Consider the following 144,179-nt stretch of genomic DNA (forward strand, 5'->3'; position numbering starts at 1 on the left):
TCAATTTCTTTCTTCAGAGTCTTGAAGTTCTTGTTGTACAAATCTTTTACTTGCTTGGTTAAAGTCACACCGAGGTACTTTATATTATTTGGGTCTATTATGAAGGGTGTCGTTTCCCTAATTTCTTTCTCGGCTTGCTTCTCTTTTGTGTAGAGGAAGGCTACTGATTTATTTGAGTTAATTTTATACCCAGCCACTTTGCTGAAGTTGTTTATCAGCTTTAGTAGTTCTCTGGTGGAACTTTTGGGATCACTTTAAATATACTATCATATCATCTGCAAATAGTGATATTTTGACTTTTCTTTTTCCGATCTGTATCCCTTGACCTCCTTTTTTTTGTTGTCTGATTGTCTGGCTAGAACTTCAAGAACTATATTGAATAAGTAGGGAGAGAGGGCAGCCTTGTCTAGTCCCTGATTTTAGTGGGATTGCTTCAAGTTTCTTCCATTTAGTTTAATGTTAGCCACTGGTTTGCTGTATATGGCTTTTACTATGTTTAGGTATGGGCCTTGGATTCCTATTCTTTCCAGGACTTTTATCATGAAGGGGTGTTGAATTTTGTCAAATGCTTTCTCAGCATCTAATGAAATGATCATGTGGTTTTGTTCTTTCAGTTTGTTTATATAATGGATCACGTTGATGGTTTTTCCAGATATTAAACCATCCCTGCATGCCTGGGATGAAGTTTACTTGATCATGGTGGATGATTGTTTTGATGTGCTCTTGGATTCGGGTTTGCCAGAATTTTGTTGAGTTTTTTGCCGATGTTCATAAGGGAAATTGGTCTGAAGTTCTCTTTCTTTGTTGGGTCTTTGTGTGGTTTAGGTATAAGAGTAATTGTGGCTTCATAGAAGGAGTTCGGTAGTGCTCCATCTGTTTCAATTTTGTGGAATAGTTTGGATAATATTGGTATGAGGTCTTCTATGAAGGTCTGATAGAATTCTGCACTAAACCCGTCTGGACCTGGGCTCTTTTTGGTTGGGAGTCCTTTAATGACTGCTTCTATTTCCTTAGGAGTTATGGGGTTGTTTAACTGGTTTATCTGTTCCTGATTTAACTTCGGTACCTGGTATCTGTCTAGGAAATTGTCCATTTCCTGCAGATTTTCAAGTTTTGTTGAGTATAGGCTTTTATAGTAAGATCTGATGATATTTTGAATTTCCTCTGAATCTGTAGTTATGTCTCCCTTTTCATTTCTGATTTTGTTAATTTGGACACACTCTCTGTGTCCTCTCGTTAGTCTGGCTAAGGGATTATCTATCTTGTTGATTTTCTCAAAGAACCAACTTTTGGTTCTGTTGATTCTTTCTATGGTCCTTTTTGTTTCTACTTGGTTGATTTCGCTCTGAGTTTGATTATTTCCTGCCTTCTACTCCTCCTGGGTGTATTTGCTTCTTTTTTGTTCTAGAGCTTTTTTAGGTGTGCTGTCAAGCTGCTGACATATGCTCTTTTCCTGTTTCTTTTCTGCAGGCACTCAGCGCTATGAGTTTTCCTCTTAGCACAGCTTTCATCGTGTGTCCCATAAGTTTGGGTATGTTGTACCTTCATTTTCATTAAATTCTAAAAAGTTTTTAATTTCTTTTCTTTTATTTCTTCCTTGACCAGGTTATCATTGAGTAGAGCATTGTTCAATTTCCACGATATGTGGGCTTTCTTCCCTTATTGTTATTGAAGACCAGCTTTAGGCCGTGGTGGTCCGATAGCACGATGGGATTATTTCTATCTTTCTGTACCTGTTGAGGCCTGTTTTTTTGACCAATTATATGGTCAATTTTGGAGAAAGTACCATGAGGAGCTGAGAAGAAGGTATATCCTTTTGTATTAGGGTAGAACGCTCTATAAATATCCGTTAAGTCCATTTGGCTCATGACTTCTCTTAGTCTGTTCACGCCTCTGTTTAATTTCTGTTTCCATGATCTGTCCATTGATGAGAGTGGGGTGTTGAAGTCTCCTACTATTATTGTGTGAGGTGCAATGTGTGTTTTGAGCTTTAGTAAGGTTTCTTTTACGTATGTAGGTGCCCTTGTATTTGGGGCATAGATATTTAGGATTGAGAGTTCATCTTGGTGGATTTTTCCTTTGATAAATATAAAGTGTCCTTCCTTATCTTTTTTGATGACTTTTAGTTGAAAATTGACTTTATTTGATATTAGAATGGCTACTCCAGCTTGCTTCTTCCGACCATTTGCCTGGAAAGTTGTTTTCCAGCCTTTCACTCTGAGGTAGTGTCTGTCTTTGTCTCTGAGGTGTGTTTCCTGTAGGCAGCAGAATGCAGGGTCCTCGTTGCGTATCCAGTTTGTTAATCTATGTCTTTTTATTGGGGAGTTGAGGCCATTGATGTTGAGAGATATTAAGGAATAGTGATTATTGCTTCCTGTTATATTCATACGTGGATGTGTTATGTTTGTGTGTTTTTCTTCTCTTTGTTTTGTTGCCAAACGATTAGTTTCTTGCCTCTTCTTGGGTATAGCTTGCCTCCTTATGTTGGGTTTTTTACCATTTATTATCCTTTGTAGTGCTGGATTTGTAGAAAGATATTGTGTAAATTTGGTTTTGTCATGGAATATCTTGGTTTCTCCATCTATGTTAATTGAGAGTTTTGCAGGATACAGTAGCCTGGGCTGGCATTTGTGTTCTCTTAGGGTCTGTATGACATCAGTCCAGGATCTTCTGGCTCTTCATAGTTTCTGCTTAAAAGTCTGGTGTGATTCTGATAGGTCTGCCTTTATATGTTACTTGACCTTTTTCCCTTACTGCTTTTTTAATATTCTTTTCCTTATTTTGTGCGTTTGGTGTTTTGACTATTATGTGACGGAGGTGTTTTTTCTGGTTAATCTATTTGGAGTTCTGTAGGCTTTTTGTATGCCTATGGGTATCTTTTTTTTTAGGTTAGGGAAGTTTTCTTCTATTATTTTGTTGAAGATATGTACTGGTCCTTTGAGCTGGGAGTCTTCACTCTCTTCTATACCTATTATCCTTAGGTTTGATCTTCTCATTGAGTCCTGGATTTCCTGTATGTTTTGGACCAGTAGCTTTTTCCGCTTTACATTATCTTTGACAGTTGAGTCAATGATTTCTATGGAATCTTCTGCTCCTGAGATTCTCTCTTCCATCTCTTGTATTCTGTTGGTAAAGCTTGTATCTACAGCTCCTTGTCTCTTCTTTTGGTTTTCTATATCCAGGGTTGTTTCCATGTGTTCTTTCTTGATTGCTTCTATTTCCATTTTTAATTCCTTCCACTGTTTGATTGTGTTTTCCTTTAATTCTTTCAGGGATTTTTGTGTCTCCTCTGTATGGGCTTCTACTTGTTTATTTATGTTTTCCTGGAATTCTTTCATGCATTTTTGCGATTCCTCTCTTTAGGCTTCTACTTGTTCTCTAAGGGAGTTCATCATGTCTTTCTTGAAGTTCTCCAGCATCATGATCAAATATGATTTTGAATCTAGATCTTGCTTTTCTGGTGTGTTTGGATATTCCATGTTTGTTTTGATGGGAGAATTGGGTCTCATGGTGCCATGTAGTCTTGGTTTCTGTTGCTTGGGTTCCTGCGCTTGCCTCTCGCCATCAAATTATCTCTAGTGTTACTTTTGTTCTGCTATTTCTGACAGTGGCTAAACTGTCCTATAGGCCTGTGTGTCAGGAGTGCTGTAGACCTGTTTTCTCTCTTTCAGTCAGTTATGGGGACAGAGTGTTCTGCTTTCGGGCGGTGGTTTTTCCTTTCTACAGGTCTTCAGCTGTTCCTGTGGACCTGTGCCTTGAGTTCACCAGGCAAGTCACTTGCAGCAGATAAGTTAGTCTTACCTGTGGCCCCGAGGCTCGAGTTCGCCGCTGGGTTCTGCCCACGGGCTCCTCCGGTGGCAGCGACGGGAAGATCTGCGCCGCCTTCTTCCGGGAGCCTCCTGCACCAGGGTTCCAGATGGCCTCCGTGTTTTCCTCCGGGTCTGTTTCCTTCAGGATCCGGGCGGTGTCTCAGGCAGGGCCCTGCTGCTCCTGGGCCCTCCCCACAGGAACCCAGAGGCCTTGTACAGTTTCCTCTTGGGTCAGGGATGGGCAGGGGTGGGCAGTGTTGGTGGTCTCTTCCGCCTGCAGCCTCAGGAGTGCCCACCCACCAGGCAGTAAGGTATCTCTCCCACGGGTTCTGGGAGCAGAGAGCTGCTGCGGGGCGGGGTCCGCGGTTGTGGGACTTCCGGTAAACACCCGACGTGCCCGGTTCTAGAGGAATTCTTCCTCTTGTGTCCCGATTCCACCCAGCAAGTCACTTGCAGCAGATAAGTTAGTCTTACCTGTGGCCCCGAGGCTCGAGTTCGCCAAGGGGTTCTGCCCCACGGGCTCTCCAAGGTGGCAGCGACGGGAAGATCTGCGCCGCCTTCCGGGAGCCTCCTGCACCAGGGTTCCAGATGGCCTCCGTGTTTTTCTCCGGTCTGTTTCCTTCAGGATCCGGCGGTGTCTCAGGCAGGGCCCTGCTGCTCCTGGGCCCTCCCCACAGGAACCCAGAGGCCTTGTACAGTTTCCTCTTGGGTCAGGGATGTGGGCAGGGGTGGGCAGTGTTGGTGGTCTCTTCCGCTTGCAGCCTTGCAGGCAGGAGTGCCCAAAAGAGACCAGGCAGTAAGGTATCCACTTGGGAAGTAAATGATTATCACTGTTGTTGGCATTGATCTAACTAGACACCACCTACTTACAGGTTAATCTGGTAACTGTCTCACACTTTTTTCTTCTTTATTTGGACTGCATTGTTACAAATTGTTCAGTTCCAAAAATCGATTCTTTGAATCCATTCTGACTCTATTCTAATCTCATATTTAAATTACATGGAGGAGCTTTTCCAGTTTTGAAAACTAACCTATTTAATTTGGAGGGAAATAACTTTAGACATTGAGAATACTTCCCTAGAGCTGCCTCACAAAAACATAGGCTTGCTTTGTAGGAGCCCTTCATAAGATCTTGTGGCTAGAAATGGGATCTCCATTGCTTTATTGACGTTGTATGCCCAAGGCAGGCTTCCAGGGAGCTTTTCCATGTTGTATTTCACTATTATAACTCCATCATGGTCAATTAGGAAGACAGACTCCTGGCTTTTATGCTTGAAAATGAGGCCTCCTGATTATTTATGTTGCAAAGATGTTATTGAGTAATTCAGCTTAGTAAAGATCTAAGATGTGTACCATCTCAGTGACTGTAAATCCAGGTGTTAATACTCTCTGATGACTCATCATCTCACTAGAGATGCCTAATAAAGCAGCCATTAGCTGAAGGGATATGGTGATGTAAACTAGACCGCTGGCTGAATTTCCCATTATTCAGAGTACTACTGTGGTGGTAGAGGACATTACCTAAGTAGAGACAAGCCACGATTCTAATGAAACCAGGCAACAAATATGTTACCTTCACCAGTGTAAGAATGCATGCAGAGGACAGCAGGCCTGAAACGTGGGAACAAAGAAAGATTTGATCAGATGCTTCACAGAAGAAAAAGGTAAAATAGTCTCACATTTCTGGAAAAAAACAGGAATGGGTTGCAATCACTTCTAAAATTATTGGTCTACCACCCTTGAATTATTTTCCTGATAGCAAATCTAGTATAACAGAGGGAGGGAAAATCTGACACTTGAAACAGGGCACTTCAATGAGTAAACATATTCAGAAAACCTTAACCTAATAAGGAGAGATGGCTCAGTGGTTAAGAGCACTGACTGCTCTTCCAGAGGTCCTGAGTTCAAATCACAATAAATATTTGCATCTGAAATTAACATTTGAATAGTGTCTTCTAGGGACCAAAGAGGTATTTCTTATTAATATGTTGGCCACACTCCAATTAATAATCTATCACTCAAGTTCTTATAAGAAATTCTAGTCTAACTCCCTGGGCTATTGTGGGGGAAAAAGAGGTTCTAGAAGACTTAGTTGGGAATTAGAATGGGACCGGTGGAGCTAGAGAGGACAATGGGGTGAATGTGGACAAAGCACTTTATACAAAAAGACTCAAACATCAAAATGAATTCAATTATGTATAATTAGTATAGTCTAATAAAATTAAAGCACAAATATTCTCATTTGGTTTTCTGTTATTTAAGTATAGAAAAAACCTCAAAATCATAGGAACTTGCTTATCCTAAATGCATTGGCATGTGGGATTTTGGAATGGAAGGAAACAAGGTGAGCCTGTACCTTGGGCTCTAGTCTTAACTTTTTTAATTATTTTTATTGGGAATATTATGTATTTACATTCCAAATGTTATCCCCTTTTTATCTTCTCTTATCCCACCTCACACTCTGGCTTCATACCTGAACATTCCCCCACTCCCACCCACCCACTCCCACCTCAACAACCTGGTATTCCCCTACACTGGGGAAACAAGCTTTCACAGGACCAAGGGTTTCTCCTTCTACTAATGCCAAACAATGTCATCCTCTGATACATAGCTAGAGTCATGGAGTCATGTACTCATTGGTTGGTAGTTTATACCCTGGGAGCTCTGGGGGAGGAGAGTGGTCTGGTTGGTTGGTATTGTTTTTCTTCCTATGAGGTTGCAAACGCCTTCAATCCTTTCTCTAACTTCTCCGTTGGGGTCCTTGTGCTCAGTCCAATAGATAGCTGCAAGCATCCTCATTTATATCAGTAAGGTTCTGGCAGAGCCTCTCAGGAGACATCAATATCAGACTTGTGCCAGCAAGCACTTCTTGGCATCAGCAATAGTGACTAGATATGGTGGCTGCATATGGGCTGGATCCCTAGGTAGGACAGTCTCTGAATGACCTTTGTTTCAGTCCCTGTATTTCCTCCCATCAGTATTTTGTTCTCCCTTCTAAGAAGGACTGAAGCATCCACATTTTGGTATTCCTTCTTCTTTAGCTTCATGTGGTCCATGAGTTGTTTCTTGGGTATCCCAAAATTTGGGGCTAATATCAATTTATCAGTGAGTGCATCCATATGTGTTCTTTTTTGACTGGGTTACCTCACTCAGGATGATACTTTCTGGTTCCATCCATTTGCCTAAGAATGTCATGTAGTCATTGTTTTTAATAGCTGAGTAGTACTCCATTGTATAAGTGTACTAGGAGTGGTCCTCAGGTAGTACTATGTCCAATTTTCTGAGGAATCTCCAAACTGATTTCCAGAATGGTTTACCAGCTTGTAATCTCACCAACTATGGAGGAGTATTCCTATTTCTCCACATCCTTGCCAGCATCTGCCATCCCCTGAGTTTTTTATCTTAGCCATTTTGACTGCTGTGAGGTAGAATCTCAGGGTTGTTTTGATTTGCATTTCTCTAATTACTAAGGATGGTGAACATTTCTTTAGGTACTTCTCAGTCATTCAGTTGTGAATTTATTGTTTAGCTCTGTACCCCATTTTTAATAGGACTATTGGATTCTCTAGAGTCTAACTTATTGAGTTATTTCTATATATTAGATATTAGCCCATTATCAGATATAGGATTGGTAAAGATCTTGTCCAAGTCTGTTGGTTTCCCTTTTGGCCTATTGACAGTGTCTTTTGCCTTACAGAAACTTTGCAATTTTACGAGGTCCCAGTTGTCGATTCTTGATTTTAGAGCATAAACCGTTGGTGTTCTGTTCAGGAAAATTTCCCTTATGCCTAGGTATTTGAGGCTCTTCCCCACTATCTAGTCTATTAGTTTCAGTGTATCTGGTCTTATGTGGAGGTTCTTGATCCACTTGGACTTGAGCTTTGTATAAGGAATAAGAATGGATCAATTTGCATTCTTCTACATGCTTACCTCCATTTGAAACAGCACCATTTGTTGAAAATGCTGTCTTTTATACATTGAATGATTTTCGTTTCTTTGTCAAAGATCAAGTGACAATAGGTGTGTGGGTTCACTTCTGGGTCTTCAATTCTATTCCACTGATCTATCTGCCTGTCTCTGTACCAATACCATACAGTTTTTATCAATATCACTCTGTAATAGAGCTTTAGGTCAGGAATGGTGAATCTCCCAGTTCTTTTATTGTTAAGAATAATTTTCGATATCCTAGTTTGTTGTTGTAAAAATATAAAAATAAAAATGTATTGTGGTCTTTTTACCCACTAGGTCCTCACCACAGTGCCCCAAGATATCTGCTAGATATCTTGGCAGAAACACAGCCCAGCCGCACACTTTCCTACACTCAAACCCTCACATAAAAGAACACACAACACAATAATCTTAGATCCAATTGGTAAGATATAATTGCCCACTTAAGCATACAAAGCCCGGTACTATCCATCCCTTGAGAACATTAATAACAACCTGTAAATACACAGAGCAGAATCTTAACATCACCTGCCATCTTGTCCTGCCACAGCCCCTCTCTTCCTCCTGTCTCTTCCTCTCTCCCTAGTCTCCTCCTCTTCCTTCAAACTTCTCTCCCGCCCATCCTTCCTTCTCCTCCAATGACAGGCCTCCTTCTATCCTGTACCTGCCCCTCACCAGTACTTTACAAATTCAATGGATAGGTGGTTCTGGTGAAGTCACCTGAGTTCTGAGTCCTTGACTAGGCAGCTGTCCTTGAGGCAGTGGAATTAGCATCAAAATACAGTAACTTCAGGGCAAACCACAACACTAGTTTTTTTGTTATTCCAAATGAATTTGTAAATTTCTCTAAGTCTATGAAGAATTGACTTGAAATTTTGAAGGGGATTGCACTGAATCTGTAGATTGCTTTTGACAAAATGGCCATTTTTACTATATTAATCCTGCCAATCCATGAGCATCGGAGATCTTTCCATCTTCTGAGATCTTTTTCGATTTCTTTTTTCAGAGAATTGAAGTTCTTGTCATATAGATCTTTCACTTGTTTGATTAGAGTCACATCAACATATTTTATGTTATTTGTGACTATTGTGAAGGGTGTCATTTCCCTAACTTCTTTCTCAGCCTCTTTATGCTTTGAATAGAGGAAGGCTGCTGATTTATTTGAGTTAATTTTTACCCAGCCACTTTGGTGAAGATGTTTATCAGGTTTAGGGTTTGTCTAGTGGAATTTTTGGGGTCACTTGAGTACACTATCAGATCATCTGCAAATAGTGATATTATGACTTCTTCCTTTAGAAATTGTCTTCCCTTGAAATCTGTTTGTTGTCTAATTGCTCTTTCTAGGACTTCAAGTACTATATTGAATACATAGGGAGAGAGTAGGCAGCCTTGTCTAGTCCCTGATTTTAGTGGGCTTACTTCAATTTTCTCTCCATTTAGTTAGAAGTTAGCTACTGGTTTGGTGTATATTGCTTTTACTATGTTACGTATGGGCCTTGAATTCCTGATTTTTCGAGACTTTTATCATGAAAGGGTTTTGAATTTTATGAAAGGCTTTCTCAGCATGTAATATGATCATGTATTCTTTTTCTTTGACTTTGTTTATATAGTACATTACATTGATGAATTTCTGTATATGGAACCATCCCTGCATCTATAGGATGAAGCCTACTTGATTGTGGTTTATGATCATCTTGAAGTGTTCTTGGATTCGGTTTGCGAGAATTTTATTGAGTATTTTTGCACCAATATTAATGAGGAAAATTGTTCTGAAGTTCTCTTTCTTTGTAGGATATTTTATGGTTTAGGTATAAGTGTAATTGTGGCTTCAAAGAACTTATTAGGTATTGCTTCTCCTGTTTCTATTTTGTGAAGTAGTTTGAAGAGTATTGGTATTAGATTTTCTTTCAAAGTCTGATAGAATTCTGCACTAAACCACTATGGTCTTGATATTTTTGCCCCAGCTCTGTGACTAGTCTTTTCACTCTGGTTCTCAGTCTTCTCTCAGTTAAGGGAAGATATTAAACCAACACGAGTTAGACAAAGATAGAATTTATACTACTACCACCACCACGGCCACCAATATTACTGCTACAACTTCTGCCTTTTCTGTGCCAGTAATTCATTTTCAATTAGCTTATTTTAAAAGTAGATTTCAGATGTATATCTCAGTCCTCTAACTCTACTTCAGGCAGTTATTTCTGGCCATGCGAGTAGAGTAAGAATAGAGCTGCATGATTTTGTGATATCTGTATACTGTTTACCTCCCAATATTTATTGCCAACAATATTATTTAATCTACCCACATGAGAACATAAGAAGTATTTTGCTATAGTACTGAATCTGTGAGCTAACAGTCCAACCTCCCACAGACAATACCATCATTTTACTCTTCCTTTTCCTCTTAAATTTCTTTTTCTTTGAAATAATTTCTTATGATACTGCAGGAAAGTTTCTAATAGTTTTTGACCCAGATAAAATATGTTCTTTCAATTTACCCTAGAGAAGAATTTGGTATGTAGTGTTGCAGAGTCTAAAATATTTGAATATGCCCTATCACTAGGTAGCGTTTCTAATCTTCTAAACATCAAATCACACACTAGAATTGGCTTAAATAGTGTGGGAAGTATAGTCAGCTGAAAGCATGGGCTATGCCTTATAGGATTTTATATGCAGGCAGAGGATCGAAAATTATACCCAAAACACCCCCAAGGCAAGATAAAGTACTGTAACAATGCATAGTCTTTCAAGTGGCATCCACCCTGCACATTGACAGGTTAATCTTCCACAAGCGTGGCTTTTATCATCTTTATGCCTCTAGACAACTTTCTCAGCCTTATTTCTTCTCACATTAAGTTCAAACTCCTCTGGTGCTTTTTCAGGAGGCCTCACATAGGGTATCACCTGATTTATCCAAATTTATGAACTTCTCTGTCAAGCGAGGATGTCTTGGAGCCTGTAGCCCTGATGCCTCTCCTAGCTCATTTGTTAGGAATTAGACTTTGAGCTCCAACCCTCCTCAGAACAGCTTACCACAGTCAGGGCAGGTGCTTGATTGTTCTTCCAGCTGCCTCAGGCTGGCCAGCTGGGGCAGATGCCTGAGTGCCTTTCTTTGGGCCTTCCCTGGCTTGTCAGTCCCAGGGCTGTCATTAATATATTAATTGTTTTCCATCATAAGATGACCATATGTTTCATACTGTCTTTTATGATATTCCTAATAATAAATGATAGATTCACAGAAAGGGTTGGAAAGCAGAAAACTATTGATTATTTAATGTGAAATGCTTTTAAAGCCAATGTCTATTTTAAGTATAGACTAGCATGCACTGGTTCAGAATAGAGAAAGTTTTCCTCTGAAAATCAAAAGTTGCTGCATAAAAACTTGAGAAATCAAAACCTGGATATAAACACGATAGCAAGTTCCCTGCTAACTGTGTGGGACATGTACCTGATTTTCCTGTTTTTGAGGGGAGATAGCATGCAGGGGACAGGAGAGCAGTCAATCTTGTTCCCCTTCTGTTGTTAAAGAAATCAGGCAGAATCTTGCATGATTCAGTTCCATGAGTCAGGCTGCTCCTCTATGAAAGTTGCCAGTAAGGGTAAGGATATGATTTTTCAGTTACAAGGTTCTCTAGGAAGCAGAAAACTGGTTCAATTGTCATCAATGTGCAGCCAGAATGATGCTACTCCAGTACTCAGGAAATGATGCAGAAGTATTAATTATCCAGTTTAATCCCCTATAGCAAAGTGAGTTTAAAGCAAGCCTGTATATACGTTTTATAACAAACAACAACAATAACCATTCCTTTCTATCACTATTCTACTATAAACAAGCACATTGTTCTGTTTTCTTCTCTATAATTATTATTTTTTAATAGCTCTGCTTGTTCATTCTTCCCTCTGTCAGATTGGGCCTGTTTCAAGATGCTATAGCCACCCATTCCTATGCCATACATTCACACTTTCTTGCTATCGCTTGAAAAACTTAGTAGAATGGAGAACCAGCCATCAAGAAATGCTCATATATGGGTTGGATAGCACAGACTGCTGCTATTATTTTTTTACTTTCATCTCCTGGACATTACTAATATCTAGAGTGTCAGGATCACAGATCTTCACATCAGAGGTATCTCTCCTGCATGAACAGTACATTAATTCTTAATGAGATTGGCTCATGTATAGACAGATATTTGAAGGTGTGTCTTATGTCAGAGCCCACAGTATACCTGAATACTGCAGACCCCATTGACCTTCACTATAGAAAGTATTTAACTTCAATGACTATTTCCTCAGAAGAAAGCCCCCAACTTTTATATAACATTTATTGATTACCTTCGTGTCATTAAGAGATAGAAACAACTTCACAGAAGAAAGATTTGTTTGGGATCATAGATTTAGAGAGTTGAGTCCATAGTTTTTCAAACCAAGGCATTTGAGCAGAATATCAGATTCTGTCATTCATGCCTCAAAGGACAGAAAACAAAGGAAAGAGAAACACTCTGTGTTGCTTGAACCCAGGTATTTGGACAAAATCAAAAGGGTAGCAATAGGGGTTGGGGATTTAGCTCAGTGGTAGAGCGCTTGCCTAGGAAGCGCAAGGCCCTGGGTTCGGTTCCAGAAAAAAAAGAACCAAAAAAAAAAAAAAAAGAGTAGCAATAGCAGAGGGCAGATGAGAGCCCTCATCTCATTCATAAGAAAACCTCAAAATGAGTTTTGTTATGTCCTAAATTTTTCTTAATAAAAAACAAAATAAATAAAAAAATAACCATCAGAAGCATAAGGAAAAGTTATATTCCATAAAGTGTGTAGAACATTAGAGGAATCGAAGAGAGCAGATTAAGCTTGCTGATAAAGGCTCATGCTTCTACCAACTTCCTTTTCCTGCATTTTTTCTCGAATTTTCCGTTTATTAAGAATTTGTTTTGGAATACTTCTTAGAATTAGGAAAAACTATTTTTAGTTTTCTATTAGTGTAGACATGATATGTATGGGCACACATGCCACAGTGTATATGTCAGAGTCGGGGCTGATTTTCTCTGCCCACCATTCCATGGCTTCTGAAAATTTATGAGGCTTATGTATGAAGCATCCTTACCTGATGAGTCACATCTCCAGCCGATTATTCATTTCCTATTTGGCAATCCCAGTTTATTTCCAACGTAAATTTCTAGGCCTCTGTGAATTAGAGTAGACGTTAAAAATGTATTGACTTCCTAAGCAAACAAGAACTATGGATAACTTATTTTAAATATAATTAAATGACAAGCACATATAGCACTTTGTTTTTGTGTAAAAAGCATTAGAATCAGCAGGACTGAAGTTTAGTCATATCTGGAGAAATATTCAAGTTCTTAGAAAGGTTGCTGTCTTCGGAAGACTACTAGAAAAGCAAGAGTTCTTAGTTTTAGTTTTTAATTTTCTTCCTTTTAGAAATAACTTAGAGGAATGACATGAAAACTCACCTGGCTCTCATTCTTCAGAGCTCATCAGCTCATAAACAAGCTATTCCAAACCAAGATGTACCAAGACATGCAGGATAGATTGAAGCATCCAGAAAATATTTGCAAGTTACTTCCATGTTTTTCATTAATTCATATGAATCCCCATAGACAAATTGAGAGAAAATATATTTTATATCACATTACAATGCATTATATTCCTGTTAAAATACAAAGGTGACATAACTATGCCTGTGGTCACACCTCACACAAGCAATATAATATGGCTTTTGGCACCAGGTGTCTAGCTGAGGTCTTCACAGAACACAGCAGAAATTCTAAATCCTTTCATGTTTCCATGGTGCAATGGTTTCCATACAATGGAGATAGTTCAAAAAACTATCACCGTGTTGCAGCCTATACAATCATAGTCAGAAACACCAGACATCATTAACAGGAGTGGTGGGAACAAGACACAGATCCTTTTAGTTTTCTTCAATTAGATTAGTGACCAGAAACACTGAGAGGTGCAGCTTTGAATGCACATTACTTTATTCAACCATGTTACAGAACAAATTATTTCTAGGGGACAAACATGTTATTGCATTCACTGTTTGCTCACTGGTACTAGAAGGATGCGTTATAAACACATCCTCATAAAGCCAAAAAAGAAAATATCAGAAAAATATCTAAAGGAAAATTTCTTTTACAATTGGCAGTTTGCATTAGCTGCCTTGTCTGTGATGCAACTTACCATAATCACAGACTTATCTTTGGCCCTTTTATGGGTAAATAAATTTAGGGTCTTGCAATTCTTCCCTTGAGGGTCAGATAAAAAGAATGGTGGCATTTCCATTCATACAAATAACATCTTATGCTGAAATATATATTAAAAGAAGCCCATTTTTTAGGATCAATTAGACTAATGCAGTTCTTTTTGTCATTTTTAAGAGCTCATCTACGGTGTGATGCAAATACATACACACATCGCCTAGTGGTTCAGTTGATAACGATAGATCTATAATATCTGACTTATCTTTGGCCAAACTTTTATGGGTAAATAAATTTGGGGTCTGTTAATGAATCTCCTATAAAAAAAAATAAAATTCATTTATAAGTATTGATTCACAGTCTATTATGTTAGGATTAAATACAGATAAGAAATGAAAATGGTATTAGAACAGCATTAAAATGTTAGATTCAGATCTTCGGCACAAATAATCTTCAGTGTCCAGTGTAGCAGGAACTGACCTGAAATACTTATATTAACTAAGAAAATAAGAGAGCCCATTTTCTATAGGATCTAATGATTCTTTAACTGTTGGAAGGAGGATAGGCTTTTACTGATTGTCTATTTTTGTTCTTTTTCTGACCTTTTCTTTTAGTGATTTCAACAGACATTTGCTTCTTTTGGGTGTGTTTTGTTTATTTTTGAAGGATTTATTATCTCCTTGGCCCAGATTTGTTTTTTATTATTCATTTTACATCTTGGCTGCTGCCTCACCTCATCCTAAAGGTCTCCCAATCCCCTTATTCTAAAACCCCAGATATCTCCAAGAGTCAACTTTATAACCCATGAGAAAGCCACCTATGTCTTTCTGAATGGATGGACCTTGTTAGTAGACATGCATAACATTTATAAAGTATAGACTTAGTCATGGGTGTCAATGGTTTTGAAATGCAATCACTGGGGGACTCACTGGTGAGCCTCCAGGGTCCAGTCCATGTATAGTCTTTAGTCTTTTCCCTAGTCTGTCAGTCTCAAGCCCCTTCAAGCTCTTGTTAGATTCCTTAAAGATGTTTCAGTTCATTCTATGTCTTTGTGTGGCTGTGAGAAATGCTCCCAGGTTGATTGGGTAGCTCTATATGTATATAGGCCACATGTTCTCTGTTTTAATCTTTGCCCTCTCTCTTCCCTGCCAAAAAATTCTTATTCCCCTTATAAAAAGGCCTTCACATTTTGATCATTTTGATCATCCGCAGTTTCATTTGAAATTTGGGTTTTGGAAGAGCTCACTCAGAATGATATTTCAGTTCCAACCAGGTGCCATTTAGAAGATCCATTTTAGTGTTTCCCTGAGGCATTTGGGACTGCGATTTTAGCCCATCATTGATCCTAGATGCATGCTAGTCTGCAACCTACCAGCAATGGAAGACAGCGTTTGATCACCTGAGTTTGATCTTAGCCAAAGGAGGAAAAGATTTTACATTTCCTGATGACTTGAACATTTCCAGGTGTTTCTCAAAACTTTCACAATTCAGATGTTATTTGTCTCCCTTTACTCTTTTGTTCATATGAGGCCTCTTCTGTTTATTGAAAGAGCACATGCCTTCAATGGTGGAATACAATGACAGAATTTCATATGTTCAAGCATATCTGGGATGAAGCCTACTTGATCGCGGTGGATGATATTTTTGATGTGTACTTGGATTCAGATTCAGTTTGTGAGTACTTTATTGAGTGATTTTTATCAGTGTTCATGAGAGAAATTTGGTCTGAAAGTTTCTATCCTGGGTTTTTTGTTGAGTCTTTTGTCTAACTCTTTAGGTATCATTGTATTTTGATGGGGACATTGAATCTGTAGATGGCTTCTGGCAGAATGGCCATTTTTTATAAACTGATTTTAGGTCAATTTCCTTCTGTTTACAAATTTTTTGTGGAATAATTTATAGGGGTATTGGTGTTGTTTTATTTCTTTTCTTCTCTGAAAGTGTAGTTAATTTTCCTGCCCTAAGTTTATCAGCAAGTTCTGATCATAAACCTATTCATTTGGATATTTTGGGAAACTTGTTGATTGCTCTGGCTAGTCTAAGTGTGAATGTGTGTGTGTGTGTGTGTGTGTGTGTGTGTGTGTGTGTGTGTTACAGGACTTTTATTTAAAATTTTGTCTTATCTAATCATGTGTTTTGTTCTTTAGTTTGTTTATATAATGGATCCGTTGATGGTTTTCCGTGTATTCACATTTGGTAAGTGGATGGATGTGCTCTTATTACTAAGAATATTAGTTCTCTTTCTTTACTTTGTGTGGTTTAGGTATAAGAGTAATTGTGGCTTCATGAAGGGTTTTATTTTTCAATTTTGTGGAATAGTTTGGGGTATAGGAATTGAAGTAAAACCTAATGATTCTTTGAATTCCTCGATGTCTGTTGTTCTGTCTACTTTTACATTTCTGATTTTGTTTATTTGGATGTTCTCTCTAGGCTTTTTACTTTATTTGGATAAGGGTTTGTCTATTTTGGTGATTTTCTAAAGACCCAACTCTTTGTTTCATTGATTCATTGTAATTTTCTCTTTCCTTTTTCTTTTAGTGATTTCAACCTTGAGTTTGACTATTTTCTGATATCACCTTCTTTTGGGTGTGTTTGTTTATTTTGTCCTAAAGTGTTCAGGTATACTCCTAAGTGGCTAAACTGAAATTTCACTAATTTGTTTTCATTTATTCATTTTACATCTTGGCTGCTGCCACCTCATCCTAGTAGGTCTCCCAATCCCCTTATTCTTCTGAGAGGGTAAAACCCCCAGATATCTCCCAGAATCAAGTCTCTGTAGGGCTAAACACATTCTCTCACACTGAGACCAGACAAGACAGCTCAGTTGAGGGAATGGATTCCCACATGTTTGTGCTTTTCTTCTCTTTGTTTTTGTTGACAACCTCTTCTTGGGCAACAGCTCTATGGATATCTTGGTTTCTCCCCTATATTAATTGAGAGTTTTGCAGGGATACAGTAGCCTGGGCTGGCATTTGTGTTCCAGTTGTTGGGAAATCCAGTCTGGTGTGATTCATGAAGACATATTCTTTCCATCTGCTACATGTGTGCTATTTAAGGGCCTATGGGTCCAGCCTGTACTGGTCCTTTATCTCTTCTTTGGTTGGTGGTTCAAGTCCTGGATTTTCTTGTCTGAGTAGCTTTTCCCCCCAAGTCAAACCAAATTAGTTGATTCTATATGGTCTTCCTGTGGAGTTCCTGTCCCCTTTGAAGCCATCAGGGTTTTTTTTTTTAATAATTTTATTTTTCTTGAATATTTTATGTATTTACATTTCAAATGTTATTCCTTTCCATGTTTTGTTTTGATTTCTCCCAGACCTTGCCCCCATCCCTTGCTATTTCTATAAGGATTCTCCCTATTCCCATCAACCCATGCCAACCTCAATGCCCTGTCATTATCCTACATTGGGGAAACAAATTGGTCCTGGGGAGGCCATCAGTTTTTCTTCCACCTTTTCCATAAGAATTCCAAGGTCTGTCCAAATTTTGGATGTGAGTTTCCATATCTTTTTCAGTCTGTTGCTGGGCATAACCTCTCAGAGGACAGTTATGCTAAGCTCCTGTTTGCATGCACAACAAAATATCAGTAATAGTGTGAGGAATTGGTACTTGCCTATGAGATTGGCCAGTTACTTACTGGTTGCCCATTCCCTCATTCTCTCTTCCATCTTCATTCCTGCATTTCTTGTAGACAGATGAATTTGGGGTTGAAAGTTCTGTAGGTGAGTTTGTGTGCTTATTCCTCCACTGAGGTTGCTGCCTGGCTACAGGATGTGACCTCTTCAGATTCCTTTTGCCCATAGCTATGAGTCTCAGTTAAAGTCACCCCCATTGACTCCTGAGAACCTTCATCATCCCAGGTCTCTGGTATAGGATGATGTCACTATGCAGCAAGGCAGGTCCAGGATAAGGCGAAGGCTATCATTGCTTGAGACGGAAGTGTAGGTGGGGGAAAGTCTAGAGGGGAGAGGAGGAGGAGCAGAAGGAGGAAGATGGAGATAGAGGAGGAGGATGCCAATCCAGGTGGTCAAAGTAATTTTTATCTTGTCCAGGTGGTCAGTTTCTATCTTTATTAATTGGCAGTGAATTTATTCTGTGGATGTATTGTAGATTGAGAAATTAACATATAAATCTAATTGTTAAACTACAAGTTCCTAGAGCTTTGATTTTATCAGGCTACAGGGGATATGAGCAAAGGTCCAGTGGGCAGAGAGACAACCGGTACATGTGGCTCCCACTGTCAACCACTTTCACACACTGTCCCCTTGGTGGGTTGTTACTACTCCTGACACACACATCACGTTCCATGGGCCATTCTAGCATGGCACCACACCACGCTAGCCCCAGGCATTCTATAGCCTAGCACGGCTTCCAGAACTGAGACAGGTTGTTTTACAGTTAGAAGGAAAGAGTAGAGAGTTTATCCAAATCACATTTCACTCATGATTCAGAACTTAGGGAAAATTAGTCACCAACTCCAAGCAGAGAGCGATGATATAAATCTGATGCTTCAGGTAGAGAGCTTAACAGATGCATTCTGGGCTAAAATCTTAGTTCAACAAGTAGCTTACTTATTGGCATTGGTATTAAAAAGAAGGCGAACAAATTGCTTTATGAACTACCCTACTAAGGCCATATGGCTCAACAATGCCAGCTAGTAAGTGTTTGTGGTCATTTTGATGTTTACCACAACAGGAAACTCATGTTCTCTTAATATGGGTTCCACGGGAATTTTAGGTTAATTTCCTGATATGACAGATTAGAAAAGCCTAAACAAGCTCATACACTATTGTTTAGTTTACTTCTTTTATTAAAATTGTTTTAATTTTCATAATGGATATGATTTTGAGTCTTTTACATTATTTCTCTGGGAGAGAATACAAGAGGCAAACTTTTCTGGTTACAGACTAAAGAACACGATATTTTGGGAGAAAGACATTTGTGTTTTTAAAAAAGTGATTAGGCTTTGGACACCTTCAAGAGTCATGTGGACTAGATTTGATAAAGAGAGACTGCCTGAAGAACTAAATTCAAAAGAATCAAACAAAACGATATCTAGATTCTAAACATTTGCTTTGAGAATTATATGTTGCAGAATTGACCTGCTTGAATTCCTGATCTCAAGGACTTTCAGCTGGGTCCAGTTAAGACAGACATCCTGATGTCTACAACATTCATTTTGTTTTCCCTACCCACTCCTAAGGATATCTCAACACCCATGTACAGCTTGAAGTCATTAAAGAGTCCACACCCCAATTCCTTGGAATTTGGGGGCTGAAGGTGGTTATTCTAAGGTTATTTTTATGGAGAATTTAGAATTTGTCATACCTTAACAAGAAGGAATTAACTAGAATTTATTGCTACAGCCATAATTTCATTTGGTAACTAAGCTAAAGTCATATCTTTACATTGGTATAGAACTTTTTTGTTATAAAGGTTTGAATCCAGTCTGTCTATTAGTGCCTTCCAAACTTCTGAGTTGATTAAACATAGGAATTAGCAGCCCAATATCAAATTCATGGGTCCTAGTTCATCTTTAGGGTGTTTTTATAATATTCGCATTAGAAATAGCAGAGAATAGTTAGCAGACTACAGTCCAGATTACCTTATATAGATAGATGATTTTCAAAAATGTCAGAAATCCACAAAATATGACATTTAAAGTTATTTATCTTCTGACGAGACATAGTTGCTCCTATTGGTTTCCCTTTGGTAGATTTAACTAAGGAATTGAACATGTCTACCTCCAGGTGAGTTAACACTTTGTGGCTAGGCAGCCACTGGGCAAAACTCCCTAGTTCACCTACAGACTAATAATGTCCAAAAAGGGACACATTATGCAAAATAGCCAGCTGAGAATCTTTGCTGAGTGAGAATTATCGACCCTTTTAGATTTCTGCATTTCAAAGTTCTATTAGTTGATCCCAGGCCAGAAGGCTGAAGACTTGCTCTCACGTATTGCTAACAGGGGACTGTGCTAGTGGAGATTTGTCTCTTCAACCTCTCAGTTCTGTAAGCCATGTTAGGCTTCCTGTGTTTATAGATATTTGGCCATTCTCAGATTTCTGATGGACTTAAAGACTAATTAGTCTCATAGCCTACCCAAGCTACTTACTTTTGAGAAAATAGTCACATAGATGATTTTCTAATGGTAATAGTCATGCACAACTTGTATTTGATTAAATAAAGGGTCTTTTTAATTAAAGAGAAAGAGTAATGTGTAGGATGATGTCATTATGCAGCAAGGCAGGTCCAGGATAAGGCGAAGCCTATCATTGGATGAGAAGGAGGGTAGGCAGGGAAAGAGTCTAGGAAAAACTGAGGAGGAGGACAAGCGGGGAATTCAGATGGAGACGACGGAGCAGGATGATACAGATATAGGTGGACTAGGTCAATTTTATCTTGTTTAGGTATCTATCTTTATTAATTGGTAGTGATTTTATTGTGTGGATGTATTATGGACTGAGAATTTAACATATAAATCTGATTGATAAATTACAAGTATCTAGAGCTTTGATTTTACTGGGCTGCGGGGGTTATGAGCAAAGTTCCTGGCAGGCAGAGAGAAAGCCTGGAGAGGGCAGATGTAGAATGCCTGGGGCTTAGTGTGTTGTGGTACCATGCTAGAACAGCCCACAGAATGGATGTGTGTGTCAAGCATGGTAATAACCTGCCAAGGGGACAGTGTGAGAAAGCGGCTGGCAGAGAGACAGCCAGAGCATGAGTCTCCTGCAGATCCGAGTGGACTGGAAACACTCATTACTGGTAGTGGCCACTCTGTCATGTCCTAAAGATGCCCCCTATCTCCTCACCCTGACAGCTTTACTGCTGTCTGGCCTTCTCTCTGGTCTTCTTCATACCTGATTCTCAACCCCTGCATTTCTGTCACCAGCCCCTCTCCTACCTAGTTCCATCCTTCCATTGGCCTCTTATGACTATTTTATTCCCTCTTCAATGTGAGAGTCAAGCATCCTCCTTTGGACCTCCTTCTTGTTTATCTTCTTTGGTTCTATGGAGTCTAGAATGGATATCCTGTACTTTGTGGCTGATATCTACTTATAAGTGAGTACATACCATGCATGTCCTTTTGAGTTTGGTTTCCCTCACTCAGGGTGATATTCTCAATTTCTATCCATTTGCCTGTCAAATTCATGATTTCTTTTGTTGGTGATGTTGGGTTTTTTTTCCTTTTTCCTTTTTTACAGGTGAATAGTATTCCATTGTGTAGATGTACCACATTTTCTTTATCCATTTTTCAGTTGAAGGACGTCTAGGTTGTTTCTAGTTTCTGGTTAGTATAGATAAAGATGTTCTGAACATAGGTGAGCAATACATAAGATATTCTCTCTCAACATATGGTGGTCTTATAAAGTTCAGGGAGTTATCTCAATTTTCCTGTGTCTGTTGAGACTTCATTTGTGACAGAGCATTGGTCAATGTTGGAGAAGTTACTATGAGATGCTAAGAAACAGGTGTATGCTTTTTTGTTTGTTAAAAATATTCCAAGCAGGTCTGTTAGGTCCCTTTGAGACATGTCATCTGTTAGTTCCTTTATCTATTTAGTTTATGTCTGGATATCACATCAATTGGTGAGATTTGGGAATAAAACTTTCCCACTACAAATAGGTAGGGTTCAATGCATGATTTAAGCTTTAGTATATATGGGTACTCTTGCATTTGTGTCAGAGATATAGATGCTGAAATGCCTTTGAAAAAAATCTAACACCCCTTTGTGTGTTAGTATTAGAGAAATCAGGAAAAGAAACTAGCTACCTAAACATAATGGAGACAATATACATCAAAATAATACCCTATATTAATTTAAATGGAGAGAAATTAAAAGCAACCCGAAAGCAGTCAGGGACAAGACAGGCTGACTACCCTCTTTATATCTATTCAGAATACTTAAAGTTCTACCTAAAGCAATTAGACACTAAAAGAGGTCAAGGGGATACAAATTGGAAAGAAAGACAGTGTCAAAATATGGCTATTGCAGAGGATATGGTAAGTATACATAAATGATGCCAGAAATGCTACTTGGAAACTCCTAAAGGTGACAAATGCCTGAAAAAAGTCATTAGCCCTCCTACATACAAATGATAAAATGGCCAAGAATGAATTTAGAGAGACAACACCCTTTACAACAGCTACAATTAACATAAAATGTCTTGGTGTAACTCTAACCAAGCAAGTGATAGACCTGTAAGACAAGAACTTCAAGTCTTAGAAGAAAGAAATCAAAGAAGATATCAGAAGATAAAAAGAACTCCCATGCTCATGACCTGTAAGATTAACTTAGTGACAATGCTCATCTTATAAAAAGCAATTTAAATATTCAAAGCAATTCCTATCAAAATTTCAATACACTTGTTTACCAGCCTTGAATAAATACATAACTTTTTGTAGTTAAAAAAAAAGCCTGTGTTTTTGTTAAAACCTAGTATAGCTAAACGAAACCTTAACAAAGAACTTCGAGAGGTATACCATCCCTGATTTCAAGCTGTATTAAAGAATAATAATAATAAAATCCTCATGATCTCATGATATTTTCATAAGAACAGAAAGATTGATCAATGAAATCTAATCAAAGACATAAAAGTAAATTCACTCACCTATGGACACTTGATTTTTTTACAAAGATGCCAAAATTACACAATGGAGAAAGAAAATATCTTCAATATACATTGCTGGCCTAATTGGATGATAGCATGGAGAAGATAAATAGATCCAAATCTATTGCCATGGAAAAACTCAAATCCAAGTGGATCAAAGACCTGAACATAAAACCAGATACACTGAACTTGATAAAAGACAACATGGAGAATTGCCTTAATTCCTTGGCACAAGAAACAGTTTCCTATATAGAACATCGACAGTGTGAGCACTAAAATCAACAATTAAGAAATGGGGCCTCATGAAAGTGAAAAACGTCTATCAGGTAAAGGACACAATTAAATGGACAGAATCGCAGCCAACTGTATGACAAAAAATTTACAAACCCTGTATCTGACAGAACGCTCAAATCTAAAATATATTAAAAATCCAAGAAACTATACATCAACAAACCAAATAATCCAATTTAAATACTGGGGTACAGATCTAAACAGAGAATTCTCAATAGAGAATCACCTGTGTTCATAGCAATCGTATTTGTAACAGACTCTGGAAACAACTATTCCTCAAATGAAGGCTGGATAAAGAAAATGTAGTATATTTACACAATGGAATGGAATGGTACTCAAATGTTCAAAACAATGATATCATGAATTTTACCATTGGATGTCTGGGGGTAGAAAAGATCTTCCTAAGTTCAGTAATCCTTACACATATGGAATATACTCATTTATAATTGGATATTAATTGTAAAGTAAATAATAACCATGCCATAATCCAGACACCCATAATCTAGGTCACAAGGAAGCTTCAAGGGGCAGGGGGACGGGTGGTGGCAGAGAGAGCAGAGTGGGATGCATAAATCTCACTATGACAGAAATAGATGGATAGTGAGGGGGGTTGGATGCAGAGATGGGGACAGGAACAGGAGTAATAAGGGGAGGGCACAAACTACAATTGGGAGACATCTCTGAAAATACCTAGAAACCTACAGTAATGGAAACTCCCATTAATCTATGATTGTGAACCTAGGTAAGACTCCAAGAAATGTGGGATACAGATCCTGAACTGCTCATCTCAGACAATCAGGCAAGACTTCCAATGTAGAGTCTAGGACCCCAATCTAGGCTCAAAAACATCTACTAGTACAATTTTTCCTGCTTATAAGTTGTGCTGAGTTAACTGTAGCACAGAAGTTGTGGGACCATCCAACAAAAGACTGATTCAACTTGAGACACATGCCATTAGAGGAAACCTATTCCTGACATTACCTGAAGGTCAAGGAACCAGAGACTGGATAGCCCAGAAACCTAGTATAAACCCCAACTGGAAAAAAATGTCAGTGAAATAATTTCTAATGATATTCCACTATACTCAAAGCCTAGTATTTACCCAATTATAATCAGAGAGACTTCACCAAGCCAAGCACTAGATTGAACTTGGGGAATTCTGCAGTAGAGGGGGCAAAGGATTGTAGGAGCCAGAGGGGTCAAAAACACCACAAGAAAACCAACAGACTCAACTAATTTGGGCCCACAGGAGCTTACAGAGACTGAACTGAATAACCAGTGGGCCTACATGCGTATGACCTAGGCCCTCCACACATATGTTACAGTTGTGTAGCTTGGTCTTCTTGTGTGACCAAGAAGATGTCTATGAGTTTGTTGCCTGCCTTTGGGACCCTTTTCTCTTACTGGGTTCCCTTGTCTAGCCATGATGGTAAAGGAGGTATCTAGTTTTACTGCAACTTGATATGCCAAGGCTGGTTGATATCCATGGGAAGCTTGCCATTTTCTGAAGAGAAAGCACAGAAAATGGATGGGGATATGTAAAGGGGGGGATGGCAGCAGAGGAAGAAGGGGAAACTGTGGTTACGATGCAAAAGTAAAGAAAGAAAAGAAAAAAGAATGGAGAGATGGGGGAGGGAAGAAAGGAAAGAAGGAAGGAAGGAAAGAAGGAAAAAAGAAGGAAGGAAAGAAGGAAGGAAGGTAAAAAGAAGGAAGAAAGAATGGAAAGAAGGAAAAAGAAAAGAAAGAAAGCACATTTAGAGGTTTCTTCTTTGAGAATCTCAAGAAATCATTTTCATTAAACTCTAAAAATTAAACAGTGAATATCATAAAGCCAACTTAATATTATCCTCGTGACAATTCATTATCAGATAGAGAGCACCTCATGATGCAAAGTCACTAGAGAATAGTCCTTATAAAATCTTTGTACATGCTTAGGCAAGACATTGTAAATGATATTCATTAGCTTACTCATGCATAATTTGTTTTGTGTGTGTGTGTGTGTGTGTGTGTGTTTGTGTGACAAGAAGAAAGGATAGTGACAATGTGGACAAAAATAGGGGAATTTGATTTAACTGAAAAGAAAACAAAGTTACAAAACTGGAAGGAAATAGGTTAACTGAAACAAATGTTATATTACTGAGGCAAACTAATATCACATGTCCTCCTTCATATCAAAACCAAACTTTTAGGTTTTTGTACGTTTTCATTTACATATGAATATGGTAGATGCAAGGAAAACAGAAAGTGGCTCATGAGACGGAAAGAAAAGAGTTTACGGAATAGAAAAACGTGGGCTGTAGTAGTGAAAAGATGGACACTGGGGTCAAATGATGTAAGAAGGCATGAAGTTGGAAGGCTGTAAGAAAATCAACCATGCTCTGAGTGTATGAAAATGTAACACTGAGACTTGTTACTTTGTAGTCCAATTACAACCTCTGTGATGAAATTTTCCAATGTTACAAAATAAAGAAGAGTGAGCAGACAAAAGAAAGAGTGTGCACATAGAAAAATAAGCTTTAGAAGATGGCACATGGGGGAAGCTCATCAAGTATTTGCCCCTGGGCTTCCCCATCAAGAGAGGAAACTGGTGTCTGACTCTTTAAGGCAGACTTGTGCAAGTGGACACTCAGTGAGTTCCAAGAGTTTAGTTTGAATGCTGCTCAAAATTCACAAGTTCAGAGCAAAGTAGCACCCTCTTCCCCTGCTATTCACTGTAGTGTGCCCTTGGCAAAATGCTACTTTTTACATTAGGTTAGAGGGAGAAAGATTTTTCAAAGTGTGCCTAAAAATGCCCAAGAGTTCTTGAATATCAAATAGTTCCATTGAACAACATGGCTGATTGAAGTGTAAATGACTAAAAACATGTTATTTTCATTTTTTTACATTAAACTTCATTTAAATAAAAGCTAAGAGCATCTTATATTTCTAAACAAATATTCTGAAATATTTGATGAACTAAGCCAAAATATGCTTACCAATGCACAAAAATGTGTATGTGCTTACATCAAAGCACACAGGCACATGCATAAAGACAGAACTGGGTTGTGTCTGTTTTATAGCCTGAGAGGGGTTTGTTTTGCTGTCCTGAATAAGCTGTAACAACACACAATTTTCATATCTGCTGTTGTAAATAGTGTCAGCTATTCTAACAGATATAGGTATCCTCGACATTATCAATATGATCCTCCACCTCTATTCAACATATATATCTTGCTAATTACCTGAGTGGGTCCAGTACAAATAGTGGGTTTAGGATTTTGTCTCACAGACTTACAGCTTTCTCTGTTTGTAAGGTAAATGGTATAGTATGTAAATGTGCATAATTTCACATCTCCACCCATATTAATATAAGGTACAGAAGCATAGTATTTAGATCGTTAATCCAGTGTCCTCCTGTCATACAGAGTTCTCCAAAGATTTTCTAAAATTTTAACATCTCATAGACTAGCAACAAGCAATTCTTTTTCCTTTCTGAGCATTTTTGGGTTATCATTTTCTTTAATCTGATACTTCCTTACAATTACATCATTTACATATGGTAGAGGATACAAAATTATGAATAGTCAAGCTTCTGGATTTTAAAATTTAGTTATAACTTAGCAGTTTTGAATACTTTCTTGATAACAGCCTCAAAGATTGACAAGTACTTCAGTCCTTGACCTCTTCCTTTCCTGTAAGTACTAAAGTAAAATTTAATATACTCATTTCCATCGGGGCCAGCACAGACAAGTTTCAACAGGATGTATTAAACTGGTCCTCACAATAATTGGAATGGGATGGTACTTGCATTCAGGGCCAGGTACATTGCCTGAAAGGAGAGATTTGGCTCCTAAAAAGAATGAATTTTGTTTGCATTTCATGTTATTTTCAAAAGTCTTAGTGGATACTTATGTCAAATTTTTAAAACATTTGCTTATACCTGAAGCAAGAAAACAACACTTTCACAATTAAATCTAATGTGAAATCCTGATCAGAGAAGGCAGTTAAGTGGGTAAAACACTGAGCATGAAATCATGATTGTCATGAGGATGTGAATTTGCATCCCTATCAATGGTAGACAGATTGCTTTCTATCCCTGAGTCTCCACACAGCTTGTTCTGTAGTGTTTGGTTGATGTCTATAGGAGGCCTGCTCTTTTCTGGATGTATCACTGAGTTTCAGGTTTTAGTGAGAGACATAGACTCAAAGAACCTAGAAAGCAGTTAAGGAATATATATGATGTAGGCCTCAGGTGTCCACACGAGATCACATGCAAGTTACCTACACACATGTTCATACACATATACAATACATAGGATAATGATAAAGTAAAATGTAATAGAAAATGCACCATGATGATATGAATAAAAATATTCCAGAAAGGAACTTTTTATTATTTTTTTTAATTTATGAGAGATATTGAAACTGACCTGGACATCTTCTCTAACCAGGCAAGGCCGCAAGTAGAGAAATTGGAACATTAACCCAGCCACACAAACCTTCAATCTACAGTTTGTCCTGCCTGCAGAGTGTTTTGGGACTGGACCCTGGCAGAGCTGTCTTCAAAGAGATCCAAGAGACTTTATCCAGCAACTGATGGGAGCAGATGCAGAGTCCCACTGCCAAATATTAAGCAGAGTGTGGAGGGAGTCCTGCCAATGGGGAGAAAAGATCAATGAAAGGGACAAGTGGAGTGAGGGACACCGTGAGAAGGACAAGACCCATAGAATCAACTGACTAGGACTCCTGGGGGATCACAGAGATTAGGGAGCCTGTAAGAGTCTGACCTAAGTTCTTTGCATGTATGTTATGACAGAGTAGCTTAGTGTTCTTGGAGGAATCATGAGAGTAGAGACTATCCCTGACTCTTTTGCCTACTTGTGGGACCCCTTTCTTCCTTCTGGGTTGAGTCCTTGATGTGGTGGTATGTGCTTGGTCTTACTGTAGTTTGTTCTGTGGTGATTGGTTGCGGTCTATGGGAGGCCTGCTCTTTTCTGAGCAGAGAAAGAGAGAGGAATGGATCTGAAGGAGATTGGAGGTAGGGATGGAGAAACAAGGGGAGAAAGAATGGGAGGCTGTGGTAATAATAATATAATAATATAATAATAATAATAATAATATATCAGAAGAATAAAATAATAACAAAAAGAAAAACTAAATTTAGTACAATACATGACTTAATTCTGTTAAGGATCCTAACAAAATGGTCATTATCTTGCAGACGAATTCGTTCTAGCTCTGTGGAGAGGAACTGCTTGAACTTGACTAAAAATTTAAGCTCCTCTCCAGTCACCTGAAGGTGCAGCCCGAATCACATGCTCTCCTTGTCAATTTTGAAATTACTATGTGTGAACATTCATATATGAAAATAATAAGATATTTAAATATTATTTTAAAGATTGTTTTTATTGCATATATTTATATATGAATATGCATGCTTTCATTGCCCACACATGCATGTACACACACATTACTTTTAATATTTTAGTCATTACAGGCTAACTTGCCATGGATTTTGTTAAGGTTTCAAATGTGAGTTATAAAAACAGGTCATTGAGTCTGATTAGAGATTGTCTTACCATTTCAAACAAGCACAGCTTTCCTCCAGAATGAGATTTTTCCAATCTTTCTATGTCATTCCTGGATTCTCTCTAACCCTCTTGTCTCTAGGCTTCATGGCCAAGACAAGTCCCTTCTTTTCTGTCTAATTTTTTATCCATTCCCTTCAGGCTCATGTTGTTGAATTAAATTGCTTTGTCTCTCATCAAATTTTTACAATTGACAAACCCATGGATCTTCTCTGGTACTTTCCTTGAATACATTGGATCCTGCTTCACTGAGGTTCTCTTTGATTCATTTGTTTCATTGTTATACTGATGGTGAGTGTTCACCCCTGACATCCTGTCAGCTAGATTTTGCAGTTCTTGTTATTTCATAGTCTTGCACCTCATTTAGTTTGAGTAAGATTGGCCACAGTTACACAACCATCCTCTCACCAGAATTTATCTAGCTGACCACCACTTGCATGGCCTCGCTTCTAGATACTTCTTCTGTTATTCCGTTATATATAGCTTTCTTTATTATAGATTCTGTGTTCTTTCAATTTGCTTAATTATATTTATATTTCCTTAGATGAAGTTTAAAGATCCTTTATGTGCAAATGTATGCCCACAAAAGCTAAAAGAGGATATTAAGATCCCCTGGAGCTGGTGTTTGGGGCAGATGGGATCAATCCAAGATAAATGTGGTCTGAGACAGCAGAAAGTCCTGTTAATAACTAAACTTTCTTTCCAGATATATCTTCTCATTGGACTCATTTGGTCTTAGTCTTCAAAGTAAATTAAATCATAGGTATGTGCATTATCCTTTATTTAACAGGCATGTTTATCTACCTTTGTTTTAATTTACTTGTAATGTTATTTACATCTGACATATCATCATATATTAGCCTTATTCTTGTATAGTAAGAAAAACTAACCAACCCTTGAAATAAATTTAAGGAGGGCAAATAACAGACATGATTCAATAAAAGAAAAACCACAACCAATCAAAATGAAGATTTGTGGGTTCCATTCCCAGTGTATATAACCATAAAACGTACTCAAGACTCAGAGAACATTGTGGAAAAGAGGACAGAAGGATCATAATAGCCAGATCATTTGGGAAACCCATAAAGTCTCACCAAAATATCTGCCCAAAAATTACCTGAAAATAGATGATACCAATAGGCATGCCAAACTGGATCAGGAAGAAGTCCTGGGGTCTCTATCCTACAGAAAGAACTGTACACTTCTAAGGAAACCTGGGAGCAGGAAAGGTAGTCTTTCCTAAGGAAGAACATATTAGTTGTCCAGTACCAAACAGTAAGCCCTGAAAACATATATACAAATAACTTTATATGGACTCAACAGAGTTTATGTGTGTGTGTGTGTGTGTGTGTGTGTGTGTGTGTGTGTGAGAGAGAGAGAGAGAGAGAGAGAGAGAGAGACAGCGACAGAGACAGAGAGACAGAGAGAGACAGAGAGACAGACACAGACACAGAGAGACACAGAGAGAAAGGAAACTTAACCAAACAGTTTCATTGACAAAATTAAAGGCTCCTTTCAATCCTTCCTGCCCTGCTTCAGCAGGATTCTCCAAACAAATACCACCTAATGTTTGGATGTGGGTCTCTGCATCTGTTTCAATCAGTTGCTGGACAAAGTCTCTCTGATAACAACTGGGTTAGGTGCCAATCTATGGGTATAACAGAATATCATGAGGCATAATTTCTTTGCTCACAGTTTTGGCCAGTCGTGTTTGGTTCTTTTCTGTCTCTGGCCCATATGGCCTCTGATTTCTGCTTCCCCAGGCAGTGTCAGGGGTAGGCTTCCTCTCATCACATGGGTCTGAAGTTGAACCAGTGTTGAACCACAATTTCTGTTCTGCCTTTATTCCAATATACCTTGTAGGCAGGACAAATTGTAGGTCAAAGGTTTTGTGGCTGTGTTGATATCCCAGTATCTATCTTGGAAGTCTTATCTGGGCATAGGGGATGGCCAGTTTAGGCTCTGCGTCCTCCATTACAGGGAGTTTTAGCTAGGGTCTCCCTAATAGAGTCCTAGGAGTTTCCATGACATTAGATTTCTACCTTGCCCCTGAATTCCAATTGTCTCTCCTAGTACTCTCATCTTCCATCCTCTACCCACCTGATCCCTCCTGTTCCTGTCCTTAGTCCACTACAAATCTATTTCATTTCCCTTTTACAGGGAGATCCATGCGTTTCACCCCTGAGCCCTCCTTATTATATAGCTTCTCTGGGTCTGTCAGCATGATTATCCTTTGGTTCGTAATTTATATTTACTTATGAGTACATAGCAGATTTGTCTTTATGGTTCTGGGTTACCTAACTCAGGGTGAATTTTTTTTTTTTTAGTTCCCTCCATTTGCCTACAAACTTCATTATGTCATTATTGTTTAAACAGCAGCTGAGTAATACTTCATTGTGTAAATGCACTGCGTTTTCTTTGTTCTTTCTTTGGTTGAAGGAGATCTACTTTTTGTTTGTTTGATTTGTTTTGTTTTCCCTTTTTGGTTATTACAAATAAAGCTGTTGTGAACATATTTGAGCAAGTCTCTTTGTGGTAGAATAGAACATCATTTGGGTATATGCCCAGGAGTGATATAGCTGGATTTTTAAATAGAAGTATCCCCAATTTTCTTAGAAAACTTCATACTGCTTTCCAAAGTGAGTATACAAGTTTTCACTTCCACCAACAATGGAGGAATGTTTCCCTTGTTCCACATCCTTGCCACCATGTCCTGTGTCTTGCATGTTGATCATAGGCTTCTGACAGGTATAAGATGGAATTTCAGAATTATTTTGATTTGTATTTTCCTGGTGGCTAAAATCTGAGAGTTTTGAGCAATTTGAGATTCCTCTGTTGAGAAACTCCTCAAAAAAAAGAATGAATGAATGAATGAATGAACTCCACAGAATCAATAAACTTCAACTCATTGTCTCAAAGGGGTTCACTGAAACTGAACTAACAATCAGGGAGTCTGTGCATGACTAATCTAGGACATCTCCATATATGTTAGAGTTGTATAGCTTGGTCTCTTTGTGAGACTCCTAAGAGGAGTAGCAGGGTCTGTTTCTGAAACTTTTGTCTGCTTTGGGTACCCTTGTCCTTCTACTGGCTTGTCCAGTCTTAATATGAGAGGCAGTGACAAATCTTATTGAAACTTGATATACTGGATTTAACTTGATTTTCCTGTGAAATCTGTCTTTTTCTTATGGTAAATGAAGAAGGAGTGGATATGGAGGATGGGGCTGGAGGAGGTTAGGGGCACAGGGAGGGAGGAAAATTTATATTCAGGATATAATATGTGAGAGAATAAATTAATAAAAATTTAAAATTAAAATCAAATTATTCCTGAAAATATTAAAAATCTACATGCCAAATTTTAATGCAATCTCCCCCAAGCCTATTCACTCCTTTATCTACGATAATCCTTAACCAAGAGCACACAACCAGACCCTTAGCAAAGAGGAAATGAAAGGTGAAGTGCTTTCTTCTTTTTTTTTTTACAAAGTCTGGTCTATGATCTATAATATAAAAAAATTAAATTTGTAAATCCCTTCTATTTCTATCTCTCAAAGCATTACTTTCTATTGCTGTATGGCACAATTTTGGATATAAAGTATTAAATCACTTAATCCTTTACCTACAACATAGTATATATACTTATATAACATAATCATAATTATATTGCTACATAGAAAAAAAATGAAGTATCTGTCTGCAAAGGCACATTGGAATGAATAGAAGTAATGGTTTGATTCAAACCAAAGGAGAAACACTTTTAGACGGAACCTATAAGAAGAAGACTCCAAGAAGACAGTGAGATCTGACCAAGCTATAGGGCAGGAAGCTCATACATTACCATAAATCAAGCCTGAAACATGTGCCTCAACAGAGGTGTTTTTCTTCAAGATTCAAATATCTGAAGACAATAAGCTTGGTCAGAAAGGGAAGGCATAATAAGCTGAGAGTCGAATGTTGCATAGAATTTCATTTAAGTTAAACTTTAGACTTTGGACATTAAAAGGTCTACACAGAGAAATTAAAACAGTATCTAGCTTTATGGGTTAGGAAGCCAGGAACACCAGGAATGGATTTGAACTATTAGTAGAAACATGGTCAACCTACATGAATGTTCCTTCCATGTTTTTTAAGAGAGAAAATACACTTCCCAATGGAATTCATCAATATTTCTGGTGATGATAATGCTGAGCTTCTAAGATTCCAATTTTCAAGTACAAAGAGATGACCAGGGCTAGTAATAACTAGAGACCAGGGAAATAATACAGACTTTGAAAGGAAATCTTGGATGGAAATAGAGAAGGTGCATCTTCTGAGGAAAAGAAGGTCCCGTGACAAGCCGAAAGTGGGTTTCAGCTCAAGGGAAGACCCCAAGACCAGAAATCATTACTGAAGCTATGGGGTGCTCACAAAAAGGGACCTATCATGACTGCTCTCCAAAAGACCTAAAAAGCAGCTGAAAGAGTCAGATGTAGATACGTGCACCCAACCAATGAACAGAGGCTGCTGAGTCCTCTGCTTGAATCAGGGCAAAGCTGGAGGAAGGTAAGGAGGAGGGCAATCCTGTAGGAGGACCATCAGTCTCAATTAGCCAGGACCCCTGAGATCACTTATACACTGGATCACCAACCAGGCAGCATACACCAGCTGAGATGAGGCCCCTAACACATATACAGCAGAGGATTCCTGGGTCTGGGTTCAATCAAAGAAGATGCACCTACCCCTCTAGAGACCCCCAGGAAATTTAGAGGTCTGGTGCAGTGGGTGGGGTGGGTGGGGGCATCCTTGTAAAGACAGGTGGGGTGCGGGGGTGGTGGGGAGAAGGTGTGGGATATAGAAGAACCCTCAGGGATGTACCAGGAGGGGAATAAAATCTGGAGTGTAAAAATAAATAAATAAATAAATAAATAAATAAATAAATAAATAAATAACATTTTAAAAAGAGATCTGAATTGAGTCAGAATCATTTAGAACCAATCTCAAGGAAAGACCTGAGATAATATGAAGTTGGAAAGATAAGGAGAATAAGAAAGGAATGGAACACTGAGTTAAAGGATTCAAGTCTCTCAGGTGGAGAAAAGGGTATGCAGACATTTATCTAAAACATGAGTTGAATCCAGAGCCAGCATGGTCATGATTTTAAAATAAGGAGAAGCCTGAACTGGTCAGGGAAGAAGTTTCCAGACTGTTTCACTATAGGCTTCGCCTGTCTGAGTGCGATACCCCTGGCTTAGGCAGGTGCATGAAATCTCCTGGAGTGAACTCTTGCAGTCATTAGGAAGATGAACTGGTTCCCTGGGGATGCTTTGTGATATACAGTGTCTGAGCTTCTCCGGTATCCTTATGTGATAAGGTAACTTATAAATGTTATTAGCTGCAGGTTTTATGGCAAATTTTATGCCATTTTGATTATGATGCTGCTGGATGACAGCTAGTTTACGTTGCTTAAATATCCTCTGTATCTAATGTCGAAAGGAAGCTAATTAGCTATAACCATGAAAATGGCTGTCATGTGCAAAGGAAGCAACGTGAAGTAAATGTCTTTGTGCTGAGAGTAAGAACATTGCACAATGATTCCCTCCAGTTCTAAAACATTTATGCACGCTAAAACTCATAGGAAGAAATTCAAAAGTGAAAATAACCGTTGTTAACAAAACTCTTGTTAACAAAAGTTCCCCTTTTTTTGTAGGAGCCATTCCTGAACCAAATCCTTGAATAGTTTACAGCCCACTGAATCACTTTTCCTTGGTCACCAGTTCTGTGTGTTTATATCTTTATTAATGTTTCCTGATGGATCATCATTCCATATTTCTTGGGAGCATCCTAGATAACATGCTCCCAACATTATTTAAGACTCATTATTCACTGAAATAAAGCATGCAAAAGCACAAGTTGGGTAGCGGGGATATTTTATTAGCGTGTGATGTATTCTAAGTCCCTCATCAGCATAAAACACTGTAAAGAGTCTATAAATCTCATTAAGGGCATTAGAATAAGAAAAAGTACTGCTTCTTCAGTTAGTATAGGCAAGCCTCCCAGAAACAAAATTCTAACTTGCAGTCATAAATGGCCCCTGGAAAACCGTTATTACTTTTTAACACTGAATTGACATGGAACTGCTTAGTGTACAGCAAGCAGGAAGAAAAGATCAATATATTCTTTGTTGAGGTACCTGGATTTTTTTTTCAAAAATAAAATAAAATAAATAAATAAATAAAAGAGGCAACATCCAGAGATCAGAGGCATTAATTAAGGGATTTTCAAGCATCAGTTAGGAAAATACTTTCCATTTCCCATAGGCATGGGCAAGAAAACAGGGCATGTGGGGCTGGGAGGATCAAAAGAGGGAAGCCATGGGAGCAGGAGGGGATCAACAGTGTCCTGAAGATCACAAGTAGACAGGGTCCCCCTCTTTATGCTAGACACTTTAATGTTCCGGAATACTGAAACCACAGCTGGTACACATTCTTTCCTGATGCTTTTAAGCCACAGACATAGTTTATCAACACACTGATACTTTTAGATTAATACGTAAAATGGGTGATTTCACTTAAAAACCCTATAAATGGTGTATTTTGGAGTTTTGGCAACACAGAATCGGTGTTGCTCTGTAGCAACTGCTCTCTGTAAGTAAGGATTCCAGCTGTCCACCAAGGTGCTGCCCTCTACTTAAACCCAGAATGTTTGAGGCTAGCTTCACGAATTCTCTGATCATGAAGTAACTCTTTCTTCTAGAAGGAGAGATTGAGTTTAGTTTTGGATATTTGTAAGAGGAGGTACTATTGACCCTCTGACTTCCCTCATATAGAAGCAGTATTTGGAAATGTTTTCCTAAAGAGAAATGTTATGAATAGAATGTCCATTCTGCCATCGATGTCATTCTGCCTTACTGAAGGACCAACAAGTGTAATCATCGAGTATCTCCCTGCTTCCTCAGACCCTGGACATAATGGCTTAGTTATGGTTGCCTGAGGTAGAGGCAGCTTGAATCCCACTGTTGTCATTTTAGAGATGTGTGCCCTTAACATGTCCTTACATATCTATCTGGAATATGTAATTCCACAGGTAACAATGAATTCCTTTAGATTAACGCCTCATCGTGGTTAAAAAGATTCATCTATCAAGATACCTTTTTTTTTTTTTTTTTTTCTGATGCTTAATGGTGTTTCCTCTCTTAAAGAGAGAAAGTTTGAGTTTGGGGAATTTTGCCTGGGAGAAAAAGTGGGAATAACTAGGAGAAGGATCTTTGGGAGGAGATCAGGTGCTATGAAGAACAATGAGCTGACCTGAAGCTTCCTTTCCCCTGCTTGCTAGCATCATGAATGATTAATAAGAACCAACTACCATCATGTCCCTCCCCTACTAGGATCTCAGTTACAAGGATGTAGATGCAACCAGAAGTCAGACCAATGAAGATATTTACACCACTTTAATGTCACAGGAAAACAATTGTGTTTGGGAACATTATACTATCGACACAAATAATTCGTTCAGTAAACACCTTTGCTGAAAAGTAACAATAAATTTATTTTTAATGTTAGGTTTCACTGATCCTATATACTTACTGGTACAGCTTGATTCGTCCATTGAGAAAAGGAAGAAAAAAATTAATAGTGAAGACATTCTCTAAATTAAAATGTTTTAAGGATTGGCTCTAATTCCACATATGTGTGTGGGGGTATTCAGTGAAGACTGCACATGCCAGAAGACGGTATTAAATTCCCTGGAACTGTCAAGGTACTGCCCAATGTGAAATAAAAATTGAACTTGGGTCCTCAGCAAGATAAAAAAGCACACTTTAGGGGTTGAGGATTTGGCTGGTGGTAGAGCGCTTGCCTAGCAAGCGCAAGGCCCTGGTTCGGGTCCTCAGCTCCGAAAAAAAAAAAAAAAAAAAAAAAAAAAAAAAAAAAAGCACACTTTAACTGTTGAGTGTTTCCCTAGTCCCCCCAGTTTATATTTTTGTCCAATATCTAGATAACCAGTAAGAAACAAAATTGGCTGCCAAGTGTGTTTAATTTTTCTGAACAAAGCAAATGTTTGCTATGCAATCATATATGGGTATATCTTTTTCGTCTTTATTTATTTATTTTTACACTCCAGATTTTATTCCTCTCCCGGGACACCCTCCAAATGTTCAACATCCCAATAAATCCCTCCTGACCCCCCAAAACTCCCTCCCTATCCCTACGAGAATGTCCCCACCCCCACGAACCCTCCACCATACCTCTAAACTCCCTGGAGCCTCCAGTGTTTTGAGGGTTAGGTGCATCTTCTCTGACTGAACCCAGACCCAGGAGTTCTCTGCTGTATTTGTGTTGGAGGTCTCGTCTCAGCTGGTGTATGCTGCGGGGTTGGTGATCCAGTCTCTGAGAGATCTCAGGGGTCCAGGAAAATCGAGACTGCTGGTCCTCCTACAGGGTTGGCCGCCTCAGCTTCTTCCAGTTTTTCCCTAATTCAGCCACAGGGGTCAGCAACTTCTGTTCATTGGTTGGATGCATCTGACTCTTTCAGCTGCTTTTTGGATCCTTTGGAGGGCAATCCTAAAAGGTCACTTTTTGTAAATGACCCATAGCCTCAGTAATGGTGTCCGGTCTTGGGGCCTCCCCTTGATCTAGAACCCACTTTGGGCCTGCCACTGTACCTTCTTTTCCTCAGGTTCTTCTCCACTTCCATTACTGCATTTCTTTCAGACAGGAAGAATTGTGGGTCAGAGCTTTGACTGTGGGATAGCAACCGCATCCCTCACTTGATGCCCTGTCTTTTTGCTGGAGGTGGATTCAATAAATGCCCTCTCCCCACTCTACGGCCTTTCATGTAGGGTTCCCGCTTTGAGTCCTGAAAGTCTCACACTTCCTAGGTCTCTGGTTCATTCTAGAGGGCCTTCCCAACCTCCTTCCTCCCTATGTTAATTGTTTCCATTCTTTCTGCTGGTCTTCAGGGCTTCAGTCCTTTTCCCTGTCCCAATACCAGATCATGTTCCCTTCTCTCCATACCCCATCACTTTTCCTTCCCCTGCCCGCCCCCACTGTTTCAAGTGGAACTGAGGCATCCCCAAGTGGGCCCTTAAGCTTATTGACCTTTTAGAGTTCTGTGGACTGTATCTTCTTTATAATGAACTCTTTTTTTTTTTGGCTAATACCCACTTATTAGTGAGTATATACCATGCATGTCTTTTGGGTCTGACTTACCTCACTGGGGATGATATCTTCTAGTTCCATTCATGTGACTGCAAAACTCAGGGTGTCCTCATTATATATACTATCACATCATCTGCAAATAATGATACCTTTAATTCTTCTTCGCCGATTTGTATCCCTTGATCTCTTTTTGTTTTCTTATTGTTCTGCTAGCACTTCAAGTACTATATTGAGTAGATATGAAGAGTGTGTACATCCTTATTTTGTCCCCAATTTTAGTGGGATTGTTTCAAGTGCCTCTCATTTAATTTTATATTAACTGTTGGTTTGAAGTAAATTGCTTTTATTATGTTTAAGTATGTGCCTTGAATTCCTAATCTCTCCAATACTTTTAAAATAAAGGGGTGTTGTATTTTGTCAAAGGCTTTTTCTGCAACTAAGGAAATGATAATTTGATTTTATTCTTTGAGTTTGTTTATATGGAGAATTTCATTAATGGATTTTTCATATGTTGAACCAACCTTGCATCTCTGGGATGAAGCCTACTAGACCATGGTGAATGATAGTTTTGATGTGTTCTTGGATTCGGTTTGTGAGAATTTTATTGAGTATTTTTCTATTGATAATCATAAATGATATTGGTCTGAAGTTCTCTTTTTTGGTAGTGTCCTTGTATGGTTTAGGTACCAGAGTAATTGTGGCTTCATAGGATGAATTAGGTAGTGTTCCTTCTGTTTCTAGGTTATGGAATAGTTTGAGGAATATTGGTATCAGGTATTCTTTGAAGGTCTGGTAGAATTCTGAAATAAATACATCTGGCCCTGGAGTTTTGTTGTTGTTGGGTTTTTTGTTGTTGTTGTTGCTGTTGTTTGTTTGTTTGTCTGTTTTTTTGGTTTTGTTTGTTTGTTTTGTTTTTGTTTTTGTTTTGGTTGGGAAGTTTTTAAATGTCTTCTTCTATTTCCTTATGGGATATGGACCTGTTTAGAATGTTTACCTGCCCTTGATTTAACTTTGGTATGTCTAGAAAGCCATACATTCCATCTAGATTTTCCAGTTTTGTTGAGTACAGGCTTTTGTGGTAGGATCTGATGACTTTTTGAATTTCCTCCATTTCTGTTATTATATCTCCTTCTTCATTTCTGATTTTGTTAATCTGGATTCTGCCTCTGGACACTTTAGTTAGTTTTGGTAGGGGTTTACCTATCTTGTTGATTCTCTCAAAGAACTAGCTTTTGGTTTTCCTGATTCTTTGTACTGTTCTCTTTGGTTCTATTTGGTTGATTTTTGCCCTGATTTTGACTATTTCCTGCCTTCTACTCATCTGGGGTGAGTTTGCTCTTTTATTGTAAAGCTCTCAGGTGTGCTGTTAAATTTCTAGTGTAAGATTTCTTCAGTTTCTTTACCAGTGCACTTAGTGCTATGAATTTTTCTCTTAGCACTGCTTTCATTGTGTGCCATAAATTTGGATATGATGTGTCAACATTTTCATTAAATTCCATCCAGGAAGTCTTTAATTTCTTTCTTTATTTCATCCCTGACCAAATTATCATGGAGTAGAGACTTGTTCAGTTTCTATATGTATGTGGGTTTCTTGTTGTTGTTGTTGTTGCTTCTGCTGTTACGGATTACCAGCTTTAGGCTATGGTCGTCTAATAGGATGCATGGGTTTATTTCTTGAGGGTTGTTTTATGACCAATTATATGGTTGAGTTTGAAGAAGGTACTGTGAGGTGCTGAAAAGGTGTATTATTTCGTTTGAAGGCAAAATGTTCTATAAATATCTGTTAAATTCATTTGGTTCATAATTTTCATTACTTTCACTGAGTCTATGTTTAGTTTCTGTTTCAGTGACCTGCCCATAGGTGAGAGTGGGGTGTTGAAGTCTGCCACTCTTACTATGTGGGGTTCAATGTGTGTTTTGAGCTTTAGTAAAGTTTCTTTTGTGAATGTGGTTGCTCTTGCATGTGCGGCATAGATGTTCAGAATTGAGACTTTCTCTTGGTGGATTTTCTTTTCGATGAATATGAAGTGTCCTTCATCATGCTTGATAACTTTTGGTTGAAAGTCATTTTATTGGATATTAGGGTGGCGACTCCAGCTTGTTTCTTGGGACCGTTTGCTTGGAAGATCTGTTTCCACCCTTTTACTCTGAAAGAGTCTGTCTTTGTTATTGCAGTATGTTTCTTATATGCAGCAAAATGGTGAATCCTGTTTATATATCCAATCTGTTACCTTATGGCATTTTATAGGTGAGTCGAGTCCATTAATATTAAAAGATATTAAAGACAGAAGATTGTTGGTTCCTGTTATAATTGGTTTTGTAGGTAGTTTTATGTGCTTGTGGTTCTCTCCTTTTGGCTTTGTCGTGAGATGGTTAATATCTTGTCTTTTCTTTGGTGTAGGTATCTTCCTTGTACTGGAGTTTTCCTTCTAGGATCCTCTGTACAGTTGGACTGGTAGAGAGATGATACTGTTTGAATTTAGTTTTGCCCTGGAATATTTTGGTTTCTCCATCTATGTTAATTGAGCGTTTTGCTGGGTATAGTAGTCTGGGCTTGTATTTGTGTTCTCTTAGGGTCTGCATGACCTCTGACCAGGATCTTCTGACTTTTACTGTCTCTGTTGAGAACTCTGGTGTAATTTTAATAGGTTTGCTTTTGTATGTTACTTGGCCCTTTTCTTTTGCAGCTTTTAATATTCTTTCTTTTTCTGTTGGTTTAATATTTTGATTATTATGTGATGAAAGGTTTTTCCTTCTGTCCCATTTCTTTGCTGTTCTGTAGGCTTCTTATACCTTTATGGCCATCTCTTTCTTTAGGTTGGGGAAGTTTTCTTTTATGATTTTGTTGAAGATGTTTTCAGGTCCTTTGAGCTGGGAATCTTTGCTCTCCTCTATTTCAATTATTCTCAGCTTTGGTTTTTTCATTGTGTCCTGAATTTCCTGGATGTTTTCTGATAGGAGATTTTATGTTTTGAATTTTCTTTGACTATTTTGTCTTCTACTGTATCTTCTACACCTTAGGTTGTCTCTTCTATCTCTTGTATGCTGTAGGTGATACTTATATTTGTAATTCTTGACCTCTTTCCTAGGATTTCTATTTCAAGGTTTGTCTTCATTTGTGTTTTATTTACTGCTTCCACTTCCACTTTTAAGTATTGGACGACTTTATGTAATTCCTTCACTTGTTTGATTGTGTTTTCCTGTATTTCTTTAAGAGATTTATTTGTTTCCTCTTTAAGTGCTTCTACCTGTTTACGTGTGTTTTACTGTATTTCTTTCAGTGAGTTATTTATATCCTCCTTAAAGGACTCTATTATCTTCATGAGATAGGATTTAGATCAGCTTCCTGATTTTCATGTGTGACGGTGTATTCAGGATTTCCTTGTGGCGTCTCTTGCTTATGGCCCTGTGCTTGCCTCTTGCTATCTGGTTATCCCTAGTGCTTTCTGGTCTGGTGACTCTCTCTAGAGTCTGCCTCTTTTTTCACTGGGTTGCAAAAGGTTTCCTGGTAGGCCTGTGGCCCTGGCTATAGCAGACCTTTTGTGTGGTCTTGCAACTGGAAGATATTCAGAGAGGCACAGAAACTGCTGATTTGTTGCCCTGGCTTCAGTAGATCTCCTGGGAGGCCTTGAGACTGTTGGGTTTTCAGAGGAGCGATCAATCTATTGTCCTGTGTGAAGCTGTTCTTCGGGAGGAATGGCAGGTCAATGGACTGTGGTTTCTGTTTCTTTGTGTGCAGGCACACTCCAGGGAGGCTTTCAGTCTTGGGTCAGTTGCCCTGCATGCCACAGAGCCCCCTGGGAGGTCTTCAGACTGTGGTGTCAATTGCCCAGTTGCCCTGTGTAGAGAGGAACCCCTGGGATTCCTTCAAGCTGTGGTATGCTGGGTGCAGGCGACCTCCTGGGATGTCTCTGGTTGTGGTGTCAAATGTCCTGTGTTCAGCAGATCTCCTGGGATGCCTTAGGGTCAAATGTTTTGAGTTCAGTGGTTCTTCTGGTATGCTTCAGGATACGATGTCAAATATTCTGAATGCAAGAAATACTCTGGTGTGCCTCAGGATATAACATATTCTGGAAAGCAGACATGCCAGCAGTCTGTCCCAGCAGAAAGGACTAGAAAGAAGGGGATTGGTATTCAGCAGATGGGGGATTTCGGGGAATGATGGATCCCTGAGTCCACTGGGCTCCCAGCATCAGCTTCAGGACTTTGGGGAGGAGGAAGGCAGTTTCTTACCAAATGAAGAGTGCAGTGGATCCTCTGGTAAGCCTCAGAATATAGCTTCTCCTAGGGAGCAGACTGTCTTGTTTCTTCTTTCATTCACTTTTTCTGTCAAACACATAATGATAAGCACAGAGGGGCATTCTGAAATGACTGAAATATGGTGCCAGCAATCAAGAAACTGTAAGTGTAAATTTTATTCTCCTTTGGTAATTTTTTGCTGAGGCTTACTGCCTCTGTCTGCTAGCCAAGCTTAGTCCTAGAAGCATTTAGCCTCCTTACAATCTTATCTAGGCCTAAAATAATTTTATCCTCTGTTACTTACTTAATTTCATTCCTTCCTAGTGCTTTCTGATCTCTGTCTGGCTGTTCAACTCAGCTATTCAGGCTTGAACTCATCTCCAAACTGACTGATTCAATCTTGCTTCTCTAGGTCCTCCTGAATTGCTTTGTTTGTCTTCAAACTAGCTCTAGCAATCTGTTTCAATCTTGGAGCTCTTTCTCATTCTCTGGCTCATTCCATCTTCGCCTGTGTTCTCTTTCTGTAAAACTCTTCAGGTAAAATTACCTCTTTCTTTCTCTGCACTGACCCTTGTTCTTCTTCTGAGACTTGGGTATATGCTATTCTGTCAAATCTTTCTCTGATTCATCACTTTGTCTGCCACTGAATCAGACATTACTTTCAAACCTGGGTACTTCCTTCAACAAATTAATTTTACTTTCTTTGTTTCAGATTAAAGGTGTGTACTAAGGAGCTTGTCTATAGTCCAGCCAGTGAGATTTAAAATGTGTGCTAGAAACAGATTTATTTTCAGTAAATAACACAATCCTGGGATACACATTATGATCAAATATCTGTAACAAGAAACATACTGTATCTTGTGGAAAATAAACCCTTGTGCTGCAGAAGCAAGGAAACATATGCAGAGTTCTCAATCTTTTGTTCAAACACTTACATAGTATATAACATAACAAGAAAGAGAGAAAGTACCACAATATCTAATTCAGAAAATTTAGAGCAAATATGTTTTGGGTAAAAATATGCAATGAATGAAACCAAATTATTCAGAAATTGGTTAATCATCTATACAACATGGGGTGGATAAATGCATTGATGAATGGAAACAGAGTAAATGAGGAGACAACCGGCAGATGAGAAAAGTGTGAAAAATGCTCATTGTTTTAGAAATATTTGTCTAGGATGAATTGTATAGTTTTTAGAACAAGAAAATTTGGGGAAATATTAGATTCATTAGGTCTATGGGGGAGGAGATAAGTTGAAACATTTAGATAAGATAGTTCCATTAATTCAAAGAGAAACATTGAAAATTTTCAGTATTATATCAAATATATACTAAACAATTTGACAGCCTCATGCAAAGGCAGACATCTAAAGATATTTTTCTTGGACTAGATACATACCTTGCTAGGCAAATGGGAGAACCAGAGTTTGGATGTGCAACACCACATAATATTACTGGATGAAAGGTCAACTTGGCTCTTACCTGAATCCTCTGGGTAAGAGATACAAGAATTCTCTGTCTGTCATTATATCTGCCGATTTAAGGAAAGACTGCCTCAAGGAATAAGGCAGAGATTGACAGGGCAGAAACCTGCATTTCATTCTCTGCAACTGCACATATGCAGGAATGAATACATGCACACAAACATGTACAAAGTGAATGCATAAGTCACATCCATACTGAAAATCACTCACATATTTGTACACATAAAGCAAAACTACCAATATAGCTCTTTCATTAAACACCACCGTCTTGAGACTCACACATGACAGAAGTGTGGGTGCTATGTCAGCTTGAAGAGGCCTGTAAATAGACTATTCATGCTGTTGTATGTAGTACATTACCTCATTTAATTTTTTTAAAGTGCTAGTTTATTTTTTCAATCTCCTATGTCACATCCCCAACTTAGCTCAAGTGAAAAACAAAATGATTTTGGATAAAAGATTCTGGGTATACATGATAAATTGATTATGTGAAGTCTTTTGAACTAATTAAAATATTGTCAGGTAGAAAGTCACACATAATGACCATTGATTGTTTACTTTACAATAATTTTCTAAATTATATCCTTAAATGTTTTTCTTAAAGGCTGATTGTATTATCCAATTTAAAAGTAATTAAAAAACGATCATTCAAAAGGTTATCTAGTTAAATACTACTTTTCAGGAGAGAAAATATACTCTGAAAATAATAAAAGTGAAGGTAGGCAACTAGAACAAGCAACATTTTATACGTCATTTATGAACTCTCTGAAGGTCTCAAATTTAATGAAAAATTTGAAGACTACACCCACACGAACATCCATCTCTAAATCTATTGAAAAAAAAGCCTCTTTAATAATGGTAAGATTTGTAATATACTGAGGAAAGTGTTGTCAACATCTCTGTGCAAGATCTTCAGCAGAGAGTTTGATATTTTCCTCTTCTATGGCCCTAATGGAAAATGAGTTCCCTGAGCTACTGCTGCAAATGATCAGCCATTTCTAAGGTTCTGGCAATTTGCTCTCTCATCCAGCACAGTAAACACCATGCTCATATGCACTATAACCTTGTGAATGAAGTAGTCACAAGTTTCTTTTTGGCCACTGGGCAGAGGTGTTAACTTTATTAAGACATGCTTTACTAAATACCTTTTACAGAATATCACTTTCTGTGTTATATTACTAGTTTTCCTGCATATGGCTCTAACCACCTTGCATTTATTAAATTATTTCTGTTATTTTTAAAAATAATTTCTCAAATAAAGTAGGTAGTCTTTTAAACAAAGAATTAAATGTCTATGATTTATAAATAATACATATATATCTTTCCATTGCTCTATTTCTCCTTAGAATTAAGCATTTGAGGCAGAAGTTCTGCTTTAAATTAATACTAGAACTGACCCATTGAGAGACATCATTCTACAAAAGGTGAACAAGAATCGTGATTGTAATATGTCCATTAAAATGTCCCCACAAACCGCTCCAGTCTAAATTATCTCAAGCTGCTGTGCCTTTCCAGCCTTATTGATTTGAAAAATAACAAACAAGTATAAATGACATTTACAGCTCTTAATTGGTGTCATTAGCAGTTCTTATTATTCCGCAGGACAAGCACTAACCCTTTATTGAAAATTCAGTGATGCAGGTCTGCTCAGGACTCATCAGCCTTAAAGACAAGTAATAAAACAGTCCAATGACTGACTTAAAGCCCTGTTCATCAACAAAGGCCACAGGCAGCCAGGCCCTCTTTTCCCTTGATTTGTTTTATGCCATCTTCTAGACCTTAGGACTCAAAACCAAGCAAAAGGAAAAAATCCTCAGGCTCTAAATGTATCGGAGCTGATTTCTCCTATTATGCTGGGAGGTGGAATTCAGGGTATTTATCTCATTGTGTCTTTGTTTTCTTATCAAAGTCTTCCACAGTACAAAGAGAAGCCAGGGGTAATGTTCTGTGTTTTCTTCTCTTCCTCATTTCTAGTATCTCGTACATCTATTATGTCTATTAAATTTTTTGCAGATATTTTGCCATTAGCTATGAGGTTTTGAGATGTTGTCTTTTACAGAACTAAGAATCTAACCTTGACTTTCTCTATCCTGCCCTTATTTAAAAGTACTTGGGAGATGAGTGGCTTTTCTGGATGCTTAGTTGTATAACTAGCTTTCAGCTGGCCCAGCAATATTTTCTGTTAGGAGACCAACTGTGTTTTGTCTTCTTTAAAAATGAAATTATTAATTTTATTTTTAAAGACTGTACTACAATTATGTCATTTTTTTCTTCTTTCATCCTTCCAAAGCCTCTGTGATCTTTTTTCAAATCCATGTCTTTTTTATGTAAACATATTAGATATAGTCATAGATGTTGCTACACACATAAATATAACTTATTCAGTATGTATAATGTTATCTACAGAGAATTAAGAGTCGTTTGTAAGAATGTATCTACAAATAATATAAAAAGTAACAACCATAAAGCCTCACCTACATGAGCTAAACAAGAACAACAATAGCCATGCTAATATGGACAAAAGAATAGCCCAGGATATCCCTGTGAATACCCTGTGGATAACTAGGGAACTAAAGAATGCTGAAAGTGGGAGATGTATCTTTTCCTAGTGAGGTGAACATTAATTATCTGTCTAATATGAATAGTCAGTCTTGTTCTGTCTTCTTAGGCATCTGGGCATGGTAAAGAGAGACAGGTTACCTCCCTTTTTGCAGAGATCACTGACCTGTGCAATCATCTATTGTGATCATATTGTGATCATACATTTTCATCTTGTGATTGTCTTTGGGTCTAATTTGGTCTCACCATTTGCTTAGGTAATCAGTTATGTTCTACTTAGATATCAATCACAGAGATCCTTTTTAATGTTTCATATTAGCTACAATGTGCAACTATGTATCGGTATAGTTGCTGGGTATATTTTTATGTTAAATAAAAACAGTTAAAACAAGCATTTACCCTTCAATGTTAGAATCCCATGTCTATGACATTGACTAAATCCTTGAAAACAAGTAGCTTCACATGCAAATTTAATCATCTATAACTTTGTTTCCTTATAAATGAAATTCAAAATCCACATGTGGGAGGTTATCACTTTTTAATTTAGTAATTTATTTGCTGATCTGAAACTTACTGGAAAGGTACTATCTGGTTCTCGGCCACAAGCTGCTTTGCGCCTCATTGCATAAGCTGGGATGTAGCAGAGACTAGGCTCTGTGCACACTGGGCGGTGGCTGTATTAAAGGCTGTCCGCTGCTTCTACACATTTGTCCTCAGCATCCTTACTACAAGGAGACCCCAGACCAGATAAAAGCTCATTCATTTTATGCTTTTCATGGTGGCAATTTGCAGTGAACTCACAGAGTCACATTCAAATTAAAACCTGGAGAATTGTGGAAAACATACAACATCATGAATTTAGTTTGTGTCATAGAAGCTGAGACAAAAACAAACAAAAAACATTTTTTAAAAAAGGCAGAGTAAATTAAATTAGCTGATTCTCCATGCCATTCAAAAGTTGAGTAAAAAGTATCTGTTTTTGATGATAGTTTATTACACTGATTTTCCTACAAATATCAGCAATCTGCCATTCAGTTCTGCCTGTCAATGAGGTGTTCATAGCTCATCTTGAAAATTGGATAACTTTGTCTCTTTTTTCTTTTTTTCTGGGAAAACTAACCTTATAGATGTGTGTTCTTCCCTGGAGTCAAAGTTGTGACCTGTCACTTCAGCAGGTGATACAAATGAATTGATGAACATTTCTTAGTGGAAATCAGTGAGCATCTTATGTCCTGTGCTCCTGCAAATGGGCTCAGAATAAGCTTATCAGAAGGCTTTTGTGCCCAAGGTCTTGTCACTTCTACACTTACTTGCAATTTACGGGCAATATTGGTTGATAAAAATAATCCAAGTTGGAGTTCTACATGTGCCATAAAATGGGAGAATATAGGAGAGAGAGAGAGAGAGAGAGAGAGAGAGAGAGAGAGAGAGAGAGAGAGAGAGACTATATCAAGTTGTGGATTTTTGATTTTGATATGTTGATGGTCCGATAACTATCTATGCCTGACTCAATTTCCAAAAAAATAAATAAAATAATTTCAATGACATCTTGTTATATTTTTATCATTTTGCAGTAAAACTGTGTTATTGATCAGCTGAGAAGCTTCACACTTAAACACTAGACTTGCATCCAGAAAATCTCATAAACTTGTCCAAAAGTCAATGATAACACATAAGTTCAGTCCTCCATGGTATTTCCTGTACCTACCCACCCATCTCTATAGAGAAAGGTTCTCAGGAGGTTGTCTTAGTCCTCCAGAAAGCTAGGTTTTTCAAAGCCTGAGATAGTTATAAACCTATTTATCTATAATGATAACTGGCCTGGAAGTTCTCAGGAATCATAGAAAAACTTCATTCTCTTTTCAGGTGTAGTTTGCACAATGAAGGTTGGCAGTTTAGTTAGTGTTCATCTATGAAGAGCATGAGATAGTTTGCAAAAGCACATCTTACACACAGACTTCCTCTGAAGTTCCAAGACTCAGAGAGAGATGCCCATGCTGTTCTACAAAGGAACTAGACCATAGTTTTCTATCAATTCATCCAGCAAAGTCTTTGAGAGCAAAAAATCCATCTGTGAAATTATTTAAATGATTTTTAGACAAGATCTATGAGTGTTGCAAGAAAAGGACAACCAGAAGAAATCATATTTAAAATTTCTCTCTTGTTTTGGGTCAAGCAAATCCTGACCTCAGAATAAAATACCATTTTTCCAATGACATTTTAGTCCAATGATTTAGTAGAAAGATCATTCAATTGGGATTCATAAAAACCTGGATTTTAAACTCATATTTCTCCTGACTCACTGTGTGACCTTAAACTATTTACTTAATATTACAAGACTCCAGTTTTCTCATCATAAATGAAAGGATCAAACTAAATGATTTGCAATATTCCTTCCAGCACTAACATTCTGAAAATTTATTCTTTGGCAATAGGATTCTTCAAATGGGCATTTGCTTAAGGGTACAATTGGTTTTATAAGCAAATGTAATGTCTGTGAACTATGAAGAATCCAAAATAAGACCTAGGAAAAGGGTAACTGTATTTCAGACACCACAGAACAAAGAACATCAGTACTGAGATGCTGCATCAGTGTCTAGTGTACTCTGACCTTTGTTGCTTCAAAAGATGTGGGGAATTGTATCTTAGTGAGAGGGGGATGGCTAGCTAGGATGCTTATTCTAAAGGATATAAAGGATATTCTAAAGGAGATAAAACTCCTTAGAGCAATGCAATAGTCTAACTGAAAAACATTTTACCATGCAAGAGTATTAATTTCTATTTCAGATGTGTCTGAAGACTTCATTCTTAACTTCACATGCTTTTCTAAGAAAGAAATGAAGTGAAAGGAAAGCTAGATGTGTCACAAAGGGTACATTCAATAGTTTTACTCAGCTAAAGTTACATAGATGAAAAACTTGCTAAACTGGGGTATTCATATTGTGCCATGATGTTGGTAAGTTCTCAATAGTTAATTGTGCACTTGCACTGTGTTGGTTATTCAGCCCTAGATATACTCTGTGAGATACAACTATTTCTGTTCCTCTGGGCCATTGGCTCCTCTGATGAATGAAGGGAGTAATACTGAGGGCTGAGGCTAAAGATCAGCTCTGGCAATGGATAACCACAGCGCAATTCACATCATGTCCTCTCAAAATTGGTTTCCGAACCAATTAGTCCACGAAACCTGGAATAGGAAGTATTTGCATTTCTAACTTCCAGAGGATAACTATTTAGAGAGATAGTAGGTAGAAAGCAGATGGGTACGTGATAGATAGACACTTGCTTAATAGCTTTTTTGTTTTCCCTAGAATTTTTGGTAGGGTACAAATAGAAAGGCAAACTGAGATTTTTAGTTTAAGAGATTTCTTTTTCTCTTTTCTTCTCTTGTCTGCTGTAGAAACAGATTAAACAAGAAAACTTCAAGTTATAAATATTTAAACTTCTTTTTTTTTTTTGAACTCAGAGCTTGGATGCAGAGGCATTAAGCACTTTAAGAAATAGATTGAAAAGAAATGTCATTATCTTGATTTTCTGAATTGATTTGCTTAATAACAACACTTAGCATTTATATAGTGTTCTGTATTTCCAAATTGCTTTATAATCATTAATCAGTTAATTCATACAACCTCTCTGCGAGGTCAAGATTATTATCCCAATTTTACACACAAAGAAATTGAGATGTGTAGAAATTAAATGACTTACCCAAGGTCATGGAGGAAATGAATGACAGGCTGTGGATTAAAACCTGGAGACGAAGTCCACACTGCTGAAATGATTGTTGAACTGACACAGTCAATGGAATAATTAAAGGAGAAACCACTACTTTCTCAAAATAGAAAATTTAGAGAATATCAGTTCCGAACTAAGCTTGAGTTCTTCCAAACCATTGTCTCTTAGCTAGTTCTTAATAGTTGACTATGGCCTTAATAGCGTATGGGTGTTTCAAAAGAGTTTTCATTAATATTTGTTTGAAAGGTTTTCAGAACAGCTCTGTTATATGTTGAATTTGAGTTTGTTTTTTTTTTCCTGTTCCCCTTCCTTGTGCCTGTGGAGAAAACATGTATGCAGCTAGAATAAAATAGAGAATATTTGACTTAAATCCAGGGTCATTTGTATCAGTCACTAAATGAAATAGGGTGATGATGTGGACAGCATTTCCTAAGATCCCCTTTACCTGGTAAGTTCAAAAGCTGAAACTGAAATAGGACAAAGCAGAATTTAAAAACAAGTCTAGGCTAAAAAGAGGACAAGAAGCTAGAAAGAGATGGAGAGATTAAAAAATGGGGGATATATCAGAATATGAAGAAATGACTCTCTCTCTCTCTCTCTCTCTCTCTCTCTCTATATATATATATATATATATATATATATATATATATATATATATAATTTTTTTCCTAGCAGAGGGAAAAGCATAAATAACTGAAGGTGAAGGTGACAAAGGAAGAAAGTCTTCAGGGAGCAGCCTGGGTTCCATCTTTCTACAAAAGGAAAAGGGGCTATAATGGAAGCTTCCAGAGTTCTCTATGCTTACTCTGCATACCTGTAGCTTTGGAACCCTGGCAAATTTCTCCTATCTGGAAACTTAGTTTATACTTTACACTTGGAGAACTAGGCTCATAAATCAGATGAATTAGCATCTGCTGATCACCATAAGTGGGCTTTGTAGTGTACCTTAGGACACTGGGACCCAGGTCTACTTATTTTGGCTAAGAAAACAGTTTTTTGTTTTTTTTTGTTTTTTTTAAGATAGCAGGGTGTTAAGAGAACTAAGATTGAAATTCACAGTTTTAAAGCCTATGGTGGTTTGAATATGCTTGGCCCAGGAATTGGTGCTATTAGAAGCAGAATTCTCCACCTGCTAAACTTGCCTTTATTACCTATATTTTAAATTTCTTGTTAGTAGATAAGAATAATTGTTCAGCAGCAGATAGACATTGGAAAGGAAAAAGACATAAGGAAGGTCTGGTCCGTTGGAAATATTTGACCTCAGGATTATGGAAGGGACCTGACCCTGTCTTAGTTAGGGTTACGGGTTCTGCTTGTGTTTTTCCTAGAGATGCTGGAGCACCCATTTGAGTTCCTGAACGTTGCGTTGGAATCTTGTACCAATGGAGATCGTGATCCAGATACCAGTGGGAACAACGAGCACACCAGCAGAGATCTCCACCAATAGGACCCCAGAAAAAGCAGCTGTCCTGCCTAATGACACCAAGATTCAGCTCTCGTGGTTCAGGTCCCTGGAGTCATTCCTGTGCCCTTCATCACAAAAATTCTGGCGTTGCTGTAGTCATTGTTACTGCCACTTCGTGTCCCGTCCCATGGCGACCTGAGCTCCAACCTTCTGTGCACCCTGCTTGCCAGAGAAGACTGGACTCCAGCTGTTAACCCTGCCCCCCTCATCCCCCTGGCAGCCGCCGCAGTGACTGGTGTTGTCATTTTACATGGTTCCATTGCCTGCCGGTTGTTCCAGAGAAGAATGGCTGATCCTGAACTGTCCTGGGAAAGACTTTGGCATCTTCGCTGCTATTGTAGCAGCCATTACTGCTGCAGCCATTGTGTCTGCAGTGTATGGAGTTACCCTTCCCCAATCTATTGTTAGGCAAGCACAGTGGGTGAAATTTCTGGAGTAGTTGCTGACAATTGGGAATTCTAAATTTTATTACAGGAGCGGCTTGACAACAGCCCTTGGTGTTATGGCCCTCCAGGTTGGGCCCTAGGACCCTTGTGCCTCTTACCCCATGTGCATACAGCACTTCCAGTCTTGGGCAGCAACTAAGCAGGTATTGTTCTCCTTGATAGGAGACAAACCTTCTGCCCAAAGTGGGCTCAGCCTTCACGAGAAGCAGTTAGCTGACGACGGGCAACTCTTTGGGATCAGGCTTTGCCTAAGGCAGGAAATTCTGAGGCTGGCAGAATATTCCAATGACGGGAAAGAAGCTTATTATCTCAAAGTGACCTAAGACAGGCTGCTGCTTGAAATTGTTATAGGGGGACTTGCTTAAAAAATAAAATAGGGGGACTTGTCAGAGCCTCCTAGGTTTGACCCCTGCTGAGCCGGGCTGATGCATGTGGAACCAACACACCTACCTGGGCCACACCTGGGCCACACCTGGGCCACACCTGGGCCACACCTGGGCCACACCTGGGCCACACCTGGGCGGTGGTCAATTCGCTCCTGCCTTTTGCTTTCTCAGCCTTTGTCCTTGAGATTTAGTCTGGTCTTCTCGGATTTCTCCCTAATTAATTCAGGTCACATAGTTGGTCTTTTGTTACCGAAGTCACAAGCCAGGAAGTGACGAGCCAGAGTTTCCCACTGTGCTTCCCAGATACTTTCTACCTGTGGAACTTGGGTATATAAGTGGTGAATAAAGCTACTGGAGTCTCTCTCTTCCTCTTCTGGCTTGACACGAATAACCTGTGTTTCTTTAATCCCACAGGCTTTTGCCGTGTCAGTGCGGGCATGGGGCACCGACAAGAAGCTGTGGCCTTGTTGGAGGAAGTGTGTCATTGTGGGGGTTGGTGTTGAGCCCACCCTCCTCCTAGCCACATGGAAGTAGTTTTCTTCTGTTTGCCTTTGGAACAAGATGCAGAACTCCCAGCTCCTCCTGTGCCATGTCTGCCTGGAAGCTGCCATGTTCTCACCTTGATGATAATGGACTGAACTCTGAAACTGTAAGCTAGCCTCAATTAAATATTGTCTTTTATAAAAGTTGCCTTTTACATGGTGTCTCCTCCCAGCAATGGAAACTCTACCTAAGACAGAAGTTGTTACCAGGAGTAGGGTCTTGTTGTGATATGTCTGGCCATGCTTTTGTTTGGAGGAATTTGGATTTTGGGACATTGGAAACCAATACAATGCTGTAAGCAGGGCTTAATGGGCCATCCTAATAGAAATATGGAAGACATTGATGCTGATGGTGATTTAAACTGTGGAGGTCTCAGTCAAGAAGTTTCAGAGGAGAAGAATATAGCTTAGAGACTGTATTGTGATAGCTTGTTGAAGAATGTAACTACATTTTGGTTTTGTCTGAAGAGTCTACTTAGAGCTAAAGTAAAAAGATTTCAATTGACAAAGGAAGTCTAGGAAAATACCAGCATAGATATGGTTCTCTGGTTCACTCTCATGAAGAGTATTTTGATAAATATAGCAAGCTTAAAAAAAATAAATACAAAATGTTTGGTTCAAGTAATAAAAGGTTGCCTGGAAGTGAAATGGAGCTTAATCCTGTGTTCAAGGAGATAAACAGATTAAGGAAGTAATGGTCTACAGATAAGATCCCACCCAGCTAAGTTTATTGTTTGTGGTTCAATTGAATAAGGAATATTAATGTGTTGTTATATGTTATTACCTGGTTACTGTTTTCATTTGGACTTCTAATCTAAAATAAACTACAATCCAGAAATGGAGAGCATAGCTATGATCCAGATTTTGAGGCTGGAAGATACTGGCTTTTAACATCGATCTTCAAGAGTAGTGGCCATGAAAAGCTTAGGTCCAGGCATAGCGATTTACACCTTTAATCAAAGGAGACAGGGGGAAGCAGATCTCAGTGTTCAAGGCTAGCATGGTAGAGAGCGCATTCCAAGTAGACAAAAGCTTAAATCCAGGTGTGGTGGTACAAGCCTTTAATCCCAGCATTTGTGAGACAGAGTCGTACAGATCTCTGAATTTAAGGTCAATCTATGGAACAAGTTCCAGGACAGCTAAGCTTAGGCAGTGAAGGATGTAGTAGAAAAAGAGAGCCATGTTCCAATCCCAGCAAGCAGCAGAACTCAATGGCTTTGGTTATATGGCTCTGGATTTCAAGTGTAGCAGCAGCTGCTTTGAGAATTGATGCTGGCTAGCTAAAAATTAGCTGATTAAGAAGAGACCAGTATCATTGAAGTGAAATTTTCTGGGGGGGGTGTTTTCTGAGAAAACACAAAGAAAAATGTGTACCAAGGTGGTAGTCAGGTTGTACCATGTACTTCAGCTGAAATTGGTGATATAGTCCTGGTTTAGAAGGCCAGTTGAGGCTTGACACTGTGTGATACCATGGAAGGTCATTGGTGAAGGTACAGCTTCAGTTGCAGTTGATGGCCCAGTTCTGAAGGGGTCATGCAAAGAAGCTGAGGCTTGGCATCATGAAGAGAGCCTATAAGAAACTATTGGTGAAACCTAGTTGCAGTAAAAGTCTCCAGCGAACTGGAGATACCAATACCATTGCATGACCACAAAGAGGAGCACAAACAGTGGAATGGAGTCAACAGACCCTGGAGAGCTACAGAGGACCTGAACTGAATGCTTGATCCAGGGCGGGGCACTAGAAATCCCAACTATTACAACATCAACGCATGCACATGTATCTGATAGACAGGTCAAAATTTTAAAAAATCAATTTAGGATAAAGAAAGTTCTAAGTTTCAACTAAATAACCAGTTCCCAGTTATTGGAAACTGGGAAGGTGACAAATTCCAAGGCAAATAGTGTTCCACCTTCCTGGTTTTGCTGGTAAGGAATGCTACCCAGATACTATAAGATATTGGGAAAATATGTCCTATTATTTGGACCTGGCGAGCAAATCAAATGATATTATATCACCAAAATGGCAGAGCAGCTAGCCAAACTCTTCAAGAAAAGTAACAAGGACTGCCTCTATTTGAGAAAATGGTTTCTAAATTTTATATGATCAAATTAAACTTCCCAATTAATGGTGAGATCACCTGATCCGTTCTGAAGATTGTAAAATAAGGAATTGCCCTCATTTTGTACTAGTGTCCTCTTTGAATGAAGCTGGATTGTTTGTCTCATTTCCATATCATCTGTTCTGCAACATATCTCATTTCTCCTAACACAGAGGTCTGACTGGAATCACCCCAAACCTTGATTATACTGGAGATAATTACTTGTGTGTGTCTCATTTTAACAATCTGTGCTAGTTGTATCCTTGCTTATGACAGTGTAGATGCAAGGACATTGAGTTTGAAAACATATAGGCTTTCACTTTAGTCCCACCAATCATATATGAAAAGAAGTTAAACCTCGTCAATCATCTATCTATACATTTAAAAAAATCAAAATAGAAATACTTAGATCATAGCACAACTGAAGAGAATTGTAATGATGAGAACCACAGTGTGGTGGTTTGAATAGGAAAGGCCCCCATGCACTGATGCCTGTGAATGCTGAGCCCATATGGAGTGGCTTTATTAGGAGGAATTGCCTTGCTGGAGTATATGTGCTACTCTGGGGTGGGATTTGGGGTCTTAAAAGGTCAACCCAGTTCTCTTCTGGATGCCTTTAGATCCATACTTAGAACTCTTAGTTACCTCTCCATCACCATGTGTGCCTGCATGCAACCATGCTTTTTGTCATGATGATAATGGACTAAGCATCTGAACTGTAAGCTAGTGTCAATTAAATGTTTTTTTCTTTATAAGAGTAGCTTTAAAAGAGTGATCATGCTGTTTCTTCACAACAATAGAAATCCTAACTAGAACACAAGGATTCCCTGTCCCCTTACCTGTTTCGTCCTTGAGTACCACTCATCTCATCAAGGCTGTACTTCCTTTTGCCTAGCATTTCTAAACACAGTGGTACTTAGTATTTCATCTCACATATTTTCCTTTTTCAAATTCATGTTATTGTTTTTTACTATACCTACATTAATACCTTTTATGTATGTTACATCCTGCAATTTTTCTTAGAAATTGTTTTATAATCGTTTTCAGGATAAGAGAAATATCCTTTTAATTTTTTTCAAATCTTCTATGCCATCTATTTCCAACATGCTTTATGCTCTGTCTAAATATTACATAAAAGTTCCTGGGTGTGGCAATGTTCAGTTTGCTGCCAGCTCTGAAGAGACTAATGTAGTAGAATAACAAACTTGATACCATTTTGCTTATATTATAGACATCCAGTCTCAAACAATAAAAGAGAAAACAAAACCTATAAATATATTAATTACCAGGTCAGCACCTACAGTTGGGAAAATGAGAGAAAAAATAATTGATAATCATGTTTTCTTAAAAGACTTTGTGACCTTGTTACTTATATTCACTAATCCCTTTATTCTCAATGAAAAGGAATGAAGATACCTTAGAACTTATGGATCTCTGACCTTGAAGTGTGATGGTCTAGGGTTATGTTGAGTAGATCAGTGTTGAAGGCAATTTTGATGACATGAATATAAATCCTAAGCCTGAACTTACAACAAAAATGGTATACTTGAAACTAAGAGGTTTGAGGCCTTCATTTTACTACAAGCTTCGAATTTTATTAATTTTTGATATTTTAAACCCAGCTACTCTGCTATGTGTAAAGAGCCTGGGAATTTTAGCAGTAGATTTACACTACTGTCTAAGTAATTTTACCAATTTTGTCTTAAATTTTACAGCTAATTTCTTTAAGACTTCATTTGATAATTCTCTTTATTTGAGTTTCCAGATAATTTCTTCAATATTCTTTTTAAGTAATATTTGTTTTATTCAATGTTATGGGTATATGTGTCTTTAAGTATATGTATATGCAAGACCCCGTGTAGGTTAAAATATCCTCTGGAGCTGGAGTTGCAGATAGCTATAAACCATCATGTGGGGGCTGCAAACCATACCAAGACATTCTGCAAAGTGAGTACTTCTTGTTAAGCATCGAGTCATCAATCTAGCCATTTCTTAATACTCTTTATTTGAAATTTCTGGGTTAAATGAACATATATCGCTCAATTTCTGTCACAATACCCTGATTATCTGATTAAGATTATGTATTTCCACACTACTTTCTTTCTAGGCATTGGGATATAGACTGTCTGTAGTCTTTCTCCTATTTAAGTTCTGCTTGTCTTTAAACAATACTCCTCTTATCTCCAAAAAGCTTCCTTGCACCCACCCTCAGGTCAGCTCCCATAGCCATTCATTTCTCTATCATTAATGGTTAAGTTTCTTTGTATTAGAAGCACTGGAGGAGCAACCATTAACATGTTAGAGGTATCAGATCTTCTAAGTGTAAGATTTCATTTCAAATCTTAGCCTTGGCCAGGAGCTTCCGAGTGGCAAGAGATAGTTTTCAACTTGTTCCCTCTGAAAGACAACCTTTTTAATAGTTGCTTGCAATAGTCATATTTATTCATTTAGGGAAAGAAGAGAAAGAAAGAGAATTTCCAGACAGAGAAAATAGGTTACCTACAAAACAAAAGGTAGAATTCAGGAAATAACCTATGTGCACGCACCCTTATCTTGTGAATTCTCCATGGTATTTGAAGAGGACCCCTGGTTTCAGGTTTCCTCACTCCATTGTTTCTTTTTAAATGTCCCCTCCTCTTTTTTCCTACTGCTTTTTTCTTTATCTTGATTCTCTCTACATTTTCCTCTGTTGTTGGTTGGCATATGCTTTGGGAATGTAAATTATTACTCTAGCATTAGACCAAAGCAAAACATAATTAGAAAGTGAGATCAAAGATGCACCCTCTAATACATCTCAAGGCCAAGTATGAATGATCCTGAATGATTTGCTGTTTTATTAAATCGCTCCACATGGATAATCAAGAACTATGCCACCATATCTAATCTTGCATTAACCCCAGCAATTTCAGATGGCTAGTCTGAGCTCTCCAAGTTAGTTTGATTGTTAACTCATTGCAAATAGATTCTTAGTGTGAAGTCTGAATAAAATAGAGAGTCTTTAAAGACCCAGAGGGAGAAAATGAAAAAAAAAAAAAAATGAAAGCAGTGAATACTGTCCCAAGCTCTTGACTCTAGAATCTCTTCAGGCTTGGGGTAGATGTGAGTTTTTATAACAAGAGCTAAAAGAAGGGGTTTACTCTACTGATGCTCTATTTGCTGTGGCATTGTTCCTTTGATGACCTGATGCCTATTGAAGGTAAACTTAGCATTCCATGGTCACTTGTCTGCATCTTGGCCAGGGTCTCTGTGATACTTGTTATTTCCTAAAAAAAGAACCTTCCCTGAAAACACTTGAAAAATGTACTAACACTCCTCTCAAACCTTCCAGATGACTGTAGTACAGGGGTTAGAAAGACTGTAAGAGCCACAGGGAGTAGAAAATTTCAAGGAAAGAGTGATTTATGCAGACAGCAGGGCATTTGTTCAAATGAACAGAGTGATTGTGACAGTATCCATGAGACCTGTGCAATCTCAAACCAAACAAAATCACACATGGACAGAATGAGATTGGAACAAAGTCTAACCCCTAGCTAAGCCATTGCTAATTGACAGTTTCTGAGTGAAGGAAAGGCAGTTTCTTTAAGGGTGTGAATACTGGTAGGTCTAACCAGTTACTGGATAGCCAAACACTTGAGAGTATGTAGCCAACTCTGATAAAACTTAATGGGTACAAAAAAAGATGAATGGGGACCAAAGGTAAGCGGTTCTTGAGGAAGATGGGGGAGGGGAATAAATGTGCTCAAAGTATAATATTTAAAATTATCAAATACTTTAAAAGTATATGTGTATGTGCTTGCATTTGTAAGAATTTTGTCCCAATGGAAAACAGAACAAGGTCAAAAATCTATTAAAAATTATATATATATTTTTTTCATATATATATATATATATATATGAAATTTCATGTAAGAGTAGGAAAACACTTTGAAGACCTTTAATATGAAATAAACATGAGCAAACAAACAAATGGAATAACCAATGGAATAATACACAGAACTCAGTGAACTCAATCTTGTATTTCTAATATGAAGCATTGATGCCCCAGATGACTAAAGGGACTCATTTGGAATAATGACCTGCATTGAGCTGCCAGAAGTACTGTGAAAACCAAGCATGGTGAAATTTGATGCATCTCAGCTTTCATCACCTTTCCACAGTAAAACAGAACACAGACAGAAATGCTGGGGAATATGTGACATGTTTTAAGAAATATAGACATATTTCTTTTCAGAAAAGTTTTCTGAATGCTAGGTACAGTCTAAGTAGGTTGGTTCAATTTTCAGGATTGCTCAAGGAAGTTCATTTAATACATTCTTGTCTGTCCCTTTGCTCCAATGAGTTCCATTGACTTTGCATTTGAAAGTGGTTCACCTCAAAGCCTTCAAAGATCATCACACAGGCTAATTTGAAGAATATGGTAATTCCTAGTTCCTCAGAGATGTTTCACTGGGACATCTACCTACCCAGGTTGTAAAGCCAGCCTGATGTACACAATACACCTGAACACCTGAACTGGCATCAGAACATTGATTTTTCTTTAATTCTAAGGGTGCTGGTGCTGGGATGTACAATTTATAGAAAATTTGTACCACCTTGGATGATAGGGGTGTATCTTACCTTGTCATCTTTTCAGTTACTTGAGTTTGTTAGAGGAAGTTCAATTCCAAAGGTGCTCAATAAAAAGGAGTGGTAGTAGGGTTTTTTACTGGGCAAGATCTTAGTCATAATTTGTACAACTTGTAAAGCAAAAGAGTTGTTGGAATTATCAGGAATATATTAAAAACCTCTTTGTTAACAATTAGTAAAACCACGAGAGTTCTTTAGTCTGATTCTAACTGAGAATGGCTATGGTTGTGCTTCTTGGTCTGCCAATAGTCCAGGTGGAGATCAGCAAAGCTTGACTTACTGTTTGTCTCTTTAAAAAAATCTAGTTTAGTTCACATTATTATCAAAAATTTACACTGGGTATACTTTCCAACTACATGGTCAGACCACTTCTTTGGCCCAAATTACCTGTTGTTTTTATGGACTGAAAGACCCTCAGAGAGAATCTTGCGCGCCCCGCAAGACCGGGGGCGTGTTTTTATAGGGTTCTGGGGAGCAGGCATACAGAAGCAGATGCATGGTTACAGGGACTTGATTGGTGGATTCAAATGATCCCTCCGAAAACGGAGGGAGATGCCACGGATCCGGATCTCCCTCTCCTCTAACCACCCATGGAACATCTTCCAGGGCTGCGGGGGAGAAGTCCGAGCTCGTCAGCTCCTTCTCTGGCCCGCCCAGATAGTCCCCAGATCTGAGCCTATTGATCGATCGTTCACAGGACAAGACACGACAGACAAGATAAACGCCAGCCGGCTTACCTCCCGGTGGGTGGTCGGTGATCTCTGGGCGGAGGATCTCCGAATCCTGGACGAGCCCCCAAATGAAAGACCTCAGAGAGTCTTCCTTCGGGAAGGAGATCCCTAAGCCCAATGACCAGGCCGAGACCACCGGATGCAATCAGCAAGAGGGTTTATTGTCCGGATACACAGGTACCTGCGGGCGTCTCAGTCAGCTCAGAAGGACTGGTGTGCCCAGCAAGACCGGGGATGGGTTTTTATAGGGTTCTGGGGAGCAGAAGCAGACATACAGAAGCAGATGCATGGTTACAGGCACTTGATTGGTGGATTCAAATGAGGCGTGGATGCATGGTTACGCAGCAAAAGTGTACGTGCAGGCTGGGGTGTCCGGAATGTCAGGGGCTAGGGGCTTATCCCTTCCTGCCAGATGGCCTATGAGTCAGCACTGATAACTCGGGCTGGTTCCTGCATTCCTTTTTCCTTATCTTTATGGTCTGTTAGTCCTAGCGGCAGGGCGGGACTGCCTGGACTTGCTTTTCACAGTGTTTAGCCCTGAGTTTGTGAATTTTCATATTTTTAAACCTTAAATCTGTATAATTTTCCTTTCTGGATGTAACTATTCTAGGGTTGAGTCTCCCAAGGTTTTCTTGAATTTAGGTGAAACTCATGGCTTCTTTAGATTTTTTTTTTTTTTCAGTTAAGTTCTTCCATATGTAAGATATATCAGTCAAGCTGACCATGGCTTTGTTTTGAAGTCTGGAGATCATTTTCTTATGTTCTAATTACTTTTGCAAAAGCTATTCTAGTTAGTCTCCAGCCTCAAGCTCTGAATCTCTAGTGCCTCCCTAGTTAAGAGGGAAGATGACTTACATTAGCTGTAGGACTGCTTAAGATGTCTTGTTTACCTCTGAAACCTAGCTCACTCAGCAGTTGGGAATAAAATTTGATGACCTTGACACCTTATTCACATTTGCATAGGCCCTATGAATATAGATGCTGTATATCTAGAAGGCTAGCCTCATGAATCTGAAAGAAAAGGTACATAGATATGTGACACATTTGATACTTGTTTGCCTTTCACAAAACAATATCTGAAGATAGCACTGAAGCGTCTCTAAACTGAAACATTGTATAAGGTTAATTTTTTCTCTCTAAAAGTTAAAACTATTAATTTTTATTGTGAATATGAAGGTGGATTAGAAATAATAAAAAAGATAAAGGGTCTGGGGAAATCTACATTTTCTTAATCAATAGAAACTAGACTCCTCTTGTTGGTCACAGGTCAGGATCTATACTCCACCATGGAATTACCAATAGCAAGCACTTTTGTATTCCAGGGTAACTTTAGTTGGTAAGAAACAAGGCCTAAAACTATCTGGGATTGAAGTAACTTTCTCTCCCTACTCTGGGGATCCTTCACTCAGCGATCAATCAGACTTCTAACTAGGAGAGGCCAGAACCCACAAGTCTCCTTTCAAGGATCAAGCTTGTTTCTGGTGAATGCAAATGTAAGAACATGCCACCAGCTTCCTTTCTGTGAACACTAGAAATGATGATCAGGAAATCCAACATGAACAATCCACTTTTACTGTTACAGTGTGTTAAAGGGATGTGACCTAGAGGAAATCTAAAGTTTCCTTCAGAATGAAACTGATATATTAGGTAGACAATTTCTCAAATCAGGATGGGCCCACTAAAAGGTTGGGTATTAGTGATTCACCAAAAACATTAACTTTATCACATAGCAACAGAAACAACCAGCAAGATTTAAGCAACTCATCATTTTCAAAAGACAGCTAAGTTATATTGATAAGGAGATTAGTAGGAGACAGAGTTTTGCTCAGAGGAAGAACTAGGGATCTGTGGCATGTTGTCTGAAAGTAAGTCTGGTAATCAGGCAGAGAAACATGTGCTCAGAAAAGCATCATGAGCAGAGGAGAAAAGCATGTCAAGGTCTCTATCCAAGATAATGGATCCATGCCTTTGTCATGGAGAAGAGAGGAAAATCTAATGTAAAAGGACAGAAACATCAGGAGATATCACCAGGAACTTCCCTTAATCTCCCTTTGGTTCCTAAGGAGCCTAAAAAGAAGCAAAAAGAATGCAGAATAGTGCCTGATATACTTCAGTACTGCTGCCTTGTGGACACATTAGGAAACTGAGAAGGAAAAAGCCTTACACAGTATAACATTTTCTTGTGGCACTTTTTGAACAGAACATGAGCAGATGCTTCCAAGAGATTCTGTGTTCCTCTCTGTGTTGGCTCCAAAATCAACAAAGCCCCTCACAAATAAAGTTGTTAAAAACGGGTAATTCTGCCTAGGTATATTTAGATCCCATATCTGCCTCTATATAAGATAGGGAACATAGAAGCCATGCACTGCCAAGGCTTTGCTTATACACAAATTTTTGTTACATCACTAGGTTTCCTTACTAGAGAGTTCTTCACTTGTTATCCAGAGTAACCCTGCATAGTAACAATGAGTGACTTCGAAAAATCACTTACTTCAAAACTCAGGAAGAAAGATATGAACATGTATGACAAAGAGCTTGACTGAGCCTGAATTTTCAAGTTTGGCAGTGAAACTTGCTAGCTCCTGAAAGATTCTTAGTATTTATATTCATGGATGTGAGTGAAGACATCAACCAAGGACTGATAGTGATGGAGATCCTAATGGTGACAAAATGATAGAACATGCCCTTTCTGAAAACTTCATTAAACTATATATTTTATTCATTTAACATTTATAAAGCACCCGTGTGCACCACTAGCATACCAAGAAAGGCAATGTGGAAAGAATATGAATCTCAAGGTCAGAATTCAATCTTTGCTAATTTTTCCCCTGGTTTTATGCCCTTACATGTACAGATTAATTTCTCTCAATCCCTTTCAGGTATTTGTCTATAAAATAGGGATTATAAGCACTACTCCACAAAATTACTATAAGGCTTAAATAAATTAATGCCTATTTCTCTTGCATCTCAGTGCTTGGCATGTTCAATATATCTTCATGGTTTTCCTTAAACCTGAGTTGTGAAGGTGTAAAGGACTTGTGAGTCCTGAGATAGTTGTGAAAATGTAGCTTGTGAAGGTGTCATCATCATGTCAATTTCAGAAAAGATGTTGACTGGTGAACTGAGAAAATTTTCATCTTGTCTATGGCAATCACTGCTAGGATCCCACATCTCAGAATCCAACTCTATTACCCAATGGACATGTTTACTGTATATAGAGTGGTTCACGCTGACTGTTCACAAAATTATAAATGATGACTCTGGTATGGTCATTACAAGCCAGAATATATGGTTGACAGAAAAATTAACATCTCTAAGTTTCTATGAGTCTTAACAAGAAGGAAAGGGAAGTTCATGTAGGTCTCCATATTTAAATGTGATCGATAGCAAATTGATCAATGGAGAGAAGAAGGGGAAAGGGAAGGAGGAGAGAACTGAGGATAATAAAGAGGATGGGGACAAGGAGGAAGGTGAGAAAATCGGGGACTGCCAGAGACAAAAAGGCAGAGAACCATTGAGCTCTTGAAGTGCACTACACAGTAAATCCATAGAAATATGCATATTCTAAATGTGAGAAATGAGTAGATAATCCTAAGTGGCAGTGGTGGGGTAGGGTAAGAAGGAGAAAGCACCAAAGCAGAAAGGAAGTGAAGGAGGCATAAGGCTCAAAATGAGTCTTAACTACCAGGAGAACCTTCAAGTGAGACACTAGAACAGAGTTTGATGCAAACGCAAGAGGTTTATTTTCTGGCATGTCAGGATCAACCTTCATACAGCCCCTCATGGCGAGTGACTGGAAGGCGACCATGAATGGCTATAATAATCAGTTTTTATACTTTTTAGGGGTACAGGTTACATCTGCAAGGTTACAGTTTAAACTTATTGGCTAAGCATATTGACCTTTGAATCTACTGGCTAGCAAGCATAGGACATGCATTCAAACTCTATCTGGGACCAGAGGGTCAGATGACTATCAGTCAGTACATTCTCTGGATTTTTCAAGAATGTCCTTGATCCTCCCAAGAACTGTGGGTGGAGACTGGAACTTGGCCTATTCTGGACTCAAAGCGGGAAGTTAGTACTTGGTCTAATCTTGACCTGAGGCAGTGGGTGTAAAGCAGGTGAAAGCCCTTAGAGTCCTCATAACCTACCTACTTTCTGGCAGGCCAAGCCTCTTAATAGCACTTATGCTTCAGGACTAGGGGAACAAGGATCCTTCAGAGGGAGGAACAGAGAAGAGGAAGAGGAAAAGGAGGAATAGGACCAAGGGAGACACAAACTAGGTGAATATAATGAGGGTAAGAGTTTAGATAACTTTACAAATAGTGTTGGGGAGTTTGAAATTAATAATGTTTTATAGTTGAAGGACAACAATATCAGCCAACCATACCCCCCCAGAGCTCCCAGAGACTAAACCACCATCCCAAGAAAACACAGGGATGGACCTATGGCTCCAATCGCATGAGTAGCAGAGGATGACCTTGTTGAGCATCAATAGGAGGAAAGACCCTTGGTCCTGTCAGGCTGGATGCCCCAGTGTAGGGGACTGTTAGGGTTGGGAGGTGGAAGGGAGTGAGGGGGTGGGTGGGTGGGGGGATGGGATAGTGGGTTTCTAGAGGGGAAAATGGGAAAGGGATAACATTTAAAATGTAAATCAAAAGAAATATCCAATAAAAGAAAAAAAAGTAAAGGAGCTTTGGTTTGGTATCTCTCACCTCCAGCTGGTATACTCCAGTATCGAGTTCCAAGTCTCAGCAGTGAAAGCAGAGAACCCAGTACTATTTACAAAGGTGCCTGCCACAGTATGCCCAGAAACAACACTGTGTATGTGTATATTAATACAGAGCCATGTGCAGCCCTACTGGAGACAGAGGAACATGCTTCCTACCCCTAGGACAGGGCTCCAGTGTAAATCTCCATGAGGGTCAATGGTTGCTGTGGGTGTAAGGGCAGCAGGAATCCAGGGCCTGTCTGTGTTTTAGCACAAAGGTACAGACTTCAGTACAGCACTTAAGGCTATGAAAAGAGTTCTAAATGCATGAGTTTGAAAATATATTATTTCTAAAATAGACAAAAAATAAGGATGCAATAAGAATTATACAAGGGGCTACAAGAATCTAAAAAAAACTTGTTAGGAAATGTCTAAGGAAGGTGACGAAGAGATTTAGGGAGTGGTGATAACAGGAGATCCACCCAGCTAAGTTTCTTTGTTTATGCTTTCAAAGGCAGAGAGATACCTGAGTTCTGGGTCAGTCTAGTATAGGGCAAAGTTAGGCTCAGGCAAATTGGAAATGGTAATTTCAGGACAGGGTCCCACCCAACTAGCTTATCATTAGTGTTCAGCAAAGACAGACACATCTCTAAATTCTTTTGCAATGTTAAGAAAAAAAATGTATGCTTGCTCTCTCTTAAGAATCAAAGGTCTGAGGTCAGAGGGTGTTGATTCATAATATACTCAAAAGGAAACCTGGAAAAAAATGACTGGATTGATATGTAAATGACTGGACTTCTGTTTTGTAGGTAATGAGCTATCCACAGAGTCTTTTAGGATAAAAAGAGAGAACTGCTTGGATAACTGAGACAAGTAAGCAGGACAGGGACAAAGTCTTAGAATAGCAAGCAGAAAATGACAGAGAGATCTCTTAGAATAACAAGCAAGCAGAATATAGACAAAGAGATCTCCAGAGAGAAAGCAGAATGTAGAGGCAGACTGGAAAATCTGTATAAAGCAGAATGCAGGTAGTCAACTTGGATGCACAAACTGACTTCCCATTGCTTGTTTTTACTGCTCCCAGACAACGCTTCTCTCAGAACCCCTCTCCAATCTGAGACTGGTCTTTGGTATATTAAAAACATAATTTTTTTCAGGAACTTTATTTAGATATGACCTACATGATTGGTAACTTTGTTAAAATAGGTATGTATAAATATTTGTATATGTTTGTGTGTATCGTTGTGAAAAGTTCTCAGGGAGAACTTCCCCTCGGGATGGAGGTCCTCCAACTCAATGACCAGACCGAGACCACCGGATGTAATCAGCAAGAGGAGGATTTGGTTTATTGTCGGGATACACAGGCACAGGCACCTGTGGGCGCTTCAGTCACTCGGGGGACTGGCGTGCCCCACGGAACCAAGGATGGGCTTTTTATAGGATTTTGGGGAGCAGAAGCAAGCATACAGAAGCAGATGCATGGTTACAGGGATATAATTGGTGGATTCTAATGTGGCAAGGGTTTAGCCCGGGGGCAAGTTCCCTAGCTACCTTCCTGAAACATAACGGCTGACTCGGCCCCCCACCAGGGTGTGGGACCTCTCCCGGGGCTTTTCTCATTGTCAGGCGCTCAACCGCAGTCGTCCTGTTGCCATGCCTTCAACCATACACATCTTGTTTGGCAGCCGCTGTGTACTCAGTGTTCTAACCTTTCCCTGAACCAGTCATCTTAAGTACAGCCTTGCAAAATGGCGTTACTGCTGCTAAGCTGGGGTCTTTCAGTTGTATATGTGAGTGTGTTCTCCAGAATACCAACAGGCTATTCAGTAGGGATACAAACACTCATCAAACTGGGGCAAGTCTCTTTAATGCCATTATCCTCATGATTGTAAAAACATGATAGATTAAAACAGTGTAATAGACTCCTAGGCTTTAACAAATTCCAAGGGATGTTTCTGGGTTAAAAAATCAGCAACTTTGAATTGTGGACAATAACAAATACTACTTGGGCAGACTTTTTAATATTTCTGGTCCTCAGAAACCTAATCTTTTCCCATTTGGGGTGACAGTGACCTTAAATCAGCTATTCATAAATGGTTGGCAAGTGAAATCAAAATATATGCTTAGACAATTTTTTTTGCACATCTACACAGAGAGAAAAATAATCGAAGGAGTTCTCAGCTGGGAATATAAACTATGCTGTCCATTACACCTGTCCTACCTAGATATTCCTTGCTAAGCTCTGTGAGGGGAGGAGTACAATACTGAGTTTACATTGCACATGGAGAAAAATCAATTTCATAAAAGATATATCTTCATGTGTCATGATCTCGTGTATGATGGTGGCCTTTGATGTCTATTTAGCTGGTAGAAATTTACAGCCATAAGTTTTAATTCCTAGAAATAAGGGCAGCAAAAATAACTTAAAAGTTAAATAGGAACCTTGTACTCATTGAGTGGCTATAATCTACTGCCAAAATGACCTTGAAGTTGGACATTCCTCTCTACTCAAGCAACATTAGCAGTATTTTTCAGAAAGGAAGCCATTTAGCCGGTTGACTAGGGGAAAAGCCGATAAAAATCTACTGTTGGCTACTCTCAAAATTACACTACAGTGTTCCTTTGCCAGCTGGAGGAGGGTAAATACCATTTATAATAAAAGTCTTTCATTGTGTAGTAATATGAATATGAACAGTGGTAATTATAAAATCAATAAATCATAATAAATATGTCCTCCTTATATAATTACTAAATGATTGCAAAACCAATATTATGCACTGGTTAAAATGGAAAAGATTCCAGTTAAAGACTTTGTATAGCATAGATGATGGTATGATTTTTAGGCACTCTTGGTCAAATGAAGAGAAGCTTTGTCCTCATCAGAATTAAAACCAAATACCTTATCTTTCAACCCACTAATAAGTATTTGATGCATGTGAAAGTGATTTTTATATTAAAATAACTGTCAACAAAATGGGTGTGTATGTAGTAGTCCTTCCGTATACAGTGTTTTTTTGGCTGATATTATTGTAACTTTTACTCCAAGAAAATATAAACATCCTTATTACTCTTCCTCCTAAATTAATCTAATTGACATTTTCATGACATAAAAATAAATTCCCACCACTTGGGAAATCGTCATCATCTTTTTTTTTTTTTTTTTTTTTTTTTTTTGGGACCCAACCAGGGCCTTGGCTTTTTTTTTGAGCCAAATCCCTCAACCCCGTCATCATCTTTCAATGGGACACATGAGAATGACTGTCTTGCTGAGAAGCAATGGCTCCATGTCTGTCCTGGGAAGGGAGGAGGAGTGCTTCACCTGCAGGCCATTTGCTGTCTAATTGAGGAACTAAGGCAATAACTAAGGAACTAAGAATTTGGCAATACTTAGCAGGAATTGTGTTCATGTCATACAATCTGAGGATGCTTTCCAAACATTTAAACTGCCATGAAAGGACAAGATGAGGAAAAAGATATCTGAATACCAAGGACAATGAAAAAAAAAAAAGGGGGGGGGCCAACTTGCTAACCTCTGACCTTGAATACTCAGCTCTTAGAAAGTGAGGTGGAATTCAGAAACCCACTCTGCCACAAACCCTTGCTACAAATCTTATTGTACTTAGATTGAAACTCTTCACTTCTTGGTTTTGTTTAAATATATAAATATCAAAAAACTTGATTTTTTGTTATTTTGAGGTATTCAATTTTATTCTATTCATTTCTTTACTTTAAAAATGTCTGGCAATGCCAAACATATGCAAAATATATTATGATCATATTTATCCTGAACCACCGTCTCCTACAACCTCATGCTTGTTGAATCCCCATATTACTAGCCAGCTTTTCTCTTACTTTCATGAGCCTTTTGAAATTCTTATATTTTAATAGAAATAATTATAACTTTAAATATATTTTCATGGAAAATAATTCAATCATTCCAAAAACATGAAGAATGCAGAAACTTCTTCTGCCCACGTCTGAAAACCAGAAATATGTCTCCCAGAATGTCTTGGATTCTCTCCCTGTTCATATTCTCAGAATCTATGTAGATTTTTGTGGGTAATGTGTCTGTGTATGTTTACTAAAGTAGAAAAATGCTATTTATGTTCTTCTCTTTTTTATTTGAATTTTTACCATATGTCAAAGATAGCTGAATGATCCAAACAGGATGTTATAAAATTAAAATAAAGAAAAAGGAGAAAAATATATTAAGAAAGAGAGTAAACATGAACTTCATAACTATTCCTCAGCCAGGACAGTGTACACATGCTAACCATTTCCTTTTTCGGTGATAGACCCTGACACTCCAGCCTATAAGTTTAATGATTTACCCACCTAGGGCAAACACTCCAACTCTCTTCAACTGCTTCTTACTAGACTCTTTCCATTCTTTCAGCCTGGATATAACTTCATAAAGACCAGAACTGATAAGCTAAATAAACTAAATGTTTAAAGAGTTCCAACAGGCAAAGTTTAATTATTCTTACATAGATGTTGTTTGGATCCACCAATCATTTTATTAGAATTTTTATTAGAACGTTTTTTGTTACAGTAGTCACAATGTTAAGTGATGTCATAATTTTCAATATTTTTATAACTTTCCTTACAACCATTCTATGTTCAAGAGTTTTCTACAAAGCCTTAAGTACTATATAGTTCGTTTCTTCCTTCTTTCTTTTCTTCTTCCTCCATATTCTATACCTATTTCATCCTAATTAAAGTCCTCCCACCTGGAGTCTCTGGACACCCATAAGACTTGGAGACTTAGAAAGTTATAGCCCAGCATTCACCTCTTTGAGGATATGTGTGTGAGCCATGGACAATTGCTGTCAGAGTAGAGATGTCTTAGTTTGTACGTTACTTGAGGTCCTCCAGAGATGCAGCTTCATATGTTACCACCTACGCTGAAGTGAGATGTGGCCTAGTTTTGCTGTATTTGAGACCTCAGTGCTTCTACTTGTTGGTTTTGTCTTGTCAACTTGATACAAGCTAGAGTCATCAAAGAGAAAGGAGTCTCAGTTGAGGAAATGCCTCCATGAGATCCAGGCTGAGGCATTTTTCAATTAGTTACCAATGGGAAAAGACCTAACCCATAGTGGGTGGTACCATTCTCTGCCTGGAGGTCCTGGGCTTTATAAGAAGGCAGGCTGAGCAAGTTAGGGAAAGCAGAGTAGGCAAACCATTAAAGTAATACTGTTCCATGGCTTCTGCATTGGTTCCTGCCTCCAGATTCCAGCCCTGCTTGAGTTCCTGTCCTGACTTCCTCAAATGATAGACTATGATCTGGAAGTATAAGCTGAATAAACCCTTTCTTCTCCAACTCGTTTTTTGACCTGGGTGTCTGTTCACACCAATAGAAACACTAAGAGAGTGCTCCTGTAATTTGTCTCCCAAAAATTCATATTCATTAAGCTAGGCTTCTGTGGGGTTGTATCTTTTTTCTATCATTAGTGCCCTCGCTGAAAGAATAGATATTTAATTATATCTCAAAAGGAAAGTCAAACAGTATTCCTTCTCTTCCTCTCTTCATTCTTTCTTTTCATTCTTTTTGTAAATATAACCATATGAATACAGTCAACTATATCTAACTTTTATCCATCAGTGTGATTTTCCATGTACTTATTATTTTGATTCTAGAACTCTATCAATTTATAGCCTATGTGTCTACTTATAAACAATATTAGCTATCCAATTATCATTTATTTATCATTGGCATCATATAAGTATCTATCAATTCACCTAGCATCTGCCATCTATCACATTTACCTATCATCTATCTATCTATTATCTATCTCTCTATCTCTATCTATCCATCTATCTATCTATCTATCTATCTATCTATCTATCTATCATCTATCAATTCCCTTATCTTTCTTTTATATATATCACTATATTTTTAACCATCCTCTCCATTCCTGTCTTTTAGTCACCTATTGATGTGTGTATGTATGTATGTATGTATGTATGTATGTATGTATGTATGTATCTACCTATACACACACCTACCTAGTTATCCTCTCTAACTTGGAAATAGCCATTGCTCTATGCACTCTACTTGTAATATAGAGGAACCATCTGCCTTTACAGTACTGACTTGGTTACTTTTTTGGAAACTTCTATTTGTTGCTTATTCTTTTTAGAGTGCCTTCTTCATCTCTTCTTACAGGTTTCTTCATACTTCATTGTCCTCCCACCATTAAGCAGAATTCTAAGGGGTGTATAAGACATATATATGTTGAATCTTTACATATCTTAAAAAGAATCCTTACTACTGACAATGTAAAATTATTTAAAATAATTTGGCGGCTACATAGTTGTTTTTGAAACATCTAACTTCGTCCAGTGTTGTTTCTTTATGTACAATTCTATTACTCTTGTTTAACTGAATTTCCTCATATCAGTTGCATAAGAGTTAATCTGACTTTACTCATATCTGTCTTATAATAGTTAATGAGCCTTGTTTTTCATTGAGCTTACATCCAATGCTTATTGTGAGGTGTTGGTATATTCTACAACCTGAATTGTATTAGATTGGAACATTTCTAAGAGTATTTCCTCTTTAAGAAGACAACACAGCCTGGAGTAAATGTTTCAAGAATTTTGATCTATGCAACTATTGAATAAATAATAAAGAGATGTAGATATGAAAACTACTTATAGATGAGCCAGACTTTAGTGGGTGTTTAGCATGCCATTTGCACGATGTACAGTTGGAGCTGTCTGTGAGATTTGCAGGGAGAGATTCAGAATAGTTATTTAGTGTGAGAGGAGTATGCACTAGAAAGATAAACTTTTGAATTAGCACATATATGGTTTTAAAACTGAGCCAGGATGTTATCGCCAAAGGAATCAATGTAGCTTAAGAATAAAAGAGGATTAAGGTCTGGGCCCTGGGGCATTACAATAATAAGGGATCAGGGAGAACTAAAAACCAGACTTGGAAGAGGCAGCTAGTCAAATAAGAGGAAATGAAGCATGTGGTGCACTGAAATCAAACCAAACAACATACACAACAGAAAAGAGATTGTTCAATGGGTAGAGTGTTACTAAGAGTCAAAGGAAGGGCAGGGTAACATCTCGACCATTAAGTTCATCCATCTTGAGATGAGCAAAGGGTTTGGGAGTAGAAATCCCACCCCCCAAACATGACAAGAATGAATGGGAAAAAGGAATTTGAGAAAGGTGCATCACAGTGAAACCAGGATTGAGAAAGAGTTTGTTCCTGAATTTCTTTTAAGTTAAGAAAGAATTGGGACTAATTTGTTTATTGAAGAAAATGATTCAATGAAAGCCAATGTGTAGTAAATAGAGAAATGGGGATTTTAGAACACCCCAGTAGGTACAGAGGAAAATGTTCACATATTAGGTTTAAAACTTCATTCCTTAGGGTTGGGGATTTAGCTCAGTGGTAGAGCGCTTGCCCAAGCGCAGGGCCCTCAGGTTCGGTCCCCAACTCCGAAAAAAAAAAAAGAGAAAAAAAACCAAAAAAAAAAAAAAAAAAAAACCAAAAAAACCTTCATTCCTTGAAAAGACCTAATTATCCCCTTAGACTTGGTGTCTGGGAATTTGGTTTTCAGAGTTCTTATAAACCAATAACTAAAAGAATGTATATCAACCTGCCTCAAGATGATTAAGGTCCAGATCCATAATAATAATGAATCAAGAAGTAAAAAGACTTGGAAGGGCCAGTTATTGAAATAAATGAAAATGAAGCATCTTGAGCCCCAGATACCAACTAAGCAACATACACATTTTTGAATAAACAAAGTGACTTAAGTTGAATACATTGTAAACTTCTGAGAGTAGGAGATTTTGATGTATCCTAGACATAATAAAAGGTGACCATCTTTATGTAGAAAACCTAGGATACTGAGTATATCCTGACCTTCTCTAGTAGTCAACATGCCACTATTTCTGAAGATATTAACTGTATCCTTTGTAATCTGCAGGCAACTGACATGAGGTCTTGGATTGTCGGGATTTATATTACCTCATGCATCATTTTCCTGTGTTAATTTTGCTTTGTACTTCATTTCATTGGGTAAACTGTTGCACTTAGGTTAACAGGAGATACACAAGCACATGGAATGGTGTTCCTTGAGATCTCTACGTACTATGTAGGTTTTCATCAGCATGGCTGGCTTCCATATATTGATGATGACTACACAAATAGACTGCAGTATTCTCTTTAATTGTTTTCATGCATCTCAAATCTATCACTTCATTTTATCATACAATAATGTTGTCTTGTTGAAGAATAACCTTTCTTGTTTTCTTAGTACACTGAGAATGCCTTTGTTAGTTGAGACTTGCCTGATCTGTATTTCCTTCATTTATTTCTCTCTTTGTATCACTTAACAGAAATTAGAAAAATTTCAGTAGGTTGGTTTACTATTTTCTTTTACATATATTAACATAGCAGTTACTTCTGGATCTCTCTCTCTCTCAGTTTAGTCTTAATTATTCATGACATGGCAAGTCAGATCTCAAAAAAGTGAAACTATTACACCACAAAGGATCATTGGTATTACACCATTATTCTGTCTCAAAGATATTTCTTTTTTGTTCTTCTCTCTTGCACTCATGAGATAGTTTTTCTCTTACTTGTACTGCATTTCTGAATTTTTTTTGCATTAGATATATTCACAGTACAAGATCCCTCTACATTACAAAACAGTGAGCATCCTTGTAAGAAATCTAAGTTTCCTTTGTTCAAAACATCTAACATGAAGACCAGGATCTTGGAAGGTTCATTTGTCCCACAAATGTAACACTTTTGTCTTTAGATTAATTTTTTTATTTAACCTCAGAAAACTAGCTAATTCTACCTAAATCTTTCTCTTTAAATACTATATTTCAGGAGATATGATAAGACAGACACACTCAGTCTTCTACTGATCTGTCAAGCTATTACCTCAAGAGGGAGAACTGCACTGAACAGAATTTTTGTATAAATTTTCTAAAAGGTGAACATTGTAACATATTACTGCCAATCTATTTTGTTTGTATTCTAATTTCTAGATAATACTAAAATAAAAAGAAAACTTACATGTATTTCCCTACAAATATCCACTAGCTTTTGCTATCAATGTATATATTTGTTTAACAACACTAACTGTTATTACTAATAAGACCCCCATTTTTCAGTGGCCTTCTTCTGCTCATGCTAAACCAAAACAATGCTATTGTTCACTCATGATATTCCATGTAATTTAAAGACCTAGGGCTCATTAAAGATGACAGACTCATACAATCATATAAACTGGATCTTTACAAAATTATCAGATTTTGACATTAAATTATTTCCCTGTTCTAGAAGGTGAGCCTGGCCTAACTTAGCCTTTAAAGGCAAAGAAAATTATGCCTGGATGTGGGCAGTGAAGACATGACTACACCAGCATTGTTTTCCTACCCCGCTAACTTCGTATGGCCTCAATTGTGTCACTAAAAGTTTGAACAAGGGTCCTATCTATGTGTTTTAAGAAATGTGTGTGTGTGTGTGTGTGTGTGTGTGTGTGTGTGTGTGTGTGTGTGTGTGTGTGTCTGTGAAAGAGACAAAATGTAACAGGTAAAATGAACTTTGCCCTATATAGGTAGGGATAAATGATTTAGAAAGGTTCATTACAGGTTACCTTGTTGTCTTAGTTGAGGTTTTATTGCTGTGAAGAGACAATATGACCAAGGCAACTCTTATTTAGTCAAATATTTAATTGGGGCAGGCTTATAGTTTCAGACATTTAGTCCATTATCATCACAAGGAAAGCATGGCAACATCCAGGCAGACACAGTACTAGAGGAGTTAAGAGTTATACATCTTTTGGGGGAGGATATTTTATTTATCTACATTTCAAATGTTATCCTCTTTCCCAGTTTCCCCTCTGCACACACCCTATCTCATCCCCCCTGCTTCTATGAGGGTGCTCCCCCACCCACGATCCAATCCCACCTCACCACCCTTTCATTCCCCTACACTGAGGCATCAAGCCTTCACGGGATCAAGGACCCCTTCTCCCATTGAGGTCAGATAAAGCCATCCTCTGCTTCATATGCAACTGGAGCCATGGGTTTCTTCATGTGTACTCTTTGGTTTGTAGTTTAGTCCCTGGGAACTCTGAGAGGTCCGGTTGGTTGATATTGTTGTTCTTTCTAAGGGGTTTCAAATCCCTTCAGCTCTTTTTCCTAACTCCTCCACTGGGGTTGCTGTGTCCAGTTCAATGGTTGGTTGCGATCATCAATATCTATATTGGTCAGGCTCTGGCCGAGCTTCTCAGGAGAAAACTATATCAAGCACCTGTCAGGAAGCACTTCTTGTCATCCACAATAGTGTCTGAGTTTGATGTCTGTATATTTGATGGATCCCCAGGTGAATGGCATTTTCTTCAGTCTCTACACTTTGTCCCCATATTTCCTTTTGACAGAGAAATTCTGGGTTAAAAATGTGTGGAGTTGAGTGGCCCTATAATTGGGGGGCCTTGCCTCGCCTCTGGATATGGTCTCTACAGGGTGTCCCTCCAGATTTTTTGGCATTTCCGTTAATCTATCCCTGTTCAGTCCTGGAAGCGTCTTGCTCTCCTAGCAGTTGGGACTTTCTGGTGGCTATCCCCAGTCCTCTATCTCCCATTGATACACACCTATATTCAATTTCCTCACCTATATTCAGTTTCCTCTGTATAACAACCCTGTCTCCTCCCTTACCTGATCCTTCCCCCGCCCATTTTCCCCCTCCCCCTTCTCTTTTCCTCCCAAGTCCCTCGCACTTTCTACACCTGTTAGTATTTTGGTCCCCCTTCTGTGGACTTAAGATTCCACATTTTGATCTTCCTTAGTCTTGAGCTTCATATAGTCTGTTAGTATTTTGAATTGATTTGCCTAAGGCAGCTAGGAGGAGACTAAACTCTCTGGGCAGTCAGGAAGAGACTAGATTCCATACTGAACTGAATCGAAGCATAGAAAACTTGAAAGCCTGCCCTGACAGGGATGCACTTCTTCCAACCAGGCTTAACTCCTCCAAAAGCCCACACCTCCTAAGAGTAAGTGCCACACCTACTTCAAGAAAAGGCATAAGATTATGCTACTGGCCTGCGGATTAGAGAAGTTCATGAAGATTTTAGTTGTTCAAAGTAGAGTGAAAGACACATTTAGTGATATGATGCATACCCTGTTCCTTCATTCCATGCATTTATGATATTGACTTTACATACTTGGGGGATCTGAAGTCTATTAGGCTTATCATGGATGCAGAAAGCCATATTAAGAAGCTTTCTTGATAAATGTTCACTGGAGTACAGAGTGTCTGGATGTTTTTCAAGGACCTTGCCTAGACTTACTGATAACCTTCCTAATATCAAGTAAATCTGTTGATTTAACAAGATCTAAGTACCATTTTTATATAAATTAATCAATTTTTTCATAACACTAAGTTTTGGTTCGCCTACTCTGACAAGTTCCCCCTTCCTTCTCTATCTTCCTAAGATCCTTTGGATTCTATTGCCCATGCCTTCTTCGTAATTCCTAATTATTACAAGAACATGTCTTGAAACTCAAAAGGGGATTTTACATATGCTTAGTGGTTTATACCACTCACAAGAAACCAGATAGAATAACTATGTAGGGCAGACTATGAATACATGGAAACCCATGTCCTCTCTCGTGTACTACCCTCCTCCTTCTTGTTGAGTTTACTTTCTAGACATCCCAGAACTTCCTTCCCTTTAGGGAGTTTTAACAAAATTTCATCTGATAAACTTCGTCAATAATCAACTCAATCTTCATTCCTTTTCTGTTCCACAAATATTGGCAGTGGAGCTCAGAATTCACCAATTTTGTCTTTCTCTCCATTTTACAGGTGTTTTGGAGCCTTACCTCCTGTGTGCCTATCGCTCAGAAAATTCTAAGGGTTGGAGATGCTTCCTCTCAGGTCTCAGAGGCAAAGACAAAAATACATATTCTTATCATGTTGCAGCAACTACTTCCCTTCATAAACATAAGGCAAGCTAGGTTTTGGATATGGGGAAATCTATGTGCCAGTGATAGAGAGGGGCGAAACTGATTCTATGCTGGCAATAAGCAAGGCAATATCTTCCTAATGGACAAAGAGTTCATGAAAATTAAAAGTCTGCAACTATATGTCTATAATTCTTATTCAGTCTTCAAAGTGAATAAAACATAATACAGTAAATAAACAAGTAAATAAAACCCACAATAAAATCTTTATTACTTTGTTCTGCCTAGAAATACTACACATGGTGTTTTTCATTCTTCCTTTGTTCTAGTCAGTAATATCATTTTCTCTTTTGGGAAATAATCTATGAATGAATTTAAAATATTTTGTTTTGATGATATCTTCTATTCTTGAGAATATAATTAATAAGTAAATGATTAACATCTATTTAGGTTAGATTTCTATAGACCAGATCAAAAAAACCTTAGACCACACACTTGGGAAAGGAATATAGTCCACTTTCCCTTCTTTGGGGATTATTTTTCACTGCAGTTGGGCAAATTGAACTTCTCTTTGACTAATTAAAAAATCAAATTGGTGATGATAAGGTGAAATCTGGTTGGCTATTTCATTACAAGGACCATCAGGTCATCGCTTTTCAGCAGCATGGATAAAATGAATGGGTTCATTTTTAAAAACTCCTCTAAACAGTTAAGTATGCCTTTGCTGGAATATAAAAATCTGCATTAAAAACTCTCTTTCAGGCTTAGAAAAGTATCACTCTTAGTCCACACTGAAATAATTTCTATAAATACAAGCTTTCATTACGTTTTCCATTTTTACCTATTTAATAGAGTGTATTTACAAGGTTTGGCTGGGCTGCACCACTATCTACGAAAATTAATCATTTTTATATTAAATTTGCAGATTGTCACTTATTTACTGGCCTGGGGCAAGGTGTGCTTTACTTTTCTTATCCAAATATTAAAGAACTCCCCTACAGAAAATGACTTTCTAATATTAGATATTCTAGAGAAGGGAAGGGAGAGCCAATCTTTGAACTGGAACATAAATGGTTTATGTATGTGAGGCTATGCTGAATTACACTCTGATGGAAATCAGAAAACTTAGCTGGTAAGAAGATTCTCTCTAGCAAAATGACAGGATTTACACAAAATGAACTGTGTGAGTTTCTTGGATGGAGAGATACATGAAAAAAGAAACATTCTGTGCATGTTCTCTCGGCTTTATAACAATGTCTTTTCTTATTGCCCAGACTGATTTTGGGGAGAGTAGATTTAGTGCTTTGTATGTGGTATTTACATGTTGTATGTGTGATACATACATAGAGTATATGCACATGAGTTTGCACTGTGCTTATGTCTTGTGCTTCAAGACCATGTATGTAGGTGGAGCATATATAGTATTGTACAGGTGTGTGTGCAGTATATATAAATAGTTTGCATTTGTATGAGGTACAGATATGTATTTGTTGTGCTTGTGATATATCTGTGTGGTGTATTTTTGTGTATGTGTGTGTGGTGAAGTATGCTGTACATTTACATAGTACGTATGATGTATATGTCATATCTGTGTGGTATAAGTGTTGGTGTGCACTTGTTTAATATAAATATGTGTGTGTGCATGTGTATGTGCGTATGTGTGCATGTGTGGTGTATATTTGTGTGTATGTGTGTTGTTTGAATAATTAATATACATGATATTTAGAAAACATAAGTAGACGTTCCTGCAACATGTTTGCTCTACAAATAGTGAGACAAATGTGTGTAGTATTGCTACCTTAGTAGATTTAGGTTTTCATGTGAGTTCATATTTCTAGTAAAAATTTTTAATAAAGGTAGAATAATAAAGTTCAATTTGACTCTCAACCAGTTTTCTCTAGCATTAACATCTTACATTATCATGATATATTTGTCCAATTAGTGAATTAATATTGATATATTATTTTAAGTAAAATCCATATTATTCCCATTTTCACCTAATATCCTACTATTTTATGTTGCCAGATGCACATTAATTACTCCTTACTCCCACGGAGTTTGCTACTGCCTTTGAAAACATCTCTCTTTGTCATTGATGTCCTTTAAAGACTATATAAGTATTATGAAGATGTTTTATAAAATGTTATAAATCTATTTAGGGTTGATTAGATGATAAAGCTGAGGAGCTTTTCCATAGTTATTCTGCTACATGCTTGAAGAGAAAAAATGTGCATGTTTTAACATGTCATGTCAAGATGAAGCAACAGCCCCATGCCTAACCACCACTGAAACTAGCTTTATTCCCCTTGTGGGATCAGTCCTCCTCAGCTTTCTCATTCGTCATATTGTCATTTTTCTGACACTTTGTCATCGCTTTCTCTTTGGAAGGAATTCACTGGGCCCTGTATACACTTTAAGAGTGAGGAGTTGTACTCCAGTTTGTTAGTGCAGTGAAATATACATGAAGACTGTTTGCCTGGGGATTCATTGCTCTTCTCAGTCATTATTAGTTATTTATACAACATTATGTATATCTATTTAATAATTTCTATTCCAACTCTATTTGTTCTGTGAATTTTCTTGTTTCCTAAATCTTATTAATGTATGTTAATAATTTCATTTTAAATATAAACTTTTATTATCTATCTATCTAGTGCATGTGCATGTGCTTTTTGCGTGCATGTGTGTATACAAGTGAGTACTTGTGTAAGTGTGTATATACATTTGTGTATGTCCATACATTTATTTAGTATCACTATGTGTGTGCGTTTGTGAGTGTATGTGTGTAAGTGCATGTGCATGCCCTCATGCATGCGTGTGATATTGTATGACTATGAAAGTCAGAGAACAACTTGCAGCAGAATTTCCTCTGCTTGCTCCATGTGGCATGCATGGAACAAACTAAAATATTCAGCCATGGAAGCAAGTAAGTTTATAAACAAGACCCCAGGTAGCCTTTTACATTTCTCTTCACTCTTTTCTGACAGTATAAAATTGTTGGAAGGACAAAATCATAGCTCAGGGTTAAAGCACTCACTGTGGTTGCAGAAGGTCTGGGTTCAGTTTCCAGAATCCATGCGACAAACACAGTCATCTGTAACTTCAGCTCCTCAGCATCCTAGGCCTTCTTCATCCTCTGCAAGACTAGGCATACATCCATTCCACATAAGCACATGCAGCCAAACATTCATTCATGCAAAATAAAAATAAATATATCTTTAAAAATCTTATCTTGAACATTTTCTAATCATCAGTCATGTTTTCTAATGAGCTCTTACTATGTTTTTTGGAAAATAATATTAGAAACCAAGATTGTGGCATTGTGGGTACTCATTCTTCATAGGATGTCACTGTGACTTCTGTAGGGCAAAGGCAGTAGCTAAAAAAGTGGCTTATTTAAATGCACAGATTCACAAGTGTTAATGTATGCAAAAAATCATATTAAAGTTAAATTTCTCACTGCATGCCCAATGCTATTTTGTCATTAAACTTAAATTTCTGGCACATACCATACATGTATCGATAAGCCTTCTCTTGAGTACTTGACTAAAGGCATTCTCCATTATTTCTCTGTTTAGGTCAATTTCTTAAACATGTCCTATTATACAAAAATATAGCAAACAATAGAAGAATACTTTTGCTGATCAAACCCAGGATCATGCACAAAATAGACCAATACCTCCTATCCAATTATAGCCTAAATTTCAGAATTAAAACTTTTTGCCCCCTCACCAACTATTAAAGCATAGACAAAACAGAATGAACACAAAACAAGCATAATTATCTTTTCCAACTAGCACCACGGACCTGCTATCTTTTGCTTTCAACAATTTCCATAGCTACTTAGGTCAGAACATTCCTACCATGGGCCTTTCCAAAGGTCTTCCCTGTGTTTGTAATAATTACATTCTGTGTCACCTTGGACCTTCTGGCATCTGGTTCTTCTGTATACAGATACATTTTTTGTAATATGTAGCTCTGAAGAAATACTTTCCCAATAAAAATTGAGGCTTTCAGTTTGGAGCAGTTCATGAAGACAGGGAAGACACAGAGTCAGGGGAAGGTAGCAGGAGCAGGAATTTGTTTGGCTATATTGCATCTACAGACAGGAAGCAGATACCTAACAGAATTCTGGGCTGAGATACAGAGCTCAAGATCCACGCCCAGTGACTTCCACAGAAATGGTTCATGACCTAAAGAGTCTACTACTTTCCAACATATTAGCCAATGTGTGACATCTCACTTCTTTTTCTCAACTCTTGTTATAAAACTTACTGGGTTTTGTCAGATTTGTGTGGTGCAGCCACAGTGTGGCCATATACAAAATACCTCCATGTCCTGTCATGTAATCAGTGATTCAATTCTCTCTTCTCTCCTACTTTCATACAGTCTGTGATTGTTTTGATTTTAGACTCAATTCAATCATAAATCAAGAAGAGACATTACTCTTGATGGATTTATGAGAGAGTACTCAGGAAGAATTAACCAAGGAGAAGACCCTCCCCCAGAGTGGGCAGCTCTAGATATAATATCAGAAGAAAACGCAATGTTACATGCTTTGCTTCATTCAGTTGAATGCATCTATCTCTGCTGCTGCTATATTACAGTATTCGCAGGTTCCAGATTCAACTAAAGAACTATGAAGCTGTGACACTGGCCAAACTCTGTCATTAGTACCTATTTGGGACTACGGAGGATTCAACTTTGTGGACCAAGAAGTTACTAACTCCTCAGCCTTTCGGGCATGCAGACTTCCAGACGGCCATAGTTGCAATGCCCAGTCTCAATGTGTTGTAACTACATTTTATGCACATATTCTGTCAAAATACTGACCCACAGTCTTACATTTAGGCAGAACTGCAGAACGTTGTATTCTTTACTAATATAGTATATGACATTTTCAGCTTTGCTTTTTGAATTCAATGAGTGCACCTGAAATCTCTTTTTCTTTTATATGAAATTCCTAGTATAAAACTTTCTGTCGTGGTACCAGCGAATATGTGTGTGTGCATGTATGTACATGTATGTGTCTATGTATTTATCTCTATCCACTTACTGACTGATTAAATTCCAGGTTGCTTTTATTTTATTTTACTTTATTTTATTTTACTTTAGTTAATTTCTATACCAGTTTCTGCCTGGGTTTAAGTTCTCAGATCAGTGGCATCACAGAGTAAGGAATGTGGAAATAGGATTGTGAGGTAAGACACAGTAAAGCGTAAAGAGCAGGAATACACGGTAAGACTACATTTACCTTTGCAAGAAACTGTCCAAGATCCTTCAGAATGGACTCTACCATCAACACTTACGCCAGTAATAACCACAGGCATTACCTGCCTTCTTTGCCAGCATTGTATTGTCACTTTTTCTTTCTAGTAAGTGTGTGTCAAGATCCCCCTGATGGTTTAGTTCACAATTCTGTAATGGCAACTCATTTGCAAAGCTCACTCTTGCTTGTTGCAGTCTACAACTCTTGATATCTATTTTCCACATTTGAAAATTGGGTTGTTTTACTATAATTGATTTTTAAGTATTATTTTTATATTATAGGTAACATTAAACAATTGGATACACATTTCTCAAAATCCCAAATCATCTTTGAATAATCATTTCATTGTTTCAACAGTGTATCACATCGCAGAGATCCTTAAACTTAGTCATGTGTCTCACCAAGCTGCTCTTTCCTGTGTCTAATGTTTATATTTAGAGAGTTAGAACCCATTATTTCACTTGCAATTGGTTTTGCTTGTAGCAATTTAATAGTTTTGCATTATTTTGTTTAATTTTTTTATACGTTTAAGTTTTTCTGGGTTCACTTAAAAAGCTATTGACTCAGCCTATGAAATCTGCCTTCCAGAATTCATGTGCTGGATCTTAGCCCCGTGTAGCAATGTTTGGAAGTGGTCTTTGAATAGGATTAGCTCTTGTATCTCTGCCTTCATGAATGAGATATCACAGGTACGAGTGTGTGTGTGTGTGTGTGTGTGTGTGTGTGTGTGTGTGTGTGTGTGTGTTCGTGGACAATTAAAGAAAATGGTATCCTGAATTTGAGAGAGATAAAAGGGGAGGTGGAGATTGAAAGGAAAGGCATTTTTCATTTCTCTGAATGTACAACAGCTATGCTGTGATTCAAACATAAAGGAGTGGGGGATGTGAAGAGCCTTATTGTACAGTTTATTAATAGGTCATTTGAACAATTACCAGAAATTAAAACACTGCTAATGACTGATGTCATGTCAAAGTCACCGCAGAATTATTGTATGAAATAAGTAAGAAAGTCAAGACAAAAATCAAGAAACAGCTACAACATAGATCTCTGGGAACTAATCTATAAAATTAAACCATTAATGTTGGCTATATTTTTAAGAAACTAACATGGTCAGATATTATAAATCTCCTGGTACCATCTCTAAAATATTATTATCTGAATCCACGGAAACCAAATGTCAACCAGTCACTTCCCTCATGCCTTTTTAGAGAAAACCCATCTACAGAGAGACTCATGTTGAAGTCACCATGGGACTGTAGACCACAAATCTCTACCAGACTATGGGATCTATCAACAAAAGCCTGAAGGAAAATCACTGGAATATCTGTTATTCTCCAGAAGTCACTGTTTACTTGCTGCTTGAACTGGGTATTGGAATGTAAGATTTTAAGTTTATGGTCTTTTAAGAATCTCAGATAAAATGACAAATATATGGCATTTGGAGAAGTAATCCCGGTGCTTGCCTATGTTGGGATTAGCTTGGTGACCCATTTGGCTATGACTTAATCACAGTGACTGAGTTAACTACATGAATCTATATATTATAAAATAATATCAAATGGCCAAATAAAGCCACCACCAACTACAAGAACAAAAATGCTTCCACTGATTGAGATAATGAGAAGAGTTATATTCATACAACTAGTAGTACACTGAGCTTGCGAGGTAAATACATTAACTTAACAAAAGGCAGTATAGAGTGTCTTTCCTGTACCCTAAACCTAAGCTTCTCTGAAGAAATTAGCAGAATTTTTCATTATATCCTTCTGACATGGCCTGGCCTTTAATAGGTGACAGCCTGTATAGTACCTTTGTCAGTATAGTCCCCTTTCTTTTCCTCGTTTGAGAAAGGTGCCACTGTAATGGCTAATCTCTGACACAATCCACTGTACTTTAAGATATGTATCGCTATTTCTAAGCACAATTAATTGATTCCCCTTAAAATATAAAGCATGATGGAAGTATTATTTTATATATATATGTTGGTGGTGGTTTTTGTTTTCCTTTTTCAGGTTGCTTCAGACTGAGTATACTCAATATAACACACTCCTGGATGTGTCCTTTAGTTCTTTGATTCAAACAGTTCCAAAGTATAACGAGACCTCTAAGCAGCCATCTACATTTCTGAAATATTTAGTACTTGTTTGAAGTGACATTTTAAAAATCGATAAGAGTTAATTGCAAAAAATAAATAAATAAATAAAAATTGACAGAAGTTCAGTGAAGCACTTGCTTAAAAGTCAGAGCTTCAACCCTCCAAACAGAGCTCCAACCCACATGGTCAATGCTTTCGTTCTTTAGGCATGAGATAAATTTTCTTTAATTTGAGAACAGTAAAAATCATTCATTTCATTTGTTTCCAATTAATTGTGAGAGGGAGAGAACACACATAGACGATTAAAATGAAGATAGACTCTGTTCGCCCTTTCTATCCATCTTTCTACTCTGCTGCTAATCCTTCTAACTCTTCTGTCCGCCTTTTGGTGCTAAGTTAGACGTAGCTAAGGAAAACAACTCTTTGGTAATGGCATCTTATAAAGAAATCAGGTTTAGATAATGGCAACACAGTTTCCTATTTAATTTTTATGATATTAAGTTAACCTTAACTCATTCTACATGGCAATTTTGAGTCCATAGGGTCACATGATTCCATTGAGAGAGATCACATGAAAAATATTCTCTGGTAAAATGCACATGGTAAAGTCCAAGGCCCCATGTATCAGGTCATTAAATGCCTCTACCCCACTAAATCTTAAGTGTAACTTACTGATGCGTTGCCATCTCTAAGACCTGTTAGGACATTCTTTTTACACTGAGAACATCCATTATTTCCCCTTCTTATTGTGTGAGTCTGACTCATGTGTTCATTTCATTTCTCTCCTCATACTGAAGAAATTGTTTATTCTGCCAAAATTTTTGTTACTGGGACTGAGTTTAGTGTCTTCATATAAATCAGTTCTGCTTAGTGGATTTTGTTTTGTTCTGTTTTGTTTGTGTTATCTTGTGTTACACTTACTAAACCATTTAAGTGTTCCTAACATTTCCATCTCTAAAAAGCAGCTTAGATCTGGGTTTGTCACACCCACACATACCTGATTCATAGCAAGATTCAGTGTGTATTCAATTTGCAATTGATGGGTTTACTTCTCTAAACATGGAGGACATCAGCTCACAATGTCTGAATGACCAAGTCAGTGTAGGGACTAAGAGCACAGGAATAAAAAAACCAATTTGTAAGACATAAAGCAACAAAATTTAGTGGGGGAAGTGAGGTTATATTTGGAGATGGGGAAGATCCGGTGTGAAGTATTTAGGGGAATCAAGTGTTTCCTCAGCTGCCAATAGCAGCCTAGTAATTATCTAAACAACCGAAGTAAAACAAAGGAAGAAAAACCTTTCTCAAATGAGAATCCTATGCAATAAAAAAGAGTATATGTATATACATCTATAATGTGTGAAAGGAGAGAACACTTGAACAACAATCTTGTACTTGTGAGGTTTCCTGTCACCAATCTCAAGCTTTTCCTCAATAGTAAAGTTTTTAAAAGATCACTTCCATATCTAGCACAAAGTATTACTTTCTTCCCATTTCTGTAGATTGTATAAGTCATTTATTTATTCAGCTCTCCACATCTATACCCCCAATTTATAGCGGTAATTCTCAGGTACACAGAATTATGTGGAGGGCAGTACTTTCTGCAGGTATCTCTTGATCACATTATGCTCCTTTGTTTGTCTTTCCTACACTCTAGCCAGGTTTCTTTGACTCTCAATACCACCAAAGTTTCATTTCCTATGTTTATGCTGGTCTTGGGATTTCTGTTGCATTGAATGATCTCTACCATAACTGTGTGGAATAGAGTTCAGAGGTTCAGTCCATTGTCATCATGGCAGGAAGCATGGTGGTCTGCATGCAGAAATGATTTTGGAGAGGTAGCTGAGAGTTCCATAAGTAGATCAGCAGGCAGCAGGAAGAAACAGTAAATCTGGCTTGGGTTTCTAGAACCTCAGACCTCATTTACAGTGACAAGGCTCCTTAAATAAGGGCACACATATTCCAACAAGTTCACACCTCCTAATAGTACCACTCCCTACAAGCCTATTATGACCATTTCCATTCAAACTATTACAGTATTCCTTCCAGGAGACAAATTATAGAAGAAATAATTATTGAAGTGTTAGATAGAACTTTTTACTATCATGCTTTAATTGGTTCATTTATTTTATTTTTTAGCTAATACTTTATGTCTCTTGTGATTTTTGTCTTTTTTAATGATAAAGGGTCTACAAGAGTCTTGAAGGGAGATGCTGAGTTATTTTCCTTTGTTGCATCAGCTGGCATTACCTGGAACACATCTTAGACTCAAAAAACACTGTTGAAGACATTGCTGGCTTGATTTCCTCAGTTCAAGCTTGAGAGCATACATCTCTGGAGAGTGTTATGTTTGATTGACTGCCAGAAAATATACTGGACAGATTTTAATGATGTCAAGCCATTGATAAAGGTTTACAAGGGTCTGTGTTAACCTTTTTCATTCTTTTAAAAGGGCAGATTACCTCACAGGCCATGGTGCAAATGTCAATGGCTCACTGCAAGGAACTGGGTCTAGTCAGCACATGGCTTATTCATTAACTCTAGAGAGTGCTAATGAAATATTGATCCCAATATAAGACTCTTTGGGAAAGTCTGTAGGTTAATATCTGCCCCCTAATTCATGTGGGTATATTAAGATCACTGGGCTGTGAAATGCAGACCTGGAAGTTCATGGCTATCCTTACTCTTGTGAAAACTGTCCAGAGTGGTTGAGAGGGAGTCACTCTTAAACCTCAGATTGTGTGAATGATGTATTTAATCACACTGAAGCAAAGGACAAACTTCATGTGAAATCTGTACATAAGACTGAGTCAGACCTGCATGTGACTCAGGTAATATGGTTCACAAAGACATTCATGCTTTCTGAAAGAAGAGGGTCAATATGTTCACCCAGCTAACTGGCATGAATATCTGACTAACAGATGACTTGGAGGAAACTTTCAGAATATTCGGACTACAAAATAGATGTTGGCAAGTTCTCAAGTGAATCTTAGGCAAGTTTTATCACTTTACATTTTAAAGCCTTTAAAACAGTCCCAGTGTCAAACTTAAACATTTAATTGGACATGCCTGTACTGTTGAACCTACACTAAGTAGGTATACATGCAGGTATACATTACGTATGACTGGAAACCATGAACTGAAGATACTAAGTCAACAACATCCTTTACCTGATTCGTTTTACCTATCGTTCTCTCAGACTAAAACTATTCTTCAATTGAAAACAACAACAACAACAACAACAAAAGGATCTAAGAAGAAATCATTGAAAATCTAGGCAAAAATCTGGTCCATACAGTAAATAACACAACCCAGGAAAGCGTTTAACAATTCTAGGTTCTTCCATTTACCTTTGGATGAGTTTTCTATTTATCTCCATGCACAGGAATGACATTCTCTTAAGTGCATGTTGTCTAGTGCTTGTGGTCGTGCATCAGACTTGGTTTTCTTTCTGCTGTAATCATAACAGTAGAAGAGGCATGCTGTAGGTACAAATCCCCTTAAATCTAAGAACATGTGTGTAAAGTCATCATTGCTCAATAACACCCATTATAGTCCAGTAATATGGTTAAATGCAAAGGGTGGTAAACCACTGGTGTGCATAAAAGATTTTTCAGGGAGAAACTATGAATGAATTTTAAGAGTGAGGAGGACTATATCACACTATCACAGAAGGAGAGGATCAGCAGAGAGTATTAGGCACGAATCACTAAGATATCTGATTTGAAACATCCTACCATAGTCAGGAAAATCCTGAAGTTATATGCTTTAGCTAAAACACGTCTATTTTTTTCAGGTAATTCCACTACTTACCACCAAATTAAACCAATATAAAGATAATCAGTGATCGTCTTTGGCAGTCTGTAACTTGGTATACTATTGTGTGGCATAGTTTAATTAGCTTGAATTGTAGTTAAATGACTAGCTTTTTGATAAACCGCTTAATTGCAAAGTTTCCACTACCAAAATGAGTGATGTTGATCAAGTTTCTTTTCCATTTAACTTTTGGGTTTACAACTTTTAAATTGGAGATAAAGCTAACCCAAAATGTTAAAAGGATAGTCTTATATGATATGGTCAAATACATGGTACAGAATGTAAGAGATAACTGGTGTTTGACAATTGGTAGATAAAATGGAGAACTTTCATTCCCCCTTGGATCCCTTAGGGCATGGCCTCCACTCTGTACATCTATTTCCATCAAGCACTGCTTTCATATGACACACCTTTGAACACAAATAACCAGTATATTGCTCTAGGCAGCTTCCAAAACGTTTGATCAAGTACTACATTCATTGTATCCTAACTCCTTTGTGTCTTTTGTATGGATATGGGTTCTATTGTTTTATCTCTTTAAATATCTTAAATCCTGAAGCAACATGGAGAGATTTCTCTGTCATATAGTAGAGAGTAAACTCACCCATGTAGGTAAATAAGACAGGAAGAAGACAAGATCTCAAATCAGGAATGAAGATTCCAAAAATAAAATTGGTAAGTAAAAGGCAGAACTTAATGTATTTTATTGCTATATTATTGGAAGGGTTAAAACTGTATAAATTTTTTTCAGTGATAAAATGCACTGAATCTGGCATGAAAACTGGCTATGAACACTCATGGCTTTCCAGAGATTCCTCAGAGTTAATTTACATATTATTTCTGGATCTGATTACCTAATGAACTTCATGGTTAATTTTCTAGTAATAGCTAGATATGAAAATTGTATAGGGCTTATGATTGGATAGCGTCCTCCCTCCATGGAATTAATACCAAAGATAATCTTGAAGCATCCCTTGAAAGAAAATTTTAACATGGAAAAATGCTTCTCTGAAGGCTGTAATCCATTAATGACACACATTGTCAATGATATTAGCAGAATCAAACTATTTTTTTCAAAGCTATCACCTTTGAACTCCCAACCTTCAACTTTCTTGAGGGATACTGGGAAACTGACACTTCCTTGTTGCAATCTGTGCTCGCATGGCCCACACAACTCAGTGCGCAACAGTAAAACCCTCCTAACTCAGAAGTTCTTAAGATATGATTCTAGTGACTCAGTCTTAAAGTGGAAAAAATGTAATTAGCACTTTTCAGCTTCAAAGGAGATTATAAACACTGGCTAATTAAACTTCCCAACACCTCCATGGTACACATGTATCTTTCTCCCCCTTTCTGGACAGGTTAGGATATCTATTTAAAACAAGAACATACAGCTGCTCTTCTCCTGCAGGGCAGCAATGAAATCTCTCTCCACTCAGCAGGAGTTTAGACAGAGTCAAGTTTAATCACACATTTAATCACCATCATTTTATTTACTTAAAAAAAATGTGCCTTGCTTTGTGTTCTGTGGCCGCAGGAGAGAAGAGTGTCTGACTCTCAGGAGCTTCTGTCTTTAGAGAGTTTAACATGAATAGACAGGACATGAAAAGCTTGGATTAAAACATTGCAAATAAGGATGAAATCAGGAGTGAAACCTCCCTGTCTCAGGTTAGTTCTTTGTCCTCCATAGAAGCATTGTCATAAGATCTTTCTGGAATGTAAATCCAATCACTTTAGCCTTCTAGTTATGTTTTGTGATTTGTCAGAACTAAAGAATTAATTCCATATAATAACCTTCTTTAGTGCTAGGTAACATATACCTGTCTGGTTAGTGTCTCCTCATACATAACTTCTTCACTGAGCTGCTGCCATAGTCAGTGGGTACCAAATCCACTCTATGGAGGAATTTTGTCCTTCTAGCACTCCTGGCCATCCTCTAACACCATATGCACGCAGAGTGTTTTTATACCTCATGCTCATGATTTCCTTTGCTTTCCTTAAGAATCTATAACATATCCCCTGAGACATTTTCTAAGCCCTCCTGTCAATCCTTATTCCTCTGAATCCACAAATCACTTTCAGAAGATAAAATATAAAATGATTATAACCAAATACTGGCTCTAAACAGAAATCAAAATAATTGATTCCAGATTCTAATCACCTATTAGATATAATATATCATATATGATAATCATATATGATAAAGTCATAAAAGACAGAGCATAAGGCTGCTGTTTTTCTCATTACCTCAGATTTTGACCTGATCGAAGAAGAATGACAGCCACTCCTAGGTCCTGATTGCTTCCCACCTGTTTCTTCCCAATCCCTTCCCTTCCTGCTGGATTCCACTCTTGCTGATGAGCTGGGCCATCCCCGGGCCATTATGCTTAATGTTTATCCCAGTCTGGGACTTATATGCTCCCAGATTAGTACTAACACAGCTTCTGAGACAAAGTGACCTGTCAGGTCACATCGTGTTCCTAGATGCTGACAATGTGCTGTAATTGGAATATTGCATATCTAGAGTGTAGCATTCTTTGTCTTGTCTTTAGGAATATCTGAGCCACTGAATGGTGAACTTGTTCACATAAGTTATTGATCTTACTAATGTTTTGGTGTTCTAAATATCTTCTGGTAATTTCTATTTCTTCTTAAAATAATCAATGATATACTGATGTTGGCTTTGATAGTCTAAGGCTATTTGATAGGAGAAGTGTGATGAATTTCTATTTGAGTAGTGGGAATCGGGTAGGATGTAGAAGGGGAGATCTAGTTTCATCTGGAAGAACAAACAACAGAGACAGATACAGTAATTAGTGTAGTTCCTAGAAGGTTTCTTGCAGACCCTGCCTTATCTTTACAAGGGCATTCAGGATGTGAATTAGTCCAGAAAATGTAAATAAGAGTATACTGAGGAAAGTTAAGAGAGCTAAGAGAGATACATTTTGTTAGTTAATTGAGGCAAATTCTTTAATCTGCTTTCCTAAATTAAGGAATAGATTGATCTTCATACACTCAAGAGGATGATTGCTTTTTATTTGTAATGCTTTTAGAATAAAGTTTAAAAATAAGTCGCAAACAATTAAAATGCATTCTAAATTAATCAACATTCAAGGAAAGCATCTTGGCTTTAAGTTCTTTCATGCTCTGGCTTCACCATGTGCTGAAGGGACAGAATATTCGGTAAAGTCATCACCAACTCTTATGTGTTTGGGTTCAGACTTGCTCAGTGGCTCTAAATGTATAGGAAAGCAACAGACTTAGAGCCAGGCTGGCAACCGCATTTGCATTCCCTGCTCAGACTTCAGTCACGTGGACATTTCCCAAGTAGAATTGGAAAACATTTACCCCATAATGTTTGGAGAAAAAATACTTGAGAAATGAGGAACTTATAGAAATATCCCTACTATGCCCCAAATAAACATCATTTCATGTAATCCAGAACAGGAAATAATCATGATACTCTGGTGTATTAGTAGAAGTATCCAAAGAATGCTTGAGGAAGACTGAAACGCTGTCAATGCCCTGGAGAGAAAAATGACAGTGAAGAGAAATACAGAGGAGAAATGCATATTTTCTTCAAGCTTATTAAAAATATCACAATACTAACACTTTCATGGATAAGTTTTTAGGAAACAGAAGGTGTCATTTCACTTCGCAGTTTGATGAATCCCTACTGTCCTGTTGCATTGTCTTTCAAGGAAAGATTAATGAATTTAATTAAAATACAAGTCATACCTGGAACCTCAGGAACTCAGAGCTACACCAAAGCAATGTCTGACATTTGGGTAAGTTTAGTAGTTTGTTAATGTGCGTGAGCACACAAATCAAGGTATCACCTGGAAACTGGATGATAACTTTTGAGAGTAACTTCTCTTCTTCTATGTGAGTCTGTGGGATCATACTCAAGATACCAGGCATGGTGATGTCTGTTAACTACTGACCCATATTGCCTAGAGTTTGGCATTTTACAGGCTTTTCATTTATAGCATGTGCCAACATGTACAGATTACACATGTATACATACATGTAAGCAAGCTTGTTATGTGTACTGCTGGCATGTATAAATGTTTGCTTTATACCATATACAGCTCACATGTAAGATAGCACCATGTAGTAAGACAGTAGCAGGTAAAGAATTCATCACTGATTAGAAAGTTAGAGACTTTCTCTTCTTGGATGTCTAAAATTATAGTTAGTAAACGGTTCGTTTAGGAATTAAAAATTGATTTGTTTCTTTGCATGGAACACAGTTGTGTAGTACTTCACATGTACTTGTGGTTTACTGTTCTGCTCCAGATCCTTTTTTTTCTTACTGAATATTTTTTATGTATTTAAATTTCAAATGATATCCCCTTTCCAGGTCCCCCCTTCCCCCTTCCCTTCCCACAATCCCCCTCCTCTTGCTTCTGTGAGGATGCTCCCCTCCACAGCTCAGCTCTCAATGAACAGAGCTGCAGGCCCTGATAAATAACCAACTTGGAGCATGGGCCCCGCACCTTAAGTACTCCTATGCCCCTTATGTCTTTTGTCCTCTTCCAAACATTTAAGTATTGTTGTTGTTGTACTTTCTTTGTGTTTTCCTTAGTCATTGATGAAAATTTCACTCCCAGTCTCATCAAAAACCCCTGAGCTTTGCAATTCATTTCTAGTGTTCATTTAGAGTACCAATGAGGTTTGCTGATGAATAGAAAAAGTGGTGCCACCCTGAGTAATCCTTAATATCCTGTCTAAAATAAGACAAAAGGGCTTTAATGTAATTCTGTAGTGCAACACTGGACTAACACTGAAGACACCCAGGGTTCAATTCTCAATGTTGCAAAGATAAATAATAATGACAAAATAAATATTAAACTCCACTTTCCTGCCAGCCATTTCTATAGCCATTTGGGAAGCTAGCTTTCTTAAGAGCACCTCACTGATGGAGGATTCATTCCCCACCCCCTGGAACACAAATAATCCTATGCATGAAGCATATATCTTCTATTAACATGATTCAGAGCCTCCTCCTTGAGGAATATTAAAGCCGGCATCCTTGTGTGAAGGAGCATTTTGACTTATTATTGAGGCAGATTACATTTCAAAGGTCATCAAATTAGTGGGATGAACTTGGACCTATTTGAACCACCTGGAATAACATCAACTAATCCCAACTATATTATCGTTGATCCCCAAATCTCTCCTGTGATAGAAAAGGGAGTAAGAGGTGGGTCTTAGAATTAGCTTCCTGAGACCCACTCAGGGACAGAGCTTTGGGATATTAATGGCAAATTAGGTACTCATTATGACATGAGCCATTAATTCCCTGGAGGATTTTAATACCTAGGAGAAGATTCAAAGGAAATCCCTGTCAGCTGTGGTCTTTTGTACCAAACATCCTAGCACATTTGTGTGGACCACATCAAGCCTCACAACTATTGTCTAACAGTAGTATAGCTATCATATCTTGCTAAAACATAATAACATATTATATTGTTAAATGGTATATAATATATATTATGTTATATAATAATATGCTATTATAATATAATGTGTCTTGTTATAAGCTGCCTTCCTTACATTTTATTGTAAATCAGATCCACTGAAGGAAGATGAAAGAGGCAACGTCATGCAGTGTACATTTTTCCAGGATATCCAGCATGGAAAAGACAACTCCGAAGATGTGGGGTTGGTTTCACAAATAGGCAATTTACTGGGTCTAGAGTTCCTCTTGCTGGCTAGTTCATTAGACTAGAGTCAACTGGGTTTTAGCACTCCAGTGGGACAAGGGGAAAAACAATGGAGAGTTTACACTAATCAAGGTAGTGACAAAAAGGGGTATACTGGAATACTGAGCAAGGTCTCAAACCAGCCTTCTGCCAGGAATACCTCATAGCTCACTACTCTTCCTTGAGGTCTCAATCTTCTTCTACCACTGGTAGCTATCAGCAAGCCCTAGAGAAAGAAGATCTTGAAGAAAGAATGCAAGTTGAGAGACTTGAAACTGAACATCAAGGCTTCGCCAACCCCCTGTGATTGACATTTGTTATCAATACCAGAGACAGTGGCAACTACTGAAGTTCTTTTGGTAACAAGAGGCTCATGATAAATAACTAGTTGTAACAGGAGACCTTCTTTTCTAGACTTTTATTAATTTTATAGAAAAAAATAACAATTGGGTAATCCACTATCTGTGTTTTAATATCTATCTAATGAGATTGCTCAACCTAGTTGATAACACCCTTATTTGTAAGATTGAACTGCTCCTTTGGTGGAGTGCTAGTGAGTTACACATAAAATTATCATATATAAAATATTCTATCAAATTCTTGGGGTTTCAAAGATTACCCTTCAAGGAGGTGTTAAACCTTCCCTAACAATAATCATGCATGTAAACTAAGGTAGTCTTTATCTAAATAACTTACACAAGGAGGTACACATCTCTGTAATTGAGTCTTTATTATATACTTTGCCTGGATTCTATCAATTATTTCTCTATTACACAGGATCTTAAACAGTTCTATATGGAGGAAAATGAAAAACTTTCCTCTTCTTTTCTCAGCTTTTGCTGTCTACCAAGCTGTCTTCCTGCCTTTTTTTTTCCTCCAAATGTGTGCAGATGCCATATGTATATATAAATATAAAAGAAGTCCATTTCTTTTCAATGGATCCCTAGTGGGCACTGTGTTTTTACCCTTAGGTCAATTTAGCCTTGAGCTCAATTTTCCTCAGCTGAGTGATCATCTTGATAAACTTCTTAGGGCTCGATCCCTAGAGAATTTCCTTAAATCTAATTTTATTGAAAATTAGGATTTGAAAATCTTGTTTGCATAATTATCTATGTTAAGTATTTCTACCTGTTTCTTTAGAGATTTTTCAAGTAAATGCTACAGTTTGTGGACATTCCATGTTAGTCAGAATTTTAGACCTGTTTTTAAAGCCAGGAAGAAGTAAGAAAACAGTACACACACACACACACACACACACACATACACACACACACACACACACACACACACACACACACATATATATGTTAGCCAAGGATCTGCATTAAAACATACTCTAAAAAGATACTCTGATGGACAGAAGCAGAGTGTCAGTTTGTGCCATATTAGGTTAGGAATTTCTCTTCTTAGAGTAGTGACACCTGAGTTATTTGATGATACACAATGTTAGAAAATCAAGAATGATTTCTATCTAAAAGTCTTCTTAATTTTCAACATTGCTTACATATGAAATAGTATCGTGCTGTCATTCTATATGCAGCAGAAATCTTGAGGCTGCTTTTATACACCTAGAAATCTAGAAGCTTCTTCTCACCTGTTATGCGAGAAACACTGAGGTCAGAGGTGTGAAAGCCTCAACTTTGCTCAGAGATTGAGCTAGCCTGTGACTCCGTTCCTATACTTGCTAATTTAAGAAATAATCAATGATCTGAAACGTTTCCATCAAGAAAGCTAGAAAAAGCAGAAGCCACCTTTTTATCAAACCTTCTCGTGATCCTCCACCCCTCCACACTGTACAAAATCTTTGTCACAGTACAGTAGAATGAGTATGTAACCGTCAATCAAGGTGGCTGGATTTAGTCTCCTAGGAGACAGGTATGGTCCATCTCTGTGTGTGCCTGTAACTAATTCTAGAAAGGATTAACTGAGGCAGGGGAAGACACACCTTGAGTGTTGACACCAGTGGTTAAGGGTGGATGCCCAGAAAGAAGTGTAGCCTTAGAAGAAAGAAAGATCTCATAGCAAGGACATGTCTTGCTCTGCTTTTCACACTGTGAATCATTCCACAGTACTGTTCCAGAGATCTGTGATATGAGAGGCTGCCAGGACTCTGTGACGATGACCGTAGTCAAAATGCCCAAAAATGGGGCAACGGAACCTGAGGAGACTACCTTTAGTACATAGTCCAGGCCCCTTGTATAGGAATCCAATCACCAACCCACAATCAAAATTTTGAACCAGAACTTTTTCTGTCAAAGAAATGTAGGAACAAAAATGGAACAGAAACTGAGGGTAAGGTCATCCAGTAACGAGCCCAACTTGGGCTCCATCTCATGGGCAGGCACCAAACCCTGACAGTATTCCTGATGCTAAGTCGTGCTGGCAAACAGGAGCCTAGCATGGCTGCCCTCTGAGAGGCTCTACCAGCAGCTGACTGAAGCAAATGTAGATATGTACAGCCAACTACTTGTCTGAGGTCAGGGACCCCTGTGGAAGAGTTAGAGGAAGGATTGATAGAGATGACGGGATGTCAGCCCCATAGAAAGACCAACATTTTCAACTAAATTGGACCCCTCAGAACTCCAAGAGACTAAGCCACCAACTGAAGAGCATACATGGTCTGTGACTCCCAGCACATTTGTAGCATAGGACTGCCTTGTCTGGCTTCAGTCAGAGGGGATCCCTCAGTAGGAGAGGATGAACCTAATCCTGTAGAGATTTGATGCCTCAGGGAAGGGGGATGCCTATGCCAGCATAGAGAGGGGGTAGGTGGTAGGTGGAGGAGCAACCTCTCAGAAGCAAAGCAGAGGGTGAATGGGGTGAAGAACACTGGGAGGGAGACCTGGAGGGGGGCAATATTTGGAATGCAAATAAATAAAATAATCATTTTTTTTAAAAAATGAACCTAATTATACATCTGTTTTTTGGAAAAAAAAAATGAACCAAACAAAAAAAATCAATATCTAGTGAGCTAAGTGCCCTGGATAGTTGCCATCTTTTCAATGCCTTATCCCCTACAGCTCCCTGCAGTCTTCCTAGTCCTGTTACCACATCCTTGGTACCACTTCTGTAATCTCACTGCAATATTTGCATATATTCATTAACAATGCTTAACTGTCATTTTGTTAGCATTTCTGTTTAAGGCCATGGCACCCATGTTGAGTATTCTTCCATCCCTTTAGAGAGCAACATATTCTCCAGCACCAGATTGTTGCTGTCACCACTGTGTGCTACCCCAACCCTCCCCAGTTCTCTATCTTGAGATATGTGTTTCCACTAGGTCAGTGGTTCTCAACCTGTGGGTTACTAACCCTTTGAGGGTCAAATAGATATTTACGACTCATAAGAGTAGCAACATTACAGTTAAGAAGTGGCAACAAAATCATTTTATAGTTGGGGAGTCACCATAACGTGAAGACCTGAATGAAAGAGGCACAGTAGTAGGAAGGCTGAGAACCACTGCCCTGGGCAGTAAAAATTTCTTTGGTCAATGGTGATTTCCTGGGCACAAGTATCTTTACTGGTCATCTTGGTCCTATCAGCTACTGTGATTTCCCATTTCCCAGTGTTTTCCAGGAACAAATTTTACCATGTTTTTACATCACAATTTACAGTGCAGGATTGTATTTGAGATACCTTGCAGTGAAACATACATGTGCCAAATCCAGTAGCCTTGGTAGGGACAGAATGACATGGTTCTTGACCCTGGGATAGGGCCAGGAGACATGGGACTCCATGAGTGTTTAATGGCTGCCAAGGAAATAAGGCTTCTTTGTATTAGTAATGTACATATTTTAAAGTTCTTCCTTTATTGAATGTCCTCCCTGTTGCCTTTAATGAGTCCATGATAATCAGAGACAGCAGGAATCCAGGAAATGAAGGTGAGGCTACTGTCTCAGCAAAAAAGCTGAGACCTTCAGTACAGCCCTTAAGGGTATAGAGAAGAATTCAAAATCATGGATTGGAAAAATTTCCAGCTGTGCAAAGAATAAATATATAATATGAATTTTATAAAAATTCACAGATCTCAAGGGACAGAGGCAGCTACACCATGAGGCAGCTTGTCAGAAAGATACTAAGAAAAGAGATACAGACATTTAGGGAGTGGTGATTGCAAGTAATCCCACCCAGCTAATTTGTTTGGTTGTTGTTGTTGTTGTTTGGTTGGTTGGTTGGTTGGTTGGTTTGGGGTTATCCTGGGACTTAGCAAGGTTAGACCCAGGTAAGGTAGAAATGGTGATTTCAGGACAGGGTCCCACCCAACTCGCTTATTGTCTGTGTTTAGCAGAGGCAGGCAGATATCTGAATTGTTTTGCAATGTTAAAAGAAAATGTGTGCTTGCTGTCTCCTAAGAATTAAGGGGCTCAGGACACAGGATACTGATTCAGAGAATATTCAAAAGGGTACCTGGAATAAATAGCTGAATCGATACATAAATAAATAAATAAATGGGCATTTGGTCTCCATGAAAAGAGCTAGAAGAAGATGGTAGCAGTTCTTTAAATTTTTTTCTCTAGCAAGAGCAGAACCATCTAGAGATCTCTGGAGAGTGAAAACAGCTCTTCAAATTCTTTTATTCTAACAGGATTTTTGACTTTGGCCAGAAAAATCCATGAAGGCTCTCTGAAGAAGCAACACAACTCTCTCTCTCTCTCTCTCTCTCTCTCTCTCTCTATATATATATATATATATATATATATATATATATATATATATATTATGGGAGTTCTTTTCCACAGCCACAAGGCCTGTCATGAAGATCCCAGCTTTTACCATTTTGCTGAGACTTTGCTACACCTTAGCCTCTCCTCAGACTCCTGCTCTTCCTGATTGTCATAGAGTCATTAATGGTAACAGGGAGGATGTTCTTTCAAGGAGGAAGATAAAATATGTACATTGTTATACAAAAAAGCTTTACACCCATGGCAGCCATCTTCTGTAGGCCCCTGCCTGTTGCCCCACCTCAGGGGCAGGAATGATGTCACCCTGTCCCTACCAAGTCCGTTCTGGTCTCGGCATGCATGTTTATTTTTCCAGAGTGCACTGCTAGTATCACTTCTCAGATTGTTCAGCATCTAAAGATTCAAACGACATCAGATTTTGGTGATGAGTCTTTTTCAAAATTGTATACATGTCAATTCATGCACTTCTTAGAGCATGAAATACGATGCTTTCTTGAGGAAACAGGGGAGAATTTGGAGTGAGCCTGTTCTAGCATTCAAATCTTCAATTGCTCTAAGACCTCTAGAACACTGAATTAGACCCTTGCTATCCATGAGGTTCCTAATTTTTTTAAACCACTAAGTTTGGGATTATATAAACCTTAAAAGGTCATTTTGAGTATTTCGTAAAAAATATTGATCAAGGACAATGCTGGCTAATGACTAAATAAGTAGCATTATTATTATTGTTATTTATTGTGGTTATTATTAGCTTAATTTCCCTGAGGCAGTTTCTGAGCCTGTTTCTGACTAAAAAGATAGCAGTTAGGATAGGCATATTCACTGCAATACTCTCACTTACTAGCATGGAGCTCCAGATACAACAAACTAGATAGCATGGGTAAAAAAAAATTTCACTTTTGAGAAATAAACATCAGAGGGGGAAATCTGTGGCTCTGGCCCCTTTGGTCAGTTGGGTTTTAATAACATTGCCAATGTGATCCCTAGACGCTTTACCTGAGTAAGCTTAACCTCAGAATCCAATTAGCCCTCCCCCACGCCATCAGACCAGCCAGCATAGAAATGGGCCATTTTATTATAAACTAATTACTATTCACTTTTTATCAGCCAACAAATCGATTTGTGTAGGACCTTTTAAAATTCAGAAACTGCAGGATGAATTTGTTGAAACAAAGAGGGTCATTAGGAAGTCCTATCACCCATCCTCAGCTCTCTCTTGGGTTTTAATTATTCCAGCCACAAGGAGATAGTGAAAGAAGGCAGGTCACTGGGGTCTAGGCAGTTTGAGTCCTCTGTGCTTGATCTTCCTAAACCTCTGTCAGCCACACGGCCTTCCTTCTTCTTCTAAGACATAGCAGTGACGGCAGGAGACCAGGAAACACCATTCTCCTCTAGTCATCCTCCATTAACCATAGGTACACTGTCCTCTCTGCAGCTTGCAGAGTTGGTGAATCCTTGGGAGTAGACGTATTGCTCTAGACCCAGCTGACAGGACTTCACAATAAACTCTGAAGACTGGAACTTGGGCATATAACTGTTTGATACCTCAGAAACTGGAACCAGTTCCACCAGCACACAATGAATAGAATACTCTAACCATAAAGAAACCCATAAGTTTTAAAATGTCACCCTCCAGTTATACTGTGTAACTTATCATGATTCCTGTTCATTTTCCTCCATTTGCACTAGACTGTAAAGACAAAAGGATAGATACATTTCTTGTCTTTCTTGTATTGGGATTTTCTAAATACCTATAGGAGTGTCAAGAATTCTAGTTTTGTTAAAGACTCAAACACTCTTTTTATGAATGCATATTTTGAACTGACCCAAACATTCAAGCCATTTAGTAGCCTCATCTACTTTCCAGATCTGCTGTGTATTATCTCTGCACTCTTTATTGGAATGTCAATGTAATCATGACACATTACAATAATATTTGTATACCTGTCCACAAGACTATTTTCTTAAATCAGGAGTTCAATTTCCTCTCTATCTCTCTCCATCTCTATGGAGAGTTAAGGGCCGCGAACTTGTCATCCTAACCTGATACCCTCTCTCTAAACTCTGCTCACTCTGCTCACATTCATTTCTCATACTCGTACCCACACACTTTTGAATAGATTGTTCTTATCTTTGTGCATGAATGTCTTGAGTTTCCTGTTGGATTTAATGCCTTGCCACCTTTCTCACTTTTATTCCATTCCAAGTTCTCAGAAAACTATGAGGAACCCATCTTAAGTATGTGATCAAATTTTCTTACTTAAGACTATGTTCTAAAACTGTGCCCACCAAGAAGGGGTAGGGAATGGAGGATTTTGAATGGACTTACCTCACAAAATTCAGCCTCTTAGAGAGAAATGCACCTGCCCCCACATCTACAGAAACATGTTTACTCTGAAAAGAAGGTGCTTTCTATTTTCCTCAGTTGTGGTTTTAAGTTATGAAGGACAGAAAACCACGGAAGTCTTTCTTTGATGAAACCTTTTGTCCTCTAACAACATATTAATTTCATAAATTTTATTCTCATTTACTTCCAGACGAGGTCAAATCTTTCAATTTTTTTTCAAAATCATAATATTTATTTTAATTTAATCCAAAAATACTCTTACTGATGATCTCTAGTAACCTTTAAACAAAGATTCACTTCATCCCATGATTTTGAGGCTATATATGTAGAGTCTAAGTCCTCAAATATATATCACATATGTACAAATAGCAAAAACAGACCACAGTAAGAAAATTTTCTACTTTTTTATTATACCTTACAATTTTTATTGTTTGTCTCTCGTTTAATTTCTGTAATTTAGGTTTGTAATTATAGTACCAACACATTTTGTTTCATTTACATTTTTCATTATTTTCCTTTTAAAGTATATAAAGATAACTGTCTCTCTTACTTTATGAACAATACTAGACACTTTGTAGTTTTTAAAAATTTAACAATGCATTGGGTTTGAGACTTTATATCTCTCCCAATGTATAATGAACAGAAGTGAATTTCTCAATAATAAATTTATTATTTTCTGCAATTGCTTAAATTATTTTTAAATTGCAGCTGTTGTGACCAAGTTAGCCCGTTTATGAACACCTTAAACAATCAAAACACCTGGGATTTGCATGGCGTCCTTGTACATCTTGACCTGCCATGCATATTTTAGGCTAAAGTAAGTGCAATCAGGCACCTTCATCTGTGCAATGATTGGGTCTCTTCACAAAATTCTGTGGGAATTTTTTGAGTGGATTGCTACCATAAAATGGTCTTAGCATATATGAGAGTTGTGGTATAGATTGATTGTGACAACCCTAACAATCTTGAGTGACTCAGACACCATTTACTTAATTTTACATCTCATCCAATTTGGGAATGAAATGTAATTGGTACTTTTGAAGTTTGGAATTAATGGAAGAGGAATCCGAGCCAGCCTAGAAGTCAGGATGCTCATGCAAAGCCTGGCTCTATTAAGCTCTCTGGGATGGTGTGGGTTTCCTATGCATCAGAGAGAAGTTAAAGGTTCTACACAGTTTCTACCTTTCTGTCCAGTGCCTCATGCCTTATACCATCAATAGCCATTTGTGTTAGCATTGTGTTACTCTGATAAAATATCAAATAACTCAATTAAAAAAGAAGAAAGGTGCATTTTAGCTCACTGTGTCATATTTAATTTCTGCTTTCCTGGCTCTATTGTTGATGGAGTCATAGAAGCCACAAATGAGCAAGAGAATGGGTATGTTGTAACACTCCGTTCAAAGGAATCCCCGTGCTGACCTTAACCCTACACTGAAGTCTGAAGACTTCACTATCACCCAACAGTGCCCAGGCTGAAACTAAGCCTGTTACTCATGGGACATGGCTCCAAACCAAAGGACAGAACATTTTTCTTTAGCAGCAAAATAACCCCTGGCACAACTGAATTAACTGTCTTTTCAAAAATCCATCGTTTGTGTGTGTGTGTGTGTGTGTGTGTGTGTGTGTGTGTGAGTGTGTGTGAGTGTGTGAGTGTGTGTTTCCATTTTTCTTGTTTCTAAATATTCATTGAAAAAAGAAACAGGTAGAGAATAGAGCAAAGCATAAGACTGCCTAACAGTGGGAGAGGACACCTCACACTTGTGACAGGTGAAGTGGAATATGAGAACTGCAAGGCAGCATCCACGAAGAGGTTCTCCATAAACTACAAGGTTAGATTTGAAAACAAAAACAAGTGTTTGTCCTTATATGGCAGTCACTGTGTGTTCTCTTTCTCTTCGGTTCTCTGGGTCATTGGTCTTAGGGAAGAAACTTTAGACTTAAGCAAGGGTTTCAAGTATCATCCATTCTTTCCAGCACTTTGGGCATACTTCTCTGCTCATACATAAAATAAACATTTAGAACATTATATTAGGAATAGATTTATTACTTTTAAACTCAATATCTGTATTGTGCTAGACTCTTTACTATATGCATTACATTGACCATTTAAAATTTTAGGGAAAAAATTTACAATGGGAATATTTTCAAGTCCATTATTTCTTGTACTAAAAATTTATAATGTTATATGTTCTATTTACATTTTTATCAACTTTTAATACCAAAGTTATTTGTTAAAAGAAACTTCAGGTGAGAAAATGCCTGCATTGAATGGACTGTGGACAAATGTATGCAGGGTTTTTCTTGAATGACGTCAGGGTTGAGACAGATCACTGGGCCACCACCATGACTGGGCAAGTGATATTAAGTTATATAAGAAAGCAGGCTGAGCAAGTCATTAATCAACATCTTCTCATAGCTTCTTTTTCTTCAATTCTTGCCTACAAGGTCTTGCCTTGAATTCTTGTTCTTACTACCCTCAGTGATTAACCAGTACCTGGCAGTATCTAATGAAAAGAACCCTGTTCTCTCTAAGTTATTTTTGATCATAGTGTTTATCTCAGCAATAGAAAACTAACTAGGAAACCAAGGAATGCATATTTAAGTTTGAGAAGTTATATTGGTCTCTAGGTTGGTTTGTTTTGCACACTTTTTGTCATCACAGCACTTCACAGTACTAGTTACCTATATCACATCTACTCCTCTTGGGTGTATTTGCTACTTTTTGTTCTAGAGCTTTCAGGTGTGCCGTCAAGAGAGTATGCTCTCTCCAGTTTCTTTTTGGAGGCACTCAGAGCTATGAATTTTCCTCTTAGCACTGTTTCCATTGTTTCCCATAAGTTTTGTTATGTTGTGTCTTCAGTTTAATTAAATTCTAAAAAAGCTTTAATTTCTTTATTTCTACCTTGACCAAGTTATCATTGAGTTGAGTGTTGTTCAGCTTCCTTGTGTTTGTGGGCTTTCTGTTGTTTTTGTTGTTATTGAAGAACATTAGTTCACAGTGATCTCATAGGACGCATGGGATTAATTCCATCTTCCTGTATTTCCTGTAGCCTGTTTTGTGACCTAATATATGGTCCATTTTGGAGAAGGTACCATGAGGTAGTGAGAAGAAGGTATAATCTTTTGTTTTAGGATGAAATATTCTATATATACTTGTTAAATTCATTTGATTCATAACTTCTGTTAGCTTCACTGTGTCTCTGTTTCCATGATCTCTTCATTGATGAGATTGGGGTCTTGAAGTCTCCCACTATTATTGTATGTGGTGCAATTCATGCTTTGAGCTTTAGTAAAGTTTCTTTTACAAATGCGGGTGCCCTTGCATTTGGAACATAGATGTTCAGAATTGAGAATTCATCTCAGTAGATTTTTCCTTTGATGAGGATAAAGTGTCCTTCCTTATCTTTTTGATAATTTTTGGGTGAAAGCTGATTTTATTCAATATTATAATGGCTACTCCAGCTTGTTTCTTGGGAACGTTTGCTTGGAGAAATGTTTTCCAGACTTTTACTCTAAGGTAGTATCTGTCTTTTTCACTGAGGTATGTTTCTTATACGCAGCAAAATGCTGGGTCCTGTTCATGCATCCAGTCTGTTAGTCTATGTCTTTTTATTAGGGAAATGAAAGTTTTGCTGGGTATAGTATCCTGGGTTGGCAGCATTTGTGTTCTCTTAGGGTCTGTATGATATCTGTCTAGGATCTTCTAGCTTTCATAATCTCTGATGAGAAGTCTGTTGTAATTTTGATAGGTCTGCTTTTAAATGTTACTCAACATTTTTCCCTTACTGCTTTTAATATTCTTTCTTTGTTTTGTGCATTTGGTGTTTTAACTATTATGTTTCAGGAGGAATTCTTTTTCCTGGTACAATGTATTTAAAGTTATGTAGGCTTCTTGTATGTTCATGGGTATCTCTTTTTTAAGTTAGGGAAATTTTCTCCTATAATTTTGTTGAAGATATTTATGGGCCCTTTAAGTTGGGAAACTTTACTCTCTTCTATACCAATTATCTTTAGGTTTGGTCTTCTTATCGTGTCCTGGATTTCATGGATGTTTGGATTAGGAGCTTTTTGCATTTTTTCCTTTTGTTTGACTATTGTTTCAATGTTTTCTATGATATCTTTTGCCCCGAGATTCTCCATTCAATCTCTTGTATTCTGTCAGTGATTCTTGCATCTATGATTCCTGATTTCTTTCCTAGGTTTTCTATCGCCAGGGTTGTCTCTCTTTGTGATTTCTTTATTGTTTCTATTTCCATTTCTAGATCCTGGAATGTTTTGTTCATTTCCTTCACTTGTTTGGTTGTGTTTTCCTGTAACTCTTTGATGGATTTTTGTGTTTCCTCTTTAAGGGCTTCTACTTATTTACCTGTGTTCTCCTGTATACTTCTAATGGAGTTATTTATGTCCTTCTTAAAGTCCTCTATCATCATCATGAGATGTATTTTAAATCTCTGGCTTTTTGTGTGTTTGTATATGTAGGACTTGCTGTGGTGGGAGAACTGAGTTCTGATGATGTCAAGCAGTCTATGTTTCTCTTGCTTATGTTCGTGTGCTTGCCTCTTGCCATCTGATTATCTCTGATGTTAGTTTGTCTTGCTGTTTCTGATTTGAGCTTGTCCCTCTTGTGGTCCTATGAGCCTGTGATCTTGGTGAGACACTCATGGAAGACCAGCTCTCTCAGAGCAGGTTTTTGGTTTGGAGGGCTGTGGGACAGCCTTATCTCTGGGTGCAGATGCAGACTGGAATTGTCCTATCCCAGGATGCTCATTGCTTCCTATTCCCTCTATGATCCTGGTGGGTCCCTCTTTGGACAGTTAGTGGACTGTGGGCTTAGGAGTGAGAGCACTCCTAGGAGACCAGCTCTCTCCCAGCAGGTTTTAGGTCCAGAGGGCTATGTGACAGCCTTAACTCTGGGTGCAGATGGAGACAGAAAGCCACTTCTTTTTGAACACATCACTAAATTCTGAGAAGTTAGTTGGTCCACGATGACATTTGTAAGTTTTCCAAAAATTTTTTTTTCTTGAAACATCAAATTTAATCAATGTCCAAATATATACTGTCAATTGTTTCCTTTAAAATAACAAGGTCACAACTAGAAAGTTGGCTCCAAAATAAAGAGAAATTGCTGCCCTTTTACTGGACCTAACTTTGGCTCATAGAATTTATTTAGGGTAGACAACAGCTATGCCTGTAAGTCCAGTTTTATGGGATCCAGAGACAGCACAGGAATGAATACACATGAGTCACACACATGCATTTCTGGGAAAATATCCACCGAATCCCTATGTCTGAATAGTCTCTGTTGCTTGAAGCTGGACTTACAGGCAGTTAGCACAGTGGTTGCCGAACAGATGAGAAATGTTGGGTTCCCCTTTTCACTTGGAATGGTGCAAACATGTATGCTCAAGCTGGAATTCAATATAATTAATAATTTTTTAATTTCTTTTCTTTTGTACATTCTCTTCTGTTTTGTTGTTCAGTTTTTTGTTTTGTTTTCTTGATACAGGGTTCCTTGGCTGTCCTAGAATTTACTCTATGAAGCATACTGGTCTCGAATTGAGAGATTCACCACCCCACCCTTTGCAGCTAGAGTGCTGTAATTAAAGGCATAGTCCTCTGCCTGCCATTCCATTGTAGATTCTTAAGCCAATGATCTCTCCCAGCATCTGTGTTGGAAAATGGCAGTACTGGCTTTGTGCTACTATCATCATTCATACACCATTGATATAAATGTAAACATAGAAAACCTGAAAAACAAAACTAGCCAAAGAAATATAATTTAAAAGGAATTAGTGTGAACAGCTTTATCCTGCAGTTTCATTGGAAAAGGTCTTAGAAACTTTTTGCCCGGAGGAATCATGGACTTAGGTCCATACCACAGTTTCAGCCAGCTTCCGGAACATGCAACTGTTCAAGACATATTGTAGCCTTTTGGTTTGGGTATTTTTTATGTAATCATCTGTTAAACTTTTCATTTATGATCTACTATGTAATTTTATAAGTCAAGTTCTCATTGTGTGCAGGTATTAAAGCTTCCCTGGATGAGGGTTGCCAGAAGCTTGAAACCTTAGAACTTTCTTATGGCTAAAAAGCACATTCCACATTTCTATTAGATGACACTAACTTTTCCCATGAGTATTTCCTCCTTAAATTAGTTTTTTAAATATAATAAATACTTAGCACTTCAAGCTTTGAATCGTATGGGTTAATGTTCAGAAAACTGGCTTATTAAACGTTTGGATAAATTCTTTAAAGCACAACCCTGCCACATTATTATTTTTAGTTTTTTAAAAAAACATCTTCAATAGACAGAGATGAAAAGAGAACAACGGAGACATGCATACTCTCTCCCCTGACCACACTGGCCAAAAGCAAGACCGTTTTCTCAGAAGTCTTATCGGAGTAGGAAGAGTAGAAGGAATGATTAGGTGGGGTTTATTTCACGTTTTAAGGTTTCATTCGTTCGTTTTTTGTGTGGAGTTTGGCCTTATTGGTGTCTTACATAAAGAACCATACTTCTTTGGTTACCTGAAATGTATGACATTTCTTGCTCTCTACTAATTTCAGTAATTGAAGATTACTAATGATTTGGATTTATTCATGCTGAACCCCTGGACATGCCTTCTTCACGTCCATTAGCTTCAGTGTTTATTTAAGCAAAAAGAGGTCTTCCAAGGGGTTTATTCCCTACCAAATGCCCATCCTGAATAGTTCCTGGCTTCCTGGTTTTAGATTACCTTCTATTAGCCTCATTTAATGCCTTCCTACCTTCTTTCCCTCTCTCTGCTCATCTCCACCACCCCAGGAACTCTGTGTTAAAAGTTGTTAATATTTTAATATTTGTTCCAATTTAGGATAAAAAGTATATATTTGGCCTAATTTAAGGCTAGAGTCCATCAACTTGAGGATGTAGAGGCAAGAGTTTAAGTGGCTAATCGCGTCACAGCAATAGTCAAGAGTGAAGAGAATAAATGCAATTTGCTTCCTTGTTATTGTTAGGTTGGATTCTCTACTCTTGTACAATCTAGGAGTGATTGACGAGGGAATGTTATTGCCCTCATTGGGCCCTTGCTGCTTACACAAAGGAAACCAAAGTTATACAAACAAGCATTGAGACTCTGTTCCCAGGAGAGTCTAGGTTGTGCCAAATACAATAAAGGGTAGCAATCATGGTTTCATTATCCAACACCCATTCAAATTGAAGCTAGTCTCTTTGTCATAAATGTATGGTGCTATGAAAATGTATCTTAGTATAGTCAACTAACATAAGAGAGCTACTTTTCCCACCTTCCTTTACAAAGTTGGGAACACTAGGATTAGTAGCAAATTTGGCTACTGTCCTTGGTATGGGCAAGCCTGAGCTTTGGAATTTATGTCAAGAAATCACTGTTCACTTCTGGAAATTTCAGAATCTGTTCCAGTTTCTTACATATAAGAAAGTCATATTATCTGGGGGCAAATGACACACTGGCAGAGAGATTCATGATAAGTTAGCATTATTTGAATAGATTCAGTTTGGGAGAAGGCTGGAGACCCATTAATTATTAGCTTCCTCCTCCCACTAAACACAGTTTCAAAAAACGAGGCATCAGCCCAGGTGCATATTTCACATTCAGGAGCTATTTATTTCTAAGCTGTTAGAATACAGCTCAATTCCACAGTGGAGAAGCAAATTGCTTTCTTTCCTGTCTATGTGGTTGTTTACATTTTTAGCTTTCAGAAGAAAAAAAAAAGTGTCAGAATAAAACAAAAGGGGAACACATTTGTCTGGAAAACACACACATTTGTTACTTTGTCTTACTTATTCAGAACAGGTTAGCTGCCAATGTTCAGTAACCTGCTTCGTCTTCATACAGGCCTTCAGCATTTCCTTTTTTCCTTGACATCCAGACTGAACTCAGAAGAATCCCTTATTTATTTTAATGTGATTTTAAACACTGCTGTGCTCAGCATCTAATTCTGTATCAATCAAAGCATCAGAGTGAAAGGCTTATCTCAGAAGCAAGTACAAACACATGCATAATATTATCTATCTATCTATCTATCTATCATCTATCTATCTATCTATCTATCTATCCATCTATCATCTCTCTATCCACTTAACTATGCACCCACTTATCCATCTCTGGGTTTATAATCTCCAGATGCATATATACATGAGTGCATATGTATATATATATATATACACATATGCATACACATATATGCATGCATGTAATGCTTATATATACATAAACATACATCCTCATACACAAATAGACAAATATACATACATATATGCATATATCCACATACACATGAATACATATATATTTCCATATGCATACATAGGCAAGTATGCATAAATACATATCCATCCATCCATATGCATACCCACATGAGCAAAAATGTATGCATACACATATATGCACACATGCACACATGAAATACACATATTTTTATTTTTCTACATATATTTCTCCACGTAGACAAAGACATGCATATTTAGACAAGTATATATGTATATCTACATATATATTCACATATACATACACACATATACATATGTAGATGTATATACACATTCAAATATATAGGAATACAAATGTGTGAAGTTTTACTGGTAAAATTTTACTAACCCATACCACTTATGTTAAACAACTATTTGCTACTGTGAGAAAGTGCAAGAGAAATATCAACTTAAAAGTAGAATTGTTTATTTTGGCTCGCAGAGAGTCTTTGAACCCCAGGACACATTTCTGAATTGTTTTTAATCATCTGGTAGCAAAAAAGCATCATGGTAGAAGAAAATGTGGATAGATGCTGAGTACTTCACAGCAATCAGGGATGGGAAGAGGACGGGGCAGCAAGAGAGGGGAAGAGAAAAATGGGACAGAGATAGAGAGTTACAGAGCCTGAGGTTGTGAGTCATTATATGGGTTGCTGCTGGGAACAGAATGTACAAGAGCAGAAATGCTGCTTTTTACTGGTAAACAAAGAGATTTGAGAATATTAAAACATGTAAGCCTTTCCCATTATTAAGAGTTTGGCATACATTGTGGTTAGAATAGTATTTCTATGAAAAGAATGAAAGACTGTCCAGTGCTATGGACATACTGATAGATAAGGTTCATAATTGGGTAGATTGTGTTAAAATTATTGATCAATCCATCCATCTATCCATCCATCTATCTAGCAACTACCTACCTACCCACCTACCTACATATATACCTACCAATCTACCTATCCATAAGAGCTATCGTAAGTGGGCCACAAGCACAGTAATTATCCTTGTCAGCTGAGAGGTAGTGTGATAGCAGAGTTATGGGCAATGGGTGTAATACAAAGAGAGAAAGATGCAACAACGGGGTGAAAAGGGAAGCCACTTAGAGAGAGAAGGGTGAGGCAGATGGGCAAGTCAAATCACAAAGAAAAAGAAAATAAGTGCTCTTTTCACATGGAGAATAGTTTGGAATATTTATACTTGAATATGTAAGTCTCAAAATATTTCCTCAGTTCCTCAGCCAGTTGATCCAGTGTGATGTCATGTGGAGGGATGATACAACAGCTGACTGTAAAGGACTTTCTCACAGAGGCCAAGGATTATCTACATATTCTCTGCTTCAATTCCTGATTGTGGCTTTAGAGAGACCTCTGTTTTTTTTGTTTGTTTGTTTGTCTTTTATTTTAAACCTTCCATCACTTCTATAGTGAAGCTATTTTTTCTTGTTTTTAGGTGTTTCTCTCAACAGAATTGAAACATTTAAAATTTTCACGAAGCCATGAAATACTCTATTTTTCAGCCAAACCCCCCTTCCCCCCCAAGTAGGACACATAAAGTTTAATTTCCTGACCTCTTCTATTGATGTATAGCAGTCATTTTTCCACAACATTAGACTAGGTAATCTATTCTTAGGGGAACCTTGTCAAGCCTGACTGATATTCTGCATTTTTCTTTCTTTCTTTTTTCAATTTTATATTATATATATATTTTTTTGCTCTTTTCCCCCCTTCATAGTTTCTGCTATGGAAATATGGCAATAATAATAATACAACATCTATGGAAAATGGAAAGCTTTTAGCAACCCATGATGCTAAGAAGAAGCAAGGGAGAGAAAGGTCAGGCTTGAAAATGAAATAAAATAGTACATTTGCATCTTGAGAGAAATCCATGGACTCGGTGAGTAAGTTCCCATCTGTAGAAGGTTTTGAGTCAAATTTTCTACTGGAAGATGAATGTTGCTGTCAGAGAAATGTGCTGGCAATGACAGTCACAGAGACCAGTGCTCATGCAGAGGAGACTGAGACACAGCCAGATTTCCAGTCTCTTGAGAGAGCATCTCGCTGCGCTTGTTTCTGGGGATCACAGGACAGCATTCTCATTTCCTCTGGGCTGAGCTCAGTGCCAAGATTAGAGTAGGCATGATCTTTATTGTCTCAACTAGGTTTGGCACTTTCTCTTTCCCCCACCTCCTATCCAATGGTCAATCAGAAAAAGGACAGAAGTCAACATGTACTTATTTTCTCTCTGGACAAACAAGACACTGGGCAGCTGTCAAATTGAAAAACCTTCTACTCACAATCAATTTATGTGTGGTTCAAACAACTAAGCTGGGAAGGCATTGTAAAAAGTGCAGGTTGGTTACAGAAGTCCTGGGCCAGATCAAGCCAGAGGGTGGGAACAATACCCTAAACCAGACAACTGTTACAGTATCTAGCTTACTGGGACTGGTTAAAAATAAAAAACCAAAAACAGTTATCATGAAACTTTGTTTTGTCCATTTTTACAATAACTCAGGATAGGGCTTTGGGTACTTTACAAATTAAAGAATGAAGACGTTCCTACAAAACTTCCCCCAAATCATGCATTCTTGATGTCAGAGACATAATGGCATCACTATAAACCTTACCATGGTATTATCATGGTAGAGAGAGTCCAGCCAGTGCTATGAGGTGGTTAGCAAAATCCTCAGAGCCTTGAACATATAGGAGAGACATTGTGCTTGTGTGATAAAGGGGCTTTATGGAGAGCCAAGTGCCTCCCACATGCAAATGAGACAATGAAGCCACAGGAACAATAGACAAGATTCTGTAGACAAGGTCCTCGTCCCACCCTATGTGATCAATATCATCCCTTCTGGCCTTATCGCTTGCTGTCCCTGAATGGACAGTTCCTAACTTGGTGTTACATTTTAGTTCAATTTGAATGTGTCTTGTTCTCAACTAGCATTCACATTTTTTTTTTTGAAAATTGATTCTTCTTTCATAACATAGTTCCCTTCCCTCCACTCCATCTAACACTTTCCACCTCTTCTCTGCCGTTGGTCCACCCCAAGTCTGTTTTCTCTTCAGAAAAGAACAGGCTTCCAAGAGACAGCAACCAAACAGGATAAAGTGAACTCATTCATATTGAGAATGGACAGGGCAACCCAAAAGGAGGAGAAAAGTCCAAAGATCAGACAAAAGAATGAGAGACACATCCACACTCAGGAGTCTTCACAAAAAAACACCAAGCTTACAGCAATGGCAGACTCAGTTCAGGCCTTGTACTTACCCATTCAGTGGCTGTGAATTCATGTGGCACCTGCTTAGCTGATGCGGGTACCATGTTATCCTGGTGTCCTCCATCCTCTCTGACTCCTTGCATCTTTCATCCCACTTTTCCATGGGTTCTCCAAAGCCTCCATACAAACACTCTTACTAGCCCAAAGCTGCCCTTTTCATCTAGGGCTCAATTTTGTTTTTCTGCCCTTCCTTCCTTTCCTCCTTGTCCTTCACATCCTCCTTTGCTTCCTCCTCATCCTCCTCCTTTTTAAATACAGACACTCACTGGAAAGTTCAAGCTGGCCAGGAATACAGTAGCATGTGTTGCTCCCAGACACATCAAAACCACTCTGCCTCAGTTACTTCCTACTAGAACCCCCAAACTCAGTGATGCTTTAGAAAGGGTATCAGGGGAATTGGATCTGAAGCCTTACATGCACTCTTAAAACACAGCTAGATCAGTAGACTTATTCAAGGTTTTAAAGGAATATTCATTGTATAGGCATGATTGATGGAGCCATTGGTCATGGATGGCCAACTCATTTTATTGCCTCTCTAATATCTACAGAGGTGAGGAGGGCTGGAGTGAGGACAAAGGGATAACTCGTTCATCTCACACTTAATTCTGTGGCAAGCCATCATGCTCCAAGCATTGACTCCTTAGGCTAAACACAGGTATGGATATGATGGAAAAGGACCCATCGTGAATTAGATAAAGGATGTCCATTCTCCCCTGACATAGCAGTTTTTAAGCCTTGTGCCAAGAGCAAGGAACTAGGACCTAATCCCTATTCTATCCATGTTGGACAGATCACAAACACTGTTTATGCTGTTTCCTTCCCTGTCCTTTCACTCACAACCCTGTTCTTTTCCTTCATCCCCCATTCCCTTTCCTTTCTCTATCCCTTCTCTTTATTTCTCCCATTCCTTCTCTCCTTTTCTTCTTCCCTTCTTTCCCATTTTCTTCTCTCTTTTCTTTTGTCTCTTCCTCCTTTTCCTTCATCTCATTTTTGTTCCCAGGGACCAAGAATTTAGACATATGTGAAACTAACGTAAATATTTACCTGAAGTCTATCTATATCCTGACATAATTAGTGATCAAATGTTATATTTTTGGAAAAGATGAACTATAAATGAAAAACATTTAACCCAAAATTAGAAATGTAAATATTTTCTTATTAGAAATGGTGTTATTAAAATATGATTTTTGCTGAAGTATTTGCCTTAATTGTCTCAAGAAAAAGTAGCAAGCAAGAATGGACAGTGTATAATCCATGACACATGCCAAGTAGTGCCTTTAGTATTGTTGAATGAATGAATGAGTGAACGAACAAATGAAATCTATCTGCAGCCCAATTTCAATTAATTTTGCTTGACTCAGGACAAGGTTTTTCTAAATTTGCTTCGTGTCAGCATTGTCCTCAATGCATCTAGTAGTTACACATGTAAGTCAACACATTGTCTAAAAAGACACTACAAAAACTGATGTTAAAGAGTACATTTTGGATACTGTTGGTATCAGGAAATGCTTTTGCCTCCAGCAGGGATGTCACCTGCTCATCTGTTGCCATGGCAATGGCCATACATTCTCAGCTCCCACCTTCACCTGGGAGCAGTTATGTCACATTTCAAATAAAGGGCCTCACCCTTTATTCCTGCCTCACCCCCTCCTTTTTTCTTTCTCTCTTCTTCCTCCCTTATCCTTGTCTCCACTATGCCAATAAACCTCTCTACATAGAACCGTGTTGGCCTAATGTGGTTTGTCTGGACACGAGCCATGGTTTCCATCCCAGCAGATACTAAGTTGACTTCAGTTATGTGGAAAGAACTTTGTTACCACCTGTTTCAAATTCCTCTACAAAATAAAGCAGCCAAAAGACTAGAAATGTCTAAAAAGGATGCCATCATGGCCATTATGCTTATCAGCCTGGCAGGGCCTAAATTCACCCTGGTCCTGTTTGAGAAGAAGTATCTACATTAGCATATGTGAGTTGAAATAGCAACTATGGATGCTATTATTGTATGAGACGAGGCTCAGGATGGAGGAGATACAGAGAGAGAGGGAAAGTGAACATCACCATTCACCTTTTCTGCTTTCCAATATGGCACTACTGTACCCCCAAACTGAGAGCCAAATCTTTCTTTTTATGTTACTTTTGTCAGGTATGTTTTTCTCAGCAAAGGCAAGTTACTAATACAAGTGCATTGATGGAGAACTCTGAGGGGTTGTTGTTGTTGTTGTTTAAATCTCATATGCTGGAGGAAGCATTTGTGGAAGGAAGGTCAGAGTTTAGATTTAACTCCCAATGCCTGGAAGTGTTATGACATGAACAGGGCATGAACTATAACTCTTTCTAGATTTAACTGTGTCAAATTGTCTCTCCGTCTACACGGACAGACATATAGGGAGAAAAAAAAAGAGAGAGAAAGAGAGAAAAAGAAAACACATACACACACAAAAGGAGAGAGAGAGAGAGAGAGAGAGAGAGAGAGAGAGAGAGAGAGAGAGAGAGGTGCTTCTGTGCTTTTCCATTAGTAGAAGGAGCATATTCTTTTATAGAGACACAGACGCTACTCTCCCAGGCTCCTGCTGTGCTATTCTGCATGTAGGATGATTCACTCATTCGAAGAGAGGCTGGCAAAGGTGCTTAGAGACTGTTTTAGCACTTTATTTGTCCCAATTATCTTCTCTGCCTATTAGGGTGAATGGAACATCACAGGCATTGCTTATCAAGGCTTTGTATTCACTAATAACGCTGTTGTTTATTACAGCAAGCATGCTGCATGCAGTCAGCCCCCGCTTCTGTTAATCCCCATGGCTCCAACTTCTCTTTTTCCTTTATCTTTTTTTTTTTTAACCTATTCAAAACAAATTAGATCCCACTGAAGCGACCAGGTTTCCCACAGCTTGTGATTCTTGGGATGAGTTCTTGAATTGGGCTTTGAGTTGATTGGTTTCAGTCTGAAAACGCTAAAGAACAGAACAGGGCATACCCACCTGCAGGACCATCTATCCGGCTGTATTTCAATGGCAAATGCCTGTCTGGGTACTTCCTACCAGGTGCTAGCAGCCTGAACTGCATGTGTTCCTGAAATCATCAGAGAACGGAACGCAGCAAATAGTTGTCTTTACATCATTTTGACTTCCCCAAAGTCCTCTTCCTCCACACACTGTTTTACAGAAGCCTGCTCAGAGAGTCTGCACTGCCCGAGGCCTGCTGAATGTGCTGTTAAAAGAATGACCCTCATTTGGGCCTATAGGAAAGATATTATCCTGTAGTCTATTATCCCAGAATCACTGAAACTTTGAGAGCTCTTTCTCAGTCCTCTCAACTACATGGACTTACTGTAGCCTTGTGCCCTTAGCTTTATTTCACATACAGCGATGGTAGCTTACCAATATCAAAAGAGACGAACTTAGTTTTGTACATAGTCACCTATTATCCCTGGGCAACCTCTCCCTTGTGTAGCATTCAAAATCTTGGTGACTCAGAGAACTATAGGTTACAAGGCAGAGTGTAGCAATTAGGTGGCTAGATTCTGTTTAGATTGGGGAAATTAGAAAGAACCAAAGGGATGCCTTAAGGAAAAGGAAATATTAAATCACTACTAAGGATCAAGGCTATTTATGTTTCTGGTATACCAGAACCCAGGTCCCACCTGAATACAAAAGATTGTATTTTAGATAACTACTTCTCTGATTTGCTTGCTGTAGGTGGAGTGTGAACTTGGTCTTTGGACTCAAGAAGAGGGGCTCTTTCAATCTAGTATCTTCCTTCACTTTTAAAATTTATTTCTATACTTTCTCTCTCTTGCTCGCTGTTTGTGTGAGCACATGCATATGTGTGTGTGTGTGTACGCGTGTGTGCACTACTCACATATGCCATTGTATACATTTTCAAGCATAGACATTCACATGTGTTGTGTGTAGACTAAAAGACAACCTCTAGTATAATTCTTCAAATGCTACTCCCCCCCCCTTTTTTTTTTTTGAGACAAGGCTTATTGCTTGTGTGCTTAAAATAGGCTGGCTAACAAGTGAGCATCAGGGATGTGCCTGTCTTTGTCTCCACCAAAATGCGATTGCAAACACATACCACAGCAGCACTGGACATTGCCTTTCCCCCCATTATAATGTAAGTTCCAGAGATCAAAGCTTATTCTGGAACCTTGTCAAGGCTATGAGGCAAGCACTTTACTGACTGAGCTATCTTTCCCTTAACTCCTTTCTGAGTTTCCTCCACATTAAAAGGAGAGAACTAGCACAACATAGCATCAGCAAGGAGCCTAGCATGGGTGTCCTCTGAGAGGCTCTACTAGCGGCTGAGTGAGACAGATGCAGATACTCACAGTCAAGCATTGCACTGAGGTCAGGAGCCCTATGGAAAAGTTTTGGGGAGGATTGAAGGAACTGTGGAGGATGACAAACCAGTCAGAAGACTAATAGTAACTTGGACCTCTGGGAGCTAACAGATACTAAATCACCAACCAGAGAGGATACATGGGCTGATCTGAGGCCCCCAGCTCATGTATAGCAGAAGATTGCCTTAACTGGCCTCAGAGGCAGAGCATGCACCTATTCCTATAGTCTTGATGCCCCAGAAAGGTGGGGGCAGGGCCTCCTTTCAGAGAAAAAGGGGAGGGGGAACGGAGGAAGGAACTCTGCAAAGGGGGAAAGGGAGGGGGACAACATCTGGGATGTAAATAAATAATTAATAGAAATAGAAGAGCTAAATATTGTAAGTAAATGATAATGGCTAGAAACATCAGTCAATATTGAAGCCACAGAAGCCTGAAATCTGCCATTCCACATGCTGGAAGCTTAGGTGTGGAACCTGGGCACGTTATGTGTAGTCTCCTGTTAATGTGTTTTAAATCTAGAAGCCAAGTCTTTTAGCTTGTGTTCAAATGTCCTCGCTTGACATTGTAAAGTGCATGTAAAATAAAAAGGTCAGGTTTATGGAGGAGTATGATGAGTTCGTCGTGGACAAAAGAAACTACGCAGGAAGGAGATAAGACTTTTAGATAAAACACCTAATCCTCAAGGATGTGGCACAATTAGAGAAGCCTCAGGGAACAACGCAGTTCCAGATGACCTCACCCAGAGACAGCAGTGATACAATATAAAAATGTTATGTCTATTGAGAGATTTGGAAGCAGTATCTCCTATAGATCAAGCTGGCCTGGATCTTCCTATAAATGTGGATGGCCTTGGACTTTGTGTTCCCGCATTACACCCAATTCCATTGATATTATGGATTAAACCAGTCCTTCAGAAATGCTAGTGAAGCCCTAGAATCTACGCCACACCCCCCAGTCCCAGAAAATATTTTTTAAAAACAGCTAAGCACAGACAATGAAGTGGCATATTGTGAAATCTTCACTGCAGCAGGTTCAGACATTATTGGTTGGTGTTCTCTTTGTTTTCTCACTCCTAGTAGAAATCTCACCATTGTAAATTGAGAGGTAGGGTACTTCAGATATTGGAGCACAGATTCGAAGGCTAGCTGAAATGTTCACAAGTACGCGGTTGAATTTTTGGCTCTAGAGCTGAATGTGTGTGTCTCAAATATTAATATGAAAATCAACCTGAATTATCAGATGATACTGTGCCTGTGAGGGAGCAGGGAGATTTCCCAGGGAACACCAGGGACGGAGGATGTGTGCAATCATGCAATGGCTAGAAGGAGAGTACGAACTTCTAAAACTACCATGGATTTTAACATGAAAACTACCAACCCAAGAAAAATTACATTATTCAAAACCTCTAAATAATGTATCATATCTAAAAACAAAATAAAAAACTTTTTTTTTCCCAAAATCAGGACACATGTAAAGAAAATGAGAAAATGACGCATCAATCTATATATTTAGAAAGAATATCTTCAACAGAAATTAATATTATAAATAAGAGATAAGTTTATGAAAAAGATAAAGCAATCATCCTAGCATTCTATATACAAAGAAAATGTCCTAAATGAGAGTAAAGTTAGAAGTCTTTTCCTGTAAGTCCACATTTATCAATATATATATACACTTTACATAAGACACACACAAACACACACACACTCACACTCACACACACACACACACACACACACAATGGTAGTGTGCAGAAATAGAGAAAAGCTGGAATATTAAGTCTAGAAGAAGACATGGGAATCAGAGAGTGATAAGAACTGTCCTTGGTGTTATAATTATTCATTATCCTTTTCCTAAATTACTTGAAATCATTTGTCTATTTTAACAAGTAGCATAAAAATAAGTTATAGGATTCAAGCTATTGCTAACCTTTCAGTGTGTAACATACAAAAGTGAGACAAACATCAGCTTTATATAAAATTAGGCTATAGGAGAGACTTCTAATTTTCACACAAAGTATATTTAATCTGAAAATTTGATCCTAAATTTTTAATACTCATTTTAATTTTAGAGCAATCACTTAAGCTCTAAAGGCCATAAAAGCTGTAGGTTCATCCAATTCATTATTGTTCAATTCGCACGTTTTGCTTTTCCACTTGAGAACTTTCTCTTATGATATCCCTAAACTTAGAGATGCTCCCTTCCGCACTATTTACACATGATACAACCCTGTCAAGTCAAACACATTTCTGGGACACGTATTCTTTTCTCTATCTGGGATTTGAAATTATTCTTTTCGAGAATTTTTATTTGGCGAACAGTGTCAATAAGTCAGTTTTGATTGTTGTTTTTGTTTTAATTTCACATTCTGTGTGTTTTAACTAACAATGTAATTAGAATATATTCCAGATATCTTAAATCCCTTATATGAAGACATGCCTGGCGCAGCTTCTTTCTGCTTGCTTTGTCTCCTCACCTTGCTGTAGAAAAAATTCTCTTTGTATTGAATGGAAGTGTGACCTGTCAATAAAAATCTGATTGGCCAATGAGGTGAGGCAGGATTTGATGGTGGGATATGCAGCAGAGAGACAGACAGAATTCTGAGAAATAGGTGTGAGGGCAAGAGATTCACCCGGAAAGCTGGTGGACACAGACATAAGAAACTAAGGAGAGGTAGTTAACCAAGTGGCATGACTTAGACTAGTTTAAATGGGATAATTCACTTACAAGCTAGTCAGAGACCCATCCAATAAGGAGTAAGCTATTGGCCTAAGCATGTATTCATATACAAGAAGACTAAGAGTTATTATTCCGGGGAACAAAGAGGTCAGGTATGGAGCCCAGAGATACACTCTGTAATTTTACATGTAGCATCTCTTAAGCTAGGTTCTTCATAGAAAGATAAGGCATACTATGTAAAAATTAGTGCTATAGCAAACCCTTTAATAATGAGGTAATAAGGGTGTTTGCCAGGAATGTGTTCTGTCATACCACGTCTAAATTTTGACCCTTTAATATGCTTAAGTCCAGTAATGTGAACCTCAAATAAGTTCTAGAGTATTGCAACCTCAATTGATATGAGATAATAGAAGCTATTTTCTATAGTGGCATGATGAAGAGTAAAACAATGCTTACAGTAAAAAGATATTAGACAAACTTAAAGGTTTTTTATAACAATGTTTGGGTGGCTTAATTTAACATTAAAAACAACAGCTGCATTAAAAATATTCCTCATAATGTACATTGCTTCATTCTTTTCAATTAAAAATAATCATTTTAAAATATGCGGAGATGAAACTAGCTTGCAAATTAAAAGGAAAAAAAGATGTTTCCAGAAAGTGTAGGATCATTTTTATTTGCTACAGATTAACCTAAACCCTTTTGTCATTAAATGTGATCCTTCAGAGAACTGAGTCGATTTGCAGAAGAGGCGATAAATTAATATTGGTTATTTATGAAGAGGTCAAGAGAAGGAGAAAGCACATGAGAATCGTAGGAATCAAATTGGTGTTCACAAAGGAAAATAAGACCAGGAAATTGGGATGGCCAGATGGTGAAAACACTGCAGAATTTGTGGAAGTCTTACTACTCTATGTGTTGATTCTCTAAGATATATATAATCTTTCTTAATCTTTTGAAGTTAGATGGAACAATTTCTATTAGCAGCCAACACAGTGCTTGAAACAGCAAAGTACATGTCTGTGCACTGAAATAATTCTCAAACTATCTGTCTTAGGGTTTCACTGCTGTGAACCAACACCATGATCAAGGCAAGTCTTTTTAAATAGACAGCATTTAATTGAGGATGGTTTACAGGTTCAGAGGTTCAGTCAATCATCAAGGCAGGAACATGGCAACATCTAGGCAGGCATGGAGCAGGAGGAGTTGAGACGTTTACATCTTTATCTGGAGAATGCCAGCAGAATACTGACTTCCAGAAAGCTAAAATATAAGGGGTTTATAGCAGACACCCACAGTGACACACCTACTCCAACAGGGACACACCTACTTCAACAGGGCCACACCTACTCCAACAGGGCCACACCTACTCCTACAGGGCCACACCTTCTAATACTTTCTAATGGTGCCACTTCCTGGGCCGCGCATATGCAAACCACCACACTCTCTTATAGATTGAGAAATCTATTAAATTTACCATCTACATCATAATTATAGTGTCAGATAATGGGAACACAGGTGTAGCTTCTCTACAGTCTTCTGAAATCTGTGTTCTGCTAAAGTCTGCTGAAATCACACATAACACCACTGAAATAAAACAGCAGCTCACTGGGCTACCTTTTCCAATTTTGAAATCACAACCTCCTTGTGAAGGTTTGCGACCACAAGGTTGATGGTGTATCTCAGTAGTGATGCAGTTCATCAACAGGTCTGTGTATTCAAAAGATCTTGTCTATATTTATCCTATTTATTTTCTGCAGTGATTTATTTTATTTATTTTTAATTATATCTATATATGGGTGGGTATATGCATGTGAATACAGATACCTGTGTAGGCCAATAGAGGATATCATATTCCACAGAGCAGTTAGAGGGGGTTGTGAGGCATCCAATGTAGGAGCTTAGAGCCACAGTCCTGTCCCCTGAAGAAGCAGCAAGCACTTTTAACCACTGAGACCCTATTTTGTTTCACTAAATGTGATTGATTGTTTAGTAGAGCAAGCAACTGGTAAATGATTCTGTGTAAAACAAGATATCAATCATCTCTGCTTATGAAAATGATCACTTAGTTCATAATTTACTTTTTTGTATTGCTCATCAAAAGTCAGAATATTATGCTTGTCTCTAACAACTCACTTCTTTTTTTTTCCATTAATTTATTCCTTCACTTTACATCCCAATTGCTCTCCCTGCCTCCCACGTCCCGCCACACAGCATCTCTCCCATTTCTGCTTCCCCCGTGAGTATCACCTGACCCTGGCACATCAAGTCATTGCATGATTAGTTTTATGTTCTCTCACGGAAGCCAGACAAGATGGCTCAGTTAGGGGAGCCTAGTCCACAGATAGGCAACACATTCAGGGACAGCCCCTGTACCAGTTCCTGAAGAACCTGGATTAAACTGCACATCTGCTACTTATGTGCAGGCGGATAGGTCCAGCCATATTCGCTCTTTGGTTGATGCTTCAGTCTCTAGGAGGCCTGAAGGTCCAGGTTCTCATGTCACTCAATCCTCCCCACAACCCTTCCTCAAGACTCCCAGAGCTCCATCTAATGTTTGATTTGGGGTCTCTGCATCTGTTTTCATTGGATGTTGAGTGGGGCTCTCAGGGGACAGAATAACTCACTTCTAAGAAAAAGTATGTAGGCTAACAGAGATTTCTCAAGTTCATACTGTCACGTCTCACTCAGTAAAGGAAGCAGAGGAGGGAGCTTATCATGGTGGTCTGATATTATAGACATGATATGACATGCCTATGAAGCAGTTTCTATGCATGTATGTCGTAAGTGTTGTTCAATTTTAGTTTAATAAAAGAAAAACATCAATAAGATTCAATTTGGAATATAGTTCTTTTAAATGAATGGTTTATTTAAGCTTTTCCAACTTTCATGAGGATTGAAAGAAGTTTGTCTCTGATGTGAAAGTGTTCAGTAAGCATTCAGTAGAGTGAACATTAGAGGAAAGAGAGAAAAATTTACAAAATTTCTATGAAGTTTGTGTTCTTCCTTTTCATCTTTTTAATGTTTTCCCCCAAGAATCTCAGTATTTAGGGCAGAGACAGGGAAGCACACAGTCACATCATACACAGGGAAATGGAACTTCACAGTCTATTTGTATACACCAAATGCAAAACCCATGAACTATGATGTTTTTGGATTTCTAGTTGTTAACGTAAAGTATATGGATGGATAGTATAGGACCTCTGAATTAATCTACTAAATACTGAACTAAAACATTTGATTTAACTTTGAAATATAAAGCGACTTTCTTCCTGCAAAGACTAATATACTGGGAAGTAAATTAATGATTCTTGAGTTTGACTACAATTCCGCAAGCCAACTTTTCAAGTTGGTGATGTATTCTATATGCTTGGCTAGTAGAAAGAGTGATTTTGACCATTTTAAATAGCTCACCAGAGCTATCCATTAGGTATGCTGCAGCTCTTAAAGTTAAAATCTAATGTATAGGAATATAGATGGGGCCAATCTGGCTTGAGGAAACCTGAAGTAACTGAACAACACTTAGGAGAAGGCCAGTCCTGACATCCTCCAGTTACTAGCATGCAGACACCTCATCACAAATCACTTAACTTTTGTTAAGAGATGAAACTGACATAATCCACAAATTATCAGTTGTAACACCTTGTTATTTTGTCTAATATTGGTAGCTATCAGGGCCTCAGACAACTATTAAAAAGTGGCAACATATTGACTACATCTGCTTTACACGAATGCCTGGCAGCTCTTTATCTTGCTATTTTCACGTATTTTGAATTTTAAACAAATTATAAAATTAGCCTTTCTGTATAACTAATATAGACATAGCTTTCCCATTCACAGGATATGACCTACACAATTGTGCAGGATGTTTCTGTACATCTCTGCCAGAGGACCAGCTTCCAGGAGCAATAGCAGAAATCTGCCTACTATTGAAAAAGTTGTTTATTTTATTTTTTTAATTTTAAGATGTCGAATGTGTATTTGTTTCTTCTTCTCTTGTGAGTTAATACTTGAATAAAATTAACTAATAGACAATGGGTTTGTTTTTAGTCCTCAGTTCAAGGTACTGTTTTTCATGTTAGCATATGTTAGCATATGCTTCATGTTAGCATTATATCCACAATGATAAACAGAGGGGTGAATGTGTGTTATAATTTCATTAATGCTGCCTTATGTAGTCTAGTGTAAAATGGGAATGTTTTTCCAATTGATGTTATCAAAACAATTCTTCACAGGCACGTGCTAATACCAGTCACTAAGATGACCCTAGATTCTGTCAAGTTGGCAATACTATACATCACAACTCTTCCCCTAATCAATATGGCAACCACACACATTTCTTTTAAGCCAGAAGCTTTGATCCTGATAGGCTAATTATTTACTGTGTTTATTCTGATCTTAACAGTCCCGATAATCTTTAAAACTTCCAACAGCTTAGAAGACAAACTTCTGTCACCCATCAGTCTACAAACTCAAAAACTTGATACATACTTTCAACTTATAATGGTAAACATAAGTCTAAGATAGAAGAACTGGACCTAGAACAAAATGATTAGACCAAACTAAAAGAAAGCACAGTGAGGAAAATAGGATATACTGCAATTCTATGTCCAGCCTCAGTAGTTTATGATGAAATTTGCCGGACAGCAAAGGAGTTGGGTTTTGTTGTGATTAAATTCTTGCTCTTTTTCTTAATATCTTGACTTCTGGGTGTGGGCAATCATACCTTTGTGTTTTTATTTAATTTGACACTGTCTCTCTGATGATTGGCTATGGATTTGAAACCATGGTGGCAAAGTTTTAGAGGACTCCTTGGAGATAGTTATGATATAGATTTCATGATCTAGTACTGTCCATCAATCAGACTAATGTCTGTGTTTCTTACCCATTTCTAAATACCCTTTTCACAGGAAACTTAGTGATATTATGAAACATGTTGGTAACTTTCATTTGACCTGTACCCAGTTTTATGCTTACCAAGACAGCAATCCTGAATGAGACTGAACTTTACCAAGTAAATTAAAATACAAACCACAAAAATACTTTCAATTTGCATTCTCTCTACCCCTAAAACTTTATGTCTAAAGCAGAAAAATCATTATCTACAAGAATTCCTTAGTTCAGTACATACTTCAGTTAAATTACTAAAAAGATCGTTTATACGAATCTTCACCTTTGACGCAATTGGAAACAAATAATGATTTTGTAGGATATTGGAAAGAGAGCAGATAATACTGACTATTCAACGAACACCATTAAGTACAGAGTGGATGCTGCAGTCACTAATGTAGCTTTTTTCATCTACCTAGTAATCCATAGCCATGCACAGTACTATTGGTCTTTGTGGAATGATATGTTATAGAATGTGAACAGACACTAAATTAGTGTAGTTAATTTCCCAGGAACAACTGTAGACGCTGATTGTATATGATAGGAAAGATTACAAAATGCAGACATAATGAAAAGAATTAGGTTTAAAAATACCTATAATATTAGAGGCAAATTGGGAAATGAGTGAAATTAAGATGAAAACTAAGAAAAAAAATACAGTTCAATATTAGTTAGTGTTTACAGGTATAGTACTTCAAGAGTTATTTTCCTACCTATCATTCATTTATCCTGGAATACTTGATAAATATTCATTGATGAATTTATATTCTATACTAGAAAATTATTAATTTAAAACAATTAATCAATTAATAATAATATTTGTCATGAAATTTCCTGGAATGATATGGATGAGAATTTTTCTATCATCAGTGAAAATGGGATATTTTTGCTATATAACACAAAATGTACTGATGCCAAAACTGCCATACAACATGTACCTCATGATGAAGCTTGATAGGAATAGATTTTATGTGACTCCAAAAGTCAGATTAATAAATCACAACAAATTGTAGCAAATACTAAAAAAACAAAGCAATATTTTCTATTCAGGGGCATGGAACCCAACCTAGTTCAAATAAATTTCAACACATTTAGCTTTAATTTTTAGGTTATTCAAAATAAATATTCATGTAAACAATAAGATTTTTGGAAAAAGTGATATTAATTATTCTCTGGAAACATATGTCCTAATCTTTGGCTAAATATAGGTATAGTAAAAAAAAACCTGCCTATTAATAATTTTGTGGCTTTGTAGTTGATGGAGGAGATATTATTTTAATGGAAAATTTGAAAAAAAGTATAATTCTGTTTTGTAGAATCACTCATTACTGCTGTTACGGAAGCTGGCCTGTTGATTTGAGGTGCTTTTTCTTGCATTGTGACTAGAATCACAATGACTGACTCCACACAATGAGCTGAGGGAAAAGTTCTCTCTCTGGCTCCCTCTTTCTTGCCAATCAATATGCTGGCAGAAAATGTCACAGACTCCATTGAAAGTAATAGGTTTAGATCACCATTGTGCTTTCTATTCAATGAGCTGAGGCTGTTTGGGCCATTTCTGTTAGAAAATTCACCTGTTTGAAAAGATTCATTTTATTCAATAGAGTAGAAGGAAACAGCGAACCGTGAGCCTGCTACACCCCAGTTCCTGCTGTCCCCCTCCTTTTTTTCTGCTGTGCATTCCTTCCCTTTGAAGAGATACAAACCAAATCTAATTTAAATATATGAAGATTTCAGAAGCAAAGCCATTTGCAACAGGTATAACACACGGATCAGGTAGGCTTTTCTCTTGGTGCCCTTTCTTCTGTTTCAGCACTGTATCTCCTCAGGGGATTCTCTGAAATGTTCATTTTATAGGATTCCCTCTCAGTCCACTCTCTACAAGAAGCCCTGGCTGGGAGTCTTTAACCTGGGATAAGCTGGATGGTCCATGAATGTTCTGGGTCATGAAATGATGCTGAACCTAAATTCAGATGATTCCACAAATACTGGAGTGATTGTTTAGTTCTTCGAGAGAAGTTGTTAGTTTTGGAAGCTGTGTGAGGCCATTTCTGGGGATACAAGGAGAAAGGTCTACTTGTCCCAAACAGGAAACCAGTACCAGATCAAAACAGAGATAACACTGAAGTCTAGCTTAGCAAGCTTGGTGAGTTAGTTGGTGTTATGGGAATATGAATGATTGATTACTAATGGGGGTAAAAATGACACAAAGACAGCTGCATCACCTAAGGCCACCCCAACATGGGTGACACATCACAAAAGATGGAGACCTGAAGCTCATTTCTTGAGTGTCAGGCAACTTACCAGGTTGAACCGTGTTCTTTTCACATACCTAAGCTAGTTGAGCACCTTCCAGGAGGGTGTCTGCTCTCTGTTTCATCCACGAACCTCAATTTGTCTAAGAATGTATCTCAGAAGCCATTGTTATGTATCTAGGCTTTAGAATTAAGAGGGCTAGTGAATCTTGTCAGTTTCAGTGTCTTCCTAATCCTATCAAGTTGCTTATTTCCTGAGTTTAAGGTGTTTCTCTGCAGGATGAGAGGTTTTACCTTCGCTTAGAATATGTTGTTGCTTAGCCTCTGCTTTAACATCTTTCTTAGCAAGCTTTTCTCCAGATGGAAGGTTTTAATCACAGAGGAACTACACAACACCACCATAGCCTTAGTGCATATTTTGTCCAACATGCTCCATACTAGACAATTTTGGGAACAAGGGAACAATCTACTCCATCTTTGTTTTTAATTTGTAAGGAAACATAAATAATTAATGTCTTATTTCAGTGTAGTTCATCTAAAGGTATATTAGTCCAGAATGAACATACCTCATTATAAGTCTGATTTTCCTCATTTATATATTCACGATTTGTGTCATGGTGGTAAACATGTGAAGTCTGTCTGAGGGTACTGAATCTTAGCTTGCTGGCTTACTCAAAGTGTGGCCATGAAAGATTAGCTCTTCTCTTCTACCCTCTACCCAGTAAATCTCCAGAAGCATATTTAGGAGAAAATGCCTACTGCAGTTTTAATACACATTCAGAAACAAATTATTGTAAGTAAAGCATTTAACCAAGTTACCAAACACTTCACCATGTAAATAACTCTTTTGTATTGCTTCACTATTGTTGAATAATTAATGATAAGGATCTAGATGTTACAACTTTTAGGTTTGTTAGAGTTCTTTCATCTTCTGCATATCAGTCAATTTGCAATTTAGACTGACACCATTAAAGAACGTTAAGAAAGCAGTGGGAATATGGAGAAATATTCACAGACTCACCAACCCCTATTGTCTCCTTAGATTGACAGTAATAGTGTATATTTGGAAAACATTCTAGCCATTAAAAATTGCCCAAAACTTGCTTATTAAAAACACTTTGACATTATCATCTTTTGAGTGATGTTTATTCTAGGTAATAAATCATTAAAAGTTCTCATTCCAAAACTCTGGGCAGCCTTAGGTCTTCAAATAATTTAGTCAAGCTAAGATAATTCTCATGCTAATGGGGGCAAAAAATTGGATTCCCCAGTTTACAGAGAACACCAAACTGAGCAAAATTGTCAGCATAACATTTAAATTACTTTTTTGATAAGCTTGGCTATTTACAAATCATCAGACAATTACATCTTCCAAAAACTATTTAGCATCAATTCACTCTGCCTTTCAACAGTGCATTTGACTAATTCAAAATAAATTGAAAAAAATTACCTTGCAGATTGCAAGAAACTGACCAAAAACAATCACCAGGGCTTTAAATTACATATTCTTAAACAAAAGAATTTTCTTTGCTTTAAAATGTATGGTTCATATATTAACCATTTAGGAGATACAGAGAGAAAATGAATATTATTGTAAGACTAATCTCTTACTACAGGGTTCCCATGAAGTCATTGCCATGAGATTTTAGATGTTCCATTTAGGGATATGGTTTAAGCTCTGTTTCTGACATACAGTATCCCTGTAATTTTTGATGATTAATCATGATACTTCAGTTAACAGAGAACTAGTAAGTAAAGGTGCCAGTGAGTTATAGTTAATACAGAGAGACTCATACCTAGTCAACTTATTAAGAACAAGTGACTGTCCAATGCCATCCTTAAAGGATACATTCATATGAATCCCAGAAAGACCCAGATAACACCACAGAAGATGGAGGAAAAGAATTCAAGTTCTATCAGAGTCTGTCTTCTAGCTATGGCACATCCTTGTAACCATTTCCTATCACCAGATCTATTTGCCTATATGAGACCTCAACACCATGAGGTCTATTGCTATTCTGTCAAGAGTACAGAAGGAGCTTGTAAGACTAAGACCACAGCTCAAGAGATATTGGCAGTGAAAGGTTGTTTCTTGGGAGTGGTATCATTTTCTTTACTGGTGCAAGCATTGGTAGTTGTAAATGTTCCAGCAAATAGGCCCCAACAACATGCATACAACAACCCTAATTCAACTCAAAGTGTTCTTTTAGGATGACAAGAAAGTGTGAACGGGAAGAGTTGGGAAGAAGAGATTCGGTGGGATCAGGCCAACAGGAGAGGGCAATAGAGGGTGACGATATTCATAATCCTTTGTGAACACAGATGCAGTTGTACAAAAAATAAGTCTATTCATATTACATGATCTAAATATAGACCATGAGAGCAAAATATTCTCTCACAGATGAAGCCAACAGGGAGACTTCTAAGACACCCTCAGAGATTTCTCAGTACTCAGAATGATGTCTTGTAGACTGTGTCTGAACCTCAGATGTGAATGACAGTGGTTATTTCTCATGTTGTAGAGCTAACCCTCTAGCTTCTCAAACCATCCTGAGGCTGGTAGGGTCCACAATAATGCGGGTTTCTGGAGTTCAAGCTTGTTTCAGAGCATCTCAAGATCTTAGGCTTCGGGTATTCCTTTAAGAGAGGATGTAAGGTATTTTGTATTCTAATTTAGGGTACTGTTTTTATCCAAATATTTCATGCTCGACCTCATGCAACCAGCATTTATTCAGAGAAAGCATTATTTGTTATAAAATTCATGAATTTATTAAGAAAAAGTAAGACAATTAACTTAAAAGTACATAGGCAATACTTGCAACTTTCTCCCGCAAGGAGCTTATGGCAAAAGGATCATGAGTTTGAAAATACCTTGAGCTACACAGAGAGAGCCAGTACCGAAAACAGTAAATATGTAATTTTATTTCAACTCGCATGTTATAGATATAAAATTCTCATCTGGCTGGGGCTGGAGAGATAGCTCAGATGTTAAGAGCACCAATTGATCTTCCAAAGGTCCTGAGTTCAATTCCTACCAACCATATGGTAGCTTACAACCCTCTGGGAAGGGATCTGATGCCCTCTTTTTGTGTGTCTGAAGAGAGCATCAGTGTACTCATATAAATAAAATAAATAAATCTTTAAAAAGTATTTATTTTCTTCTAGAACTTTCAATTTGCCTTTGCTCAAGGTGACTGTATTTTTCAGTCACAGCAAGGCATCTGACCCAGCTCACTGTCTTCTATGAGGCTTTGGATAAGCAGGTAACTTCTTATAAGCATAAGCGGATGGGAACAATGGTTGGTCTAAGCCACCTGAATGATAAACTACTCTTGATCAAATTGACAAGATAGCCAAACATCCTGGTGGGCCAAAAGTCTTGGTGGATACAGTGCTATCAAGGATTTATTTAACTGGGGTAAAAAGATGAATTTCATTAAAAGATAGAATCAGAGAGGCATATAAAGAGGGCAACCAGTACCCACATTTCTGGGTACTCTTCTTCTCCCAAGGCAAGGAGAAGATTCAAGAGGTTGTTGTTCTTTGGCTGAGAGATACACAGCTCTGATAAATCAATCTTGTAGAAACTTTGGAAAGGTGAAGAAATTGCCATTGCATGACTTATCAGGGGATGGTGTTATAGGACAGTGATTAAGTAAAGAAGTATTAACAGTCCAGTGGCTAAAAAACCTCCACTGAGGACATCTTGGGGCAAAAGTAATTAATTTGATTTACAACAGCTACTGGTCCTAGAATACACTGGAGCCTGCTGTCTCTCTGTAATTGTTGAGAAAGAGCGTGCGTGCTAAAGAGAGCAGAGGGCACAGAGCCAGTGTTAACCCTTTCTTATTTGTATGGCTGTCTTTCTTATCTGAAAAGCTGTTGGATACATTATATGGTCTTAGGTTTAATTTCATCGAAAAATCATAATGGCCCCTTAGCTGAATGCTTATAACTGATCATTAATTTAGCTTCAGGGCATGAATACGAAAGGAAAAGGGATACCAATTAAATTTCAATTGGCTATTTTTTAAGGCTGCAAATGGCAGAATCTCCATTTCAGTTTAATTAACTGAGTGAGTTAGAAAAAAAAAAGCCTTTTGCTTTCATATTTAGTACTTATCCACACAATACAAACTTTTTCAAAGAAATTTCTTTTTTAGGCTAACAGGAAATGAGCATAGAGAACAATAAGAAAACAGATAGTACTGACTACAGAGGACTATTATGGCTGCTCTTATTATAAACTCTTATTGTATTTTACTACAAACCGAAACAATAGTCTGGGTGATATAAAGGCATACGGTATTTCCTTTCTCATTCATTCTTCAGCCACCTGGGGTAGCAGAGGTTCCAACCAGCCTATACAACTTGAAAATTTGTCAAACAATCTCAAAAAGAAACTGAAAAATGACATTTTATCCAGTGCATAAAAAAGGCTGTTTCTCATAGAGGATAGAATATACCTTTCTTGATAGCATAGTGAAGGGCTAGAGTCAGGAAGACAACTAATGCTGAGAACTATTTCCTTTTAAGTTGTAGAAGTCATTCCTTTTTCTTTTCTTTCTTTCTTTGTTTCTTTCTTTCTTTCTTCCTTCCTTCCTTCCTTCCTTCCTTCCTTTCCTTCTTTCTTTCTTTCTTTCTTTCTTTCTTTCTTTCTTTCTTTCTTTCTTTCTTTCTTTCTTTCTTTCTTTCTTTCTTTTTTATCATCCATGGCTCTCCTGGGCCAAAGCCAGCATCACCTTTAGATGAAGAGTCCTCAGTGGTGTTTTATTAGACCTGACACAGTACTGTAACTTAGCCATAGACCTGTTTAGAAACTCTTACTAGAAACATGGAACTTTAATGACATTTAAAATCAGGCATCTACTAAGTATTAGTTGAAATGAGAGGTTGTTGCAGAGTGTGAGTCGATAAACCCTTAGCAGCTAGGCTGCTGTTTTAATGAGTGGAGAGAGAAGGTACTTTGTGTTAGAGAAGAAAATCCCAGCAATTGTTCCATTCCTGTGTCAGTGTGTGGTTTCTCACTTAATGTTGTTAAGAATTCATAATGAATATAAATGTTGGCCACAATCAGCATTCTCCTTGTACGGAAGTAGAAGCAAGTGAGGTTGGACAAAAGTGTTTTTGAGGAATTCTGGTATTCCAGTGTCCTGAGATAGTCACTCAATGTCAAACTCCTTATTCGTTGGAAAGAACTGGATGTAATTGGTAATCAATATGATGTACCATCCCACTGTCTCCTAACTTAAATTAGAAATGTCTCTTTCTCATTCAGGTAAACATAGTTTTTCTGTGTGACTACAGTATGTTCAGGAGAGCCAACAGGATGTGAACGGCCACTGTTTGTCTTTAGTTTTTATGTCACCATGGACAGAACCATGTTACAGTCTATATCTGTTTGTTGTATCAAGGATGGGGATAATGAACCAGGAAAAGCATCAAGTCCCTTACAATGTCACCATGAGCCATTGGCTTGGCAGCTAGAAACTAGGCAACCACTTGTAATTAAGTGAACAAATGTAGAGGGCAGAGAATAATATTGTTTTATAAGGAAATGGTTGATATGTACTCTGAAGACCGGGGAAAACTGCTTGAAGCAGAGTTTTAAATGTACTACAGAGATGTCTTTCTACTTTATAGTTGGGTATTAGATGGCATAAGCCTTTTCCCTAAATGCTTCATTATTCACTGTGTAAAGAGCACGCAAAATCATGGACTTCACGAAAACCTTTTACTATACTGCTGTTGTGCTTTGTTCATAATCCCTTTTTTTCATACTTCTAGGTGCTCCCTTCCTTGACCACAAACTGACCACTCCTCAGTTTTCTTTTAACGACTTTGTTTGCCTTCATTTTGTTTATCTTTCAATATCACAGATTCATATTATGTCCCCCTTGCTTTCATAACACAGTCAAGAAAACCTTCCAGGTTTTACTACTTATTTCTCATACTCCGCCCTAGAGAACGCAATATCAAATTCTTCTAGTGAATTTCTCTTTAGAAATTCAGGCGGGCCCCTCTGCTTGTGTGAGTTACCTCAGGTAGCCATTTTGCACTTCATGCTTCCCTCATTAATGTGCTGGGGATGTAGCTGATTGCCTCTGTGGCCCCTTAATTAAAGACAATTAAAAGCTGCTGAGGCTCCATGGGGATGACTGATTACCCAGCGGAGTTCACTTTTGAGAAGATGAGCCCTCAATAGTTCTCCTGCCTGAGAAGCAAGGACTCAGCCCTCAGGCCCCTTTATTTCATTCCCACAGTGCTAGCAAGTTAGCTGAGCTTTTATTAAAGTTGAGACCCAGATCCCTCACTTAATGGAATCATATTACAAAATAAATTCTCAATGTTTCTTCCCCCACCCCTTTTTTAGACCTTTTCTTGAATTTTTTATCTCAAAATGGTCTAGAGAGAAGGGTGCTTATGAAGCTTAATTAGTTAATCACGTTAGCATGTTTCATGTCTTGGATGTGGTGTCTGAGTCTTCTAACTTGTTGTATGCCACCTTGCTCCAGGACAGTCTGAATTAGCTAGGATTTCAAATGCTACAAAGACGCTAACTCGTCTGCAGGCCTCAGTTGACAAATATGGGCACAGGACTTTTCTGAATTGCTTTCTGTCCATTACTGAGTTATTTTTTCTGATATCTCTGGGAGCCTTGATAACTAGCTTTAGTAGGGAGAGGAGGTAGAATGTAGAAAAGTTAATATTTAGTCTGATTCTTGAGAAGGCCAACAAGCATCTTGATTTTTTTATCCACCTTTATATTGACACACTAGTCCTCTTTGTTTTTCTTTAAAGAACACCCTAATTTCCTCCAAGACTTTCAAGGAAGGTAGCATTTTACAAAAATCTATTGTGATTGTGCTTGCAAGCTTTGCCAATGCCCAAGCTGAAATCTCTAAGTGAATAATTTTATAAAGGAGTTTCTTAGTAGTCCCAGGGAGGGTAGAGGAGGCTGGCTCCAAATTACAATCTGCCTCTCAAAGGAAGGAACCAAAGGCATTTCGAGGATGAAGACATGGATGATTGAGGTAGAAGAAGGTGACTGTGGATAGGAGGACTTACTAAATGCAACAGTTGAATAATATCTGTGCCCACATCAAGATTCATTCTCTTCATTTGTACTGTGTTCAGAAATAGGCTGTGTTACCCTGATTTTGTTGTCTTGGACCTCTGGTATAAAGCTAACACTCCTTAAAAATAGACCCAGGCCATAGTAAACAAAATTAAGTGACTGCAACCAGTTTGGGATGGCCATGTTGTAATTTAAATCTGAAGTGTCCCAATCCTCAAAAGACTCATATTTGGATGACTTGGTTCTCAGCAAATGGCAGATAAATAACACATTAGTGAGTCCATAGTTGAATGGCCTAGTAGAAAAGGGTACCTACATAGATGAAGTGGGTACTAAGGCTGTAATTTGACCTGTATAACTTGTTTCTGGGTATTTCTTTCACTGTCTGATTTTCAGCTGACATTAAATGACCATCTCTACCTTAACACATTTCTCTTCATGATGTCCAGACTCACTATAGCCAGGAGGAATGGTGCTACCTGATCATGAATTGCACCTTATGACACAATGAAGCTGAACAAATATTTTCTTTTTTAAGTTCACTGTCTCAGGTCTAATGTCCCAGCAATACTTCCAAATCCCTAGAAAAATGAGAGCCTTGCCAAGTAGAGTGTATGTCTCCAGAGTTCTCTACAGAAAAGCCAAGAATGCTTCCTTACCCCATTATTCAGTCAAGAAGCTGAAAGCAATATTTAAATCCAATAACTAAGAAAATTAATCTGGATAGTCGATCCAGACATTCTCTCACTTTTAAAGAAAAAAAAACGTGTTCTTTATGTTGAAAATAATATCTACAGAGAGGAATTAGCTTTTAAAAAGTGAGAATATCTACATTGATTTCATTATGGACATTCCATTGTAAATATCATCCCTTGAGTTAACAATACATGTACACAGTGTCTTACTTCCTACTGGGAATCCTTTCCTCCACTGTTTTGTGGCCCTCTGGTCTGCTGACGTTTCAGCACAGTGGGGCTAGCTCTGTCCACGGACTGGTTCCTCCATCCATTGCTCTTGCTCCCACTCACCATGAAGCATGGAACCTGATGCAGGGAACTTACTATACCTAGGAAACTCCCAATATGTTTGTACATTCATTCAAATGCTGAAAATGGGTTCAATAACTCCCACCTTACGAGGTAAGGATCTCATGGGCTTGTTCAACATCTGTGCATATCTTGGTTTCTTTTTCATTACAAAGAATATCCAAGAACTTGTTTCTTGTTCTTTTTAGTTACTTGTGCAGGAGTTCTCAGTTGTATCTGGTCACAGTTGTGACTGTCTAGAAAAATAATTGGTCATGGTATCTCCTCTGTCCCATTTATTCATTTATTTTGATACTTACAAGAGGATTAGTCAAAATTTTGTAGAGAATTCTGGACGTGGAATTGGAACACAGGACAGTACTATACATAAAGAAGACCTCACTAATCTGAAGGGAAGTATTTCGTTTGGTAAAATAAATGACTATATCAAACTTTACAATAAACAGTAAAATCTGAAACATTCTCTCTCTCTCTCTCTCTCTCTCTCTCTCTCTCTCTCCCCTTTTTGATCAGAATATTTTTTCACTTTGTAGTTCTTACCATCTGACATTTCTGGAATTAAGGGATATGAAAAATGATTCACAATTGCTTTTAGTTCAAGGGGAAGCCTGTTCTTTCGTTAACCATACGAGTCATTCACAGAAGATGGCAGGTTAGGATTCTCGAAAGAAACTTCCTTAGTATTATGGCAGTGTTCTCTATCATATAACACTCTGGCAATCCATGACTGAGTAGCCACTTTAAATATAAAATAGTCTTAATTTCTCTAAAAAGCAGTACCATGAACTAATTTTAAAGGCCTGCGTGATAGAGATTCTGCACAAAATAGTTAATGTTTTACTCAGATAATAGAGGCATAATCGTTGTGAAAGGATGACAATTTGGTCCCTGTAGGTGGCCAGGAACAGGTCGCTTGTGGGTCTGCCAGTTCTTTGTTCACGTGTACCACAGACATGTTTCAAGCAGTCCCTGGGTAAGAAGCCCCCACGCTGTGCTATCTGCAGGAGGTGAACCTGACCTATGGAGACCACCCCTGAGAGTGTGTGTAGTTCACTTTGCAGGATCCAGTCTGTCCTTGATCTTCTTGCTGTGAGTGACATCAAGGTGACCAATTAGTGGGCACTGAGATGGTGTTTTCTGTGATATTGTAAGGGCACAGAGGTCACAGGCGATTCAAGTCCAGTGGAATCCCAGGAGGCTGCATAAAGCCAGGCCTCTGAAGTCTGACTTCAACCCAGCATCCCACAAATGAAGCCGTGGCTCCTTTCTGAACTTGACCGGGAACCCTCTTCCTGAACAGGTGCAGGCAAGGCAGCAGCTATAGCAATTCTGAATAGTGCCGACTTTCACTGATTGCCAAAACCATGCTCTACCCTGAGACAAGGTAAACTGGGTCATTCTCAAGGGGAGATGAAGGCAAAAGAGCTAGCTAGGAAAACAGAGTCAGTGGGGATGAAACTGTGCTGTCACTCTGTAAGGATACATAAACATTTCACTTCTTTTTCACTACTAAGTTTGTCCAGATGATCTTACATGAAGAGAACTGTCATGATGCCTTTGTCTTCTTACCAAGTTGTGAATAAAGGAGATTTTTCTTTACCTGTTTGATGAAACAAAGGACTCCTAGAAATTCAGTCTTTTCTTCTGCATCACTATTTTCTGCCCCATTTAGTTGAGCACAGAAGAGGACCAGGGCCATAAACCAGCATAAAGGACACTCACCTTGAGAGCACCATTCTCTGCAGGGTGCAACCCTGGTCTTTAGTTTACTCATGAACTCAGTTTTCAGTCTAACAGGCAATCAGTCATATTGCCAAGTCAGTAGACTACTACTTTCCATTTGCAACTGCTCCGAATGGGTATTGTCCAGTGAGATTATGCTAAAACTTTGTTTCCATCTGCTTTTCTCACATATTCCTTGACCCTTCTTTCCTCCATAAGTGAGTAGTGAGTGTGTGTGTGTGTGTGTGTGTGTGTGTGTGTGTGTGTGTGTGCGTGCGCGCGCATATGCGTGTATATTTTGCTAAAATTGAAAAAAAGTTTTCAGGGAAAGTGGATAATCTGATATGTTCAGCAATATTTTACATCATATACTATTGATAGCTTGGTTTATATCTGAAGTGCATGGAAGAAAAAGTTTTACACATTTTATTTCAGGTAGGAACTTCTCTCTCTCTCTCTATATATATATATATTTCTTAAGGTATCTTGGGAGAGACCTGAACACAAATACAGAATTCTTTTACAGCCTCTATATAGTTTATAGGTTAAAAAAAATCTCTGTTTTTAATGACCTATATTTAAGTAACCATCCATACAATGATATGACATTATCCATTTCTGGTTTCATGTAAGTACTTCATAAACTTCAGATTATAGAGGGTTTTTTTGTTATTATTCTTTTTGTTAACCATATTTTCAGGTCATTGATGTTAAACTTCAATTTCATTTATCTCTTAGTCTATTTTATTAATGATAAAGTTCACAAAGAAGCATAATTTATATGTAATTATATGGCAGTTATTCTAGTTGTTATGTGGTGAATGCTGGATTTATAATCTTCAGCTTCATCTCTATGTGTTTCATGGGTGATCAGCACTCCCATGAATAGTGTTTAAGAAACAACTTTCTAAACAAGCTTTGAATGTAGGTCATCATATCACTACATAGAGATACAGACACATCCATACAGACTCAAATTAAACACACATAGACATACTCACACGGGCACACCCACATACAGACATACAAAGACACAGAGGCACACATGGGCATAAACAGACACACATAGACACACAGGTCACAGAGATGCATACCACACACACACACACACACACACACACACAGAGAGAGAGAGAGAGAGAGAGAGAGAGAGAGAGAGAGAGAGAGAGAGATCCACACTCAAAGACATACAAACAAACACACAGGCACAAATAACAAATATCAGGTATGTCCATGTCCGCTATGCTTTTTCAATGTGGTACGAAGTGGTATGAAGCAAGTTGCATTTTCTAAAGTATGGTAAGTGGGGTTGTTAAAGGGCCAACACACATGATTATAGCCCTTCAATAACTTGTGTGTCTATGTGTGTGTGTGTGTGTGTCTATGTGTGTGTTTGTGTCTGTGTGTATGCGTGTCTGTGTCTGTATGTTTGTGTGTGTTTCAATTATAATTGTTGTTGTCTAGTCAAATCATCTTGAAACTTCATGGGAGCAGAGATGAATCCACTCTCATGGGTTGGGAAAGTCTTTGAAACCTAGGTGGTGTGGAGGTTGACTACAAAGCAAAGGTCTCTGTTCTCCTGAGGAGACAACACATAGGTATGACTGGTGTGCTGTTTCTTTGACCTTTGATCTTGTACATTTGTCAGATTCTGAGACCACCACTTTTGCCAGCAGGAATTTTATTTTTATCCTAATAGTAGTACTCTAAGTTATCACATTCTCTTCAGAAAAATCTAAAACAAAAACAAAACAAAATGCCGGGAAAGGAGAATACTTGTTGATATGTACCTCAGAGCAGCACACACAAATCCAGTGATGTCATAAACACAGCCTCATGATTCTCCGCTGAGAAAGACGATAAAATGTGCAAATGCTGAGTGTCATTACAATCAGAGTCCATCTTCCTAAAGCTCCTAATTTTCAGACATTTACAAGCATTCTGTCTGCCCCCACAGAGATGAGTTATAATCAGATACAACTCCAGGCAATCGTCTCTGAGCTGAAGTCAAAGGCAACCTCCATTAACAATACCAGCATTATTCATTTGTCTTTATTTGTGCAGGAGTTGTACCTAGGGAGCAAGACACAGGACAGAACATCATGTGCCTTCTAAGTCCTCCCATGCTACTTTATTTTAATCCAAGGCACGACCACCTTGATTGACATTCGTGTACACAAAAGAACAATACCCTCTACAGCTGGTGCCTTTCTTCCCCTCCCTCTTCGCCTCCTTGATTTTATTTTCTCTACCTAGATTTTCCTTCCTGCATCATCTTTCCTCTTGTTTTGCACTGTTACTCCCCTCCTTGGTTTCCTTTTCTCTTCATTTCTTACTATCAGTGAGCTTAAGGCGTGACCCTCCTTGGTCATGCCTCAGAGGTGCTTTGCCCTGAGAGCTAAACAGCAGTAAATTCACTGGAGCTCGGATCTGTTTACATTCCACATTGTTTTGGTAGGATTTCAAAGGGATATTTTCTAAAGCAGAGAAAACGAGCCCATTAATTTCCTTTGTTGTCTCATTCTAGCTTGCTCTATTTCTTTAAACCAATTCTTATGCTTGCTCAGAAATAGACTTTGAAAACACACTCTGGCACTCATAAAATTAACCTTGATTAAACCGGTGTCACTAAGGTTGCTGGTCTGGTACCTCCCATTCAGAGAAGGACTTATACAAAGATGAGGCACCAGTTGAGTATCAGTCACAGTGTCTGGCGGGAGCTTCCTCAGTGGTCCTAACTTCATGTTTCTGTGAGCTAGAAATTAGCTTTCCCTTATGCCTGTCATTCAAAGACTAATTCTTACTCGTTACCCCTATTATTCCTTCCTGTTGACTGATTTCCATCAGTCTCAGAAAACAAGGCAATTTTAACAGAAAATAAACCACAGAAATCAAGGCTGCCTGGCAACCTGAGGATGCTTTGACAATCACTCCAGTCACTAGCCACCCAAACATTAGAGAAGAGATTTTTGAAGTCCTGCTTATAACACCATCCATGTTTATCTAGGCAGATGTGTGTTTGTGCTGCAGGAAGGAGAGAGCCATCGCAATAAGCTCAGTCAGTCCTGAACTTGTCAGGAAAACCACTAAGTCTGTACCAGTCCCGATGCTTTAATCTGTGTGAAAGTATCCTGGGACAGACAGATGCAGAATGGGGACATGAAGAGCAATCATTCTTTTGGAAAGAAGGTGTGATAGCCATGATAATCTGGGATGAAAATGAAGGGAGTAGACGAGCTGGATCTTCACCAAGATCAATGATCTCTCCACTCAGAAGTAAACCCATGGTTGCAAGATTATACACAACTTAGAAAGATTCAGAAGCTAGAAGACAGTTTCTTGGATTATGATTATAAGGGATATACTATGGAAAGGCGAAGGTATGACATAAGAGATAGCATCTTTCTTCTGTCACCATTACTAGAATTTGAACATAGTTGCAGGCACAATAGAGGTAATACGATGGGATGGAGTGGTTACCTGCAAGAATAATTTGCCAGGTTGCAGGGGTGTGGCTGTGGAGCATTGTGTAATCTACAATTTTAGTCAAACCTATTTCGTGAGAGATGGGCTGCTAAGTTGACACTTGAAAGATGCTGTCTCGGGGCTGCTGCCTTGTGGGCTATACTTGTGCCAGTGCACAGAGCCACTTAACATAGGTCTCTTTTCTCTACTGTTCCCTTTTCTCACTTCCACTGTTAAACTGTGTCATTTCCTGTTAACAGTCTTGTCACTGTTTCTAATCCCGTATGAACAGAGAAAACAAAATCAAAGGTATTGTTATTGGATCTCAGATAAAACTAAAGGGAACCTGATTGCAGATTCTCACTGGGTACACTTTGTATTGTTTTAGTCAGATGTTAGATTGGCTAGTTTGTAAAGGAAAAGAGTTTGAGTCTTTGCAGTTCTTCAGAGTCTAAAATAAGATAGTGGTAAGTGTCTGGAAAATGTGGAGAAGGATGCGTCTCTTTTGCCCAAATGGATTTTTGAAGGTTGCATCTTCTGGAGTGAAAAGATTGCGTCATCACATGGCAGAACTTAGAAGAGCAAGGGGCAAGCATGCTCACACTGGTCGGTAGCTTGCCCCGGAAAATAAAACCACAGTGTTTCCTCCACTTCAGACACCGCAATTCTCACTGTATTTGTGTTGGGAATTAAAAATCCCTGTAGACTTTGAAGGGAAAGGGTTTGACCAAGAGTGCCATGGGAATGACAGAGCAGCTCTAGTTGTTTAAGATACTCAACTTGCCCTGCCTCACCAGTAAAACCTACCCAGATACGATATATGTGCTTTCCTGCTCAGATCTCCCTGCCCTAAATGTTAGGAAGTGCGTCAAGATGCTGTACTTAAAAGAGAATGCCCTCTAATAATTAACTTCCTCCGAGTCTTACAACTCAGTCCAATCTCCTACCCTCTCAGATGTGATTATTTTAAATGTCGTCATTCTCCTGTCACTTAAGTCCAATCTCTTCCTATCTTGATCTTATACTAAATTTACATGGAATCCACAAGAAATGTCCAGGCTCCTTGAAGTTAGAAACACGTTTAACTCATTTTATTTTTCTTCACTTTGTTTGTTTTAAGGGTTTGCATTCACCTTAGTCTGGAGATGGAGATTTATAGTGAAGAACAGATTACAATTCTTCAAGGTAGCACATAATAAAATAGAAAATTAGGGAGATAGAAATTGTGGTTTAAAAAAATAGAGGAAGCCACAGGTATGACTAAGAGATGAAAATGCTTGTAAACATCTCCGTCTAATGTTTTAGATAAGTTGATCAGTGTTTGTCATTTCTACTAGCAAGCCCAATGATGAATTCAGGAGGAGGTCCTGGATTTACTCTTGTTGGAGCAGAGACCAGCAAATAAACAAAATATTCAGGCACTTAGCAAAAGCCAATCTATTCTTCACATTGAAGAAAAGTATCTCTGTTGTTGTTGTTGTTTGTTTGTTTGTTTGTTTTTAATAAACCTGCTGCTATGTCAAGTAGCAAACAAAGTTTTTAATACTCTCTCACATAATTGTATCAGCCAAAGCAGCCTCACCTCGAAATTTTGTATATTTTCCTTTGGCTCTGGCTGAAGCACTTGATCAAAAATTGGGTTTTCTACATTGTTACACACACATTGATTCAAGCCATTGATATAAACAATTTTCAAACAACAAAACAATAAGCTTCTGTGTCTCTCTGGAAGAAGCCAACACAGAAATTGAACACATATATACCCATAGCCAGTGAATGTTCGTTTTAGATTAGTTTGTGCTTTTATTTGGCTCGAGGAGGAAATGGGACATTTCTAATGAGCGCTCATCATTGTGGCAGCCAGACACTGCACAGATGATATGAGGCACTAATCGCCAGGGACAATGTTTGCCCAGATGTGGCTCTATCTATGCTACAAAGCATTGTAAATGTCAAACCCCTGGTTGAGATGCAGTTGTGTATTTACCATACACAAAGCCGGCTGGAGAACAAAAGGTGCCAGATAGGGACACATAAATCATTACAATAGGACCAACAGATCAACAGCATTGCCCTGAGAAATAGGATGGCCCCAGGTCACGCTTCTTAGATCACCAGTGCCTTCACAAAATGCCCTTTTTTGTTTGTCCTGTTTTTGAAGAGGCACCATGGGCTTTTTGTAATTAAAGTTGTATTGATTTTGTATTTTTAAAAAAGGATTATAAAGGGGCCAGCATGAACCAGAACAAAGGCAGATAATGGATAGTAAACATGAGGAAACCTAACAGTTCACAAATGTGCTTAGAAGACTTCTCACATACCTGCTTCCCAAAGTGGATTCAAACGTTTTTGATTGAAAAGCCCCGTCCTGTGTACCAGCCGTTTCCAGGACTGGACCTAGCATTGACTTACATTGATTATAACAATTATGTTTGTAGTCTTTTGATTTCCAAATCTTTAATTTATTTTAAATGAAATGTTAGTTCCTGTATTTCAAAGACAGTGGATGAAGCCTGGGGCACAATGATAAAAAGACTCTTTAGAACCTCAGGACCACCTTTGTTGGGCACCAAAGCCCACCCAGAGGCCAGGCAGGCACACATAACTTCAGGGGGGCACGTTATGTTTAGGATCACCCTACTACTTAGTGTCGTGGGTAGTTGGGAACATAAGAGAATTACATTTTATTGTTTGTGTAGTTCGGCCTGGGTGGGCGTGTGTTTTGTGTGTGTGTGTGTGTGTGTGTGTGTGTGTGTGTGTGTGTGTGTGTGTGTGTGTGTGTGTGTGTGTGTGTGTGTGTGTATGTGCCTGTGTGTATATAAAACCCTTTTTGTAGATGAACAGACTGTGATTGCATGTTCAATTTGAGCATTTTGAGGTAAGAGATTAATTTTAGTTGTCGCTATATACTGTCCACTTTGTTTTTTGGTTGTCGTTTTGTTTTTGTTTGTTTTGGTTTTTGGTTTGCTGTTGTTGTTGTTGTTGTTTTTGAGATAGGTTTCCTTTGGCATGAGACTCATTGATTAAATAATACTAACTTGCCAGTGAGTTCCAGAGATCCTCTTGTCTCTAATCTCCTAGCACAGTAACTACAAGTACATAAACTCCACGTGGCTGTCTTTTTTAAATGTGACTTCTAGGTATAGAACTAAGGTCCTCTTGTTTACCCAGCAGTCAGTTTATCAACTGAGCAATCCCTTCAGTCAGAGCAGTGCAATTCTTTTGAGAGCATCTTCTCTAGTCTTCTTAGCCTCACTGCGTAGAAGATGTCACATCTCAACTTTTTGCCTTTCTGATACTTTCTCTACTCGAGGTACAGTGGAGCGACATAAGCATCCTTTGACTACCAAGTGTAAGACAGTACCACTGCTGAGCCTGTCAGGTAAGGAACTCTCCAGCACTCTCAAAGCCATTCCCTTTGCTGGATACACATTTTGAATGGTTTCCCAAGAGGCTCAGGAAGTGGCTCCTCTCTGCCATGTTGATGAAACTTTGCATCCTGATCCTGCCCAGCGATGCTGGTCACTCATGTGAAATCAATACCTTTACTGATTCATCTTTGGGTATCAGGTTCTGGAACTGAACCCAGGACAGAGGCTATGATGCGTCCCTCATTCATGTCTCTTTCTGGTTCCAACCCCCACATTACTATGCACAAACACCTTCTCAATTTCAGCCCAAGCCTAAGTTCCTTCACACATCAATTCAGATAAATGAATTGTTGTTATTCGAATCTCAGTTTGCGTAGGAGATTGAAACTAAGGAGAAAACGAGATGTCATAAGAGCAGCGGCTTCCATGACGCTCTCTGTGGGTTACTGGCTAGCATGCATAATGGTGGGACTGAGACAATCAGATAGCTATATAGAAGTGCTAAGCAAACGTGATTGATGTGATACTTGTGCAAATCAAATGAGAAAGCTTCAGAATTTCAGTCGGAAAGCCTGCGATCTAGTTCTAGCTCTCTGACTACCTACTTGCTGAATCATAAGGAATGTAATTAAAGTCTCTGACTACCACCTTTCTCTTTCATTACAAGTAGGTATATTCACACACTAAGTCACTATTAGCTTCGGGCTTCTGGGGAATAAATTTCTATACTGGTAGTTTGGTACCAAACATTGATGTATATTCTACTTACATACTTGAAACCTTACTAGGTCCTAAACAGAAAGCCTATAAATAATCACTAAATCAATATTTACAGGATGTCTGCTTCAAGCACAGCTTTACATAAAACAAGATGAAATAAAAAACAATCTAAAAGTGCTAAGACACAGACTTTTCAACATAGTATTTTTGAGGCATACAAGTGTGTCAGATATAAATGATATTCATGGGTGACTTTTGGACCCAAAGAGAGCAGCAGAGAATAATCACCATATACCATGTGATGTGACAGGAGGGGATCTGGGACTTCCTGTGCACATAGCATACTTCTGAGAGGAAAACATGGAGTCAGTGTGTCCACAAGGAAGAACCAATAGGAAAAACTAGCCACATGAAAGACAAGGGAGGGCAGGGTTGGAGAGCGTAAAGCTCTCTGTCTTGCTTGCTTGCGTGTAATTCCAAGAGAAAGCATTAGAATCTCATATCAGTAGCAATGAATATCCTAGTAAGAGCAGGAAGAAGCCCTGGGTCCCAATAGGAACCCCCAAAAACTAGACCACATGAAAGGGACAGGAAGGGGGGAGGGAGGGAGGGTTAATAA

Source organism: Rattus rattus, chromosome 15 (assembly GCF_011064425.1).
Source record: "Rattus rattus isolate New Zealand chromosome 15, Rrattus_CSIRO_v1, whole genome shotgun sequence".
Lineage (NCBI taxonomy): Eukaryota > Metazoa > Chordata > Mammalia > Rodentia > Muridae > Rattus > Rattus rattus.